At 41.1% G+C, this 121896-nt stretch overlaps 3 protein-coding genes and 1 long non-coding RNA gene across 10 annotated transcripts; 1 reads left to right on the forward strand and 3 right to left on the reverse strand.

The window, feature by feature from the left end:
* Nucleotides 1-15273: 15273 nt before the first annotated feature.
* MTARC2 (mitochondrial amidoxime reducing component 2) lies at nucleotides 15274-24650 on the reverse strand. The gene is made up of 7 exons (XM_039568705.1): nucleotides 24391-24650; nucleotides 24048-24221; nucleotides 20840-21002; nucleotides 19281-19421; nucleotides 18548-18609; nucleotides 18388-18459; nucleotides 15274-17865 (listed from the first exon to the last, which is right to left on the reverse strand). The coding sequence occupies exons 1-7, from the start codon at nucleotides 24633-24635 to the stop codon at nucleotides 17736-17738; spliced, it is 987 nt and encodes a 328-aa protein (XP_039424639.1). The 5' UTR covers nucleotides 24636-24650; the 3' UTR covers nucleotides 15274-17735.
* Nucleotides 24651-34219: 9569 nt separating this feature from the next.
* On the reverse strand, nucleotides 34220-38465 carry C3H1orf115 (chromosome 3 C1orf115 homolog). Its single transcript, XM_039569916.1, is given in 3 exon segments — nucleotides 34220-35752; nucleotides 38061-38110; nucleotides 38113-38465. Coding segments are annotated over 3 exon segments (405 nt in total). The 5' UTR covers nucleotides 38348-38465; the 3' UTR covers nucleotides 34220-35632.
* Nucleotides 38466-41716: 3251 nt separating this feature from the next.
* MARK1 (microtubule affinity regulating kinase 1) lies at nucleotides 41717-98983 on the reverse strand. 7 transcript variants are annotated; one of them, XM_039568367.1, is made up of 18 exons: nucleotides 98807-98983; nucleotides 76277-76480; nucleotides 75625-75678; nucleotides 69366-69414; nucleotides 68186-68251; nucleotides 67163-67233; nucleotides 66112-66168; nucleotides 62083-62319; nucleotides 61875-61994; nucleotides 57705-57804; nucleotides 56944-57056; nucleotides 55575-55728; nucleotides 54275-54468; nucleotides 52037-52137; nucleotides 49732-49890; nucleotides 48687-48941; nucleotides 45890-45934; nucleotides 41717-43807 (listed from the first exon to the last, which is right to left on the reverse strand). In XM_039568367.1, exons 1-18 carry the CDS (start codon nucleotides 98855-98857, stop codon nucleotides 43453-43455), a joined length of 2385 nt encoding a protein of 794 aa, XP_039424301.1. In that variant the 5' UTR covers nucleotides 98858-98983; the 3' UTR covers nucleotides 41717-43452. The 7 variants fall into 7 exon arrangements, with proteins under 7 accessions (XP_039424301.1, XP_039424302.1, XP_010391874.2 ...); XM_039568368.1 differs by having other exon boundaries at nucleotides 48687-48938; nucleotides 98807-98982; XM_010393572.4 differs by lacking the exon at nucleotides 98807-98983 and adding an exon at nucleotides 85295-85394.
* LOC120409615 lies at nucleotides 98155-106984 on the forward strand. The gene is made up of 2 exons (XR_002044170.3): nucleotides 98155-98302; nucleotides 106659-106984. It is a non-coding gene; the product is annotated as an uncharacterized LOC120409615 (long non-coding RNA).
* The last annotated feature ends 14912 nt before the right edge of the window (nucleotides 106985-121896 follow it).

A 121896-nucleotide genomic window follows, 5' to 3' on the forward strand; every position in this document is an offset into this window, starting at 1 on the left:
TGCACAGCGTGCAGCTCCTCGGCAGCCGGCCCCTTCCCACCCCGCACAAAGCAATGCTGTCAGCTATAAAAAACTAGAATAAATGCATCGAGTCCACAGGACATACCCTCTTTAGTTTCTCAAGACTCATGCCACAATGCCCCGAGTAAGGAAAATGTGCCATTGCAAATGTTTATAACATCTGATTTAATGTTACGCAGTTTCTCCCCGCCATAAACCAGAACAAATACTCCCAAGATTTATTACATCCTTCCCTCCAGGGCCTTAAGCAATTGTACTTGATTAATTCAGCAGTTAAACAGCACTGAGCAGAAGCATGATAATTTTGCATCCAGGATTCCTAAGACACACAGTTTTCCATAAGGATTTAGGTCTAAAACCAGAAAGATGAATCTTTAAATATGTACTTATCCACATGCATGGGATAATCTGCAATGGATTCTTGCAGAGAGATGCTGTGCTGTCTCTTCTTGCTCCCTGACATCAAGAATTCTTCATTGCTTTTTGCAGCAGTAAATACCTGTTCCTCAGCTTACAATGTGGATAGGAAAAATATTTGCAAACTTGCCTGAGTGGTGCTAGTTTGAGGGAAAGATACATTTCTCCAGTTCCACTGTTAACAGGATTTAACAACGAGGGAGACCTTCTGGTGCATTTCTGCTGTAAACACAAGTGTGGAGAAACTTCCCTTTGCCTGAACCCACACACAAATAACCAAATTTGACTCAATTCTGATTCCTTGCAAATCTGTGAAAGTTTTGAAAGTTCACTATTTCCTTTCTCTGCATGAAAGCCTTACAGCAAAGTCTCCATGAGGGAATATTCCATGATGTTGGTAGCATGCTGGTGTCAGAGTACAGTAACAGGCAGCTCTCCTCCAGAAAGGCATTGGAAAAACAAAGGCCAAGAATTTCTTACACATTTCCTTGGGCCCTCTCAGGGCAGGTCTATGCATGTAAGAGCGCTTCATGCACCAGCTAGAAAATATGAAAGGGAGCTGGAAGAAAGCAGGAAGCCTCTCTGCTTCACAGCTTCTTCTAAGACCCGTGTGTCCAAGAAAGGGTGTAAGCCAAGGAGCAAAGCCAACCTTTTTGCATACAGTTTATTAATTTATGGAAGCAAAACCAGAAGAGAGCACTTGTGGTCAGTGTATTGGCCTCGAAGTTCTAGAGCAATTGAAAACAGCAAACCTACTTTATATCATCACTGCAGTGAGCAGAGGATAGTGGATAGGGTATACTTCACTATAGTGTACAGAATTTATTACAAATTAAACCCTTTACTGTACAAGGCAATTTGCAAGTACTGTCAGGCTCACAAGGTTTCTTTTTCAGCTGATTTTTCAAGTATTGAAAAAATATCAAAACAGTATTAATTGAATGCTCCCTATGCCCTACCATAGCCTCAAAGACATTTACACATCTTCAAGTAATCAAGAAAAAATGGCCTAGATTGTTTGCATGTGATGGGTCATTACTGCTCTACAATACCCACTGGAAAACCATGTTAACAGTGCTTTGACAATAATGTATTTGAAGCCACACAAAAAAAATCGTGGAGTGTATAGACTAGTGCTTCAAATTCATTTGAAATATGGCCCAGCATTTGTCTTGGCTGCATTAACAAGGTCTGTTTTACCAATACATTTGTATTTATGATGACTAAGGGCAGATTATAGTTGTTAAAATTTGTCCTCCTGACATGAAAACACTACTTTGTCATTAATACATTTTGTAGCATAAACTATGCTGTCAGGTCAATGTAAAGGGTAAAAACTTTCCTAAAGTATGCACACATCATTTTTTTTAAAGCTATTGAGCCTAATGGAATAACAGAGGTCATAATAACAAACCATTACAGCTTTGGTCTTGGCAACTATGTCCACAGAAGAATCCTCCAAGAAACAATCATCATTTCTCCAATGTTATGGCATTAGGACGACAGGAATGGTTCACAAATGAGTCATGTGAGCCCAGAAAGGCAGTAGCTATGTGAAAGCTGAGCAATCAATTATTCATTTGTTTACTGAGAGCTTTCTCAGCTGACATTAACCAGAACTTCTTAAAAAGAAGAACTTTACAGCTGTCCTTGGCTGTCCCACGAGGCTGTGCTCAGAGGTTGAAAAGATTGCTTAATTTCTTTGTAAGTAATCTGGTATTTTTATTGAAATAAACAACAACATACGGGTTAATTAACTAGGTTCAACCTGAGACCCAGCAGGTGTCAAAATATCAGAGACCCAGGGTTGGGCTGATAATAAGATGGAAGACCAGGGCAGGGAAGAGGACCTTCTACCTGCCAAAATTGAGCTCTTGCTCCAAGTGCAGTACATGAAATCCCAAGTAAGCTTTCCTGTGCATGGCATACTGAGGATACATATACACATCTTTGTGGTAATAATACATGCAATTAATCTGCTCTGATTGAACTACATTTTTCTCATTTCTTAGTGATTGTTTACCCTAGACCCTAACAAAGCTGTTAGACTGAAAAATTTTCAACAAAAAACGAGTATGACTTAAAGAGGTTTAAATATCACACCTTCAACTCTCTTTTATCTATGTTGTTTTTGCCTTTTTTGGTACGAGAGACCCATTCAAACCAGGAAAAACTGCCATACAAAAGGAACTGAGAAAATTTGGACATCAACACAGTGCATTGAAATGCAAAGCAAGCTCATAAAAGCTAATCTGAATGGAACTAAAAAGTTGTTTGGGTTTGTTGGTTGGTTTTTTTTTTAAGTTTCCTCTACACACTAAAGCTGCTGAGGAACACAAAAGCTTAGGATAAATGCAGACAGCATAAAAATGTTTATACATGGGACTCCATCAAATTACATTTGAACTCCACAAATATTTTAGATTAAACCAAATGGATAAAAACTGGAAATAGTAAAATCTTTCATGCTGACATTCCCATTGTGTTCAGGCTGAATTCTCAAGATACTATCTGTGATACCAAAGAGAAGTGATTATGGAGTTGGAGATGCTGTTTTTTTCAAAACTGCTAGCAAATCAAAATGCTTACACCTTGACCTTTTGGTATTTACCCTGATCAATCAGCCTCAGTTTAATTCTGTGTTATTTTTCAGATTAAAAGCAAAAAATGTGTGCATATTTTAGGAGACATATTACCCTTTACATTGGCCTGCATCTACTTCTAGAAATAAGGGCTGTAAAAACCACACTGTTTTAAGAGCATAACTTATGACTGGACTTGATGATCTTAAAGACCTTTTCCAACTTAAATGATGCTATGATTCTTTTAAAAGCCTGTAATATTTCTGGGGTTTGTAGAAATAATTCAGATTTTGGCAAGAGAGTCCATCAGGATTTAAGGGATGGTGTGACACTGCTGTGAGATCCACTTGCTGAAGAAAGAAGGGTCTCACTTTTCATATTTTTTTTAGCATTTCTAGAGACTTTACCTACCCATCCTATGCATTTTTCTTGAACCCACTGTCCCTCCTCCATCATTTATAAAAACAACTGAGTAAAACTGGCAAACCCGAGCACTTACGGGAAGAACAGCTGGGATTGCTGGAGCGTCTCGCCAGCCAGGGAAAGCTTGGAGGAGACTCAGGAGTGCTGCTTTTACTTCTTCCCCTGATCATGCCTAATGATGCTGACACTTCAGATAGATAATGACTAAGCACAGTTCCATCTTCCTGCTTTATGAGGAAAGCAAGTATCAGTCCACCCATGTCAGAGATAAAATACAGGAGGCTCCGAAAGGCTGTGCAGGGTCACGTTAAGCAGAGCTAGGAACAGAATTCCTGTCTAAACAAAAGTCTCATCCATTTCACTCCACCACTCTCCTCTAAACGATTATGCCAGTCCTGTGAGCTATGGGTGCCTGTGCATAAAATACTCCCTGTCTACTTTCACTAACAGATAAATGAAGAGATAACCATTACCAAAACAATGAGAGAATTGGCTTTTCTGCATTAGACACTGCAAAGAGGAAACTCAGGAGAACAGGGAAATCCTAATTCCCATCATGTAGCTAGAGCAAGAAAATAGATGGATAAAACATGCACCACCACCCTTCCAATACAATTATCTCTATTATCATGGGCTTCTTCTCAAGATACTTAACCATTTAATACAAAAGCCTGCATAGAAGGAATCTAGTAATTGTTGGTCTTGATAGAAATACTTGTAATCACCTTTTCTTTCAAGCATGTTACTGTTGCCTCAGAACTGTGGTTTGCTTTGTTTGGGTTTTTTTTTGTGGCTGCACACATGAATTGAGAGATGGAGTTCTACAGAACACATACAACAGAAAGACCAGAAGCTGATCACAACGAAAGCCCATAACCTTAAGTCATGTATATCTAGACAGCATTTAAAAAAAAAAAGAAATCTGATTTAAACAAACTTCTTAGCATTTCAGTTGGTTGGAGCTCTTATACATGAAATACATTGTAAATATACACACTTAGTGGAAACACTATTCATTTGCTCAAGGTCTGAGTTGCTCATTCAGGTAAAGAACAAAGCTGTTGTTAAAAAGTGTAAAAAGTGAGAAATGTGAAAAATGAGAATTTGAATATCTGAGTTACAGTCCTATTTTCAAATAGTATACCATTTTATGAAGTTAGTTGGAAAACTGATCCCATATATTAATTAATTTTCAATGGTAATAATGACAGGACAATATTATTTCTATACAATTCTAATAGGTTAATGAAAGCAAATAATGAGTATTATTAGGAAAGAGAGCCAGGGCAAGGAACCACCTCATGAACACCACAGAGTAAAGACAAAGTAAACTCACAAGGACAGATTAGCAAAGGGAGAGCAGACAGATGAGGAAAGCAAACTAATAAAGACTATCACAATACAAATAATGATGCTCATGGCTAAGTGACTTGCAACAGCTGTTTTACCAGCATTCCTTCTGCTTGAGAAAAAATGTTCAGGTCATTGTCCAAGCTATAATTGCACAGAGATGAAAGCAAAACCTCACATCTCCCTCATCTAACCTAAGCGCTTTTTAATTACACTGGTCTGCTAGAAAAAGTACAGTAAACAAGAACTGCCTTCCCTGTCATATTCCTTCTGTTTCATTACTCTGCCAACCAGATAAAACATATGGCCTAAGATATAATTCATATTAATTTCAGGACTGTTGTTCAATTAGAAGGAGTAAGCATATGTTGTAAAGAAAACCTGAAGATCAAACATCAGTATATCACTTGGTGGCATGAGAGAAAAGAATAAATAAAGTTCGGCCAGTCACAGGACCTGGGTATGAGTAATATTTTTCCAGAGGTCAATATGATGCGAAACACAACTCAGAAGGGATATGAGAGAGAGAGATATCGCATCCAAAAGAGTTGCATTTTCCAGTATTACCAAACCACCTAAACAGCAAGGGGAGCAAAGTTCCCTGAAACATTCAGCCAGGGGTGAGCTGAGCTCCAGTAATAGCAACAGAGCCCTGACAGGTGAACAACAGCAACGCTATTCAAATGTGGGTTTAAAGTGTATTTATACTTTATCTATGATTTAAGATCCCAACTTTTGTATTTATTTAAAAAGCAGCAGCACTGTCAAAGAGCTGACAGTAAGAGTAAAATACAGCTTTACTTCTTGAACATCTGGAAAAGGATAGGAGTAGGAGAACAGTTTGCTGGGAACTGTAGAGCTAGCACAGCTTTAGCACACCGTGTTACCAAATGCAACGCTCCTTCAGGCATGAGTGAAGGATCCTCAGCTGGATCTGTCCTGCGGGATGCAAAAGACATCATTCCCTGAAATTAATGATTGCCTTTCCTGGAAACATATACTTTGTTGTAATTACGGGAGCCTAAAGTTCATGTACAGTCCCAAGACAGGCTAGAGAGGTCATGCTGAATTCTTTTATCTGGAAGAAGTTTATGAGTTTTGTAAGATGATCAAAAATAGAGAGTTCTGTTTATTTGCATTGAAGTCTATTATAGACAGAGCTCTCATTTAGCCTTACAGACATCCTAGTGAGCAGGTACACAGACCACATCAGGACTTCTTGGATGTAGCCTTCAGCTGGAACAGGTCTCACAGCAGAAGTGCTGCTGTGCTAAGTTTTCATATATAAATAACATGGTAACACCAACAGGGATGCTCCTGTGTGGAGAGTTTATCAAGCTCATCAGCTCAGACAAAAAAAAAAAAAAAAAAAGAAAAAAAGCAGAGCTCTGACTGATGCAGGACAAATGCCTGCAGTTCCACAAAAACATCTTGAATAAAAGGAAAGATAAAGATCATCTGTAGCACACCAAGATCTCAAGTCAAATCCTACTCACCTTACTCAGGTGAAATGATTTTTCAGCTCTCAGTCTTGAAGATGCTGGATATATGGCTTTTTAGGGCTTACAAACCCTTAACTTTCACAGGACTTACTTAAAGGAGGTAAGTGAAAAAAGGCCAGCAATTAAGGCTATGTGTATTCAAGACAAATACCCCCTGTAACCACCAATCCAAGCTCCTCAGAGCACAGTGGAGCACCAAGCTGAGATAGTCCTCAAGCAGAATTCATGTGTTACCTCCATTCTGGATTCAACCTGGCAAAGCCCTGGCTGGCTGTCTCGAAGTTCCTTGGCCTGCACCGCCATGGGCTTCCAGACCCAGCTAACGTGCAATCTGCCTGCTGGCATGCCAAAGGCTCCTGGATGCTGCCAGCTCACTGCACATGCCCTGCACAGCACATACAGGCTCCTGCCTGTCTCTGAGAAATGCCTGGCAGCGCTCCAGGAGGCCTTTCTGACTGCAAAATGCTGGCAGGGGCTGACTGTCATTATCAAAGCATTTTACCTCTTGTGTTTCACTCTGCTCTTCTCCGAGAAAGAGAGGATGATTATCCATTCCCCTTGGGGTTTGTAAGGAACCAGGTGCTGAATTAACCCGAGGTGCTGCAAGCCCTTCACGAGGTGGCCAAAGGAGTATTTTACAAGTGACTCCTGGCTCTAATTCAGAAGTGGGTTCCTGCTCCTCCTGTTGGCTGCAGGAGCAACATTCAATTATGTTTTCACAAGCTTGTGAAAGAGAGTCTAGAGATTCTTGGTGCCCTCCACCACCCATGGGTGCCACCTCCTTTGCACAGAGCTGGTGCAGCACCGTTGAGCAGCAGTGTGAAGCAGGCTGGTGCCTGGGGCTGAACCATAGCATCCCAGAGCTCAGAGGAGGGATCTCCCTAGTGCTCTTCCAAAATGTAGTGGAAATGCACCTGGTTTTTTTGTAATATATGAAGAGTGTTTTCTTCCATTTGTTCTTATCCAACAAAAGGACATTAAAAGAATGCTGTTCAAAATACCCAATTTTGGCCAAAATGAAGGGGAAAATGGGGGAGTGAGAGAGAGCAGTGTGTGGTTTGAGGGTGAGGGCACTGAACTGATGAGTACCATTCACATTCCTGTGACACGTTATGAGTACCATACAATCACAACACTGCCTCAAAAGCGCTTCCCAGATCACCTTTCCAGGTGATCATTTTCCCACTTGTTTAGATCCTGTTGCAGAATTTGCCAGAGCATCTTAAAGCAGAAAAGAGCAGCTTGAAAGATTTTGCTTAGCATAGTTATTCCTTCTAAGAAACTGATAGCATACACAGCACTTTCAAGTAGTTGATCTATGTCAAACCTTCATGTCACACTTGTGTCCCTGCCTGGCTTGAGCTTGTTCCATGCAATTTATGGCAGGCTCCCTGCTATTCAGCCATGCCACTGGCAGGGCCTGGTTCCAGTCACATATGCAAATGAAACAAACAAAAAAACATTCTGCACAAAACTTCACTTGGGACAGGTTTGAAGAGAGAATCTTGGTCAGTTATTTATTTCTTGGCACTGATGAGTGCCAAGACTTTTAATTTCCTTATGGGGTGAAGATTGAAAGCAGAACTTCTGACACCATGGGATTAGACATAAATAAATTCACTCTAACCAAATCAACTTGGGACATCCTATATCCCAAATTGATTTTGCATTTTTCTTTCTTTCTCAGTATTTCATCTTCAAGAGGTATATATTTGGCAAGCAGGTGATACATTAATCAAAAGCTTCTGTGACAGTACAGGTACAGCCAACATGTAGGAAAGCCTTTCACATTGGAAAACCCCACATGTCCCAGCACTGCACAAAAGACAGCAAAAGATTTACTGGAGTTTCAAAACCAAAATAAGTAACATTACTTTCCAGAGAAGGCCAGCAGCCAGCCCTCAGCAGAAGGGTCACAGCAAAAGCTAAAGCAGGCTGCAGGTGGTCACACAAGGCTGCTCTCCAGTTCCACTGGGTACCTCTGGGGATGCCACCTGACACCATCCAGCATGAGGAGGCTTTTACCAGGCTGTAGAGATGTGCACATGCTGGAGCAGGGGAGGCTGCTGGGTCAGCTCCTCACCTCTGTGCACAGTATGCCCACAAATGCCACCAGGACACCTCAAAGGTGCACATCCCTGTGACACAGGTGCACCCCACTAGGCACGAGGGGTTGGCATTTTCAAGAGGGGACTGTGTTTACGACTACATGCTCTCCAGAAACCTGCCTGACATGGGGGGGTAAAACAGAACCCCAGGAGGAGCAGCGAGGCTTTTATGCTCCAAACAGAACTTGCCCTTATCCAGCAGAAACACTTCTTTCACTGGACTTTGGCAAACAAAAAAGGCAAACTATTTACCATTTAAATGAATTATGATAGTTGTCCTTTTCCCTTTCCTTTCCCTGACCTCACCACACGTTAAGGTAAGCAGATGCCGCCCCAACACCCACTTCCCATCCAGCTGCAGTACACCCTGAATGGCTACATGAGCAAATGGACTAAGAGCCACTGTAGGCCTAGGAAAGATGTTCAACCTGCAGAAAAGGAGACTGAGCACTCAAATACACTAAGGGATCCACCATCTGTATGATAGAGAGGGACTTAAAGTGCAGCAGGACGCACTGGGGCCAGACATTTAGAAAAAACTTCCTTTAAGGTGCCTTACACCAGGTCATTTTCCAGTCACTAAAGATGGACAAGGAAAGGAGAAAGCCAAGAAAAATAATGGAAAGAAAAAAGATGGAAAAAAAAAACCTCAACAACAAATCAATCAACTTTTAAAGCTTCAAAAGCTAATTATCACAACTTCATCTAGGGCTGGGACACCGTGTACCTTCCTGCTTTATTTCACTGATGCCAGGAGAATTTTAGTCCAGAGGATGTACCAAAAGCAATCCCTCCATTTTTTTTTAGTGGAAACCTGCCAGGAAAGAAAACAGAAAAATCCATGCATGCGTCTATAATAGGTTGTGGTGAGCATGAAACAAGAATAGCAAGTCAGGAAACCTTCACATTTTGCAGGAATCGAGCTTCCATTCCCTTCCACAAGTAAAACATGCTATCCCAAAAGGATTTTCTCATGGGAAAAAGTAAGCAATCAGGAATGGAAACAAACAGGTCAGAGCTGATTATCTTGCTAACTCTGAGATGCCTTCAGACATTTGTTTGGGGTAACTTTGGGAACCTGACAAAACAAAGTATTTGAGTATAAAAGCAAAGCACACCATTTTGAAACCAAGGTTGATTTCTTAGAAGTTCAACAATAAATATGTAAGCATGCATATATACACACACACATACACTACAAACAACTGACTGCCTTAAGGGTTTAAAATTGAAGGAAAAACATCCATATTGCATTACCCAATAAAATAGTGACAGAGGACAGAGGGAATTGAATTGCTTTTCGAAACCACGTTTGTGTTGTATGAATTTTTTGTGGTGAATTTCAAGATTTTGCAATTTTTAGGAGAATATGCAAACTAAACAATGCCTCTCTGCAAAAAAAACCCTAAACAAAACCAAAAGCATTACATCAAGTCTGTAATAAATAATGCACAATCAAATATTTTTTTTAAAAAAGGATAAATGAGGTTGGTATAAATGTGGTGGCTTTCAGACTCACCTGCAGGCATGCTTCTCCCACTTTTAAATGTATGAATTTAAAATGGTCTTCCAATCCAGCTCCAAATCCACTTTGACAACTCCTAGATGAACAGATAGAATAAACTGACCTCTCCTTTAATTAACAGAGGATATGTTAAATAGCATCTGTGGGAGACCCCTTCAGAACAGGCATGCAAGAGACACATACTCTATCCAAACCTACTCCATTTAAAAAGGGCAAACAATCCCAGAGGGATGGGGAAAGGCAGGAACTATCTGTGATACTGACTAATAGCTTTAAATATAGTTTATTTTCTTCAAATGTAGTTGGCATCAAATGTCTTTCTGTACATAGAAAGTTCAGTGGGGTAGGAACAGCTATTTTTGGGTTGAAGGAAGGTCAGCAGAACACAAGACAAGCACTGGTGTTCCAAGGCTCTTGTAAGGATGCTAATCTTGACAGGGCTTTTTAGGAAAACGCATTTTTACTAAAGAGATGCTGGCAGAGGACTTCATAATGATTAAATGCATTAAGTAAAGGACTCACTTTTTGATCAGCAGTGTAACTTTTCTACTGCTTGGAGCTGTGCTATCAGGAATCTTTTTCATAACATGCGACAGAAAAAAGACAGGGGTTTTTAGTTTCAGGGTTTGGAGGTTCTTTTTGTGTGTGGGGGAGTATTTTTGGGTTTGTTTAAATTAAATGAAATCATATTTTAACACACCTGTGCAGATAAGGTGATAATTTTCTTTTGAGAAGCAGATCAAAAAAAAAGCTTTAAATGCAGTGAATTTCATAGTCAAGCAAAGTAACTAAGGCTTCAGACACACTCTAAATTCCCTAAGTGCTGGAGGTAATCTCTTCTGCTCTCCATGCGAGGAGACTATCTGGCCACACCACCCACCACTCCAGCTTCTCTACAGCTGGTAAGTGCAATACTTACAGTGAAGGTGGTGAGGCACTGGCACAGGATGCCCAGAGAAGCTGTGGATGTCCCACCCCTGGAAATGTTGAAGGCCAGGTTGGATGCAGCTCTGGTCTAGTGGAACTTGTTCCTGTCCACGGCAGGGGGTTGGAACTAGATCATCGTAAAGTCCCTTCCAAACCCAAATCATTCTGTGTTCCATACAGAATAAAAAAGGGGAAAAGCACACTAATTTTTTTTTTTTAGCAGCTTTCCATTGTCTGCTGCACTGTCTGACTTCCCCCAGCTCCAGCTGCATGTTCAAAGTAAAGAAATCAGATGGATTTTGCTCTTGGCAATCTTAAAATAAGTATGTATGTCACTTACCCCTTCATGGCTGCACACCACTGACTCCAGCACTGCTGCCACTGCTTTCCCAGATAGATTCCACAAGGCAAACCTGAGCCCAGGTGATAAACTGAGCCAGGTTATCAGCAGTGCCACAGAACTCTCAGCAAGTGTTTAAATTTTATCTGCTTTCAGTATCCCCCCAGGGGCTGATAAGGCCTGGCAGCTTCTTTGAGCACAGTCGCTCCCAGAATGGGTCCTCTGAGAGCGCACAGCCAACACTGCCCCTCTGCTTAAAAAACAAGAGTCTTGCTCTGATGGAGATCCCAGCTGAGCACTTGGACAGGTGTTTAGGTTGCACAGCTCAGTACAGTTTCTCCAGCTAGAGAGCAGTAACACACAGGTTGTCTGCAAGCAAGGTTCAGCACAGACCTTCTGCTCCATCAGACCTAGTGCCCAAGAGCTGCTCCTATTTGAATTGGCTTTTGAAGGACTTCAGTGTGTGCCTTTGCATGTCAAGTAAACTCAGCCTTTTCTTAAAACCACTTCCAGAGCTGAGCAGATACTTTGAGAATTCCACAAAAACCATGAGGTATTTTTCCAGACTTTTTACAACTAAGTTTAGAGTGATGGATCTATTTGTCTTGCTGGTTTGCTTCATGGATTAATTACACAGTAACCTGCCCCCCTAATCAGGATGTTTGTGACTCACATTTCTGAGCACATGAACATGAACTGGAAAAGATTTAGTTCTGCTAACACGCAGCCTAGGCTATGGCAAACCATCATTGGACAGCTTGAGGTCTATTAAACAGAAATAAAGGACAACTGAGGAAATTAGACTTCATGTTACCTTTCCTTGAGGTAACTGCAAGGATGATATTCTGCTTTACCTTAAATAAACCCAAGGAATGGAGTTAATATGGACCACCAAACTGCACCACTGTAAACACAGTGGAACATAATTTTTCAGTGAGTGAAGTCTTTATGTTTGAAAGGATCTAGGACAGTGTTGGTACTCTTGTTGTCTCCCACGATTTTCTTGCAGTCCAACTATCACAGTGGCTTTTGATCTTTTACCAAAAACCTAAAGCTTTCAAAGCACGCAGGAAGCTGGCCCTGTAGCCCATGGTATGTGAAGAGATGGAGAAGGTATTTTCCAAGTCTGAACTTAATGTCTATTGCTTTGTTTCGTGCAGCCAGAGGACACTGCACTCTTACCCATCTGTTTTGGTTTTTTTTAGTCCTACACGTCTATGTGCAAAATCTTGAAAAAATGAAGAGATTCAGTTGCCACTTTTAACTTATGCCAAAGCGATGTAGGTAGGTCTGCTGAAAATAACTGTCCATGACCCAGTAAAAGTAATTGTGGCTGCTATGATTGAGGAATTGTCATCCTACATAATCTCTTGAAGACAAACCTCAATTAGCAGTGAACGAAGCTGGTTTTTGGAACTCAACAGTAAAGAGGCTATGAGGGTTAGCACGTCAGTGAAGCACAATAATTATTTCACTGTGCTTATTATCTAGTGCCTAAAGAAAGTGAGAACAGTCACCTGTTAAACAAGCAGTGATAAGCTGCCAGAGCAATTCTGTGTACTAGAGAAGATACAATTCTCTACAATACTGCTCCTGGAGGAAAGGGGAATTTCAGCCAGCCTTGGTGTCTCATGCATAACAGTCCAAGGGCAAAGGGGAGGTGCTTCAGCTTTACAGAGTGTCAGAAAAATGAGAGGTTCCCACCCAAACTCTTCAGTGTGATGTACCACAGGCTGCTCCATGTCTTTGTTTTGCACAAACAAAGGTGGAAGATAGTCTCCACCTGATGTTTAGCTCAGGCTACAATTTCCTGTGGTTTGATTTTATCAGTGTCCATAAGTATCCAAAAGTCAGTATCAAAAGGAAGGATCCAGGCTCTTCTCAGTGGTGCCAAGCAATAGGACAAGAGGCAACGGGCAGAAACTGATGCACAAAAGTTCCACCTAAATATGAAGAACTTCTTCTTTACTGTGCAGGTGACTGTGCACTGGAACAGGTTCACCAGAGAGGCTGTGGAGTGTCCCTCACTGGGGATATTCAAGAACCACCTGGACCCAGTCCTGTGCCCTGTGCTCTGGGATGACCCTGCTTGAGCAGGGAGGTTGGACCAGACGTCCCAGTGCGGTCCCTTGCGGCCTGACCCATTCTGTGATTTTCTGAAGTCAATGTGATGAGCTGTGGCCCACAGGGGAGAGTGGCATTCCTCAGGCCAGGTTATTGTTGAATACTGGGACTTGATTGTACTCCACAACCAGGGCTCATTCGCAGTCCATCTGCACAGAAACACCTGGAGAACACGCAACCACCAAGTACCTTGCCTTCATTCACAGTCCCATCTCGTGCAGCTCCAGCCTTAACACACACCCTCTACACACCTAAGCCTTGCTCATCTCCTTTCCCCTTCCAACCATTCCTGTTCCCTGGTCTGCCTGACCAAGAACAGTCACTTGCCATGCTGACACCATCCTTCCCTTCACTGTAGCTGGCACCTCCTCAGCTCTTTTTGCTTCGTGGCTTCATGCCAGTCTGCTGTGGCAAATGACACACACCTGTGCCACAAGCTGAATCCAAACTTCATTGCTAGGCTTGACTGCTCACATCCTGGTTCTAACAATCCCAAACAGGTATTTAGCAGCTGGGGAGCCAAGAGGCACTAACCCCTGCTTCACCTACACTGAGCAGTGCTGTGTGCTCCCGCACATGGTGCGGTCACACTGCAGTATCCAGCTCCTTTCTCCGCTGGGGGCACCTTCTCCATGCACTATCCCAGAAGTGGCTCTGACAGCACACAGGCAACCCATGAATTGAGGATACTTGAAAACGAACAACAATAAAGAAAAGTGAAGAAAATTAAAATCTGTAGTTGGAAAGGGCCTTCAAGGATTACCAAAGTCCAGCTCCTGGCCCTGCCAAGGGCAGCCCCAAGAATCACACCATGTGCCTGAGAGCATTGTCCAAACACTTCCTGAACTCTCGCAGGCTTGCATCTGTAGGTTAATATCCTCGTCCCACACCAGGAAAGCAAATACAAGTGAAGATTCTGGCTCCAGAATCCAACTATTGTCATGATGAGTAAGCAGATTTGTTACAGAAAAGGCCCAGTGTGTGAAACCCTTACTGAGTTTACCAATTTCTTCAGGTAAAATGCAAAGATAATTACTAGTAACAGTGACATTCTAAGCTGAGATTGTTAACACAATGTAGATGATGTAAAAATATAAACATTTGTGAGGTATGAATACTGCCTCTCTTCCAGCTGAAGACTGATACACATGTAGGCTTTATGCCTGCGTCACTTTTTAGAATCTTTTGTCCAAAAGAAAGATTTGCATGTGTAGCCCTCAGCCCTGCAGCTACCCAGCACAGGGAATTTCTCATGGATCTTGAATGAGAAAAAGGCAATTTAAGGGGCTAGGGATAGACCAGAAATGAACACCCTGTGGAAGCCCTTTTTGAAACATTTGCCATTTTCAGAGGCAAGATCCAGGAATCTCTTGTCTTCTTATTGAGCAGCAGAGTGATGCCTTTGGAAGGCTGTTTTTCTCCTTAGGATGCAGAAGCAGAATCTTTCTTGGGTTTTTTGAAGGGAGAGCAGACTTGGAGGAAAATGTACCCACCACAAATCTTAAGCAACCCAGAAATTTATGCTTTTAACAACTGCTATTCTCATACATAGTCTTCTGCAAGAACTATTGGTACAATAAATGCTGTAAAAAAAAAGTTTTGGTATTATACTCTCAGACATGACCTTGCACAGACTTGAGTAAACATTCATATTTTTAAACCCATTTTTCCCTATTTTCATACACATCTGGAAAAAAAAGGTAGTCTGTAAACATCTTTTTCATCTAATCATAAGGGTAGCAAAACTGAGTCTGATGACCACTTACATCTGATGGTTCTGCTCTCTTACAAATATCCTCTGGTTAGCTACATATATTCCTGAACTCAGAGGTAGGATTAAAGAAGACAATCATCAGTATTAACTAGATATGAGATCCTGGGAACAGTAGTCAAAATTAAATGCTGAAACAGAAAACAAAAAAAAAAAAATTCACAAATAAATATTACACCTTAAGAAAGTTTGATTCATTAGAAGTTTATACTTTCATTTTCTTCCTCTAGAGTTAAAAAACAATTAACATTTTTAAGTACACAATTTAAAAAACAGTGGTTCATGACTGACATGTTTTCAGTCAATTTTCTAAATGGCTTTAACAAAATCAAACGCAATTCCTACAATTACAGCAATTCAACAGTCATATGAAGATATTGATAGTTCAATGTTCTAACTCATGCTCTCAACTTCACAAAATGGCCCTCTTTGATCACATAATTGATTTAAGTGTCATCTGTGAACCATGTTGTACTCAGATGCACACCTGTTTTAGGATTCCAGCCGTATTCTTCTAAGAGGCTTTACAGGAGTAAATCAGGGGTTTTGATCTATGGCCTCTCCCTAACAGGAATGCAGATGGCAGTTTCTCATTGCAAAGACAGCCCCATTTCCAAATTAGCCCAATCAACAGCTGCCTAATGAGAGGTAACAGGATCTATACCACACTATTTGTGTTATGTAAATGCTGATGTGCTGCTGAAACAGTAGTGGAAAAAATGTGTTTGGCCAGAAGCAAAAAAATCAGCTCTTTTTCCTTCCACTTCTTTAACTTAATGAAGAGACACACACTTAACTAATTGCTTTGGCAGGCCAACAGGCTCCCTGTGCTTAATAATACCATTAGGAATCCCACAAGCTTTCAGCTTCTAATACTAAGAACCTTCAACATGTGCTTTTTAAGAGTGAACCTCAAAATTCTTTTTCTTTTCCAAAGATGCTTTTTCTCTCACTTCTTCCCACTAGTTGCTGCATCAGGCATAACAATACACAAATAAGCAACATGCACTTCAAACTGGGCACTTGTCATCCCAGGAAAACTTAATCTTACAGAGCACCCTGCTGACAAAATGGCATTCAGAGCAACTCTGAGTTCACAAATAATAGAAAACTAATTCCCCTACATGACTGCTTCAGGCTTGCCACATACACTCACCTGCACCTTTTCAAAGCTCAATGGCTCTTTGTTTTACAGGTCTGAGTTGTGAGCATGCATCAAAATTCCACCTTCCTACTTAAAACAGAAAATGAAGAACCTAAACATCAGATTGGATCATATTTGTCCTTCTTCATATTTAATTAGATTCCTCTTTTAGGCTAGGGCAATACTCTTTTTCCAAATCTATTAATCCATAAAAAAGAAACAAGCACACAAGCACTCGAAAGATGGCTGGCTTGTGTCCTGGAGGCCACTTTTTAAAAAACTATAATCATATAACATTTAAAGAAAAGATAACACTGCCATAATTCAACTAGTTTTCTCCCTTATTTGTTTTATGCAGTAGGAAATATAATTATCAGCTTCCTACAAATGGCTGACATTTTGGTTAGATTGGAGCAGGACAGGGGGTAACCAGAGATGTAAATATAGAACCAGTAAGGATGCTAACATGCTCAAACTGCAGCTTCCCAAACATCTGCTTAGCAGCCTAACTTTCTACACAAAGGGATTCACTGAGCCACAGAGGAGCTGTGCATGAGCCCTACAACATTGGCCTGGACAGCAGCTTGAACAGGGCAGGCTCAACATCAGATCACTCCCTACAGCTTTTCTTCCCCTCCAATGTGCACAAAGTCTCTGACACAGTGAACATCCAGTTCCTTTAGTCAAAGTGGAAATTCTACTGCTACGTCAGCAAATGCGTCACTACTCTACAGCCTCAGTGTTACAGTATTCTTCACAGGAGAAAAAACTGACTGCTCAAACTGTCAAGCAGAGGTCACAAACTAAACAAACCCACAGCCTTACACATCATTACCTGGCATCCCCACCTCCAGACTACAGTATCATTTTGTCAGCTCACAATCCTCCTTCTAATACTGCTCCAATCTCAAGAGACAGTAGCAATCTTCAGGACACAACTGCAAGGAAAGAAACACTTCTAAAAACTACCTCTGAACACAGACAGGGCAAGTTGATTAGGACCAAAGGAGAGTGGATCCAGGGAGGATTAGGACCAAAGGAGAGTGGCAGAGCCCTGCCATCTGCATTCCATGACCATTCGTAAAGGCAGCTCTGTGACAAACATACTTTGTGCTTAGCATGACTGTTTTTGTGGTTCTTTATAGGCACTAAATGCATCTAACATACAATGCAAACCGCTGTGCGTGATTTTGGATTCCAATACTGCAGTTGATGTGAAATTTTAGGAGGTGTGATGCTCACAGTAGCGCTGTGAAGTCTGTCTTGGACCAGTTTCTTCTACCACAGCCTCCAGAAAAACTGAAGATGTGGTTACTACAGGTATGCCAGTAGATTACGTGATCTGAAAAGACTGGCACTTCACAGCCCCAAAGAACCTCCTGCACCTTAAAAAGTACAAAAAATATTGCAAGGAAGAAGAAAAAGTTATGTTGGTGACTGTGTACATGGAAAAACAATTTGCATATCAAAGTGAAAAAGCATCTTCTGATCAAAATCTCTTTCACTCCCAGACCATCTTGTACACAGGGTCTCCAACTTGAATTGTTCCGGTTTTGTTAACAGCAAAGTATTTCCCAAAGAGAGGGCTGGTTTTGTAGATGTGTTTCTCAGAGGGGTCACATAAGCGGTAACTGCAGAGAGAAAGCCTTTCTTTAGAATCAGTGGTAGCAAAATCTAAACATTAAAATATCAGTGATGAAAGAGAGGACATGCAAATAATGATGTCTTGGTCATCATACTAGGCTAAAAGTTAAATAAATGTTGTAATTAAGGGAACCAAGCAGCTCAAATAGAGAAAAAAAAGCCTGACTGTATTCACATATTCATGTCTAATATATACACAAAAATCTTCATAAAAAGAAAAGTCAAAGTTAGACCTTTAGATACCTTAAATACCTGTTACCCCAAGCTTTCATCATAGCAGGCATGAAAGAGACAGGGAATGTGAAATTTGCAAGAAGGAAGAGAACTTCCTGAATTTTCTTACCATATAGAATTTCAAGTAGATTGGAAGCCAATATATACAGACCTTTACACTGCATTATTATGTCCCACATACACTCCAAACCACTTTTAAAACACTAGTCTAACATCTGCTGGGGTCTAGCCTAAATCCTCTCCCACAGTCTAACAAACAGTGGTATTTTTATAACCTTTTCAATGTTTCCAAGGGCTCCTTCCTGTCGATGACCCCAGTGTCTGGATTAACAGTGGTTAAAATACACCTGCAATGACAGACAGTGCCAAATCAGTCAGGGCTTCTTATCATAAACCTCTTTGTTCCTATGTAAAATAAAGGTCCCAGAAGTTTACCTGCCACAACACACGGTCCCTTTCATCTCCACATCACCAATAAGAATATCCTCCCAGGTGTCCTGAGGGAAGTAAACATTAGGCACAGATTAGACACACCTACATGCAATCACTTTTCCAGGAGTGGCACCATCATTCATAAATAGCTGCACCATTCCAGATGAACACCTTTACTTGCACCTTCAAAATATGCACAGTTACACTACAGCACTGTTTTAATGAAAACCCTACTGCCACTGTATTTATCCAGTTCAGGACACACTAATAATTACATCTGAAAAGAGAGACACACAAGTAATCAATCCTGTTCTGCAACATGCACTTGTCTGAAGCACTGAACCTAAAACAATTTATTCTTACTGTATAGGTGATAATTAGATCTGTGACCTCTGGTAAATCAACAGTTTTGCAGAAAGGAAATTTTTGGTGGAAGTAAGGTTTTGCTTCTCATTTACACAAGCTTTCTATTGCAAAGCCTCTTGGGAGATAAAAAATCTATTCCTGCTTTAGGAACTTCTTCAATTTGAGAAATAATCACTCACAGACCTGTGTCCTCCATCAATGTTTCATGTGCACTGATGTGAGCTGAAGCTTTATCTCCCTCTGGAATTGAGTTGTAAAAATCACAGACTAGCAGCTTTCCTCGCCCTTGTAGGCACCATCACATAAGGAAACTAAGTTACAAAGAAACACAACCAAGCCTTCAAAAAGACATTTCAGACAGTTATTTTACCTCCTCAAAAGCACTGCAATCTGTCACAAAAATATTTGGCCTGAAGTTCTGTATCTTAGCTTTCTTTTCCAGCCTGGTATTTAAATCATCCATTGAAGCTTCAGAGATGATCAAGATTGGGCTGCAGTCAGGATAGGCAACCTATAGAAACAAACACCAACAAATCGTAAGGTTGCTGAAAGAGCAAGGGAGAAAAGTTACTGCATGGCAAAAGACAGGTGTTGGAAACAGCGGCCTTTTAGGCTGCTCCATTCAGGTTTTGCTTTTCCTGAAAATATGTTAACAAGGAAAACAACATGCTTTATCCTATTACAGTAACCATGGCAATTTTTGTGTGCTCAAATTGCATTATCACAACACCAGAGGGAGTTCCACACCCAGAACAGCAGTATTCAATTACAGCTTTCCACTCATCAGTCTGGGATGCCTGTGCAGTGGGAGGGCCATATTAGCAAACAAGGCCAATGAACAGTATTCAAAAACCTCTAAACCTCCGAGAAGTGGAGCTCCACAGAGGTGGGGGGAGAAAACAAAAAAGAGAGACATTTTGGTAAGAATTTTAGTGTATAACCCTCCTGCCTTTCTCTTATATTATTCTTACTCCATTCTTGTTCATGCCTTCCAACCACAAGATGATGAGTATTGAAATAATGATCCAAAAAATTCTGCCTCTTTTCTTGCTACAATTTCTGAACATCACCCACCCCTCCTAATCTGATGTCCCTTTTGCCAAAACATTGTGTTTGTATTGGTCTCAGTGCCCTTACATAACAAATGCGTATCTATAAAAGTCTATAATTGAATAATAATACAATATTGTACAATAACAAGCAAGACACTGATGCCCTATAGAAAATAACATCACTATGGCAAGGTACTCACAATTTTAAGCTGTTTAAAAACCTTACATCTGATACAATTCAAACCATCTTCACCTGAGAGAGCTGTTCAGGAAAAAAGAAGGGCAGCAGTTGCTCAAATGACACAAGTATGTCACAGCACAGCATCTCATTTCCATACCTGCATTAAATTTCTCTAAAATCATACCTTCAAGCCTCTTCCCACAGAAGGAGAGAGATAAAACCTCTGTAACCTTCTCTGTTATTCCTAGGCCTACAACTATAAGGCTGGGTTGAGCATCATTCCTTTAAACAAAACACGAAGTAACAACTTGTATCAGTACACTCCCAGACCTAACAAGAGTTAGGGAGTGGAGTCTTTCTATGCAACACAGATTACACCATCAAAACATCTTTAAAGATGTAACTTTTTTCTATTCACTGAGACACAAAAGGGTATTGTATTCTGCAATGTAATAACTCCTCTCAAGTATCAGTTTCAGACTCTTTAGCTGTGAATGGTCAATAGCTTAAAACAGATTTAAAGTAAAACTTAAGCAAGTCACCTCATCACAGAAAAGAATACTCACATGGTTTTAGTACACAGCTACACACCTTGCTAAACTGGGCTCAATCATCAATGATGGAAGGGGCAGGTTCTGGTGGGTGGGCAGAAATGGTTAAAAGGACACACTTCTGAGAAAAAGAGCATTCGTTTACCTCATCTGTGTTTCGGAAAAGGGCTATAGTGTCCTTTGACTTTCTTGGCACCATGGAGGGCTCGAAGTGCACCAGTCGACAGGGCTCTGAGTTCAGGAAGGTGGTGATCCACTGAGCCACTTCATCACCACAGTCCCTGCCTTGGATATCCTGTCCAAACACCCTGGAGAGTTACAACACAACAGCAAGTTAGCTGGAAACATGAAGGTTCAAGGAAGCTTCTTATTCGAAGGTAAAGAACATGTTTTAACAGTGGTAGCAATATACAGAAAACAAAACATTTCCAGTGGGCAATCTCCTCGTGGCCACTGTGTTTTGACAGCTAAGGAACATGGACATGACCAGACAATACCAGCTGGTGAAAGAATGAGCTCTGAACCAGTGTTAATGTGCCCAGAGAGAACTGTCACATCAGTGACAGTAACAAACGTACCTGTTTGTCCTACTTTGAGGAAAAAAAGGGTCTGCTCTTGCATTTGCATGTGACTGCTATACCAAAAAAATTCTACAGAGAAATTAACTGAAAGGTAACTAATTTCAGAAAATTAATGATAGTTTGAAACAATGTGATTAGTTACCACAACTGATACATACAAATGCTATTAATTAAAAGTGTCCCTAACTGTTAAGGAAACTTTCCTTCAGATTTTAGTGCTATAAAAATTTATCCAGAGATGAGTGAGACTCTTCAGCTCAGATTTCACATACAGAATAGCTCAGTATCTTAAGAGAGGTTAAAGATTTGTAATGGAAATAAAGTCCATGGGCCACAAAAAGCAACCGCCAGTAGGATAGAAACAATGTTACGCAAGAAACACTTTCCTGGCAAGAAAAGCTAAGCCTTGACTCAAACTTTCAATAAACTTTAACAGCAATCACGAGTAGTTTTGTTACACTCTTCAAAGTCGCCATTTTGACCCAAATGCACTGCAGTTTCCTATCCGCAATCAAATCCTGGGCAGCTTAAAGCATAGGGATGCCCATGCAGTTCATCTAGAGTGAGCCCAGCTCCTAGGAGCCTTTCTTTACTCACCTGGGGCAGTGATCATTAGGGTGCTGGCATCAATATCCCGGCTCCATCTGCTGGCATTCCTGTCTACCCTGTGACACAGACTGGGATCAAATGCCACTGCCCCAGACAGCATTCAATTGCCTTTTTCCTCCCTCCATCCCACAGTTCCTGCATGCCTTCTGACTGGCAGGACAACAGAGGCAAGGCTCTTACAGCTTCCAACACTACTGCTTCCCACTCAGGAAGCAGATCTATCCTAAGCACTCAGTGGTACAGGGATCGCTGGGAATGGATCACACAATTTAAGTGTTAGAACATACACTGACAAAGGGCACAAAAGAAGAGCACGAGGTTTCTTAGCCAGGGGGCTCTAGAAACCCTCTAGCATTTACACAATAAGAAAATGTACCTATACAATGGCTTTGGTCCTATATTTGACTCTCCCAAGAACAGGATTTTTGAATATCCACATAAAATTTGCAAGTAACTTAGCAGTTTTCAAGATCAGCACATGCACAGCCATGTGCAGCCAGAGGCACTATGGCACTGCTTTAGCTCCAACCTATGGGGCAAGAGCTCCCATGAGCACCCACCCGAAGGAAGGCAAGAAAGAAAAAAAAAAGACAGACCAGAAGAACAAATCACTGAGATCTAAAACTGGAAAATACGAGAAATCCAAGCCAACTTTTCATTACTGAAAAGTATTAGGCTATTTAAACATTTTTCTAATGGCACAGCAAATTTTAGAAAAATGACATCTTGCAAACTGCATGGCTTTGCAGTGCATGTCATTGGCTAACATATAGGCATTATGCATTCTGTTCCATTTCTCCATGAGAAATGCTACCATTTGGAACTTGCACCTGCCCTGTATAAACAGAGATACTGAGCTATGCTGATCAAGGGTTTCCATAGCAACAGATTCATGCTAAAAGCAAGCAAATTCAGTTCCTTGCCAGCACTGTTTTAGTTACAATTACAGCAGCTGGTGCATTAACCATCTCTGCTATCCAAAGAACAAACACTTACCGTATCTTTGTAGGGCATTATACCACTTACAGTTTCCAAACACTTTTAGAAACTTACATATTAACTGACATTTTAGCAGAGAAAAAGGTTTTCCACTTCCTGCTGGCAGTTTTCCAGCATGGATTTCAATACCTGGATAAACTAACTAGGCCTGCACTCATACACCAAAACTCTAAGCACACAGCTAAATCACTGTTTGCAACCCATCCACCTGAAACTTCTTTGGGGTAGCACCTACAGGGAATGCCCTAAGTCCCTGGGATGCCCATCTTTCCCCTGTGACCACAGGGTGAGCCTTGGGCAACCAAGCTTTTAACTGAGGCACCTCAGTTAAATGCCTAAAGACAGAGGTCAGGGAATCTAAACTCCAACATCTCACCAGCTCTGAATGGCCAGTGTGCATCCAAAAATGCTGATGCACATAGTAGTTGTGACCAAGACACCCCAAAGCACATGACTGAGGTTCTGAGATGTGACTGCTCACGCAAGCAAAAGTGAAAACACTAGAAGTAAAAACAAATAAGCAAACACGACATTCTGTGAAGACAGAAGATCACAGTTCATTTGGCAGGTGTGTAACACATGGTCTTTGATACTGTGTCATCCTTTACTGAGATTTGTTTTCACCACTGCTGAGCAGCTTAAAAGCAGAGCTTTTGTTATGACAGCTATTCCTGGCCTCCTGTGTAACACATGGCAGGGGATTTCACAGAATTACAAAACAGTCTGGAATAGAAGCAACCTTAAAGACCACCTAGGACAACTCCCCTAACATAGGCTGGGGCACCTTCCACTAGACCATGGTGTTCAGAGCCCCATCCAACCTGACTTTGAACACTCCTAGGGATGGGGCATCCACATCTCCTGTGTGCAACCTGTGCCAGTGCCTCACCACCCACATAGTGATGAATTTCTTCCTAATAGCTAATCTAAACCTACTAACACCACTTCTTGTCTTGTCAGTACAGGCTCTGGTTTGAAGCCTATCTCCATTAAGCAGATGGTGAGAAATACCCACACAGAAAAGACATACCAGTACTGAACTTCTACACTCCAATTTCTTCATAAGAAAATGCAAAGCCTCACACAATCTTGGAAAGCAAAGCACATGAGAAAGACAGTTCTGAGAGAGAAGGAAGAGGGGAAAGAAAAAGCCTTCTTCAGTACCTGCAGTTGCGGACGGGGTTTTTCTCGGGGAGCTTTACAGGCACGCGCATCTTCTCCATGTCCGCGGCCTCCAAGGTCAAGTGCCCGTCTTCACAGCTGACAGAAATAAGGACGAGCCGCGGCTCCTGGCGAGCTGTCACCATGTGCCCGTCCTCCCTGATCACGAGCCAAAACCTGCGGCGGGACGGGGTACAAAGGTGCCCAACAGCGTTAACGCTGGGCTCGGCAGCACCCGCACGGCAGGTGCTCCTTCCCAGCCCTCAGGAAACACCTGAAAACCGCGGAGCCACGCGGGGGCCCCAGGGCCCGGCCGGAGCTCCGCGCCCCCGCCCGGGCCGCCTACCTGTCCCGCAGCTCCCCGCAGCGCAGCCCCATCGGCGTCACCTGCGCCCGCCGCACCGACACCCCCCGGCACGACTTCACCGGGTACACGAAGAGCCTGAGCACCGTCCCGACCCGCTGCAGGCGGCGGCGGCGGCGGCCGGCCCAGCGCCAGGTGCCGAGCAGGGCGCCCAGCACCAGCAGCGCCGCAGCTCCCCACAGCCATGCCTGCCGCGCCGGCCCCGCCGCGCCCCGCAGGCCGCTCATGGCGACTGGGCCGCGCCGCGCACCCGGAGCGGCTGTAGGCGGAGGCGGCCCGGCCACCGCCCCTCACACCGCCCCCGGCCCCGCCCGGCGCTCCGGGCCCGCCACCTGCCCCGGGGCCGCGCCGAGGCGGGCGCAGCGCGCAGCCGCGGCCTTCGGTGCGAGAAAGGGGGCTGAGCAGCGGGGAAGATAGGCGGCTGAGCGTCCGGCTTGGCAAAGCGCCGGCGGAGGATGTGTTCTTTCTGATATCCGGGCTTTTAGTGAAAACAGCGCTACAGGAAAAGTGTGGGCTGTGTGGGAATACGCGAGTGCGTCAAATCCATGGGTTTGGTTTGGCTCAGAGGAGAGGGGAACAGGTGGATGGCGGCGTGGAGGGCAGCAAATGGGGTGTCCAGTGCTGTCCGGCCGCCTTGGGACATCTGCACACCCCAGCTGCCTGGTGTCAAACACTTGAGACCCCTTCCGAGAGCTTCCTGTTTGTTGGCAGGGTCGCAGGGAAGTCGCTTAGTGGCATACGCAGCTGCAAGGCAAATGTGACATCAAATACAGGCTGGAGTGGCAAATGCCGCTGTCGCCACTGGTCTCTCCTCACAGCAAAGCAAGAGCTTTGGGATCTGATGGCCAAACTCACAAACGGAAATTTTTAGGATCAGTGTGCTGAGACCAAAGTCCTAGAACGTGCAAGATGGGGAAGCTCAGTGTTGGGCATTTTTGGGAGATTCAGACAGCCCAGCCACAATGGATTACTGGAAGTACTCCTTTAGCAGCGTTCTGGTGGACAGGGACATTGAAGATGAGGCTACTGTGGGCCTCTTTGACAATGGGTACGTGTGGGGAATCAAGCCAGGAGAGTTCCTCACATTCACTTCAAGAATCACTTGATCACAGGCCAGATCAGAAAATGTTCCTGTTAGTGGGAATCACTATAGATTGTAAAAAGTGTGGTGGGATTTTTGACAACCTGCTGGTGGATGAAGACAATGTGATGGATGTCAGAAGCAAAGGCAGTGACAGCAGGTCCATCCCGCTTGGCATGAGCCCCAAAACCCTGATCTTCCTCATAGGCAAGAAGGGAGTCCACATAGGAGTCCTCAATTAAAAGGACCGGAATATGATGTGAGCATGAAAGCATGGCACAAATAGTGCCAAAGAGACAGGCATTTGCCTGAGCACAGAGAGATGAATTAAACATGGTTTTGTTGCAGATGTCTTTGCCTGCTTCTTTCAGATGAGGGGTGCTGGGACACCAACAGTGTGTGGTACAGAAGGGAGTAATGTGTACATTCCTCATCAGGATGCTTAGTATTACTTTTGTGGTGTCCCAGCCATTTTGGGGAGCTGCTCCTTGTTTGTCACATTTTACTGGTTGATATTGGGATAAAGGTCTCTGGGAACATTATCTTTGGGAAAATGCAAGAGGGAGGGCAATACCTTTGCCCTCTTGTTCTCCACTTTGCTGTTTAAACCATGCCCTGGTTCCAGTCATGGATTTTGAGACCTTCCTCCTTCTACAAGTACACCACAACATGAAAGATAAACAGAACTTGTGTTTATTTTGAATTTGCCCCCTGAACAAGCCCAGAACAGTTCTGGAGATTAACTATTGATCAGCAGAGCCTTGTGCTGCTGTTGGATTGCATGGGGGATGTGTGCAGAGACAGCCTGCTGCCTGCTCACCTTCCACATCACTTGAAACCCCTTCTTATGCTACTTTACCGAGAGGATTGTTTTTTCCATTAAAAAAGTTGCCTTTTGTGTCTGTGGCATGGGGTGTTTCTGAAGGTTAGTTCCTTTCCCTCCTGCTCAGTCACACTGTGTGGCCTCAGAATCACAGGTTCCTGTAAGCTCCCCAGGAGGATGTGGAGTTCTGTCAAACACTGCAGAATTCCTCCGCCATTCGCAGCCCTCCCTCCTGCTCCCACTTGTATCCCTCAATGGACAGTGTGAAATGAGGCAGAACTGGTGCATTTGAGATGGGACTGATGCAGGGAACACTTGAGGGGCATCTCCAGCAGGGCTGATCTCCTCTCTCGTGGGCTTTCCTTGCTCCATTGATCCTGGCAGCCGTGGCAGTGCCCATCAGCAAGCCTGAATCCTGTGACTACTCACCATGGTGAGACACCCTGTCCTCCATACCCCTGGGATCCACACATGGCTCCAGTTAAATCATAGGTGCTAAACTGCTTGGTCTGGTTTGACCAGACCTGCCCCACTACCTTCAAGTCATTGACCCACTGAGTAAAAAATAATTATTTGTGATTACTTTTATGACTCCACCACAGACGTGACAGGGGAGCCAGCCCTGCTGAGCAGACTGAGAGCCCTTGCACACTCTTTGGCAACCATTAATCTTCTCATGGAGTCTTTAATCTTTAACATGGAGTCTATATTTTGTTGAATTTGATTCAATTCACACAGAGGTCTTTAATCTGCACCCACAGAAGCAGAAAAATGCTTTAAGGGGAATCAGGCATCTTATGTATTAGCAACAATACATAAGAAAATGTTCAACAAAACTGCAGCAACTGTCTAGTGTCTGATAAGCAGTGCTTGCAAGCAGGAATCAAAACATATTAACATAAGTATTAAAGAGGCAAAAACAAAAACACAAACTGGTTTTAGAATCTAACAAAAAAAAAAGGTGATACATCAAATGAAATAAATTAAAAAAACCCAATAAATTACTATTGATACTGGCCACTCCTGACAAACATTAATGATTATTTTGTCAACCCTAAGGCAAAAATAAGCTACTAACCCCTGTGGTTTCTTGAGCAGTGGCAGTATTCTGCACTGTCCAAACTGCAAAATGCAGAAAGATTTTGCTCTCTGATCTTCTGTGTTTGAGGCATCAAAATAAAAGAATTTGAGATAAGACCAAAAAAACCTGGGTGATTTACTGCTTTCTTGCTTCTTCTGGGTGCCAGAGAAATTAGATCTGGAGTACATGTATACTTCACCAGCATGAGAATTTGGAGAAGTAGAGACCAATATAGTTGTGAGAAGCTACAGCTCCTTCCTAGCTACACATTATGGGCAGCACAGTGATGTACAAAACCAGATTCTTTTAGTTCAAAGGATTTGTTAACTGAATTCAGAAATAACTCACCTTTGCTAACAATTGGGTATTAATTTAGAGAAAAAAAAATATTTCTAAATCCAAGAAGGACCTTAAACTTTCATTCCCTAGATCTACTGACCTAAGGAGCCTAAGGAGATTTTGTTCAGACTAGCCCTTCTGTTACATTCAGCCCTGACTCTTCTTGGGGAGGATGGTGAGAAGGACCTTAAAGAAATAACAGAAGGCAGCAGCATCTGCATAATCTCTCCTTTTCTGCTGTGAAACAAGGAACATAAAATCAGAAATAGCTGCAGAGAGCACAGTTGTGGTTAAATGTTTCAGGTCTAAGTCTGCAGGGTTTGAGGAAAGCCCTCGTCACCCATGCGCCAGGTACCTCCCAAACAGCCTCCAGTAAACAGCTTGACCAGTAGGTTTGTTTAATCCTCCATCCCAGGCACAGTGGTTCTTAGCTAGGAGCCACCAGCTCCTTCTGCTGTTAAGCAATGTGAATAGAGCCACTCAGACAAAATGTAAGTACTGGTTTTGTTACAACCAAATACAGCCTCATGTGTGACAGAACCGTGTTTGTCATAGCCAGAGCAGGCACAGTATTCCTGCACTTAAAAGAAAATGACCATGTTTTCAATTGCTTATAACTCCATCAAAGTTCAGGACAGCTGTGCTGAAAGTCTCTGCACCAGGCTCTTGTTTCAGGCTTCCTTAAAACGTGGTCACATGAAGAATTCACAGTGTCAATGTTGCAGCAAACTGGGGCCAGGCTCCCTCAGTCATGAAAGTGGATGATGCTGACATATCTTTAAAAAGCATGGTGTTAACTCAGTAGCACAGGACAAATCTTCAGCTGGAACAAATTTTATGGAGAAACTAAAAGGCATATTTGCCTTCAGATGCAGTGGGCAATTTGAGATCATTCTAGAGGCAAACCTAGACTCTCTCGTAGCAGCAGCTCAATCAGAGATCTAAGATGAATGACAAGGAAAGAGTTGAAGAATTTTACTTGTTTCTACTAAAAAAGAGACAAGCAGCTGGGGATCTTCTAGATCCTCAATATGTACATAGTGCTGTACTTTGGAAAGGCATAAATTACCACACTGAGGGAAGACATTTGAATGGACATTATGAAAAAAAAAAACAGGGACAAAGACAGCAAAATGCTGTCTTTGCCTCAATTAGGTGGCAGTGTGTTAGGATGGAGCTAATTGTAGCCTGGGCTTGTCTCAGGGGAGGAATTAAATGCACACACCAGGGATATGGCAATTATTTTTTCAGTGACTCTCTGATAATTCAACAAAAGGCAGGGATGGGGGATAACATGGCCAAGCACGCTAATATCAACCAGATATGGTAAAAATCATATTATACTCACACACACCTGCAAATTATATCCTTTTTCCAAAGTTGCAACACAATAAATTTTAAAAATTCCTTCACAGAGAGGAGGGGAGGATAAAAGCATTGCTGTTTCCTCTTAAAATCTTGAAGGAAATCAGAGCTCAGTGAGTCATGCACTAGAAATGAGCTTAGTGAAATTCATGTATGGAAAAATCTCAGGCAAGTAATTGGTGATGATAGAGTTATAAATAGAGTCATTAATGATAGATGCCTTTTAATGGAGCCAGAGCAAAGAAATAAAAAGATCTCTCTTTTTGTGATGAGGTTTTTCCTATGCAGAGAATTATTTATACCCAAAACCCAGGTGGGTTGATAGGCTACTTTGGTACCTATCAGCTGTCATTCCAGACATATCGGAAAATGAATTGAAAATTATCATTTTCTTCTGGTCAAGAGCTCTCTAAATGCACCAGGACAATACAGAAATGGTTGTTCCAGGCAAATGCTTGGCCCAGTATTAACTAACACAGGCTGTTGACATTACGAGTTCTCCTGATGTTCTGTAAATGCAGTTCTCCATATGAATATAATGTCCATCAGCAGCTTTAGGAGTCTGAAGAGTCAGGGTGTCACCTGGGAGAGCAGGTAAGGACCAAAGGAGAGGCTTTGCAGGGGAGCAGGGCATTTGTTGTGCAGCACAAGGACTAACACTGCTGCAGCTCTGGTTTATCGGCCATCACGGGGCAGGATGGGATTCACCAAGGACAGGAAAGTCCCCACCCTAATTCAGGCACAGCTGAAAAAACAATCTGATACTAGTTCAGTGTCCCAGGAAAGGAAGGAGCAATGATTCATTTATGGGCAGCAAAAACAGGGGAATTCAGAAAGCATGAGGAGGCAAGTACGTGTGGTTTGCTGGCGCTGGGGTCCAAGGCACTCCTGGGGGGGTGTCATTCCAGTCTGCCAACCTCCACTTTGGAATTACACATAGGCAGCTGTCATCTCTCCAGCAAAAACGAGATTTAGAAACAAGAAGTGGCAGTGGCTCATCCCCTCACCTCCAGTGAATCTTCCTTAAGGAATGTTTTTGAGGCACAACAAGAACTCCAGGGCAAAGTGTAATGCGTTTTTAGGTGTTAGAGGAAAAAACTCAACACAAGAACAATGTTCCCATGGCTTTACATTTGAAACACTTGGACAGACGAAGCTCAGGATTCCACTGGGTAGGAAACACTGGTATACGGAGATGCACATTACACTGCTGAGACCCCACATCCTGAGGATGGATCTGGACAAACCGGGAGGGCAGCCTAGGGAAAGGCAGGAAATCCCTGCAGGAGATGAGGCAGAACAACGGGGCAGGCTGACGAGGCTGGAAATTTGTGGGTTTTTTTCCCAGGAGATGGCAGTAAAGGACAATCCCCTTTCAGCCAAAGGAGCGCGGGGAAGTGAAAGCAGTGGTGGGAGCCGAGCTGCTCCTCAGGCAGCGCTGCCACCCTCGCCAGTCGCTCCTTGTTACCAGCAGCAAAGCTTTATTCCTAGCGTCAGTGCTTCTAGCAAGGGTGAGGAGCTCAATCTTTTACCTTCCCATACAGTAGGTAAATTATAAGCTTTCTGCCTACCATGGCAGGATCCCACTCACAGCCTCATCCAGACTGGAAGAAGCCCAGGAGGTCTCTCCTCCAGCCTCCTGCTCACAGCAGGGTAAATGCTGCATTCGCACTGGCTTGCTTTCCACTTTGTACAGTCATGCCTTGAGACACTCCACAGACAGACTTCAGCCTCCTGAAGTAACCTCATCATGCTTAACGATCATATTACTGCTTTCCCTGACTTGTTTCTGGCTGGAACCCCCTCAGTTTGGATTTATGACCATGAGCTCTTGCTGTCTGGCTGCAGACTTCAGTAAAGAGCCTGGCTTCATCTTCCTGGAAACCCCTTCTTATGTATTGAAAAGCTGTTGTCAAGTTTCTCCTAGGTCTTCCCTCCTCCAGCTGGACAAGTCCAGAGTCCTGCATCTCTCCTCATACATGATGCAGGATTCAGGAAAGTGCACCACCCACTCTGAAGCCCGGTCTAGACCTCACCCCAAAACAGACCTGGCAGCCTAATACTACTTCCTACAGGGAGAAGGATGGGAAGGATTTTATTCCTTTACTTTCTCTTAATTTAATTATCTCCATTAATCTACAAGTTCTTCAAGCTCTCTACTCTCCCTTGAAGGAAAAAGGATTTCCAAAGCACACACTCTGCAGGTAACTGCAGCAACTTTGTGCATGTTTTAGGATCAGCTTTGTCTCAGAAGAGGCCAGTGCTCAGCTAAGAAGGGACTCAGGATACAGAAGAAGAGACAACTGGTTTTACTGCACCCCAACACAAAGCCTGCCCCTTTCCCAGTCTTACAGACAGGCAGAGGTCAGAAAGAGCATTCATCCCTGAAGTGATCCGTGGCCTGGGAGTGGCAAAGATCTGGAAGTGCCAAAGTGCTGTGGCGTGGTACAGCTCTCCTCAGTCATTGCACTTCCAAAGCAAGCTGTGCAAGAGTGCTTCCTTGCTGCTAATGTTGCAGGACAAAGGACAATAGCTGTGAGTCCTCTGCCATTTCCTCAGAGCCTATGGTAAGCCAGAGGAGTAATTAAATACTCTGGCAAAACCAGCAGAAATATGCTTTATTCTGCTCTGTGAGTCATTGAGCAGTCACTAGGAATAGCCAGCAATTTAAAGTAAAAGTGACGTGCCAGGAGGCACATCAGGTTAGTGGAGTTCATTCCCAAGAGAAGCATGGACAAGTTGACTACCTACTTCTTGCCACTCTTGCCTGGATTCAGCTTCCTGAACCTATTTATCCTGCCATTTGTTTTAAAGCGCAGTGAAAGGTGCTTGGAAGTCTGAAGGAAACCAGACAGCGCCGTAGCACACCACTGAAGACAAACACCTGGCAAGTGAAGCAATGGGTAGAGAGGCCACACAAGTGCTTGAAAGGAGGAATGTATTTCATCCAGCTCAAATGTCAAATCAAATCTTCCCCATGTACCCACCATGGTATCCACCACATCTTGTATTGTTTATGAGCGAGTCGAATGTCTGTTTTGGTCCTCAAAGGCACCAGCAGTTCAGCTGCAGAGAAGCGTATTTTAATAAAAGAGCCAGTGTGCACCTGTGGGTTGAAAGCTGTCCCTGCTCGGGTGGCTCCTCCGAGGCCAGCCTTGCCAAGGGTGCGTCTAACACCTGTGCAGAAAGCCAAGAATCAATCCTGGACTGCCCTTCTGGCTTGGCACCTGCCAGGGCTGGCAACCCAGGCTCCTCATCAATCCCAGCCTCTTCCCCATCACCAATGTCTTGCTCTCCCTCAACTCACATGCAGACTTCCAGCACGGCAGCTCTGCTCCAGATGGAGGCTGGCCATTTTGTTGGCTGAGCAGATGACCTGCCAGCCGATGCTGAAGTGGTCAGGGAGTATTTCCTCATCTCTTAGATCCTCAAGACAACATTTAGCAACAGAGCTGCAGGACCTGCCCTGTTCCACCTGCTTGCATTGTAGCTAAGCCAGACCTGGCCCAACAGGGATGCTGCCATGACTGACAGGAAGCACAGCCCTCTGCCATCCACCCAGCTGAAAAATGAACCTCACCCTCTGCATTCAGATTTTCTAGACACTGGGCTAATGAAGAGAGTAGCAAACCCTCAGGACAAGGCTTAGCCTCACAAATTCCCTTCAGGAGCTGAGGAGTGAATCACTGCTCAAGAACTGATAAGCAGCACTAATTGGTAGTCTCAGTGAGAATCACCAGTTCATTTTGAGGGAGAAAAATGAATCATTAGCTGGTTTATTGCAACAGCACTCGTTACTCGCTTACTTTTTCTTTCTCTCTCCTCTTGCTTTGTTTTTGGTCTATTTTAGAAACATTGGCCAGCCAAAGCTGACTTGCCAATATGCCTGAGGCTTTTCTCAGGCTCACACAGAAGCACCAAGTACATGTCATTCAGGTTCTGTATGGATAGCAACCAAGGTACTCCCTCAAAGTTGCACCAGGTGAGCAAGAGCCCATGTGTCAGCAGGCAAAAGTCCACTGTGCTGAGCAGTTCAGGAGCTAAGGTTCATGTTTACCTTTGTGGAAGGTCTGAATGGGCTGGACCCTGTGTGTTGCAACGAGGGAGAAGCCTTACTAGTCAGGGGACACATGGACAAATAGATGGGACACTCACTCCACACAGAAAAATGGAGACACAAATCTCTCCCTACATGGTTTTAGTTATTTTTAAAAAGTTCTAATGATTTATGCTGTAAAAGCACTGTAAAACACGGAGTGGTGTAACAAAATCTGAAGTTAATCCCAAACTCCGTAGGCTGGTGTGCCATGTGGGTGGTAGGGACAGCCCTGTTCTTACTGCATTATCAACAACCCTCTGGCATGCTCCTGGGATGGGATCAGGGGGACAGATCTGTCCCCACAAAAAGGCTCAAGAGAAACAACTGAAGGCATGAAATCAGTGAACAAAATCCCTTTGTGGGTATTCATACCCCAGTTTTTGCAATCTTAGAAGTCTTAGGTTTTAACTTCCATATTTTTAAAATCCCGTACTGTAACTCTGAAGTTTCCTGCAGCCTGTTAACTCCTGCTCTCTCGTGCTAGGTAGACATAGCAAAGCCTCTCCAGGCCTGCTCTCCAGGGACACTCAGACCGTCCTAGGCCCAAAAGTATAAACCAAAAGCCTCTAAAGTGGGGGCAAGCTTGGGGAAATGACATCATTAACTGAAGCTTTAATTGGAGAATTAACCCTGATATGCAAATGAACCAAACTTATAAAAGTGTGAAGAACTCATGACCTATCGTCCATCTTGGGTCAATTTTGAGAGTAGCCTCTGGCTCCCCAGGGTGTACCTTTGAAGGCCTTTCAAATAAATACCTACCTTTACTCCCTTATTCTTGTCTAGTCTCTGTGTTTAGGTAGCCTCTCAAGGCATCACTCTGCAGCCTCATCTCCACACCTTGCCATTCCTGAGCATTTCCACGCACTCTGGGCTACAATCATGTCCTACAAGGGCACTGAGGCCACAGGCAAAACAACGTGGGGAAGTTTACACTGCAGCTTCCCCTCACTGGCTGGGCTACTGCTGAAAAACTCCTCCTTTGTGCACTTACTTACGTGTGTAAGTAAAAACAGACATGGCTCTCATGGCTTTTATTTACAGTCCAGTTAGAAAAGAGCATAACAGCCCACCCCACCCCCCCATCTGATTCATTTGCTACATTTAAAAGAAATATGGTGTGGTTTGCCAAGACATACAAACTCCTTTGTTCAGAAAAGACGAAGAAAGCAAGTGAACAGCATTTTTTTCCAGTAAAGTCAACTCCTTGATTACAAAAACAACATCAAAACTAGAAAGATATTTAATACAGAGAAAGTGCTAGCAGGGAAGTCATTTACAACTACCACAAAAGACTGAGACAAACAAACAAACAGACAAACAAACCCCACAGAATTTTTAAGGCCCATAAACCACCTTGTTCCCGTGTCATCAATACAAGATTTATATCCCTGGAGGTGTGACAGGGAAGTTGCTCCGTGCACACCACGGAGCTGAGCCATCTGATACTGACATCCTCTGCTTACAGCTTCCAAGTGCAGAAATGAAGATGGAGCTGGGAGGTTATTTGGCCCTCTTCTCATACGTCACACTTGTACATTCTTATACCAAATGCTGTATGTATGGTTTTTTTCTCAGATGCAGCTGGTAATCAATTTATTTTTCCCCTGGTGAACACCACAGAATTAGGTGTAAAATGCCCCAGCTTCCAGATGCAGGTATATCACATTTAAACTCCATTCTCAGTAAAAAAATACATGCAGATTTCATAGTAGCAGAGGAAAAGTTTAAAATGTTAATCACAGTCAACCTTTAATGCCACAAAATCACAAATACACACCTCATTTTCTTTCTGGATTTTTACATCGTTCTTAAGATTATTTAAAGACTTACTATGCCCAGTGTTTGAAACAAACAACCATGATGCAGCAGAGCTCTCCATGTCTCAGGCCACAGTCCATTTATGTCCAAGTATATTTTTTAAGCACACTCATCATCTTAACCCTCTCAGGTAAAAAACCCCAGCAAACTTGGAATCTCAGAAAACCAAAGACTATCTTTTCCTAATCCCTTGTTATGTTTCCTCCACTGCATTGACAATTCCTCTCACTACCCAAACTCATCTCCACCTCCCCAGCTGCTCTCCCATCCTCTGTTTTCCTTCATTTCTCTCTCCCTCATCTACTTACTTTGCTATCCATCCTTGGCTCCCTTCCACACGGAGCACAAAGCTCTGGAAAACCAGCTCATGCCTGAAAACAAACTTCAGATCAATGAATCAAAGATTATTTTCTCATCCTTACACTTCTTTGACCCAACTGGATTTTACAAAGTGCTGGAATTTTTTTCAGAGATGAGCGCTCAGTCTTGGAAAGGGCCTGGCGCAGGGGCTCGGGGCTGTTGGTCCAAGAGGTTTTTCAGATCCAGGTCTCAAATTTAATCCTAAAAAAGCAGCAATGGCCTCGTGTCGTCTCCCGTGGGGCACACGGAGCTGCGCTAGCGGACGAAGGATGCCACATGTGCTGACACTCCAAAGGGAGCAGAATAGGCTGCTGCTAATCCTTGCAGGCCGACCACCAAGTAGTGACAACCCTTCTGCAGAACCTTCCCGACGTTCTGGGGAGAGAGGTGGGAAAAAGGGATGAAAAAAAGGCAAGGTGATAGAAAATACCTTCACACAAAATCATTTTGACAGCCAATGTCACGGCCCCAGAAAATGAAATTCTCCCACCGCTAACGAGGACTGGAGAGTGGAAAAACGTTTTACCATCTATTTTTATATAGGCATACACACCCACAGGGTATAGTTAAACTGAACGGATGCAGCCTCCACAGGAAGCCAGGCTTTTACATGTGATTCTATTCAAGAATAAAATTAGTTTAAAATCACCATACTTTGGAGAAGTACATAATTGCCACATTACATGTTCTAACTATGTTAGTAACTCCTAAAAGCTCATAAGGTGTTCAAACTGGTGCTGAACATGAAGGCAGTATTCACTGAGAATACTTTTATGGAAATTTCATGGCTTTTTGTCAAAATAAGAAAGTTTTGATCCATATCTGTACACATTTAGGAACCCATCTATATACTGCACTAGAGATAAACTTGCCATGGATTATTTAACTGAAAACCTTAATCTAATTTTAATATCACTTTTGATAGCTTTTGCTCATGTGGCTGCTCACAACTGGGGGATTAATACAATGTGGTCAGATCTGGAGGAATATCAGAATTAGTTTTTAGTAGCTCTTTATGGTTGTGTGAGACTCTTGTGACATGGAAAACACTGAATCTGAGTAAATATTTCTAAATTGATGAAATCCAGTCAATATCTATTATATTCCTATGATTTCTTAAAGCTGCATTACAGAGATGCTGGCACATAAAAACCTTCATCTACCATGATGCTACTATGCAGTTGAACTTTGCTGGTTTTGCTCCTATGCAAACTTACTTGAAGGGAGTTAAGATGCCAAAATAAAAAGGCAGCTTGAGCCTGGGGGCAGATCCTGAGGCTGGAGGAGGGTCTTCCTTCCCACATCTGCTCCTGCCTCTTTATGTCACACTGGAGTCTTCTTTCCCCCTTCCTGCCCTTAACCTACCTACCCAGGCCTCACCTGTGCTTCTCTGAGTTGTTCTTTATGCCAGAGCCAAACTGGCAACCCTTCCCCATGGGAATGTCATCTGACCAACACAAAAGGGAATACACAGTGCCCAAGAACTGGCCTGTGCTTTAAACACCATTAAAAGCACCCTTACACCACCAGCAAAATGATGACCTTCTGCAACATAACCATGCTCACAAAACTGCACCGTACAGATCAAGCCTACAGCTCGAGACAGCTTCCTACAGCATGGGACCTGGAAAACACAGGGCTGGAAACTCAAAGTATCAACTCCATCATGAAAGAATGAAATATTCTGTTCATTTCTTTGTGAAACAGTAGGATATGAGAGGCGGCTCCTGACTATGCTGACATCTGTAAACTCAATTTCAAAAGTAACTTTGCCAAGCTAATAGCATTTTCTGCATGTCAGACATAGCAAGCATATCTTTACCAAAATCATGGGGTTTTAATAGGATGAAGTAGAAAGTCATGTCTCATGCTAACATCTGTAATCTCAGCAGCAGGAGAGGATTCCTGACAACAGACAGGTTTCTCCTGCTAACACAGAAACTATTTTTTGCTACAAATATCCAAAACATACCTGAGACATACTTAAGTGACATGAACAAGAGAAAAACAATAGAATTGTTCCACATAGCAGTTTTGTAACCAAAGGGATCCGTCTTCCGGTGGGAAGAAAACCAAACCACCAGACTGTAGGACTTGTGACTTCCCACACAGGAAAGCAAAAGAACAATTTTGATCCAAAATAGTTGTTACAGACGAAGAACAAGCTGCATTTTTTTCTGGTAACCCACAGCAGTGATTTCTAAGGGTCACCTTAGCCAAGGAATGTCCTTCGGGGCTGTTTACCGTTTCTTTCGGGTACTTCAGTGGAAGGGAAAAAAATGCAGGCCAATTAACTGGAAGTTTTAAGGAATAGTTTTAAAACAATGACGCCGAGGGAAACGCAGAACTAAGCAAGGCAAAGCACCCGTCACATGGATTAGCTTAGTGTCATTTTCACTCCTAAGAGACAGATTTTGTGCTCTTTGATCCAGGCGAGCGTCGGTGTTCGGCCCTTCCCACCAGCACCAGCTCCTTCCCGGGCAGGTCCAGAGCAAGCCCTGACCCCCACCTCGGAGCCGGGCGCTGGTTCTGAAGTGCCTGCGGAATAATGGGCATTCCCAGAGCCCCTCAGAACTGTCGGAGCCGAGGTCCCGCTGCCCTCCCGGCACCGCAGCCCCCGTGCCGAGGGTCCCCGTGCCGGGGGTCCCCCGCTCCGGCCGCCCCGGGCGCGCTGTGCCCTCACCTTTCCGTACTTCTTCAGGCGCTTCCCGTAGGGCCGCTTGCCGGGGCCCGCGGCGGGCGCAGCGGCTCGTAGGAGCCGGGCAGCACGGCGAAGTGCACCTTCCTGCACCCGACGCTCTCCTCCTCCTCCTCCTGCAGCGCCGCCGCCCGCGGGGCCCCCGCGCTGCCCCCGGCCCCCGCCGCCGCCTCCTCCTCCTCGCCGGGCAGGATGGAGACCTGGTCGTCACCGGGCCCGCGGCGGGAGAACCTGCCCCTCACCTTGGCGCCCAGGCGCGCACCCACCGTCATGGTGCCGCCGGGCGCCGACCCGTCCGCGCCGACCTCGGGCGCTTCCTCCGCCGCTGCGCCACAGGTGTGGCCTGAGGCGGCCGCTGCCCCCTCCCCGGGGCGGGACGGCTGCGGGAAGAGGCGCCCCGGCCCGGGAGAGGCGGGCGAGGGCTGGCGGTGCCCCCGGCCCCGCCGCTGTTCTGGTGCGGGAAGCCCGGGATTCGAGCCCGTCGGCTCAGCGGGGACAGGTGAGCGCTGAGGGGGCGGCACAGCCCCGCACCACCCCCGGGCTCCTTCGGCCTCGGCGCCGCCAGGGCCGGCGAGACCCTTGGAAGCTCCTTCCGTGGCACCGCACGCACTGACCCGGCCCGCGGCAGCGCCAGGAGGTCACGTTCTTTCCCCGTCAGAGAAAAAGGCCAAGCTCCCTGGACACCCCTCAGTTACAGGCGCTCCTACTAAAGGCAGGGGTAAACAGCCTCTTCTGCATCCTGGGCTGCCTTCGGCTACCCCTGGCCAAGGGGAAAGCGCCGAAGAAATTTCTTAGTGGCTTTTGCCCAGGTGCTGGGGAGGCTGAGATAGCCCCACCTCTGCGGCTGGGGTGCTGCAGTGTAACAGCTGCCTTTTCTAAGCGGCGTTCCTCACCTGGGTACATCAAGAACTACAAAATCGTATAGGGAGGATAGATACAACTTATTAAACCAGTTGGTGTATTTGTCAACATTTGATACGCATATGAACACTTTGGACAAGCAGACGCAACACAGGCACAGACTAATCCTTTACCTTGAACTTTTCTTACCGGGGAATAAAGCCTTCAACCTGTCCCTCCCCAGTATGTATGCATAACATTCGGGAAGTAAATCCTGCACTCAACGCTGTTATCTGCCCCAAGGACAATGATTCACCACCTTCACAGCTCCGGAAAGCTGCGTAAAGAAGAGCGGGGCCGCGTCTCTGCAGGGTGGGAGGTGTGAGCCAAGTCTCAGGACTGTCACTACAGAAGTGCTCTGTCCCTTCCTCGATTTCATATTGAAGGCGTCACCACTCCTGTTGCCATTGCCGAGTTTTTAAGTCTCCAAAAGCTTGAGGCAGTAACCTAAACCAGGACAAGATTTTTGTTCACTGAATACCAGTCCCGAAGGGTCACCTACCACAGACCACGTGTGGCCCTGGGAGCTCCTCCTTCCTCTGGGCTCTGGCTTCGGCAGCGTCTGCAGGGCCCATTTCTGAGCCGCCCAGTTCTTCCCCCACCTCCTGGGGCCAGATGTTGAGCTTGCCTGCATTCCAAAGGTGCAGGTCGTTCCTGAACACTGCACACTGAAACGGAGTAGCACCATAGCTCCACAACGATTGCACGGGGGAGGGGGCAGGGGGACAGGAGGTAAATTTTGCACTGCTGTAGCTTTTCATGAGCTACTTTCTTATAAAGTTTGAGGTAATTGTTTGATGCTGATTAAGCAGCAGCATCAAGAAATAAAATACCAATAATCTGTTCAGCAGCTTTTAAATTGGAAACTTTTTTCTTGTTAACCTGAAGCTATCTTGAAAAATCTTAAAGAAATGCATTAAGTATTTTTCAGGGGCTTTGAGAAGTGTGTATGTTCAAGTTTTCTATATAGAGCCAATAGGGGATGTATACTTGCCCCTAAAGGAGAAGCTCTGAGGTAGATAATTTTTCACTATCTTCTCAAGAGGGGCAGGCCTTTCCCCAGAGACTGGGTTTGTACCTCACGGGTTTGCTTCCTTTTTCAGAATACAACTCTCTGCTGAGATTTAGTGTCTCCATTTGTATGGTGGCCAAGGAATCACTTATTCTGAGATGCATAGGTCCAAGGTACCCTTAGGTGTATGACACCAGATACCAAAACCTTTGTCTAAACAGCTCATGGAATTTCAGCATCATGCATTACCATACGGCATAATGACCTCACTTGGTTCTCCAGCAGTGTCATTCATTCAGTGGACCAGGAACGACTCTTTATTGTATTTTTACTGATTTAAATACATTTTAATGTTTTTAAATTGGACTGTGTGAAAAGGGATGCACCGAGTTTGGAAACATTTGTATACCTCAAAAGAAATAATACCCAAAAAAACCCCAACCCAGACCAGCAGAACCATGCAGTAACCCCACTGCTCACCCTCCACCCACCCCAAACACCCCCCACAGACACTGCCAACAAATTACAATTGAATTCGTGAGGCCTCTCAAGATTTGAGGCATCCCTATCCCTGCCTGGAGCTGGGAAATATGAAGTGGCATTTAAAACTTTCGTATTTCTAAAGTGAAAGCTGTGCTGGTAAATGCCACACCAGCCCCCTCCCACATGGAAGTTGGGAACGTTTGGATCTGAAATGCAGCTTATCCCACTGTTGCCTAAGGAGTAACTTACATATGAACAGGTCCAGCATAAGGCAGCTGTTGAGGACTCCCAGAACCAGGCGCTGAGGTTGGGTAGGCACCATCTCCCTGATCCCAGACTAAGACGACTCTGCTTGCCAATAAAACCAGAGACTTTTTTCAGAACTGCTTTCTCTGATCTATCCATCTTATTACTCCTGGGGCAGCAGCAGATTTGGAAAGCCAAATGCTGCACTTGTGTGCACCTACACCTTTCGCACTCAGACTGTGGCCTTTAGGAAGCTCCTGGGGTATTTGCTATGGAGAGCCTTAGGTGGGTGAGAGCTCATCCTCCAGCAAGGTAAAAGAAGGAGGGCAGCAGGGAGGTTTCACACTACTGGCAGTCACTGGACAGAACACCATTTGCAATCTACACTGATATATAAACATTAAACTGGCAGCGCCACATTTCATGGGAGAGTTGAACTAAAATCTATCAGCTCTGTCCTCTGGAAAAGCTACCTGTGTTTTATGGAACTTTGCTGCATCTCTGCTTCTATGGAGTGGTGAAAACCAGCGACAATCTAGGGCAAAGTTAGCCATGGAAAAACAGCGCCTGTAAAGCAGGAAGCTTTCCTAAGTACTTAATCTACTGTCTCACAGCATGACCTATATTTTTTTTCCACTGAACCTTCTGAAAAGGCAAAAGGTTTTGTTTCATGACCAAGTTCATACATTATCTTAGATTAGCATCATGGTTACATTTTAGTTGTGTATTTTAAAGAAAAATCAAGCATTTATAGACATTTATGGGTAAATTGGGCAGACACACACCCCTCTCCTCCCCAGGCTGATTTTTGGTGAACTCCTGTAAAAGCTCCTGGATATCCATTAATGCTAAACCACTGACAGTTTCTGAACAGTGCAGGACCACTTGAACCCATGCAATCCTAATCCTGCATTCACACTGTGCTGAAGATGGAGCCTATGCACCTTTAAACTGTTTTGCTACCTGCAGTAATGATTTTATAAAGGGCAAACAACAAGTATTTTAGTATGAGAACTGTTCAAGTAAGTTTTAATAGAGTGCACCAGTGAATCAAGATGACTTGCATCAGATTTTGTTTCAATGAACATCAGATAAAAAAAAGAAAAGGGGCTACAGTTCTTTCTTTCCAAACACCACCCTTTTTCTAAGGCAACAATACACGCCCATTTCCGAACATAACTGTTACATAGGAAAGCTACATCACAGTACAGTATGTAAAGTCCATCTCGGTCAAGAAGCCATTAGAGAATGGCACATTTACTACACTTACAGCTTTCTAACTTAGGGTTACAGAGTTTACCACAGCTTTTTTTTTAGTTTTTATTTTTTAAAGTGACAATTTCTTAATGAACTTTCTATTCTTCACAAGAGTGTGCAGATGGGGCCCATATGTTGATATTACAGTAATTACGACATTAAATAACATTGCACAACCAACCTCTATGGTTAATTCAGTACAAAAGAACAAGTATTAAAATGTACCAGTACTAGTGGTTTTACATAGTTTATAATCATTAATTATGAAGGAAAAAAAAAGTGGGGCTGTTTTTTTTTTTTCTTTTCTGTAGGCAAGTGCCTAATTACAAAGCTGCACATTACAGGCATAATGATGTAGAATAAATACAAGAAATCTGGTAAAATATTAAACACAAACAGGTTACATGGGAACAAACTGTACAACCACAAAAGCATAAATCAACAATTTATCATTATAAACAATGTATGTTTAGCTGTAAAATATTATGTGGAATTGCATGTACTCTTTGGGGCACATGTTCCAAAAGCCAAGCTAATTCCTGAGGTGGTATTATTAACTTACACAATTGGTCAACACTTCAGATTATCTTGTGCTATTAAACAGTCCCAATGTTAATATATTTCCATAAAATGGAATTTGTAGTATTCTGAAGGCAGCAAATAAGTGATATTTTACACCAAGATATTCAAATAATTCCGGTTCTCCATTTTGGTGCTACATTTATTAATGGGCCATGGGAATAAGAATTGGAATTTGCAGACAGAAATCACTTATGCCCGGTTTCTGTTCCCCCACAGCTCAGAGCTGGCCAAAGGCAGAACAAAGTTTCTAAACTGTAAGTGCCAACACTGTAAACATGTTTGTCTCTTTTTTTTAACTAAACACTGTCCAATAACAAGGAAAAGAGCCAAAGATAAGCAGGAACAGTCTCATGTAGAACAAAAGCCAATTATTCATTGACTTTTGGTTCAACTCATGAACAATTTTTAAATAATTAAAAATGGTCATGCTACAGTTGTGAAAACTAGTTTTGTGCATTTGACTCAGGACACAAGTTTTTTAAAAAACGCATGGTAGAGGTAAGACTTATAAAACCCACCAAAAATGTAAATGATAGGGAAGAACTTTTCCAACTCAAAGCATCAAACATACATTTCTGTGCAGAAATCTAGACAACTATACAAGATCTGAATTTAAGCAGTCATCTTTTTATTATACAACTCTATGAACATAAAATGAACAGAATGCTCTATATACTTACCTGTACATGTGAACATAACTTCTTTAGCTACAGTTATTTAATATAGGTCATACTGGATTTAACTTTACAATTCTGAATAACTATGTATAACCTTATTGCAATAAGGGCAATTTCTACATGGGAAGTTTCACAGGCCAATCACATTAGGCAAAACCAGTACATTCAAAGTGTAGATCATGTATGAATCTTCCCTGATCCCAAAGAATTTAGGTTCTCTTTACAGCTTAAGCTCATTTGCTATCTTGGATGCAATGTTCTTAAATGCAATAGAAGTCCCAGATATTCTCTTGAAGCGAACTCCATTGAGCGACAATCGTGGCAGTTTGCAGACTTCCATCTCCCACTGAACAAGGCTGTCTTGTCGTGCATCACCGTGGACACAGAAGAGCAAAAACCTCTCTTTTTGTTCGTAATCACAGTTATTAGCATCTAACACTTTCCGAATCTCTCTCATCATATCATTCGGGTCCATAGAACTTGTGGTCTTCATACTCCACGTGAACCGCAAGGAGCGTGGCTTTGAATCTTTGCTATCCTCCTTCTCTCTGTCTTTAGGCTCCCCAGAAACACTCCTGGAACAAGTGACATACAGCCAAGTCAAAACCAAAGCAGTGTAGTCGAGAGAGATGAAGAGAAATACAGTTCTTGAACAGGGGTTTCTAAACTGCCATTGAGATGCCATGAGTCATGGGCGAGCCAATTCAGGGATTTGGATGGACACTGCTGGAACAGTCCTGCCCCACATGCTGCACGCATGTGCTCAGCACAGCACCGTGCCACAGTGGTGGCACACAGCAAAGCAAGTTTGGAAACCCCTGCTCTACAATGTTCTGATGACAACATGTGCAATGGTAACTGCAGCAGACACACTTTACTCCATACTGCTCCAAAGAGAGTGGAATCTATGTAAAAGCATGACTGAAGTTCTGCTGATTTCATGATCTGGAGCATGCCATACACCAACAAAACTGAAGTTGAGGGACACAATCCTGAAGCAGAAATCATACTGTAAAAGCAGCAGAGGAAGAAATCCCACCCTGCAATTCACAAGTCTTTAGTTAATTCCCTCCCCTCTTTTCTGCCTTCCCCCCGTTTTGTACTTGCTTAGATTTTTGACCTCTCTCTGTGTCAAAAGACCTTATAATAACATGTTTTATTTTAACTGATGAGGCAGAATTTTGGACTGTAATTTGGTTGTAAACAGCCTGTTAGTCACCACTTGAGTACACAGCCACCAGCTTTTACGCATAAGAAACAGCGACGTGTATTTTACAAATACAGACACAAAGTATTTTATTTGATAAAGGACAAAACAGCAAGGGAGCAATTCCAATTAATGCTCTTAGTCTGATGCTTCCTTATCAAACAGATTACTTGTTCCATTACAGAAAACATTTTGAGAACCAGCACTAATTATTTTAAAGTAATTCCACGGTCAGCTGTATCTGTGTGTGCCACAGGTACTCCTGATGCTGATGCCTCCCCAGCCATCACTGGGGAAAGGTGCTGCATTCATTTTGAGTGTATAAACAGTCATTATGCAGAGAGGAGTCAAAACAAGCACTTTTAATTTGACTTTGTGTGACCCCCAGAGAACCACACTGATATCAAAGGATAAAGCAGGGATAAGATCTCAAATGACTTTAGCCCAAAACAGACACTGTAGGATGACAAAAAGCAGAGAAAGCTAGAGAATGAAAGCAAGAGCTGAAAGCAACTTTACACTTCACTTGAACACTCAGTCTCTTTTCCCTTTCCACATCCAAGAGTTTGACAGCTAATAGACTCTGAATTGAAAAGGGCTAACTTAGATAAATGCATTGTGTGTTATATACAGTGTATCCTGGTAAGAACGTGCTGTTTATTTTTTTTTTTTTTAATAGAGGCTTTCTGTTTTGAAAACTAAATCAATACCTTCTGTAAGTGACCAGTTTAGAATGAATGCAAACTACAATGCCTGTTCATTAGAGAGCAGAAAAATAAGGAGGTATGCACTGTGCTTAAGCACACCAAAAATGCAGAGCCAAATGCTGAAACATGGCAAAAGAGCAGATATACTGGAAAATGAGCATATGAAGGAATGTTTTATTGCTAACAAAGCATCTGTAGATTTGTGTACAGTGGCTGCCACAGAAATTCAATATTTGGCGGTCACCACCCCTTTTGTCTGAATGTCACTTGCTTTATTTCTCAGAGCAAGTGACATTCATTTCTCAGGGACTATAAGGTGTTTACTTATGGCAAGTAGCAGCTTTAGTAATGAGCACAGTATGTAACTATAGTAAAAATTTAATAGGTACATATATACACACAGACACACGAAGTATTTACACTGTCCACTGAAACCAAAAGTAAACACCATTAAATATTTGTAAGTCAAAACATGATTTTAAGTGCCTGAAGGATTGGTTAACTCCTACAGGGGGCTTTATTATTCAAAGGAACACACATAAAGGTTTATATTAAATACTTCGCAAGAAAGCAGAAATGAGGGATATAAAGGACCTCACCAAGACCCCCTCCCCCCAAATAGAAAACATTTTTGAAATACAGAATACTTAAGCACTATTCTCTTTTACATCCTGATTAAAAGGCTTTAAGAAATCACTTGATTCGAAAGACCTAGGAGCGAAGTATTAATAGTGACTCCTCACCTTGAGGTGTCAGTTCTGCCACTGGCTTCGCCTTCACTTGGATCCCTCAAAACAAAGTTAAGGTTGAGATTCAATGATAAAGGTGAAAAATAAAAGTTAAGAAAACCTACACCTAGAACAATGTTAAATAGCTACTGACAAAAAAAAAAAAAATCAGTATAATAATGTCAAGCCTAATACTGTTTAAAGTATTTTTTCACAGCTGTAATTTTAGTTTCCCTTTATGACACCTTAGCTTTCTTCAGCTCTGACATGTAATTGTTTTATTTTTTCCCCAACTGATGGCAAAATTAACATGTTGTTCTGAACCTACTGCAGACAGAGCAATGGCCACATGTAATTCCAGCAAGCACAGAGGAGCAGTTCGTCAAGGTGGTCCGGGGGGCTCCACTCTGCACCCCTGTGGGTCAGGCCCTTGTATGTCAGTCCTGAAAGCACTTTGAGACAAGCCCATGCTTAAGCACACTCAAGCAATTAACAATAAGATGTGCCTAAGGGTTTGTGAGACCAAATGCTTGAAGCCCAGTTCACAAAGGTTACTTCAACATCGGCTTCACTTTAAGCAAATCAGCTGTTACACTGACTCCAGTGAGATTACCACAGAGCTCAAGATTAAATATATCTTTAACTTGTTGCATTAGAGCTGTGCTTTGCAAGGAACTGTTTTATATTATGTCTTTTTTAGTATGAAGCAACTTGAAACATATCCCCAGACTGTGTAAGCCACCTAGGTATGTTCCTAGTGCTGCTGTACCAACATTTTGGCACCTAATTGCAATTAGCTGATTAATGTAATACCTTCAAAACACAAATACTTTAGTAACTAACACCAGGGAAGTATCATTTGACATAAACCATTGATTCAAAATACTTCAATACCCTATTCACTAAGCATTCTCATTATGTATTTATTTTATATACTTACCAGAAAAGGCATTTACCCTTGTCAAAAGTTAGTAAAAAAAGTCTTTCATGACACCTTCTAGTCAAAGTATGCTTTAAACCATTATTTCCTGAACAGTATAGAAGTTAAAAGTTATGTGATCCAACTCAAAGAACAGCAAAAAAATAACCCCCTGGACCTCCACCCACATAATCCCCAGTCATTAAGTCTCAAACAACCCAAATTAAAAAGAATAAGAACACATCAAAACACCCCACCATCACCAGAAACAAAACAAACACACACCCTATAGGGCCATGACAAAATATACTTTTAACAGTACAAAACAGACTAGGAAATTGTATAAAACCTTCTATAATAAAGATAAATTTACAATACAGCAATTTAATATATCTTAATTCTAAACATATAGTCCAAAATGTTATTTTAATATTGTAGTTTAAGATAGTGAAGATATTATTTCTTTGATCTAACTCTTAAAAAAATTCAATATACCATTCCTTGCAAATAACAAGGAGCTGTTACACAAAAAAGCAGCCTGTGCTCTTGAGGTTGATTAGTTACTCAACAGAAAATACCTTTCTTCTCATTTAGAAATCTACACTGACAACAGTTGACTAACTTTTTTTCCTCTTTAAAATCAGAGAACAATTCTCTCCTTGCTACTATGTAAGTGCTGGAGATACCAATAACAGATGATCATAGTCCTGTATGTTCAGGTTTCTGGAAAAAGAAAATAATTCATATACTTTTCTTTAGGTCTTCATAGGAAGTATTATTTAGGCACACACTGATGCACTATCAGCTCGCCAGGTGAAATCAATTTTGTGAGGAACATCACTCCATTTCCAGCTTTCTCTCTCCTCTTGCCTTGTACAATTCATGATATTTTACCTATAAATTTGCAACTACTAGCTTAACCTAACTTTGAATTGATCTTTTTTTTCCCCCTACACACAAGTGATAGGATTCAGGGCATAACAACCCTCCTCTTGCATTCTCTGCAAGAGAAGGAGAAATTTCCAGTATATAATTGTGTTGTAAAGCTGAGAATAATGCACTATGGACACATCCATAAACAGGATTGAAAATTAATAGATAAATCACTGGTAGAAAGAGGCAAACTGAAAAATTAAGTCCCCTTTTGGGAAGGCTCTTGTGACTTCTAAGTCAACAGTCACCTGATATTAAACACAGTATTTGAAAATCTTTCTCAGCACCTCTCCTCACAGTTTTATTGCTGTTAGCATCATCAAAGGAATGAATGAAGATCCAGGATGTGTGGGTTTACTTCTTTCAGAAACCTGAACTTACATTTGAAGAAGTTGGTGACATAGAACAACAGGCTGTATGATACTGAAATACTATTATTTCCACACTTCCAGACTTCTGCCTGCTTCTAACTTCTCATTTATTCACAGATTTAAGAATTACCTGAAATAACTTGTGAATACCTATTCCTTTTAAGGACAGCAATAAAATGATTGTAAATATAGCCCTTGCAACAAACTGCATCCAATTAAAAAAGTAAGATATTGTTAACACTAAATAATGACTCATTTTGAAGTCACTGTTTCCAGTATTCAAACTAATTTGATTTTAATTTAATTGTATCATAGCTGTGAAACAAGAGCAAAAGCCCCTTTTGAGCAGCGTTCTCTTGCTCCTGTAAGATAAAGAAGCAGAATAGCTGCTCAAACAATGGTTACAATACGTACAGAGAAGTGAAACAAGGCAGATGCAGGAAGGAACACACCAACCAAGCAGCACTCTAACTAAATTTATATTCACTTCAGAGTTACACTGGAAACTGTCAAAGACTTCACAGCTAAAGCCCTGGTTACAGGCTGGGCTTCTCTAATTTTGTTTTCTCTTAAAACGTGAGGTACCAACCTGCGGACAAACTTGGAGGTGATCTTGCTGATGATGCCAGTGGACGTGCCCCTCCTGGCGTGTGCGAACGCGCCGGTCTCGTGGGACGGCGAGGCGGGCGGGCCATTGTAGGTGGCGTTGCGCCGCTCCCGCAGCTGCTCCCCGTGGAAAGTGCTGCGGCTGGAGCTGCCCCGGGGAAAGCGGGTCCGGTCTGGAGTGGTAGTGCTAATGCTATGAGCAGATGGGGAGGCAGCAGGCACTCTTTGAGTTGCACTGCTGGGAAAACAGAAGCATAAATAACGAGAAAGACTAGGCTAAAAGCCCTCCTACATGACAACTGTTTCTCAAAGACAGGAAAGAAACCCCGCTCTTGATTCTTTTTAAAAACTGAATGTGCTACTGATTTGCTTTTATGATTCATACTCAGTTTGATTTTACAATGAATATCTCTTGATTATTTCTATCTCAAGTATTAGAGCTGGTAAAGTATACACAGATTATAGGACAAAGGAAAAAGGTAGAAAAGTGTGGTGGGACCTGAAATGTTCCCAGCTCTCTTCTGGAAAAACATGCTCATTAACACCCTTAACACAAGCACTCCCAAAAAACTTAATGGGTATTTCTTCAGTCATAACCTGACAGAAATAAGTGTATAAAGCTATTCAGGCAGTTAATAGTAAGAACAACTATACTGCAGTGCTTTTAGACACCAATGAGCTTAGCAACCTATAAATCAGAGAGGTTAACATTCCAGTATTTAATTTCAATTTATGGTGGCCTGCATTGCACGGTCCCATCTTAAGTAGTCAGATTTTTAACTACTTAAGTTTTCCAGAAGTTTCCAGAGGGAGGCAGTCAAGGAACTTTTTTAACTGTATGCAAACGTGTGCCATGAACAAAACCAGGCTTAAATCATCTGTAATACCCACAATACTTGAGCAAGTTTAAAACCAGTACACAACGTGGCAGTTTTGACTGGATTACAAACACTTTGAGGTCTATCATGAACTGAACAACGGCATTTCTGAAGTGCACAGCAATGAAGAAACACCCATCAATCTGTTACCTTGGTCGGTAAGCTTCAGTACCATCTTTGATGGTTGGCAGTGTGACTTTGATAGGGTGACCAGAGGCAGACATAGACTTTTGATGCCGAGGGCGCGTGGAGACAGAGGCCACTGCAGAGCCTGCGGAGGATGTGCTGCTTGCAGACATTTCTGTCAGGCTTTTGCCATGGCAGCAAGGCAGCAGGGATGGACAAATGACAAGGGAAAAGAAAGGTTAGTGTAAAACCCCTTAAAAAAGAGAAAACAACTCATTTCTTCTTTTAGAACTCAGCAGTGCTGTTTAATTAAACAGAAGACCGAGTGACCAGGCTGCCTTAATCAGTTAAAGTAAAGAATACAGAATTCTGAGAGAATTATGTTCATCCATAAATGAATTCTCCATATATGCTAAATTAGGCCTTTTCATTCCTCCCAAGTTTAAAGCTTACACACACATTATTCAAAGTAATGAAGAAAGACTACAAAGAATACAAGGACATAATAAAAAATACTGAAAAAGAAATTCACAAAGACTTAAACAGATTGATTAAATAGACTCCTTTTGTGAATACCCTTATTTACAGTTAAAACAAACATCTAAAACTTGAAACATTTGGAACTGCTGTCACATTATCACTTAGAAGTGACTGGTTTTTAAAGGACCAATTTGTCCTTCTCCTCTGGACTATCCCAGACACTGCTGGGCTGAGTCAACCCTTTCAAAGTACAGTTCCTTCTACCAGTACTTTTATTTCTCCTTCCTTAAGTGGCAAGAAAGATGGAAGTAGTGGCAAAACTATTGTGCCATTAATTTTTAAAACAAAAGTCAAACGAATTAAGGCAAAATACAGCTTTGCCTTTACAAGCATAAGTGAAATTGCATTAATAATGTATTAGCAACTGGAGTCCCACAGCCAAATAATATCTGTAGCAAAGAGGTAACGATTTCAGATGAACAATTCGATGACACAAGACATTCAGCTACACCCAATCCAAATTCATTTGCAACACACATCTTGTAGGAAAGGCAAATAATACAACTCAAAAGAAAATTCTTCCTCATTTTTCAGAATATGCTTTAAGAACTGGGCACAATTTTCACTGTACTCATGAAAGGAACAGGGATTAAGAATCTTTCAACACTAGAAAAATTGAACTGTAAAATGAAAAACTTTGAAAAAAATCCCTTCTCTTTATAGTGTTTCATGCATTAAACCTCTTGAAAGAAAAGTATCTTTGTGAGATCAGAAAAAATATTGTAATATATATTTTAACCCTCTATCTAAAAACTACATTACCTTCTTTCTTTTCAAAAATGGATTACTACCCTTGTTCAAATATTTGAAACTATACACAAAACTACTGGAAGACACTTTTGAAAGCACCCATCCAGTAATTTGAAATTAAAGTGATTTAAGGAAGTACATTAAAAAGCAGAAAACTAATTCTAAGTGTTTAATTAAATAGTTGTATTTTGTGTTCCACAGCTCATCATTTTGTTGTAGCTGAACAACCCTATAGTTCTCTTATTTCCAAAATTGTATGCATCATTAAAAAATTAAACACTATGACAGAAAACAAAAGAAAACTAGTTTACTAGATTATGCTATTTCGTGCTATGAATTTTTTTGTTCATTTTACAGTAACTGTTGTATTTGAATAACTTCAAAAGCACCAGAGTAAGACCTGTTCTTTGAATCTAAAAACAAAATTGTATTTTTATTATTCTCCAGTAAAGTCAGTATTTTATTTTTCAGTCAAGTACAGGAGTTAAGTAACACCAGGGATGAACAAAAGATTTTTAAAAAGACTAATTGGCAGTGTTAAACACAATACTACTTAACAAAACATACTAAACTGAGCTTGTCATCCCACAAAAGACACAAATGGGTTACCATCACTATGAAAATATTATTTAGGCCAAAAACTTATATTGAAAACAATTGACAAATTTTAACCATTTCAGCTTTTTGAGTGATTGGGGGAAATGAAAAAGGATCAGGCTACACTGTCAGAGTAATCCATCTCAAGCTCTCCACAGCATAACTGCCCACTTAGCAATTAGTTATTAGCACAGTTACTCCATCCTGTGTCGGAAGACAACCCTCAGTAATCAATGTAATGCCATAAAAAGAAGCAAAGGCTGCCTGACACATAGCTTAAAAAGTCGCCACAAAGCAGCAGCAGTGGAAGATGAAAACATACACTTGGACTTCACGTATTTCACACTGTGATTCATAATGGTATGGATTAATTGCATAACCTGTGTCTTCTGCGCCTCACTTCTTGTACTCAAACCAATAAACAAGGGAAGTTGAACAATACCTGTTGTCCTTCCCATTCTGTATTGCAGAATAGCGATCTGAAGAACGTTCACAAACGTAAGTGTTCCTCCTTGTCATTCCACTACCAGAAAACACGTTATTCTAGAAGGAAATTAAGACTAAAGTTAAATTAAATACTTTCTTCTACTGTATATCATGTTGTACAAAAATCTAAGCATTGGAAGAATACTTAGCATTTCAGCCACTTATGTGTATTGTTAATGCTTTCAATGTACTAAGTCAATCTGTCAACATAAATCCTTTATATCATCAGCTGTTTTTTCCAATAGCTCATTCACCATCTCATTACTGCACTATTGAGTATACACTGAGAGAACACAAGGAAGTTTAATTTTGCTGACACATGCTTTAGAAAGTGTTATTATGCAATTCCCACATACTGTGTTCCTGTATTATTCGTCCCTGGGATCAAACAAACCAGGATCCCAGAGAACACACCTGTGGCTGGCTGAAAGGCTTTCCTGCACAGCATGATTTTCCAATAAGGGCTCCAGTTTGTTGCCCCTGTCAAAAGAGCTTTCAAGAGGAAAATGGAAATACTATCACTGTGTGCCAGTCAACCCAGAAATTATGATGCAGATAACATGGCAAATATGTCTTGTAGCTACAAATACATTACCCCAAAAGATACACAAAAATATTTTTAAATTATCCACATTAAATTAGCCTTTTTAATTTTAAATGTTTGAGGTTTCAAACAAAAATATTCAGTAGCTGTGTAAGCTGCTCAACCTTGAATTACTATTGTAATATCAGACACCAATATTCCCTAATCATGCCCATCACAAAGCCTTTCAAAGTCCCCAAAATAGTAACAGAGCTAAAAATGCATGAATACTGAAGCTGCCATTAGCAAGTAAATCAATTTCTCATTCTTCATAGCAAAGATACTCCATTTAATTAGTTCTCACAAAGCAGAGAAATGCTTGTGACATATCAGCTTGTACCACACATTACTCTAATCAGCTTTGGGGCAGCGTAGTTTTGGAAGAGCTCAGATATGAAATCTCATCTTAGAAGACTCAGAGTTCCTGCATGCAATCCACAAAGCCATAATTTCAAAGACTCTTGGGGGGGGTGGGGAGACAACAACTCCATTTAAAATTAAAAAAAAAAATATTTAAAGCATATTCAGATGTATTGCAGACACAGCCTACAGAACATTAGGGGTTAAATGAACTTCAGCATTTACTTTACTTTCACAAAATTCTAGTAGAAATGTACATCATCTTTCCAGAATATCCAAGATGGGAGCACACAGAATCCCAAAGGACAATGAGAACTCCTGTTGCCAGTCTACTGTACTAAAAGATGGCAAGAATTTTTGTATTTAATAGATCATGTCTCCTAAACAGCACAAAATATACTTGAATCTTAAATCATGATTCATGCCGATTTTTTTCTCCCCACACGAACTCTTGCTCCTAAGTAGCTGTTTAAACACCATGCAGTACTTTTTCACTGCGAATCCTGAACACCAATAAAACTGCACAGGAATTACCACAAGGCAAAGTAGATGCTTTCACATTAGAAGAGACAGACTCTTATTTGGAACAAAGGTGTTTGAGGCAGTAATATGATAGCAGTTTACAGAACTGTAAGTATCACAACAGAAGCATTAAGAAATTATTCATTTGCTAGTTCAGTTTCTTAATGCAACAGCCAGGCTGTAAATCGTATCATCAGCAGGCACATGCAGCAGGGAACAAGTGGGTTGTTCCCCCTCATCTCACCCCATTTCTGAAGTCCAAAATGACATGGTTTCAGAAAACCAAGCTACCAAATTTACAGAGAAAGTTCATCAGAGATATTATATAGGATTAATCAGATGAAATCTCTGATTTAGAAGCCCCTTGACTTCTTTGTAGATAGACAAGCATTAGAAACCAGAAAAAGAGCACTCCATATTGGCTCCATTCTTATGTTCTTTCCTTAAATATCCAGTATTTTTCTTGACAGAAACTGAAGTTTGCCCAAGTGCAGACATTCTCATGTTTACTGTTATGTTAGTGTTAGAAAAAGTAAAGTTGTGGGGGGAAGGGCAAGGTTTATTTTAAAAGGCATCCACTGTAGCCTATTTCTGTCTGCCAGTAAAAGTTACCAGAAATAGACTTAGTGGCTTATTCCATACCCATTATGTCTGTAGTAACCCTGTGCTGCACATTTTGTTTAAAAAGGGAGAAGTAAATATAACAAGCCAGAAGCACACCCAACTCACACTGGTAACTGCACTTGACTTCTTTCTTTCTGGACCCACAAGTGGACTTGCAGCCATCTCTCCTTTGGATCCCACTGTAGTGCTGCCAAGTTTGCGTGAGACATCCTTGTCCCAGTCTTCTTTCTGTTCATTTTCCACACTATTTGCCTGAGACCTTTTTGTGTATGACACAGCAGGAGGAATCGAGGGGCCAACTGCCAAATAAAAATAGAATTAATAAATATCTAAAAATAATCACTGCATTTTTCTTGGCCAAAGTAGTCTAAATATAATTCCCCGAGTCCAAAAAAAGCATTTGAACAACTCTGACGGCAAACTCAGCACACAGACCAACCTACTAAATCGAGCTGTGACAGCCTGTGTTCTTTCTACCCACTCTCTCTCCACTACCAATTTGCAGTTCAGAATTACTTCCCATTTCACATCAATATGCAAAACCTAGAAGAGCATTTTAATTCTCATTTTAAATCCATGCAATTTACACCATATTATGAAAAAAGGAATTAAATTACATTTTCCAAATTTTTTTTAGTACTTTTTACTGGATACCTTTTCCTCTAAATACTATGAAAAACTGTTTTCCCCTGAAAACCCTAGGACTACTTTGTTTACAAGCATGTTTATACTTGGAAAATATCACAATTCTTTTCCTTTCACCATTCTTTAAAGTGTTTTGGGAAAACTCCTCCGTCAGTAGACTTTTACATTCCTTTCAAATAAAATCACATCAGCTAACAATTTTCACATTGGTTACTATTTTTGGGAAAAAAATGCAGAAAACTATAATGTAAATGAGGCAGAGAAAAGGGCGAAACATTTTAGAAATATTTATAGCAATTTGACAGCTGAGGAAAAAAGAATCATCTTTCATTTAATGTTTTAAATATGTACTCCTTTTTGACAGAAGCGTTTTCACCTGAAAATGTTTCCTGGATACTTGGTAAAATTGTTGTCTTTTGGAAACAAACAATTTGGCCCCACAACCAAATGTAATGACAAAACAATTGGTTTGCTGCCCTTGAGGTTATCCAGACCAACAGCTGACATTAGTTCCTAACCAGCAAACACCCTCACTGTTCTCATTTAGAAGATAAACCAAGTAACAAATCCAAAGAATTAAACTGGTGAGGTGCATGGATCCAGATTTACCACGGAAGCATTCATACAGAGACACATCACAGACAGCAGGACACATCACACACAGCAAATGCACAGAGTGGGGGCCCTGCCAGCTTCACAAAACACTGCCCATTCCCACTAAGCTGTGTCTGTAAGTTTCCTTGTTGGAACGTTATCCCACCATGATCACTGAACCGCCGCTGCTTCTGGTTGGTGGAGATGCTCCGCTGGACCTTCAGGTGAGCGGGGGACTGCACTGAGCTGTTGTTGAGGTCACTGCTGGGACGAGACCTTTGACCCAAGTTGCTGCTGGACAAGGAATCACCGGCTTCAAACTACAAGAAAAACAGGTTTTTAAATCATAAATGAAATTCAACACTACTGGTACTTTCATGGCATTATAAAGCAAAAAGTTCCAATCAAAGGCTTTTTTTTTAAAATTTAAAATTGCATCCAGAGTTGAATATTCTTCAAGATTAATTTTATCGCTTTATCTGTGTTTAATGTGCTTTAAAAACACATAGCTAAAGCTAAGTAGTTAATGAATGCTCAAAACAAAATTAGAAGAATCTTGACAGAAACAAAAACTGTGCTATTTTAAAACCTAAGCCACAGAATGGCTTTCCCTGCCTTTTTTATTTTAAAGCCCAGGAGCATTCATAGCTCCAGCACAATTTTAAAATGCATTGGACTGAGTCAGAAGGACTAAAAAAGCAAGTACTGACTAAAGGATTCTTTATGGCTTTCAAAACATCTTTAAAAGGTCTGCAACTCAGGCACTGATTTGTTCATATCTAAGAAGCGTAAGTTCTATGTAAGAGCAGAGGAAAAGACAAAGATCCTCTTCCAAGCAATTTGAGCCAAAATGATTTTAGACAGATTCCCTCCATGCTCTACCATCACAAGGGAATTCTGGCTCAGAGATGTGAGAAAATTCACTCAAGGATGCACATATCAGATCTACACTTTCTTGGAATTGAAGGAACGCCAACAAAGCAGCAGGAAAAGATAATTTCAAAAAGAAAGCCTTGGTCTCTGATTTCTTGAAAAATCCATGTGGTCCTGAAAGATGTACAGATCCTTCTACGTTCCAAAACAATCACAAGACTTTCTGCCACAAATTTATTAATGACTGCAATGCAGTAACTTATTAAATAATTAAATACACTATAAAACAGTATATAAGTGAGAAAGGATAAACACATTTCTGAGAAATAAAGGATGTCACATCTGAGTAGCCAGAAAAATAACTGCTACTAACTATTTCAGATTTTAACTGAAAATACATGACAAGAAGTAGTCATGGCACTTCAGATTAACAGCCAGCTTTTTAAAAAAGCAATTCAACATATTTACAAGCAAACACGAACATACTTAAGATTTATTTCTTCATAGGGGAACTAACAAGATATCCAAGAAGATATGAAAAGGGAAACACATTAATAAGTTATCAAGCACATTAAAAAAAAAAGTTACAAAATAATTAACAAAAACATCATTAAACTCAGCAACATATAAAGGCCAAAACAGAAAATGTAAGCAGCACTTACTTCAGGTGGTTTTCTACCTAGAAGCAGGTAAGTAGCCATGACTTCATCATACTTTTGGTTTACTAAAGATTCATGGATTTCTTCTCTTGAAAAGCCCATTGTGACCATAATGTCTAAAAGTAAAAAGAGCCATATACATCAGCAGAATAAGTGTTTGGGTTTACTGACAACTTAAGAACAGTGAAAATAGAAAAACAGCTTTATAATTTAAAGTAACTAAGATTCAGCTCAAGCCATTGAGGTTTCTTTCCTGTGCAAAATAGAAAATGCTACAAACTCCTCTCTTTCATTGTTATTTTCATCATAAAAACTGCCAACTACATTATACAATTCTTAACTAACTTATACAATGTTCAATGTCAAACAAATAAATCACTGGCAAATAGAAACTATGAATAGCTACTGGGCCAAAACAGTAACTGCCACTAACCACAGCAGGCAAGAAGTGTTGCCCTCATAACAAAATCTGTCTCCTTCAGTCTGTTCAATTCTGTAGTTTTATTTGTCTTCTGCTGTGCTTGTAGATTGATGTCAGCTCAGTTTTATTTGTCTTCTGCTGTGCTTGTAGATTGATGTCAGCTCAGTGAAGTCACAAAAGTAGTTATAAGGAGGCCATTGTAATGGAATTTCTCATTTAAATAAAAAGAATGTATTTTACTTGTATGATAAGATTGTAGGTCAAATTCAATACGAGTTTAGTTTGGCTTACAAGATAAAATTGCCTGTGTCCATCAGATGCAACATCCTTCTGAAGGTCTTACCTATTCTTTTGGTGTCATTGAAATCTGGTTCAGGCTCAGTATATGGCTTTAGTTCTTCTTCTTCGTGGCCAACATTCATCCACCGATCCTTCATGATTTGCTAAGGAAAGAAAAGAGCTTTAGGACAACATGCCATTTACCACACCCCTTTACATTTGTGTTAGCTTGTCTACTGAAAAACAATTTGAAGTTCATAATAATCTGAATGCTGCTCTTTCCCTCATACCTTTCCTCCTCACATCTTACTCTTCTTTTATCTTTCACATCCTTTTGTTTCCATAAGTTCATTCCTCCTATTTACCCTTCCCAACATAATCCCCGTGTCCCAAAATACCAGCAAAACTACTGGAAGTCTTTCATTTTGTACCCTTCACTTCCACTGTCTCCTTATCTCATTTTGCCCAATGACCAACACTCAAGCCCTACTCTTGGTTAACATCCTAAGATGGTACTGCAATACCAACTCTATCACAATAAAGAGCTCCTTCAAATAATAGCAAAGGACGTGTTAGAAACGAAGGAATATTTCAGGAATGTGCTGATGCTTCCTAAAGCCATTAGTTTGAAGATCATGATGCCAACTGGTCACTTTTTCCTATGGATCTTCTCACTGCACTTGACCTAAATATGTTCACAGTTTGGCTGGAGGGAGAAATGCCTCTTAACTCTCTCTATGCCATGCAGTTATTTACTTCAAAAATTTCTCCTGCCTTCTTTGGAAAATTTCCTTCTCTTGTGGCCTGGATCTTTTTATAGGCCTTCAAGATTGATTGTCTGGAATCCCTAACCATTACAGTTTCTCCTTAAGGGCATATTAAACAGCTAAAATAATTTTCTCTCCTACAGCAACAGGCACACATGTCTCTTCAGGGACAGATGCTAATACTGCTCACTACATGGACACAAGAACGAAACAAGTGCCAGCAAATCAAGTTTCCCACAGCTTCCAAATATGCCTTGCAATCACCAAATTAAGTTACTTCTCACAAAGAGCCAAAGACTCAATTTTCCACTGATATAACCAAATTCTTTGTATGTAGTGCTGCTGCCAAATTACAGACCCCAATAGCTGTACCCCTATGAGAACAATAGAGAACTTTGTGCTAATTAACATTTTGCTGACAATAACACTTAAGGATTTGATCTATGATGGAATTGATATTTTGGCTTTTGAGTGGGATAAAGAGGGAGGGATTGTGAACACATGCTATACTGCATTTCTGACACACAGAGCATGAGTCTACTTGACAACAGACTTGGGTTACATATTTGTAGCCTTGCAGGAACACAAGAGACTCCCCAAAGAGTACTGTGCAGTCTCTGCAATCACAATTTTTTAAAGATACTGCTAAATAAATCAGAAGTTTAAGCACAATGAAGTGGATGCCAGAAATCACTAGTCAAATTCTACCTCCTTTTCTTGATCCTTCTTGAATTAACAGGCAAACCTGAAAATCCCCACCTAGTTTTTCACGTCTCTTCAGTAGGTAGATCTAGAGTTCAGTGTAATCCACTCTGTTTCAAGCTGTTAAATATCTACATTTTTGCTAGCTTCTGTCTTTTAAATACATGATCTCAGAAGCACACTGAGTTATTGTACAACTCTTAAACAGGCTCTTACAATCAAGCATTTTGAAGCAACACAAACAATCCAATTCCAGGATCAATACTACATTTGTTTAAGTTCTGCTGGGCTTTCAGTCAGCTGATTAAAGAGCAGCAGCCTTGGTCAGAATATTTAGAAATCTGACCCAAACTGTACTTCTTAAACATCAACCCAAACTAAATTTCAACCAACTAGACATTATTGATGAGTTTTCCTCAGTTTTTAGGAAAGCTATCTAATAAAAATCTGGTCTGGCTCAAGTCCTGTCTGTGTCAAAATTATTTTATTACATTCTGTAAGCCTAAATCTGCTCTGGAGGAACTTCAGAGCAACACTGTGCAAAAGAATTAAAGACCGGGAGAGAGGGAAAGAGGAATTAGTTGAAATCCTGACAGTTAAGAGATCCACATATTTTCTGACAGTACATTTTTCCCATCTCTTCCTGGGAATATTTACTGGTTTATAACAACATTCTCTTGTTTCCAGAACGTTTCTTGTCAGCTGCAACAATGAAAAAGTCTAGAAGAACCATTTTAATAAAGATTTGCCTGGTTCCTTACCACAGGACAAGTGCTAAGCCTAACCCATATGGTGCTGATCTTGTGTGGATCTCAGCTTTGATGCTGATGTCCCTGACAAACATCCTTTTGGATGGTCTGCCAAAAACATTCATGGGAACTGAGATGATGTATGGTTGGAACTGAGCAAATAATCAGAAGGCAAAGCACAAAAAAAATCCTCCCCATGTAAAATGACATCATCCTCCCAGTTTTAGAAGCTTCCAATAAATTTATACTTTCATTCTAAACATGTATTTTTAGAAATGTTCAGACAAATTTCTTTCCAAATCACATACCACACTTTCAACAAATGTGATTTCAGGAATATTCCTTTTTAAAAAGATGTTGTGATGTCTGTTTCTCTCCCCCTCAGGTTAGCATACTGAAAAATGTCTGTTACCAGTATTTTGGAACTGGCTCAAGACCCTCGATCACAACATTTACTTGCTCTCTTCCACACAATCTGACAACCTTGTCCTTTCAGTGAGGCTGCTATCCAATACCTCTCTCCAGGGACAGGAAGGAGAGACCTGGACAACACTACAATGTCTAGAATGAAAGTGAAATTAGATTGGAAGAGAAACTGCTGAAAACCCAGAGGAAAATTCAATAAAAGAAAAAACTATTTCCCTAAAACCAAAACATGACACAGGTAAACAGTATTCTGTGAAGTGACTACACTCTTACCGTTATGTCCTTTAGACAGTAATCACAGAGCATAATGAGCACATATCAGTAAAGTAGAAGCCATCATTCACCATTCTCATCAGCACAGACTTTATTCAACTTAAAACTATTTATAAAAAGTCATAAACCAGCATCAGCTTGGAATGAGCTGCATGCAGACAGAGCTCAGCAAGTGCATGCTTCTTTGCACAGGTACCATCCATGCCAGGAAGCATAAGTCATGCCACTACAAATAAAAAGCTGCTTAAATGGGATTTATTCTCTGGAACACCATCCACTGCTGCACAAGTATGTGTAGAAAGATGAAACAAAAGTCACCAGTGATTAATTCATGCAAATACTATTTTAGAAGTATTCTATTTGTCTTCTGCTCTACTTTCATCTCTATGGTAAGTAGATGTTATTTTAAAAAATCCCTCCCTGTTAAAGAATTCACAAAATAGAACCAAGCAGCTTTTGGAGTGAACTCTACACCAATTATTTGTTAAATATCAGCTATGCAGCAAATACAATTCAATCCATCAATCTCAAACAAAACAGCCCCTTTAAAAACACTGAACCTTTTAAACACCTTACAAGTTATGCACAGATATTCTCTCCATCCCATGAAAATAAAACCTAATTTACTAACAACAACAACCAGAACTCATTAGAAATCCTCAAAACAGATTTCACCTGAGGAACACATCAGGAATTTTTTTTAATATATATATATATATATAAAAACTTTCCAGCTACTCAGAAACAAAACTACCAGAAGAAGGAGAAGAAACGATTGAAGAGAAATAACTAGCCATTATTATCATATCATTCACAGAGTTCTTAGTGTTTACATGTTTTATGGCACTAATAAACAAAAAACTCCACAGTTTTCCATCAGTTACTCTTCTTGTAGTGATCATTTTTAAGAAGTCATGAAAACGGTAAGTCAAAAAAGCTTATGGTACTGCCTGCTGCTGGTCTTGTTTCTCCAAAAAAAACCTCCAGGAAGATATTTACAATCTTGTCCTGCTTTCCACAGGTTTTGAACTAGCTCCATTATCTGACTGAAACAAGTGGGAACAGTTTGCACTTTGAAATGCTCTTAATTTAGTTGTTAGTCAGCTGCAATTAAGGTTAGATTTTCATTGACTAACACTGTATTTTCAAGCTGCACTGTTTCTGGGGCATTTCCTCCTTTTTTTTTTTAACAAGACTTTTGGGCCCTTAAAACAGGAAGAAAGTATCCATCCTGAAAAATTTAGAATTCTCAAGCAACTGTTGTATTTTATTCTTTCTTAATCTGAACCCCCTTGTTTCAAAACCAAAATGACTTACTTCCAAGCTGCCTCGTTTGATTGGATTCAGTACTAGTAGCTTCTTCAGTAGATTTTCACAGTCTGTGGACATGTAGAATGGAATGCGGTACTTCCCCCTCAGTACTCGCTCCCTCAGTTCCTGTAAAATAAGAGTTTTAAAGGTGAGCTCCTGATGACACAGAAGATTGAAACCCAGCAAAAGCCAAGCTTTCATACTGTAACTGTACCTTTAGATTCTGCCCATCAAATGGCAGTGATCCGCTCACTAGTGTGTACAAAATCACCCCAAGGCTCCACACATCCACTTCAGGGCCATCGTATTTCTTTCCTTGGAAAAGTTCAGGAGCCGCGTAAGGTGGGCTGCCACAAAACGTGTCCAGTTTATTACCAACCGTGAATTCGTTACTAAACCCAAAGTCGGCGATTTTAATGTTCATATCTGAATCAAGTAGAAGGTTTTCTGCCTAAGAGGAAAATGAAAGAGGAAGAGGACAATTTTTGTATCTAAGTATAAATACATATATAGTACAATGTATCATTCATCAATGAATACAAGTATTTTTTTCTAAAATGGTTCATTTTTTTCTAGAAAGAGGCAGAATGAACCATTCTTGCAAAATAAAAGAACCTAATCCCCCCTAGTACATTACAAGTACTGAAAATCAGCAGTGTTTACTCAAGAAAATCTAACTGTTAAATGCAGCTAAACAAACTTAAAAGTCAGCTAGTGAATCAACTATGAACATTTTCTTTTCTGGAAGAAATAACTTCCTTCAGCTTTAGAATGAAGTAGCTAGACATCTCAGACAGCAGTTTCAGCTTGTGACAGGTTCATGCCAATTTCTCATGCCAAGGAGAGTAAATCTAATCCTAGACATCATCTATCATTTTGGTGGAGTAAATGTTAGCAGGAATTTAAGACTTTAGAAGAAGATATCTTCTGCTTTTAAGATTAAATACTTCAAGGTACATGCTGTATCTTAGCGTTCTGTACCAAAAAATCCTGTCCCTTTTATTATTAGTGTTTGCTTCAGCAACAGCAACACCACGGTGTTAACACTTAAGTATTTAATTCTTTTCACACACAATGTCTTCTATACATCTACAATTAATGCCTGTGTATCAATCATGTGAATGCAATCCATCACACATACAGAGATGCAAGTGTACAGGTACCTGGACAGTCAGTGAACAGTACCTTATATTTAGTACCACAGGTAGGAAAGAAGATTAAAACGGTGAAGTTACAGAAATACTAATAAATTATTGGGGGAATAAAGTGATTTCTCAAAATGCAAGGATACTCTGCAAGAAGTGCAGCAGAACTGGGCAATGTTTATTTATCTAACTGGGTCCCAGCTCCTGATCTGAACATTAGCAACACAGGATAGCACCAAGCAGTGCAGGAATCCTACTTTTTCAACAGGAGGACAGGTATTAACCAGATTAGAGGGTTCACCTTATAGCCAAGCAATTTTATAGCAAACAGACATCTCTCATCACATGCTGTGCTCAGAATTGAGCCCAGAATATATAAAAATGTCTTAGCTCACAATCAGAGAAGCAGCAATCTAATTGTCAGCTGATTTGATTTAAAGGGTAAACACAATTTTATCTGGGTTTGTTTGGGTTTATTTTTAATAATTTCACTTACACTCAGTGAACAGAACAGGAGACAACGAACTACCAGTATATCAACCCAATAGCTGCACAACAGAATTTAGTCTTTATCAGGAGTTAAATACAGCCCATTTTTACAAACTCTATCCTGGAAAATATTTTATTCTTCCATTTCATGACCGTAATCGCAGCTGGTTCCAGCTGATGTGCCTGCAGACAGACTCACAGAGCTGTTTTCCAGATCTGACAGCCTTCTACACTACTGCACAAAGACTTCATTTTCCTTGTGGTGAAAACAGTACTGTCAGTGCAGCTGGTCTGTGATTACAATAGCCCTCCTAGTTCAACAGTACTCTGCAACCCAAGTACCCCATGCTTTTAGGTTCCTTACTTCAAACAAAAACACCAGAAGACCTTTTTAATATGCCAAATAGAAAGACTATGCTCTTGTTGATTACATGTTCAGAGCAAAAAGTATGAACTGAAAAGATAAGTTCTGTGCATCACAGGATAAGCAAAGTTGGAATTGGTTATAGCCCCTTCTGCACAAGCTGTTTATAATCACAAAATTAAAAGGAGATAGTTTAAGTACCCATGGGCTTTGTGCTCCCTCCTCTTCTACCAGAATAGCCTGGACAAACCTGCATATTTTCTTACACATCTCCCCAGTTTAGTCTGAAATAACTTGTAAATGATAGAGTTCACCCTGTTATTAAAGCCAAAAAGTCTTATCAAAAATATCCAAAATGTGCTAAATCTCTGCCTTGCTGTGTTGCAATATCAATTGCTCAATGTGCTGATACCATGGAGAGTCAACAGAAGCAGATGAGAATGCAGACACCACTTTAAAGTTGCTTTTTCCTTATCTGCAGCTCCATGAGAAGAGTTTTAAAGGAGACAGAGATGTCACATCACTTGGAAAGAAGAGATGAAGAAAGAACGCCTCCTCAAAGCCACACATATAGCCTTTTTTCCTTTGGAAAATGTATTTTTCATTGGCTAGGCTGACTGGCTCTCAATCACACCTTGCTCTGAACTTTTCAAATGAGTCTAGTATAACTCCAGCCAAGAGAAGACAGAAAAAAAATCAAATAAAAGTTATTTCGGAGCCTGCCTGCCTGTCTTGCAAATAGGAAGGAGATCAGCAGCAGACTCCTCGTGGCAGGTAGTTCCTGCGTGAATGCTGCAAAGCTGTTTTGCACAGGCTTGGGAGCATGGCCTGTGAGCTCTGTGTGCGCTACGGAACTAAGAAATGGAGGAGAGGTGGAGGCTCTAAGGAGCTCTGGGAGAAAGAGGAAGATGCAGGATGCTGAGTAACTGCAGGGGTTAATGCAGCAAGATTCAGTCACACAGCTGGGCTGAAGGAGCCAGAGCTAGATAAGCAGGAGGAGGTGGCTGGCTCCCTACTCCCAGCCGAGTGTGGGACTGAGAGAACCAGTGAAAGAGGCTTGTCCTGGCTGGCCAAGAGGTCACTGGGTGCAGCCTTCTGCAAAGCTGAACAGCAGTGGCTGCAGTAAGCTCCAGGGAGCTTGACAAAACATTCACAGGCTCCAAACCATCAGGCAAGATATGGAGGAGTTTTATTTAATCAAGAATTCAGTGAGATCTAACCCTTTCCTTCCTTGCATTCTGACGTCAGAGTGCTGGGCAGGCACCTCCACCACCAGATGACAACAGTCCCGGGGCAGGGACGACTCAGCAGAAGAGGATGTATTTATTATCCATCCTCATGTACACATGCAGGAGCTGGCAGATTGACAGGAAGCAGGGAATAGATTTGTAAGAATGAGGTTGAGAGAATGCTGCAGTGCATTATCAGATAAGACAAAAGATACTGGTGAAAAAAAAAAAGCCTTAGGAATTATTTAACCTCAGCTTTTCACAAGTATTTAGACATATTAGTAAGAAAGAACCTACAACAGTGTTTTCTTTGTAAATGTACAGAGACATCAAAGCAACAGCACAAGACAGCTTTCAAGCAGGTGAAGATCTTGTCCAAGTCCCATGATACCTAAACCTGGCATGAAGACAACTTCAGGCTGAAGTCCTAGGTTGTACCTGCATTTGCTGAACTCTTAATATGGTCTGGTTGTTTACACAGATAGATTACTAAAAAGGATTAAAAAAAAAAAAGAAAAAGAAATTCAACTAACTTCTGTTTACCCTTAATTTCTTTTTCCTGCCCAAATTAAACACTAAACCAGAAACTCAAACAGATTAAAAACTTAACATATTTCTAATAGATCACTAAGGAAAGACTATTTTTTTAATATCCTTGCAATATACTTTAACTGAAAATATTTTAATTAAGTAGTACTGACTGGTATAAATTGATCTTCTGCAGTTTCACTGTGCTAGATACCAGCACGACAGCAGGTATAACTCTTTGGAGAGCGTGTCTTTTTCTTAAAGCCAAAACTGGAATCAAAGTAACACATGTTCTATTCTTGTCTCTCCCCTGTTCCAAGAGGCAAGCTACATTATTTTTGTGCTTCAGGAAATTGAGAATAAAATACAAGTGATAGTTCCCTCGTTCACATGTTTGAGGCAGACACAGGCAGTGGAAAGGACTAATCTACAGAATGAAATTAAGTCTGTATGATAGGGAGCAAAAAGTAAAATAAGTAACAACCTACCTTAAGATCACGATGAACTATGCATTTTTGATGACAGTACTGTACAGCAGACACAATCTGAAACACCAAGATGATCAGTGAAATATTTTATTTCAACTTCAGTATGAGTTTTTGCATATAATTTAATAATTTTCTTTCCTGATATGATTCACTAAAACGTAAGAAATTAATAAATAAAGCGTTTATCTTAAAAAATATTCATCTAAGTTTCTTTCATTAAAGCTTAAATACTAAAACTGGAAAGTCCCTATAAGCGGCTCATTTTCCTACTAAAAAGAAGTTTAATACATACCCCTCGAGGTAATTGGAGAAACATTTTTTTAAACGACAATCACCCAATCGCAATAATTATTGAAAGGAAATCAATCCACCCTTCAACCCAGTAGCCAGACACATCATCTCAGATTTTATCTTCTACAATATCAACTGCATATCTTTGCAGTTCATCCCTAGCAGAACAATTCATTCAACATTTTCATGTCTTTCACATATACATCAAAAAACAAGTCTGAAACATCAAGTTAAGAGCAGTTTCTTTAAATGTTAATTATATAACTTAATTCTGAGAAACACCAAACTTGATATATTTATCTGATCAAAGCTTTTCCAAAACAGTCACTAATACCAGGGTAAGAAAAGGATTAAGGTGAGAAATTCTGTAAAAAGAATAGAAAAGCCTATTACAGAATAGCCTTCCTACAAAACAGTGTGACATGAACACAGCAGTACCTGTCATCATATCAACAGCTCTAGATAGAACAGCTCTAAAATTCTAATATATGCAGAAAAGGATTTAAACCTGAAGTGAGTCACAATAAAAAAAGTGACTCTTAGAAACATTGACTAAAAGTAAATGTAAAACAATCTTACTATTTTTAGACAGTATATAGGAAGCAGACACTTATCTTCTGGGATTTTTTTTCCACTGTGGCTTCAATAAACACTATCAAAACAATTTTTTTTTTTTTAAGTAAAAGAAGTTTGCTCACACTCATGTCTATCTGAAAACAACATAAACAGAAATAAAAGAATGAATATACTAATTCCATACCTGCCTGAATTTTGAACGAGCCTCTTTCTCTTTCATTCTTCCATGTGCAACTAGGTAGTCAAACACTTCTCCTGATCATGACAAGGACAAAACATTAGTATTAATTTTTTTGACTATCACACACAATCAAAACATGCTTGAGAGCAACACACACCCCATGCTCCCCCCTTCTTGAAGAGAAAGGAAATACAAGCAGCCAAGAAAAATTCCTTTTGACTTTTTGCATTGGATTTCATTCAGACAAATAATAACAAAGAAGTAAAAATGGAACCCTTCATACTAAGGCTTCTTCAATTTTTAAAATAAATTGACAACCACTGTGAAACACACAAAATCCATCATGAAAAATATTGATATTGTGTGTAAGACACACTAGGAATCAGGCAACTTATGCACTAGATTTGTTTTGCGCGTCTCTAGTGGCTTCACTTAACATTATTTATATTATTTCTGTTTATTCCTTCTTGTTCTCTTTCTGATAAAGCTGCTAAAATGCCTTTCAGATCCTCATCTTTGCACTGTCTGACAGCAGCCTTTCCTAGCTGGTCACTGACGCTGTGCTGGATTCTCTTCCCACATTCAAACCTTTCCCATTCAGATGCTAAGCAGTTTCTCAAGCAGGCACTCACTATCCCTCTCACTATGAGCCTGCTGGTTCCCCTTCCTGTGTTACTTATTCCCATCCCCGGATCTGCCTCTCCAAGTGCTTTGGCACACATTTGCAAGATAAAATGAGGCACCAGTGCTCGCCTAGATATAGCGGATAAATACCGAGTTGAGAGTTTTTGCCTGAATCAGTGCCAGATTATCTCCTGATACTGCAGCAGGAACCTCAGAATGGGAACTACCCTTCAGCACAAACCTAAGAGGTTACTTAACAGAATCAAGAAATCCTGCCCTGGGAGGTCTGCTGGGACTGCTCTGAAGGCCAGATTGCAATAACCCATTAAATCCTTAAAGCGTTTCTAGGCATGTCACTAGCATTTCAGTTTATCCTTAACACGCATTTCAGAATCCACTTACCCCCACTGGCATATTCCATTACCAAATACAACGTCTTTTCAGTCTCAATAACTTCAAATAATTTTACTGCAAGAAAAATGAATGAGAGAGAGATTGCAGCCAGGAGTAAAAGCACAGCACAAACAAACAATTATACTCATGGAATGAGTATAATTTACGGCCAGTGATAACACTAGATCATACAGAGACCTTTAGGTTAGCATTCTTTTGAGGGGAAAAAAGACCAAAATTAATTTCTAAATCACAGTTGATAATAAAGCATATTAATTCACAATTTTCTCAGACGTTTATGCACACTGTACAAACAAGTTCATGCTGAAATTAGTGTTTAATTTGACGCAGACTTCTTTAAGATCATACAAACCTCCCCTGTTTTGCTAGTAAACTGCTCACAGTCAGAAATCTGAGATTCTGACCAACTAAAAACCAAGTGGATACCAGAAATGTTAGGTCTGACTTTCCTCAGATTGCAATATAACCACTCATTTAAAACAAACACACCCCCACCACCACCCCCATGAAAACAAAAAACAGCAGAAGCTATGAATGCTGAAAAAGCAACAAACAATTTAAGGGATGAGAAGGGAGTGCCTAGCATGTAATAACTTGTACACCTCATCCATACCTTGTATGCAACAAGCCCTCTGGCCGATTCAGGACCATTAACTGTCTCTGGAACAAGACTGTCCAGCCCTCCTCAGCCAGAAGAATTGTCATCACAAAGTAGGGCCCTGAAGCTGTGGGGTAGGTGAAAGAACTAAAGCAGAAAGGGAAAATTACATACTTGGTAATTCTAATTTTCTGGAAATATCAGTCAGCAGGAGTCTTTCCTAGACTGAACTAATGGAGTTTTGGTACTCTCACCTAAAAAACTCATGCTTTTGGGTCTCAAGAATAATTTCAGTAGAAGAGGGGAGTTGGGGTACTTTATAGACCAGAGAGGTCACATCTCCTACTCTTTGTAAGGCTTTCCTGGACTGAGCAGTTTACCTCCTCTAAGCAAAATTCTTGGTGCAAACAGAGTCAATAAAGGAGGTGAGACAATGAAGCATTTACTGGATGCTTACTGTCCTATTATCTCCGAAAGAAGTTTAATAGCAGTACATTCAAATACAGCCAAATAGAGTAAAATGTAAACAGTATAACAGAAAAAAAGTGAGCAGAAATGCAGGGCTCCTACCAATATTGGGATGATTCAGTATCTTCATTATTCGTACTTCTCGAAACAACTGTCAAGGAAGCAGGACAATTTCCTTAGAATGTGTTTATTAGGGAAAAATTACACAAGATATATCCAAATTTAAATGTCAAAAAGAAAACAGAAAAGGCCACAGAAAGTAGAATTAGCATAAAATATAAATAAATATAGTGCAGTGAACTCCAGAAAACAATCTACATCTTATGCATTAAATAATTATAATCACTACAAATAACTACATACCAAAACCAGACTAATTACTAAGCTTTATGCAAACAAACACACTAAGTTGCACAGCCCTTTCTGGAGTCTCACATTGACCAAACCCCACAGATCTTTCACACAAATTTTCACTCTCTTCTAATTTCTTTGGTGACTGGCAAGCTCAGCCAACTACCCCAAACACATCAAAACTGCAGGTGCAAGTACGAGGTGCAGCACTAGGGAAAAGTCACACACAGATGTTCAAATCGAATCAGATACCAGGAATTCTGACATCCTCCAAGTCCTGCTGCTCCACAGAGGTGAAGCAGGCAAGTTTGCTATTCCTACAACTACCAAACTTTACACTGGGCCACAAGCAGCAGTGATGCCCCCTCTCTCCCCCTGCAACTCCTGAAGATATATCATTGCTGAAAGTCTGCTCTATGATGCTGAATCACATAATTATAAACAACTGGACAAATGTAAAACCCTAACTATACATACTTCTGACAGAGTTTTTTTTTTTTTAACAAACAAGAGGTTATTGCTCTTAAATTTCTACCATGCATGCCTTTATTAATTAGAGGTAATCAAGACTAACCTAAGGGCTCAAAGGAAAGAAGGCAAATGAAAGAAATCAAAAATGACTATGTAGTTTGGTGCTGTGTACTTGAGGCTGACAATACTGATAGGCTTTCACTGTTTAAGTGAAGAGCATAGCCCCTATTTACTGAGCTGCATACTCTTTGGTCCCTTATTGGACTAATGGAGGATATGAAAATAAATGAAGAAATGCTCACTCTTCAATGTAATGCTTAGATATTTTGGAAACATCTTAGCACTTCCTTAGAGAGAAACTGGGCTCAACACATTATGCGTGTTGTTGTTTTGTTTGTCTGATGCCTCAGAGACATCTCACCCTCCATTTTCAAAATTAGTCCCATTTGATCAGATGCAACCCTTGCAAAAGGGTACAGTGATGCAAGCCAGAGACCAAACAGCTCCTCAAAGAGTAGCACTTTAGCACATATTTTACGCTGTTTCTAAAATTCTACGAGTTAAGACTACAGAGAAACATCTTACTGAAACTCAGCTTTTGATAAAGTACATTACTACAGCTCAAGTAATAATATTACAGTTCTATACTTGCATTAAGCATTTCAAGCTAGTTACTATGCCCTTGCCTTACAATCATCATTAAAACAATTTCAGAAGGAAGCAAAGACTACAGAAGCATTTCTCTGAGCAAATATGAACAGATGCAGTTTGCTTATGTCTAAAACACAAAACAAGGCTATGTAACATTATGCACCAGAATTAACTTCAGCAAATATCTTTTCCTCATAAAATCAGTCATTGCTAAGGAAAAACATCACAGCAGGAGATTCTTTGAGAATTTGTTGCTTTTCTAAGTATTTGAATTTGTTGCACAAGAATAGATTTCTCAGCTAAATCAATATAAAATAATCAGAAGCTAACAAATCTAATCCAATAGATGGTACAGCATCAGAAGAGTGTCTAAGCAGGTATGTGGAAAATCAGTTCCTCCCAAAAGATTGGAAAGATATTTTGTAACTTAACGCTATTAATGCTGGTACAAGAGGTACAGCAATAAACACATACCTTCATAAGAAGGATTAAAATATGACTTCTATAGAGAATAATTTCAACCCTCACAATTTTATATTTAAGGTAAAGCACACAGGAATTGAAAAAAAAAAAAAAAAAAAACCCCCAAGGTGTGAATTTTTCTATTCAATATTTTCACAAGACTTAGAAGTTTACTAATCGGTTTAAGATTCAAATTGATTTTACAGTGACATAAAATTTTGTTCCCCAAGTATTTCTGGATAAAAGCATTAACAGTATTCAAGGACATTATTTACATTGCAACTCTGCATTCCATGAAGCACTACTTTGAGATAAACCTCCCCCACCATGCTTTCCCCATGCAGAAGCATGCTGGTCATTAACACTTGCAATGCAAATAACCATGTATTTACAAATATAAACACCTTGTAACAATACCCACCACACCCCTCAATAACACCCAGGATACATCTCTTCCTTTGCATATAGAGGTATTTAAGCAAGAAGACCACAGTTATTCCCTACATAGCCAAGTTTGGTAAATTTATAAAAATCTGGAGAGAACAGTGGTATTCGTTCTTCTCTGAGGACAAGGCAACCTGCTGCAGGATTATGATCTATTTTACTGACAAAAACCAGCATTTTCAGAATTCAGACACACCTGTATTTTCCTGAGCAGCACCGTCCTGCTCTCTCAGAAGGTGTAAGTGCTCCCTGACTTTTCTCTCCTCACCCCACCACATATTTATAGGACCACCCTTGATTCTTGAAAAGTGCTGCCATTCAAAAAAAGCTCTTGAACAAGCATCTCCTTGTTGGAAAGGTGCTTCGCTTATAGAAAGGGACAACCAGCACCACACTCAGCTCCTCAAATTTGTAGTTAGGAAAAAGTGACAAGACTTGAAAAATTGTTTCCTGTGTTTCCAGCTTAATTTTTCAAGGCACAAACTGCAGAAAGCAAGGATCTGCCACACCATTAACAACATTTATACTTGCTGTCAGATTGATACCCATGTTTGAGATTTACTATTTTAAGTTACTAAAATCAAACTGAAAATCTTCAGTTAACCAAGGCTTTGTCTTGCTTTTAAAAATGTGCTTGAAAACTGTTCTACTTTCTAAGTTGTTACTGAGAAGGGATGGGGCAAAAGAAGCACAGCTTTCAATAGGTAACATACTGAAATTGTTCCAAATCTTCTACTACTACTTTACTTCTGTTCTGCTTTTCTTAACAGAAGGAACTTAAGTTAGAGGCTCCAAGTATGTTTGAAAAATAAAAACCTTGCTGACACCTAAAAGGGGCATATCTGAAACACCATTTCCTAATTAAACCTATTAATGAAAAAAACAGCGCCTTCTGCTCCACCAGCAGTTCGCAGAAGAGCAAGAGAATGCTATTTCAGAAACATCCCTGGTGAAGCCAGTACAAGGCAAAACTTCCAATGCAGCAGATATGCAAAAAGTAGACCAGCTATTTTGATATAAATCTGTGTTATGACAAAACCCAAATACTTACACTTGGGAACAAACTACAATAGCGACAGTGGAAAAAGCTAAGTCAGTACCGTGTATTACTATCAAGACAGCAAGTCAACAATAAAGCCAGCTCTGTTCTAAACAGATGCTCACTGAGTACAGTGGTAACCACACACTGAACAAACTGAAAACAAAATAAAAAGGCAGGACCCTTAATTCAACATTGGTTTTCTGTTTAAAGAAGCAGAGGTCCTAGAGTGAGAAATATAATGTAAGTTAAGATTATCACATTGCATGGACAAGAAAGCAAAGTTAAAAATTCACAAGGTCAACTTACTTAAGCAATCAAAATGTTAGCCCATGACACAAGCTAAAGTAACTGTCTAAAGTACCCTGTCCATACTACAAGGCATGAAAACCACTGGTGAGCAGCTAAGAGCTTTTATACCCATGACTAACTACAGACCCAGCTTGTCTAACACTTCCAGCAAGCGAAGTATGTGCTTAAATATTTCTGTTTACAAAACAGAATGGTGCATGCGAAGCTGTGATGACTCATTTCACTTAATTAGGTCAGTAGCAAGTACTGTAGCAAAACCAACTTGCACTTGGTATCCTTCAAACTGTGGTGAATGGAAAGGGGATGGTTTTGTCAATGACCCCATGCCCAAGATAAGAAATTTGTCTTGTTTGATTAATAATAATCAGTAGTGATTGAAGGTCTAAAAGTTTTGCTGAAGTGCATACAATTTATCAGCTTTGAAGTTCTAGAGACCATCCTCTTAACCATGAGAATTTAGATGGGTTCACGCTCAGGAGCGGTATTTTTGTGCCAGTAACATACTCCACTTCCTCTATAAACCTTCATTAGATAAGTGCCCATTCCTATTAACACAATACTACTATCACTGCTTCCCATTCCCAACACTGCCTCTCTCTCAAGGAAAGGAATCCAACTACTGAACAGCCCTTTGTACAGTGCAAGCCTGATGACAAAGTTATAAAGCTTCATGTTGCAGTGATATTAAACAGTACATGAAGAATCAAAAACACAATGTAATAGCTCAGTGCAGAAAGAAAAAAAAAAAGGGTGACTGATTTCATAGAACAGAACAAGAATTTTTATTATTTTACTTACAATTCACAAATGACCCATTAAAATACTAACAGAAATTATCTTAAGTATGCTAATGAACGACCCTCTCACCCTTATTTGCTTTGTCTTTACAGTTGCTTCAGTGACTGTGCAAAAATTGTGTTAAAGTTTACTTAAGAGCTTTCAGGCAATCAATATTCATTCACTCAGTCACAGCTGAAGAAATATAAAGCTTCAAAACAAAGATTATTTTTTCTGAAAATCATAATCAATATTTTACAAATGAAAATATCATACCAACAAATTACCCCATTTTTCAGTGTGAGCAGAAGATGCATGGAATAAATATATTTAGAAGTTACTGAAGAATTAAATTCCTAAATTCAGTGGTTAAATTACTAAATTTAAACATCTATCCTTAGTTCTACTATCAGCTGCTTCTAACAGTACCTAATACTGTTTCTCTTGTTGCCAGCTTCCCACTCAAAAAAACAAATAATAACAGCAAAGACCTACTGCATGAGTAATTTATGTACTATTTGTGCAGTGTGACAACATCATTTGTATGCTATGAAAGTCTTATTTATACTTGGAATGGTTTATTGAATTATTATCAAGTATTTTTGTATGAAATACAACTTAACATTAAAACTATTGTCCTAAAACTGAGTTTTTCTTAGTTTACCAGAAACATACTTTAGCTTCTCATTGCTCAACAATGAGACAAACTCGCCCAGCTCTTCAAGTGTCAACACCAAGCTAGGTGGAAAATAAGCTACATGAGCAGCACAGGATTTCCACAATATGCTCTGTCACACGCTGCCTTCTAGCTCAAATATTAGCAAAGAGATTTGCTTAATATAGGATATAGGATTTAACAGCAAAGCTTCTGCATGGACTGCACAGCAGGTTAGATTAAAAACCCAGAAGAACCCACACTTACAAGTACTACAAAGGAGACATTAAAGCAAATAAATCAAAGTATAAAAGAAATAAAAGGAAAAAGAAATTAAAGCAAAGCTGTTTATAACTCCCCATAACCAAAGTGACACAATAAAATGAATGTAACAGCAGCCAGAGATAAAAGAACAGCAATAAGCCCTGGCCTCTTTCACTCATTTCTACAGCTACAGACAGCAGCAGTCTAGTACTTCTAAACAAAAAAAACCCCAAATTTTTATAATGGGTGTCCTTCAGTAGGACAGTACAACATTTCTGTGTTTCAGCCACAACAAAACATACGCAGAGTTAAATAGTAAAAATCCAAACCGAACAAAAATCCCCAGGGTTTTGATAAAACACTTATCACAATCATTATGAAGGACTGCTGAATTTCTATCTACAGGCATAAACAAGGCTGTTCTGATTATATTCACTCATTTTGTCAATTCTATGCACAAAAAGTAATTGCCACAGGTCCCTTGAGTTCAGCAAATATCTTAAAAAGTTGAAAGAGTATAAAGACAAATGTAGAAAAACCCATTAAAGCAATAAGAGTTGGTACTCTAAGTCCACAAAAAACCAATTACTACATTAAAGAAAAAATCCAAGAAAAATACCATCCTTTACAGCATTACATCTTGGTTTAGCATGTAGACAAATTGTTTGTGCACCTAATTGGAAATAAATTTACTGTTGGCAAAGAGAAAAGCTAGAAGAGGAAGAAAGAGCAAAACAGCCGTGCTCAGATAGGAACCACACGGAGTCACTGCCCTCAGACACACGGATGTGCACATTATAGCACGGAGACCACACTCTCCCAAGGTCACACACAAAAATGTTGTTTAGCAAGATAAGGGGATCAAGTATTTTTGTCAAGTAAAGGATCACAGTTCAACTGTTTACAGAATTCCAGATGTTATGGTCTATTCTTACCTTTTGCAGACTAGTAGGATTTAGCTGGGTTTTATCTATTATTTTCACAGCAACCTTGGGAAAAAAAACAAACAACTATGAATTACTAAACTCAGAAGAAGGTTTGAACAAAAATATATTGCACCTCTGTGAGCAAGAGCATGGATGCACCTCTCAAACACGCATGTGTGTCTACTTCTATACATTTCATCAAGCAAAATTCTCTAACCTATTAGGATTTACCAGCAGGAGCTTGGAACTTTGCCACCAAGGAATCAGTTATAAACTTATGTCTGTGTTTGGACTGAACATTGTTATCCTGTCCACTGTTATCTTGTCCAGGCCCTCCAAACACAAGATTTATCTATTAATAGATCACCAATATCAATGAAATCAATCAATACGTTTCTCTTCAGTTTTAGAAATGCTTGGGGATGAACAGATGCCTTTCCAGCCCCAAAATACCCTTTGATGCGCAACAAACATTTTGACCCTCTCACCAAGAAGCTACATTTTAAAAAGGGGGTGGGTGGGTGGTTAGATGGAAACTCAGGCATGTCAGGTAACTTCTTCTATATCCTGAAACAGCCTCTAGAAGAAACACTTATTATAAAGATAGCCAAAGAGAACATAAACCAGACTGTCAGCCTTTTTGTTTTTTTCCAAGGCTTACCTCTCTTCCAGTAAGCACATGCCTTGCCAGTTTCACTTTGGCAAAATTTCCTTTTCCTATTGTTTTCAGTAAGCGATAATTTCCAATGTGAGGATGCTCTTCATTTGTAGATGTGATGGAGTTCCTACATCGGGGGATGTTTTGTCTGCTACTTGACTTGATAGGCTGGATGTGTGGTTCAGTGTATCCATCCACAGAGGTGTGCTGCAAGGCAGATGAAATAGTTGGGAATTTAGCTACTTGGATTTTAGACAATTGCAACAGAATAGACTACAAGCATAAAAAGATGTAAAGGGGAGTCATTTATTTAACTTTTACAATATCACTGGTAACTCTGGATGGCAACCTAAGGAGAAAATGCTGCCTTTGGGCAGAGTTCGATACATGTGTCATGAAAAAGAGTCTACAGAAAGATTTTACTAGCTCCAAAAGCAAAACTAGACACCTAGGCAGTAATCTACAAACCATTACAGACTTTTTAAACTTGCCAAGCCACACAGTATAGCACTATGTTGCAGATATATTTGTCTGACCATAATCAAAGTTAGTCTTTTAAAAACACGCCGTACAAAACATACTTGTACCTTGGCATATTTGGAAACAAGGTTTCACTCTATTTTTTTCTTAACTTTCTTAAGTCAAATGACATTACCAACATTTTTTTTAAGTAAGCTTTGCTCCCCAAACACGTTTGCATCTTTTTTAAGTTCTTATTCAAGTAGCAAACAATCTACGCCTCTATTTAAAAATAACTATTCTTTAAAACTCCATGAGATCGCATAAAATATTTTAAATCTCAAAAGTCTGAAGAACTAAAAGGAAGTTATTTTTAATGCATGCCAACACATCATCCCACATTAAATGTTAGTCACTGAAATCTGCAGTGCTTCTGTACTCTAACTTCCAAGTATATAAGGGGCAAGTTACAGATGGGGCTTGGAATTGTTCCAAGGAGAAACCAAAGTAATGAAAAATGTCAAAGGAGTGTTAAGTGTTTCAGTATTTCAAATACTTTCTAAGAGGGGCAGATGGGTACAAATGTTTAACAGGTAAAATTTAGCTTCTCATCTTTTAAATTACAGATTTTGAAAGCTGGCAAATACTGGAAGTAGAAAGAGGTCTTCCCAGAGCAGTTTTTAGATTTTGTAGCAGAAAGGCATGCTTACTCCCAGCTAAGCATAAAGCACCAACAGACACCTGAGTATTTCCCCATTACTGATTGCCTCAATTAGAGAGTGGATATCTTTGTAGAGAGCACTAAACAGCCTGTTTCTAGATCCTTGACCTTAAGCTGAAAGCAGAGTCTGAGGGTAGCTGGACTTTTACTGCTTCTTCCAATACCCAACCTAACGCTGGGCTGTGCACATACAACCCAGAACTGAAAGCAGTAACTTCAGCTTCAGTGTGCATTTGTTAGAGACTGAAGTCAATCCCCTCCTATAAACACTCCGGCTTACAGACAGTCCCACTGAACCAGGGAAGATTATTTCAGGACATAAGTGGTGGCAGTAGTGGAATTGGGAAAAGTAGCAAACAGCTGCAACACAACCGGAAAAAACAAGGAGTATACCTCAACCAGAATGTTCTTCCCAAATGTAGCACAACCCTGCTTACATCACCTCCAGCGCTATTAATTATTTACTACGGCCAAGAGAACAGCCCTAAATATAATTTTGTTTGTCTTTTCATTGCATGAATCCTTCTGCAAAATACTACTGTACTCCCACTGCTAAACTGTTTTCCAAATTACTGGAGAACCAAGCAAGCCAAGCATGTTTAGATTCTGTATATCAGAAAATTTATTCAGCTGTGAAATAACACACTAGTAATAATATTTATTCTTTAGAAGCACATCATTAAAATACTTTCTGTGGACTTTGAAAGAGAAGATCAGAAAGACAGCTCCAGGCAAAAAGGCTTTGAAGGAAGTCAGGACTGGACACTAGTCCCACATGTGATAAACCACAGCCCAAAGAAAAGCCTCCCCTAAAAATACACCCTGCAAAATCAGTATCTGTATGGTGCTAACAAAGAATGTTTCAGCTGTACCTAGAACCTCATCCAGGCCTACAGCATTGTGCTATACAAACAAGTTTTAAGCGTCTTTGAGCCTCTTTACTCACTGAATTCGATCTTCACTACAGGAAAATACAATGCCTACCAGAAGCATTAGCAATCCTAATATCAATTGCCAATTTCATATGTTTCACAGGATTAGCCTACTCCCAGCAGTCACCTGAAGGGATCTCTTAGATAAACAGTTAGATAGACTTAACCAATGCCATGGGCAAAAAGTAAGATGCCTTCACAAGACAGATCATTTTAATGCAGACTTAACAGGGAAAACATTTTTTCATCAAAATGACAGTACCAAACCTGAAGAGGAATAAAAAAGTAACAAGGTTCATGGTCATGATGATTCTGTATTTTGGTCTTTTTGTGACAGAAAATCTAAGCCACTCTGGATGGCTCCTAATTATTCCTTCTCAAACAGATTATCTTCAGTCAACCAACGATTCTCTCCAGCTATGCCCAAGGATGACAGAAATCATGCATAAAGCAGGTCAAATTTCCTAGTTTGTGAGCCACACAAATAAATATATACAACTTCTGAATTTGAACAGCACTGAATGAAATTCAAATTATTCTTGCAATAGGGCTCTTTTCGGCACATAAACTTGCTATTGTTGGAAAGTAAAGAGGAATTAAAAGTAGAAACTTATCAACTTTTAGAAATCAACATTCAATGAAATTGAAAGAAAATATTAAGAAGTTGAAAAAAAATTAAAATCAAGGTTAAATAACAGTATCTCAGAGATTATTTCCAAACAAAACTAAAGCTGAATTTCACAGAAGTATGCAACATCCACACTGTCTAGAAGGCCAGGCTACATAATTTTCAGATTCTTCTGGTCTATTACAATACCTTCATTCATTATGCATCAGCTACTATGTGGCTATTTAAAATGCATTTCAGTAGAACAATCTCTAAATTCTGAAAAATTTTTCAGGGCACTGGGAACAAGGGGGCTGTAAAAACCAACAGTCTCCTTGAAGTTCATTGTCATCTAAAAACAATTCCAGCTAACAAGCTGCATTTCCCACACAGGATTTTAATTAGAGATTCTGTTATTTCACTAGATATCCTGACACTATATCTTTATATATATTTAAATAAAATGTAGTAAGAAACACTACCTTACTAGTACATCATAAGCAAGACTCAGTAAATTCAGTTTTGCCAGTGTAAAATAAAGTATCTGGAAATAAACAAAATTAGATGTTTCTTAAAATAAAATGCAATTTTAAACAAAAACAAGGTGCAGCAGTAACAGAAGTTTAGAGCTGAAAAGTTTATTAGAGCATTTAGGTATTTTGCACACTAGTCAAGTATTTTAAAATAAGAAAATAACTCATGCAAAACAAAATCCACCACCTCCTCAGAAATCTCAAAGAAGTATTTCTAGCATTCAGTTTTAAATTGCAACAGAAGAGAGCTCGATTAACACTTATTGTTCCCTACTAGGTCTGTGTCTGACACTTTCCCCCAGCGTTGTTACAGAAAGCCAAGGGCAGTAAGACCACAAGAGAGTTAACCTGACCCATTGCTTCTCAAAGCTATCATTTTCTTTGTTTACCCAAGGTAACTGCCAAAGCAAGATGACCCGATGGCCAGACACATCATCTTTAAGAAAGTGCACAAGAACTAACCCCACCAAGTAGGTACAACGTGTGGGTTTCACTGCTTTACATATTCAGCATTCTTTAGCCACTTACTAGTCACTGGAGTAGTATTCTCAGGGATTATACACTGTAATTAAACTTACAACATCACCTATATTAACTGCTGCTACAGCATAGTCCTAAAAATTCCCCCAAACCATTTCAGTCACCAGTCCACACAACCTTTCTCTACCAAACAACACTGAAGGTCTCTACAGCCCTTCATAGTGAGAGGGTAATTTCCACACATCAATCTGCCTACAAACACACCTCACCTGATTAAACAAACCTCTTAGTCCTGAATTTTCCCCATCTTGATTTATTACAAGGCAAATTCCTTGGTAGGGTCAGCCCATGGAAGCAAAGTCTGCAGAAAAGGCAAATCATCACACTTTTCTCTCTCAGTATTTTATATCCTGCCCTGGATGTAAGTATCTTGCAGCCAATTTTTATATTCATAACTCCTACCGTTTCCAAGCATGTGCCACACACATGAGTATTTGTAACAGCTGTCATATTTTGCAAATATGCAAATATTTTTCAAAACAGCTAGCCCATACAGAGGGATTCCGAAGGGTTGAGAAGACAGTCTCCTAAATAGTTCTGATCTGCAACAGCTCTGCTCTTAATATATGTATAATGTAGTGGGAAACAGTACTTTACTAGTACACCATAAACATGACTCCCGATATACTCAGTTTATGCCAGTACAAAATAAAGTCTCTAGAAATAAACACATAACATTAGATGTTTCTTAAAATATAATGCCCGGAAAGGAAGGGGACAAAGATGTGAAATACTGTCCTGGATGTCCAGCTGCTGTCAATTTGCTGTCTGCAACTATTCCTTTAGGACCTAGGAGCTTCTAGCAAGCCACCTCAAGCAAGACTTTTGCTGAAGTAGCAATCAAACTAAAGCAAGGAGTCCAATTTTTTGAAAGCTCTTGGGAAACTTCAATGTAGAAACCATCAGAGATGTTCAGATGAGCTTGTTCTGCATCACTTGTCAAGAGCGTCCAGGTAGTACAGGTATGATGCATAGTGCACCTGCACAGGATTATAGTACCTGATCCCCCAGTTAGGGGCAGAAGAAGGGGATTCCCTCCTCTACCAGGTAAGCCTCACACCTGCACAAAACCACAGCTTACTCTTGCCATACATATCTATCACATCATACTACAATTACTAAAGCACCTCTGGTCTAAATCAAAACATTAATAGAGCACTACCTAATTTTACATATCTCTCAGACATGTGAAGAAGTGCTTTGGAAGGGGCAATTTAAAAGGCTGAATGTATGTACACGTGATTTTTTTCATAATTTCTTAACAGCAATTAAATGCACACTAGACTGGAAATGCATGACAGAAATTTTGCTATTAAAAAAAACCACCAAAGCGCAAATCAACCAACCTTCCCCACTGAAAGAGAGGATAACATGCAGGACTACACTCAGAAAAACCAAAACCACAATGACAGAGTGAGGAAAGAAGTAGATACAGTTTTGAAATCAGATGCCAAGATCAGTGCATGGCAGACACAGAAGAGAATCAAAACTGTGACAAAATTTAGAATGTACCCGTGTCCTGTGCCCGCTCATGAATGCTTTCCAAAAGTACATGAAGAAAACAATCAAACACATGCATATACATCCTTCTCTTTAGATCACTTACATAATTTGTAGAAATGCCAGACATGATCTTTTAGAATAGCTTGAATCTATCAGCTATAAGATACAATGATTTGAATAAAGCTGGCCTGAGTCAAGCATACACAAACATTTCATTAACTGACATTGCAACTCTGAAAAGCATTTTATAAAACTTCATAAAAAACTCCAAACTACACAGCACCAAGAAAGATACTAAACAAAATAACTTCCTCATTTTATTTTTGCATCTCTTCCCTTTTCTTCCCAGTTGTAATATTCTGTATTTCAAAAAGAGAACTTCAATGCTGATAGTAAAACATTTCTACTGCAACGTGAAATACCATCCCCCAATGCCAATAGACAAATAGTGCTCCAAAAGCAGACATAAACACAGGTGATAGGTAAACTTATGCTGAGCACTGAGTAAATCTTATCCTGTGCTCATTACTAGGGGATCTAAGCCCCATGGAAATTTTGGTGGGCGTGTTTTGTTTGGGTTTTTGTTGTTTGTTTGCCTTTTAAGTGCTCAACATATGCGGATCTATGTGAGACATACAGAAATGTCTGCCAACTTTGAGACAGAATTGTTTTTCTCATCTCAAGCTACACAAGATGCAATGTTTACAGCTCCATACTTGAAGCAATCTAGGAAAGAAAACACCCCGTGATCTACCAGTGCAGAACCAGACACAGCTAATAAGAGTTTCAGAAGTTCATACACAAGGATCTTTAGAATGCTTCTAATTTTCATATGGTTACAGCACCCTGCATTAATCCTGTGCATGATATAATATGCTCATTCCCTTTTTTTTTTTTTTAAACAATGCAGTAATGTCATATGGAAGGGTGGAGTTCATTATCATGTGGAATTACAGATCTGTTTTATTTGATGGATAAAAAAAAAAAACCTTAAAAATGTGCTGGTCCACCCCCAAGACGACAGCCAAAGCATTTCAGAAAAACAAATACCTCCATAGCATGAAACCAGGTCTTGTAACCTGAACTCAGCTAACACATTTCCTCCTCTCCCTGGGCCTGAAGCCCTCAGTCTGGCCAGGCGTGCAGGTGCAGCAGAACAGGACCTTCCTGCCTTTGTTCCATTTCACTCAGAATTGGCACAGTTATTTCAACCTGGCACTTTCCTTCCTGACTCATCCCAAACACACAAACAAGATTTTCCAGGGCTAATTCAGGACAGCCAACCCATATCATCTCCATTAATTGCTAGGACAACTCTGAACCCTCCCTGTAGCCCCATGAAAACTGAGACAAGCCAGCTAAAAGCTGCTGCAGTAAACCACAGGTGGAACCAACAGGAGGGGGAAAAAAAGGAAAGTTTTTCCTAAAATCCTCTTGTTTACTCATTTTTGTCATTGGGTACAGTACTAGAAACTACCATCAGCCCTATCAAGCAAAGGAGTAAAACATTTCCTATCTTGTCAAAATAAAATGTCAAATGTCCCTCACACACGAAACACAAATTTTTTTTGAAGAAAAGCACTTATGGGAGGGGGAAGGAAGGAGCAAGACTATTCTTACAGCCTCCTGGACACATTTAAACACAGTCCTTCACAGATAGAGTTCTTTCAACATTTCTTGCCAGCCACTGCTCTTTCTTCAGGAGGTGAACAGTTTAACCTTGCCAGTCTTTTTTGACTTATTTCAGGAGATCTTCAAACCTGCCAGCACAGAGCTCCCCATGAGTATTCCCATCTCCCCCAGTACATCCTGCCAGCACTTGGAGGCACAGGCAGCTACAGGGCACTACTGATTCTGAATGCCACAGCACCCACAGTTTGCTCAAAAATCCTTTGTGAAACAAAAAGAAAATTAAATGCAAATGTTGGTTGTTAATTGAACCAACCAAACAAGAACAGGAACACACCCAGAAAGCGAAACTTCTGGCGAAGGAAACTGGCTGGTGTTTTTATTGCACTTATAAATGATGCAGCCAGGTCATTTTTCAATCGGCCTGATGAAAGGCAAAAGAGGGAAGACATGAAACAGCTTACAGTTCAGGATCATGTCAAGCACATGGAGTTTCTCAAGCATTACAGGGCTCAAGAAGTAGAAAATGCTTTAACATCAAACTTCAAAACTGAGGGGAAAGAGCTGTTTCTACAGCCTAGAGACTGCAATCCTGAAACCTGAGGCTTGCCTCCAGATGAGGAATACAGCAGCAGGAAGCAAGGTTTGCTCACAAAAGAGTGACCAGATTAGAGTGCAAAGCATGTCTGACACTCAGGATCAAACAACCACTCTGTTGCACCAGCTGAGGTTTTCCTACAGAAGGAAAGGATACAGCAGCTAATTGGGACCAGGCTCTGAATCTCAACTCATTCTTCCTCTCAAAGTTTATGAAATGGGCATTTTTTCCTTATCCACTGCATACCTGAAACAACTCTGGATGAGTCTCCATTTGGCATGGTGGCCACTGAAGCTGATCCAACACTGCTCACATGCCCACACACACCTACAACCCCACTACTGCTGGGGCAGCAGGACAGACAGACAGCACAGGCAGCCAAGCCAGACAAACCCTGGCAACTCTGCTGCCAGGGTCACCTCCAGCTCCCAGAGCACAGGCAACCCCAGACAGCTTCCCAGCAGCAAAGCAGGCACAAGGACAAAGGGCAACACCCAGCACTGGGAAGACGGATCACATCAGCTCTATGTTAAACTCTTGTGGAACTGTGCTATCAGGACAGGAACAACATGGAAAAGAAAAATGATCACACTACTTTTCTTGATAATCCAAAGGCAAATTGACACCACTAGTGAAACTTTAGCTAGGAGATACTTATTCCTATTCCACAACAAGGTAAAAACACAGTAGGGCTCAGGAAAGAACCAAAACCAACACAACAACAAAAATCCTCTGAAACACAAAAAGCCCCAAACCAACAAAAACAATCCCACAAACAAGTAAATAGCTTGCTTGCGTTGTTTACCCTCAGAAGAGCCCACAATGTGATCTTCACAAGCTCCCCTTTAGGGATGACATGCATGGGGCAGAGCACCCCTAACACTTTGCTACACAAAAGAGAAAGTTAAGTTCCTCCTCTAGTGAGCTGGACAGTATTTCTAAAGTCTTTATATCCCCATTACTGGATTCCTCCAGTGGATCCAATGATGAATTCACCAAGACAGATCACCATCTCCTTTTGAAGACTATTTTACCTCAAGGTCTTATTAACTTTCCGAAGTAAAGACAGCTTCTAAAAAGTGATGAGATGACCAATTAAAATATCCAACCTGATAGAAGTACATACTAATTGATGCACAAATGTCCTAGAAAAGAAACTGTCTTGGACAATGCAGGACTCTGCAATGTCTGAGGATCACATCAAGCTCTGTTTCAAATGCTGTTACCCAATGTTCAGCATGATTTTGCAATATTCTCTTGACATGCTCTTTTTAGGGATATTGGAAGTCTAATCTAAAGAGTATGGAGACTCATCTTAACAATTCCCTTCATACAATACAGTACATACAAAATAAATGTAACGAGAAGTAGTTTTCAAAATTAACTTGTTGCCTAACCAGAAAAGGGAATAAAAAGCATGGATTTACAGCAGATTAACAAGGCCTATCTCAAGCCCTTCCACAGAGCCTTCAAGTGAGGGGCAGGGAATCCTTCCTGACCTGAAGAGCACTTTCATGGCCTCCTGCAGTAGAGCATAGTTTAGTTTCTCCATCTTCAAGGCTTGGTAATATGCACTGGTCCATCGCTCTGCAGCCAAGGACTTCTGGTGTCGGTAACAAGTCTTGCCTCAGAAATCTGAAGTGCAGAGGGCCTACTGGACCTCACCTGTCAAGGACATGTGGTTTTCATATTTAAGCCAGAATCTCATCAGACCCAGCATTCTGCAGACATACTTTTTTTTTCAAAAGCATAAGGTTCATTTACAAGCGTAAGGTGGACTTTGAGGAGTTACATTTTCGCACAGGAAAACCAGAACACCTTCCTAAGAGGAGGAAGCACCATAGCTGGCATAAGACATTTCTACCAACAAGCCTGCACTCAAGCAGCATTCAGTTACAAGAGTTCTGTCCCCTGAGAACAGGCTAGCAGAGCATGACCTGATGGTGGGAGCTGCAAAGTCATAAGGACACCACTAAACTTAGTTTATGCTTTCAGGAGGCCAACTACGTTTTACACACAGAGCAGGATTATGACAATGTATCCAAGTCAACTGGTTGGGACATAGTGAACTCAAACAAATCAAACGGCAAAATGAAGAAACTCTTCTGCTGAGTGCTCTCTACCTTGTTTTTCATGTAAGTGTTAATTAACAGATCAAATAAAACGTCCTCACTTGAGCTGTAGTAATTATTTACCTTTATCTGGATAATGCTATACCACATTTCAACTTAGCAAATATATTCCCAGCCTTGCACAGATTTATGCTTAACTTCAAGCTGTCCAAACAGCGTCTGGCCCTTGGACCAGCTCCTATCTTATGATCAAAGAGTGTGTTTTTCACAGAGCTCAGACTACAATATCCACAGAGCCCCTTGTTCCTAAACTCGTGCAACCACCCTGTTTTAACCTTTGGGCTTCAATTATTCATGATCACAAACTACTGTAATGCAGCACTCCAGAAATACATGCAACTAGGAAGCTAACTTGATAAAAGGAAAAAAGCAAACAGCAGCAATATTCCTCAAAGACTTTGCAAAGTATGTAAAATAGCTAAAAAAAAGAATACATTTCTTTAGCTGTTTTAAACTGGAAGATACAGTGATACAGTAGACAATGAATACTGACAACCACACATATACAGCAGATATATGTTGATGTGCTGAATTCAAACCATGGACAGAAATCACACGAGTGTAACTGAGATGTAAAAACCAAGAACAAGAACAAACAAAACAAATTTAGTAGTCCACCAACATAATCCGGCTAAGGAAGTGAAAGAAAAAAAATCACAGGATGCAAAGAAAAAATTAAAACCAGCAGATAACGCATTTACCCAGACCATTAAAATAACAAGTTAGGAAAATGCGGAAGAAATAACGTACACATATATACAGGTAAATCTTAATAAGACACGCCAAATAATCTGTGATTAGAGGTTTGAACAAATCTAGTATGTATTCAAAATGAATAGTCATTAAAATAAGCAGCAAATCCAACAGTAAGAAAAAAGACGTATGACCTTTTCTAGAATCCTTAACAATCTGTTGGTGAGGAATCCCAGATCTTCATCTACAGGCTTTACACAGCAGCCCAGCCGGCAGGCTGTAAAAACTGGGCATTTCAAACTTCTTTATCTAGATAGTGAGATACATCAAATAACCAGCAGCAGCAACAGCAGCCTCCAGCCCACCATTAGCAGGGGCAACTCTCAATTCTGTCCTGAGCTGGACATCAAACAGTTTGAATAATACTAGGGCAGCATGCCTAGAAATCCCCAACTGAAGTGCCTTACCAAATGATATGTTGTCTCATATTAAAACAGGAATTAATTTGATTCAGTCTCAAGGAAAGGAAAGTCATAAAAGCAGAGGAAGTCATGGGAACCTGAGGGCAATGTCACAGGTGACAGGGATTACCAACCTCCCTACTGGAAACTGGGGTTTTTTCCCCAAAACCTTAAAGGAAACTCATCGCTAAGCAGATTTCAAATGGACACAACTGAATTATTCCAAGTCTTAGGATGAGCTGCCAGCAATGCTTTGTTCTCTCTTCCACCATCCGTGTGCCAAGGGTCCTTTATCCACCCACAGTCCTAAAATGCTCCTTGCCTCTTAAAAGATGAGGAAAGCCACAGCATGGCAGAAGACATGATCACATATTCCTTTATGCAGCATTGCAATCCCTGAATTATCACAGGCTTGCTGGGAATTCTATTTTTTTCCTTAATTTACCAAACTAACTAGAACGCTTCCAACCTCTGGGGATGACAACTATTGCATTAAGTATTTCTCTCTTTTCACCAAACAGTTAAGGAATCTATTCATTTTCTACTGCCTTCCTGTGATCCAGCAGCTGACCTGAAATCAAGCATAGTTTTGGAGAAAGGGTAGGAATCCATCTGGAGGTACACTTAACTTGAATATATAACTGTTCTACAGGCAATAAACTTGACAGTCCCCCAAGTCTGCTTTCTTTTCCTCTGTCATTCATTGAGTTTAATCTTCAATTAAATCAAGACAATATTAGGAAAATGGCTGGCACACCATTAATACTTCACTTGATCATAACTCCAATCTAATACTCAAGTGCTGTATTTAATTCAGCTTCTTCAGGTTAGTGATTATTATGTGAAGGTAACGAAAACAGATGGATAGAGAAGTCCACTTTGTCTCTTCTACACCACTCCAGAAGGCTTGGTATCTCTCACTTTGAAAATAATTCTATTGAAATGTAATACTACACACCACTAGGAAATTAATTTAATGAGTAATGGTGAAAAAGCTTGTACACAATACCAAAATACAAAGTTTCACAAAAGGTCACACAGAAAACTAATAATAACAGCAGCAGCAGCAGTAATAATATGTTATCTTGTAGTATTTAGGAAACACTGACTTTTATATGAGTGCTGTACTTCTGCAATCACTGGTTAAGCAAGCATAGCTTTCTTAAAAAGGACCTTTAAATGCAATTTTATCAGTCTACTTTGCACAGGCTGTGGGATTAGATTTCCCTTAGCCTGACTACAAGCACTGCAGGAGGCATACATTCTCTGATAATAATCATGTCTTCCCTGACTAATTCCAGCATCTGTATTAGCTCGACCCTCATTGCTCATACCAGGTTTGAGGATAAGATTTCTCTGGACTATGCAGTAGATGGAGCAAGAGTTACATAGTGAAGGGCTTTCATAAATTGTCTTTGTTCACGTGCATGTTATGTCTACCACTGGAAGAAAGAAGTCTAAAAACCAGTCAGTCTTCTTCAGTTAATATCAAATTAAGAAAAACAAATTTTAAAAGCTATTATACATAGGTGTGCCTGCTAAAAACTACTCAGGACAGTATTATTAATATTTTCTGTACCCATTTCACTGTATTGAATGATTAAAACTGCTAATCCTTTGGGAGTCTGATCTTAAGGAAAAAATACTATTTTAGTCCTCCAACAAGTAAAGACATATTCTTTGGTTTATTCTTTTTTTAACCACCAGTAGACTGTTCTTACTATAATGGCAGGAGGAAGAAAATCAGATTACTGATGGGAAAAAAAAATTACTAAATAAAACCCCAAATGGTTTAAAGAATTATATTACCTTGAATCAATAATGTTATCTGGAACGAGATATGAGTAAATACATTACACATGTAATCCATTTGTGGAAAACAACCATACCCTCTGTAAGAGCTCAATGTAGCATTTCACCGACTAAGGTAATTTCCATGGCAAAAAACAAGACTCCTCTTAACACATTAGATTCTCCGAATTTCTCAGCTATGTCTCTACTTATTTGAAGTTAAGACAAACATCTAAGAAGTAGAAAGATACTTACATATGACTGAAGCCAAGCATGCACTCTCAAAAGGAATGTCAGATATTTACTGTTTAAGCACAAGTAATTTACACTGCTGCTACACAGCCTGCAGTACACCCTACACTCCCCTTCTCCAACTCTGCAACTCTCACCCATTAAATTCCTCACGTATCTGAGCATATGGAGAAAATCTCTAAGAGAACATGATAAAATTGTATGCCCTTTCTAAGTAATCACTATGAAGCTTTGGTTACTCTCTGCTGTTATCTGAGAGAAGAAAGCACAGTAACTTTACCAAGGTGGAAGGAAGGAACGGTAGAATGAGGAAAACATGGTCTAACTGATGAGTATTTCAAGTTGTAACAATCCTTTTTGATAATATTTGAAAGAGCCCCCAACACAGAAACAGGTCTTCCCAGCCCACCCACAGCAAAGAATTTCTTCACTCCCTTTAGCTTTAAAATTCAGATTGTTCCCACATTAAAATGCTCCTCAGGATTCATACAGAAGGGTATTACTTGAAGGGTAAACAGGAGCTACAACTACATGGCTTTTATAAAGCTTTGTATTGGGTTTGCTTATGTCATTAAATGAGCAAAACTGGAAAAGGTCCCAGAAAGAGTGAGAAGCATAAGGAAGCTGGCAATGAGTATGCCAAGCTCCAGCACAAAAGCACGTTAGTAAGCAAAATGGGGGAGAAAACAAGGGGAGCAGGAGGAGCCAGATTGTGAGATTATAGCAAATTGCAGGGGTTTAACAGACAGCAAATTATTCAACAGAGTCAATCAGAAGGAATCTCAGAAAGATAGATACTGGATGTGCAAGGATAAAGCTGATGTGATGGCAGGTTCTAGACTAGCACCAGGTTTAAAATTAAATTGGTCAAATATTTGAGGGACTAAGTAAGGGAAGTTATCTATGTGACAACTTTATGATTACAAATAAATGGCGTTTTCCTCTCTGAAAAAAAAAGGGGCTGCTTGGAGACAAGTAAAAGATTTTTTTTTCTTTATTTTTCGATTACTTTCTTCCTGAGTATTGGGTTAAGATGACAAAGATGAGAACCAACAGTGGGGAAAGGAGGAATCCAGGAGGAAACCTTCCAGGAGAGCTTAAAATAGTACCCTACCCCAGTGACTAAGGCTGAGCATCCTCCTAAAAGAAGGCACGTGTTTTACTGCACCATGAGTAAGGTGTGGGCCCTCCTACAGAAGCACAGCAGAGGCACTACAGGTTTTACCACAAGTCTCACCTTAGGCAAGAACCTTTCCAGCAAGCCCTGCTAGAGCCTAATCTATCCAAATCTCATCTATTTTCTCCAACCACATCTGTCTAATGAAAGATACCACTTCACTCTAACAACCTTGCCTAATTCTGCTTGAGATTTTAAAAGTTATCATGTACTAGTTTACTTTATAATACAGAAGCAATTAGACTTTGTCACCAGTAATATTATCATTATCTGCTCTTGCAAAAGACTGCCATGGGCTATCCAGCAACTCTGTATGTTCAGCTACATGAACATCAATGTACTACACAAGTGCTTTCATCAGAGGTGAAGTAAAGTTCTGTCTTATTATTCAACGTATCACAACTGCATATGTTTAAAATACAGTTCTGCAACACAGCTGGACAAAATTCCTTATGTTCAATCAGTTTAAATATATGTTAAGTTTGGGCATCATCCTCTGCTTTGATTAACATTCTGCTACTTTTGTGAATTCTACAGGTGTTTAAACAAAAACCAGGATTATTATTCTGCTTACTGCCAGCACATCAGTAGGGTCACACTGAACAATGCAGAGGCTGGTCTGAAGTCAAATGTGATTCATTCCAACCTCAGCAAAACTCCATTACGTGTAACAACCCTTACCTCAGAAACCATTATGGCTGTGAATACACGTATCAGTGTGTGGGCATTCAGTGCTCTTTTAGATGGGGTATACATTTTGGAAATATAAACAATTACTCTGGCTATAGTTTACTGTAACCAAGAGTCCTCTTTCTGAGATACTGTCAGGCTTTTAAAGAAGCCAAGTGTGAAGAAAAAGAACCCTTTTTTCAATATACATTGTGTTACTGTATTTTGATTTTAGGTTTCTGTAACAATCACTCACTTGAATAAAACATTCCTAACTTGAAATAGTTTGCACACAAAGGGACAGAAGTCACTGGTACTGAGCACTTAAATCTTGAACAGCCATGAAAAATTCTCTCTAAAAGTCATCTTAATTTAAGGCACATTCATGCTAACCAAACAAGTGGACTGCAGACCACTCTCACAACCTACACCTAAGGTGTCCCACAAGTACAGGAACAGCAAGATAAAAAAAGGAAAATTACTTTTTCCTGAAACCATATACAACAAACAGCAGAACAAGAGAGCTTGAAAATTCACATACACATTCAATCCAGCAAGAGAAACTGCTTTCCACAAGGATTTAAGAAATGTGAAGTGACTGTTCATCAGCTGTCCTGATAAGATGGAGAATTTTAGAATAGCATAATGATCTTTCACTCTACAGAGGTGCCAAATAAACCTGTGCTTTTGGGTTTCACATAAATACAGCTATTGATCAATCATTAGACACTAAGCTGTGGCAGTGTTCCATCAGCATGTTTGGTTCATTGCTTTTAAGGTTAATTGTAGCCCAGCTGAATTTAACTGTGCAAGCACCTTACTACAGCTGAACATATGCCTCTCAGCAGAAGTTGCTGTTTTCTTTGAAAGCATACAAAAAAATCTCTGAAAAAAAATGCTTATATTAAAAAAAAAGAGAAAACAAAACCCCCCAACTAACCAATCAAAAAAACCCCACCACCAAACTTTTTTTTTCCAATTGCCATCTCGGGTCAAAAAAAATCAGTATCATGAGAAGCACAGAGAGTCCCTTCAAATGCTCTTGCCTTCAACTATTTTCCCACAATAGCTACAGCATGTTTGGTCACTACCTAGGAAATAAAAGTTGAAACAGTCACAGGGAAATGTATTTAAAAACAAGGGCCATCTTATCATCTTGGAACTTTTAACCTTAGATTCACTAGGATGCTCACCAAAACAATCTAAGCTGAATCATCACATGCAGCTATGAAGTCTCAAACTGACCTTGAGATCTCAACAAGCCTTTGATTTTGCTATTTTACAAAGTTATTCACAGAAAAACAAAGATGATTCATTCTTACATGAAATACAACTGGCCCAATTTAAAGCTCAGTTTAGCACTGAGCGCAGAGAACACACCAAAGAAAAGCTAATTGACAATGTGAAAGAAATAGAGAAATGCTAACAATTAAACAGGCTTGGTAGTTGATGTGGAGAAAGAGCTTCTTATTAAAACTCAGATTGAGTTGCATTATATTCATTAAACTGAACAATGTGAATGTTTCAATGAAACTTTCCCATTTTCATGGCTGTTTTCACAAACAGTCAACTGTGGAAAATATTTCTTCTTAATTTGCCACTGCCTAGAGCAGAGCAAACATTCAAGAATCGAGACCCAGAAAAAAATTGTGAAATCCTAAAAAAAAATTTTTGGCTATTCTGAAATTCCAGAAAAATTTAAAAAACACACCAACAAATCCAACCACAAAAAGCAAGCATTGTGTTTCCAACAACAAAAAAAAAAATAGATGGTGTCATGACCACAACATAAATAAGCTAAATTTGAAACTTGTCACTGTCTGCAGCAGCTTACAAGTAGTATGGTTAACCTGGAGGGCAGCACAGACTGTAAACATGTATTTTAAAATAAAGGACAGGCTGAAGTTACTAAAAGATAAGATCTAAAGAGAAGTGATAAAATGCTTTCTCTCTGATACTGCAACATATGAAAAGTTTGCTCGAACTCTCAAGTTGTGAGTAGGCCAATCTGTAAGAAACCTGTCTTAGGGCTGTAGCTGCACTATAGTTTTTTAGCTCCACATTAATTGTAAAATCGTCTCCTTCTTGCATGATAGTTTCTCAATGAATCTGCTTTACTGGAACACTGTTTAAAAGTTCTCTAAAGCATCAGTAAGACATTAAGGTGAGGTCTATCTAAATTCTGAGAACAAGAAAAAAAATTCCATGAATACAACTACAAATTACTGACTGAGAACATGATTTTACAGAAGTCACACTATCTACACTTAAAAATTCAATTACTATTTTTCCTGTGTTTAAACTATTGATATCAAATAGAAGCTGGCAGGAGATTCCTCTGCTAAGCAACAGCAATTGCGATAGTAAAAACTTAACACATTTATGATAGAGACATTTGTTTGCAAATATAATCAGGTGTCATGGGGGAAAAAAATGCCTTTACTGATGATTGAAACATTTTAAGTGCAGAGTTAAAAAATGTTTAAAATCTCTACTAATATAAACAGTAAGTCCACAGGACCAGAAACATACAATAGTAAAGACCACACTGGTAAGTTTCCCTAGAACATATTCTCCTTGTTCTAGTTCAGTGTTTAAGTCCACTGACCATGTAAGTACAGTTTTCAGAACATCAACCACAAACAATCCAACTTTATGTTTACCTATGAACCTCAAAACCCCACGGAGTATGAAATGAAACAAGTACTACAAGCAAACAGCATTAACTCTTTCTGAACTTTAACACTGTATACTCATTCGTGATGCCTAGAAAGAACACTGAACCATGAAGCTACATTTTCAATGCTTTGTACCAAAATATTCCTCTTCACATAAAGAAAATGAAACTGAATATGTGCATCACCTGTCCCATGACTGTCTCTGATCCACACAGAAGGTTAACTTCAAAATGAACCTTGCTCTCCCCATGCATAATGCTCTTGCTAAGCGTGTGTTTTCCCCCCACAACACAGGAGCCTGCTCCAGATGTGAAGTAAAACAACAAGTCTGCACCAAGGAAACACAAATCTTCAAAATAAGATTAGGAGAATATACCCTCTTCTTACTGTTCAAACAAACACACAACCTAACGGTGTATTTATGATCAAGGAAAATAATCTTGCAAGAAAAAACATAGGCATTCTTCACTTTGCTCAAGTCCTTCTCCTGTGGATAAGAAAGATACAGCTGTACTCTTGAACCCATAAGGCTTGGAAATTAGGCCATTCTTCTGCTTAAGGCACTGAAGGAAAGAATTCTTGTCAGATACTTTCTCCCACGCCCCCTTTGTCCAAATCAAAACCATGTGTTCTTATTGTGCAAAAGCAAATCCAGAAGGAAAAAAAAATCAGAAAAAATTATACATGGTATAACCATTATCATCCCAACTTGACCACTTCATTCTATCCTCTTATCTTTTGCCCTGTTCAATTTTTTATCTCTTTAAAATGTATCTGTCCTATAGGCTCCCCTGTCAGAAAGGCATCGTTAACCACACCCACTTTAGCTGGCATCCAAGATGTCACTTTCCCACAGCTAACCCACAAACGGGTGTGCATGTGTCAAAGTTATAATTATTTGTATGATAATGAAGCAAATCACATGATCATAGGTCATTGGTTTATCCTTCTTAAAACCTCCCCTGCCATGATATCTCAATCATTCTTGTACAGCACTGGCTAGGTAAGACAAACCACAATTCCCACATTCCTCCTCGACTCTGGCCAGAGTTATCATCCAGCACTCCTGCCTTGTTTGTTCCTTCTCCCACTGTAAACATGCCAGATCACTCCAGCAGAATTAAATAACTTTGAGGTATTTGAAAAGTACAAAACAAAATAATACCTTAAAACTTAGCTAGACACCACAGCACAAATAAACAGCAATACTTTCACAGATAATAATAATAACTTAAAAGATTAAATTACACTTGCTATAGAGGAAAAAAACCATGTATTCTTCTGCCAGACTTAGAGGTCCTTATATCAGAAAAAACAAACTACAGACTTAAAATTTAAAACTCTTATTAACTTTACTAGAAATATGATACAGCAAGTAGTATAGAGCCAACTGTCGAATCTCTGAATCTTTTTACACAGAGCTCCTCTACCTATGTAGTTCATCTCTTTTGCCTTAATTCAGGAAAACCATTCCCCAGTTTAATGACACAATACAAGGCAACATATTATGAAGGGAAAAACATAAAAGCCCCTCTTTCCTCAATGATACCAGCTCAATGAAAACAGAAGAGATACTCTAGCTAAAAGCTTTTGAATCCTATCCTCCTCTTCTTCCAGCAACAGCAGAGATGAGAAACGCAATTCACCCAAACTAACCCCAAGTGGAATTGTTTGAATGCAGTGACACACTACCTGTCACAGCCTACGTAAAACATATCAAGAGGAGGCTGTAAATAGTTACATGTACAAAATCAAGACACGGGGAAATTATTATTTTGAATACTACTCCTACCCCTCACTTGAGAAAATAAATCCAGTAATACACATGAAAACACAGTACTGCCTCCACCCATTAACTTCCCCAAGATTCCCAAAGAACTCTTAGTAAGAATAAGTGTTTGATAATCATAATCTACTTTGCTTCGTTAAACACAGCTTTCATGAAAGAGAAATAACATTTCCAGTGAAAAGTATTTATGGACATATGCTAGGGAAGTTAAACATAGCACTGGGAGATGTCAGGAATAGCAAAAAGTCAAAGAAAAGAAAAAGGGTGTGAAGCTCCACAGGGCAGACCTATCAGTTACACACACACTGATGCTTCACAGCCCCTGGCTCCCTCCACCTGTTGTCTGTCCCTTGCTGCCGGTTCCTGTACTTTTCACTCCAGCTTTCTGGTAAGACTTGATAAAAGTATTATGCTGCCTGATCTTATGCCTTCTAGAATATTTTCAAAGGGCACTGTGGGACAAAAGGCACAAGGAGTTATGGAAACAAGCAAGTTTTTCACCCATCCCACCAGGAACTCCTGTAATTCCTCAAGGAATGTATATTCTTATGATAGGTGCTATAGCCAAGGATTGGAATTTTTTTTTCAAATGGTAACACGCATGCTTGCACACTCACTGAGAAAAGCACACATTAAATTTTATTTATTTTCTATTTTAAAGTACTGAAAGCAGCTGCCAAGAGACATGGGGTGGTGGTGGCAGGGTAGCTCCCCATGATTTCATGCAACAACCTCACCCCATGTGCAGAGCACAGCTGGAGGCGTACGTGGGTCTGTACTCAGAAGCATCAATCAGCTCTCTCTGGGATACAGAGCTCCAGTCTGTCCCTTGGGAGTCACACAATGGAGCAACACTGCGATATGGCCACGCGCACCAGACAGAAGAAAAGAGCCTCTCCTGAAGATCACCATTAGCTGCTGACGAGAGCTTTGCTAATATACATACTGGAGAACTGGAAATATACACTACAAAGATAGACTTTTTTACCAGGCCAAAACACTGCTCCTTAATTCCTCACTCTTTCCAATTACTTCTCCCTTTAGTTGCAACTTCTCACCACCTCAGTTACTCACAGCTTACTAGCTCGACTTTGTACATCACAAGCCACCAGCATAAACAGTCCCCCAGTCCATTAGTGTTTATTAGCAGAAGGAAGCACATTAAAAGTAATTTAAGAGTCTTCACCTCACCCTCACAGAATCCATTTTGAAACAAGGAATGCTGCTAATCAGGAAGTCAGCAATGGACCACCTACTCCTCCTCCATCCTACATTTGCCTCTTTAGCCAAACGTCTTACATAAGGGACACCACGGGTAGCAAGCACAACTTCCTGAGGCTGCCCAACAGGCAGAGCTCGAGGTCACTGCTCCAAAACCCTGCAGACGTCACGCTAATGACAGCACCACAGTAACTCTGTGCAGATCTGGGAACTTACAACTGCACAGATCTTTGGTACTTATCTGGTTGGAGGATTACATTCATTAGTATAAGGTTGCAGACCTGCACCACGGTTTTCGGAAGCAAATGTGCAATTTTGAGTATTCTGATACCCTGTACAAATCTGGGTGTTTCAGATACCCAAAGCACTTCCTGAAATTACAATAACAAAATAATAACACTTACTACTCCTTAGGTGTCAAAAGTGAGTACTCACAAGTAGCATAATAATTTTTAAATTAACTGCCAACACTTAGAAGTTTTCATTCCATAAAAGATGAAGATAGTCTAAAGTATTTCCATTTGCCTTGTGTAAATTTTGCAAGTCCTATGGACTGTATTACCAGATATATACATAAAAATTTCTTATCCTTTCTTGTCATCTATCTCTCATCTACATTCCTATATACACTTGAAATAGAGAATCATGAGTAACATGTATCACACAAACCTGGAGTTTACCATTTAATTAAATCGAAATTTTCATCCCAAGGACTTGCTCATTCTTACAGTAACACAGAACTCATCAGTCCATGAAGAGTAAGGACAGACCAAACGCATCTATTTGCTTTAACTAAGAATAAGTCTGATATTGCTGTGTCAGTTCCACTGAGTGACTGACACTAAAAGCTCATTATAATAATTCACCACGCTAGGGTTTCACTTCTCTAGCTATATTACCTCTGTTACCTTTGTCTTCCAAATCATCTTCTTACAGTCACTTTTCCTTTCACATCATTCAGAAAGGCACTACTGCTTGGCCTGGTACAGTTACAAACCTTAGGAGCTCCTGCTACCAGGACCAGAGCCAGAACCTCTATAGAACAGATTGATGCAACACAAACAAGAATCTTCTTCAACCATTTCAGCCCACTAGGCCATCTTCCTTCATTTCTTACCAATCACTTTCCACACAAATAGAAGGTGGGCATGATTGCATGTGTTACATTTCCTACGACTCCTTTTTCCCCTCCTTCTGCCACCTTCCCAAAGGCAACTAAGGATACACATTGCAAACATACTGCTTTTAACACTGGTCCCCTCTCCCAAGAGGAAAATTTCACACCTCCCACACTACCACCTATGTAAATAATCACCACTGATGGACAGGACCAGACATGGTCCAGCATTCCTCAGGTACATCGTCCATCATAGCCAAGACTAGCTCTTTTCTATGGAAGACCACCACAGCAGAGAACACCACCGTACTCCCACTCCATCGAGTCTGGGCGGAGCAGAGGAGACCGCAAAGATATTTAAACAGAGCACAAAGGAAGATACAATGAACTCGGGAAGAACCAAGGACACGACCACAGCCTCTCTCAGAGGCAACACAAAACAAAGCAGAGGAAGGAATACAACAACACCAGGGACCGTCCTGGAGGTGCAAACCAAACAAAGAGCGAGTACCGCTGAACCTCAAAAGGTGAGACAAGGCCAAGTGCCAGGCGGTTAGACAGCCCACAAGTGGATATCCCAAGGCAGGCGCGGAGGTGCCGAGTGCGGGGGCCGCCCTAAGGCGGGCAGCCCGGCTGCCGCCCGCAGGGGCTACAGGCCTCTAGCCGGCGGGGGCCCGCAGCCGGCAGCCCGTGTGCGCCGACAGCCGAGGACATATAAGGGCAGCCCAGCCCGGCCCGGCCCGGCCCAAGAGCGCTGGAAGGGGCTGCGGGAGGGCTCCCGGCGGGAGGCCCGGGCCGCGGGCGGGCTGGGGCGACGTGGAGCGCGGCGGGCCGGACCCGCCCCGGCAGCGCCGCATGGAGGAGCCTGGGGCGCGGGCAGGCGGCGGTGCCGGCCCGCCGCTCGGCACGGCCGCGGCCCGCCCGCCCCTGGGGCACTCGGCCTGGGCGGCACGGCGGGCTGGGCCGCCGCCGGCTACCGGGGAGAGACGGAAGGAGGCAGGGAGAGAGGGGGATCCCGGCGCGGCACTCACGTTCTCCGTGTCCCGCTCGTTGACGGTGGGCAGCGGCGTGCGGGTGGACATCGTGCGGGCCGCGGCAGCGCCGCGCCCGGCGCTCCGAGGGGAGAGACCGCTCCTAGGCCTCAGCGGAGCCCGCCGGCCGCCCCCGCCGGCAGCCGGGCGCACACGGCGGGACGCGGGGCCTCCTGCCCGCTACGCGCCCGGCGCCATCGCCTCGCCCGACCGCCTGGCTGCCCCTCCGCCCGCCTCGCCGCCGCCAGGCTCCGCGCAGCTCGGCCGCCGGCTCCTCCTCCTCCCCCGCCTCCTGCCCGCTCAGGTGAGCGACCGGCAGCGCAGGGGGGCCGCGGCTCCTCCTCGCAGCATCCGCGGCGGCACCAACTCCGCCTGCTCCCCTCCCCGCCTCTCCCCTCCTCCTCCTCCTCCTCCTCCTCCGCCTCCTCCCCCTGCCCGCCCCCTCCCCGCCGGCCCCGCCGCAGGAAGCGCCGGGCGGTGCGGGCGGGCGCGGTAAACGCGGGCGGGCGCTGCTGTGGCGCCAGCGCCGCTGTGGCTGCGGCTCCTGCTCCAGCTGCGGCTCCTGCTCCAGCTCCGGCTCCAGCTCCGGCTCCGTCACGCGCCCAGCCTGGGTGAGGGCTGGGCGGGAGGGTGCCCTGGGCCCGTAGATGGAGTGGGACCTCATAGTCAACAAGAGGCAGGACTGATCTCTTCTCTGTGGTGACCAGTGACAGGGCCCGAGAGAATGGCCTGGAGCTCAGTCAGGGGAGGTTTAGGTTGGATATCAGGAAACGGTTCATCACCCAGAGGGTGGCTGGGCACTGGAACGGGCTCCCCAGGGAAGTGGTCACAGCACCAGGCACCCCGACAGAGTTCAAGAAGCATTTGGACAACGCTCTCAGGCACATGGTGTGATCCTTGGGGTGTCCTGTGCAGAGCCAGGAGTTGGGACTCGATGGTCCTTGCGGGTCCCTTCCAGCTCGGGATAGCCTGCGGTTCTGTGAGACAGGTGCGATGCTTCGCTGAGGGGAGGGCGTGTCTCAGTGCCCCGGGGTCAGGGCCCGCCGGGGGACCGGGCGTATCCCTGCGCCTGGCAGGATGGAGAGGCCTCGGAGAAAGCCAGCGGGGCTCGGCGAGTCCCTGCCTGGGGAGCCCGAAACCCCCTGCGTGTGGGCTGTGGGACAGAGCCCATGGGGTGCTGGGGCCGCTGATGTTGGCTAGTGGGTTGCCAGAGCTGTCCCTCCGTGGCTCTGGTTGTCTCTGGTTACCAAGAGCCTGAGGAAGGGCGGTGGGGCAGCCCTGCCTGCCTCTTGCACAGCTTCAAGTCTGCAATTCATGGACTCTCCGGAGGTTTGTAAAACCCTGTGTCAGCATCAGAGAGTCTGTGTAAATCAAACCATTTATTTGTGCACCTCAGCCAGCCTCCTAGCCTCCTTTACCCAACTGAAGCTGAAATGGGATCAACAAGACTGTGCGGCCCATCTCTCCACTCACGTCCAACCAGCTCACAGTCCTTGAACACTTAACCAGTGACCTCATGTGCTTAAAATTAGAACCATACACGCATTTTTGTCTTTGAGAAGTTACTAGTGTTTACACAACAGCAGCTTTTGCTATACAACCAACCAAACCCTTCACCAAATTCTGAAAAATAATCGGCAAAAAATGCAAACCCTCCCCCAACTTCCCCTGCACCAGAAGCAAAACAGTGGGTCTGAATTTCCATTGCAGCATTTTGACAGATTTGTGTAGCTGAGACTGTAAACATCTTCACAAATTCTGTAAACACAATCCTTGTTCTGAAAGACCTTCCTTAGGAAAACACTTTGGAAGGCACTTCATGAGTTCAGGAAGCCCTTATGTGCTCATGAAAGCGCACTGACTGTTATACATTACTTATAGATAGCATGTATAAATGCATCTGTATGTATAGGTGAACACGCTAGTAGTGTATGCTGTATTAATTCTCGTGTCATTCAAGAGGTACCCCCAGCTCCTCAGCACCGGTCGGCACACAGTGGAGTTTTCCACATATTTGGGAAAACAGCTGATGCAGGCACAGGCAGAGAACATCCCCATGTTGTAGGAGCAGTGTAACTGGGCTCGCTGTTTGCACATTCAGCATCCTGTTGCTCTGAGCATGCATGATTTGTCAGTCTGGAAATGATAGAGGTTCCCAGCTCATCATCAGACCAAAGCCTCCCAAATCCTGGCGAGGGTCTCTGAATTCCTAGCTCTCTCCTCACATAGCTGGAACTACTGACTGCAAGGGAAATTTTAGGGTCCTTCATTTTACTGCGAACAAAATAATGCAAGACTGGGTTTACTCGAGGTAAGCAGCCATGGTCTAGCTGGCATGCTGAAACAAGTTTGTTGACAAACTGGATATTAACCCAGTTTAGTTGCTTAGCTCATCAAAATGCACTCACTTTTATCCCAAGAAAGAACAAGACTGTCTAGGGCTCTGTGTGGGGCCTAACTCTGCAATCCTTAGTTGGTCAAAACTCCCACTGTTGCAAACCCACCCTGGTAAGGATTTGGGTATGCGCCTGTAGTCAGAGAAGAAATAAGTGTAAGCTCCAATGTCTTCTAAATGTGTTAATGGCACCATCAACTAAGGCAAAGCTTAGAGAGACTTCCTGCCTTACAATTTGAATAAGCTTTGTTCAGTATTTCGTAGGAAGATGTTGGTTCATCAGAAATTAAAAGTGTAATAATGTAATAATTCTTGTTATCTGAAGATCTGCTGTGCAGTTGTTTTGTCCATGATTGTTACTGTTATCATCTTCTTTCATGTTAATAAGGTCAGTCATTCATTTAATAGCTCTGTTTAATTTTGTTGTGTTATTACTACAGGCTTCATGTTTCCCCCAGGGGGGAAGATGTGGGGACAATGACTGAAGAGCTGCATGGCAGAGAAGGTGACCACAGAGATGGTCCTGTCTTAACTCGGTCACTCTCCAGAGAGATAAAGCAGGAGATAGGCAGTGGTCTGAGCACAAAAATGGTCTGGAAGGAGAATGCTTCAAACTGTCTGAGACCTGCAACTAAAATATGCAGAAAGTTATTGCTGCTTCAAGCGGCATTAAGTCCTGCTTGGTGCCCAGCATGAGTTGTCCCTCATGTGGTATATTTAGTGAATGGCTTGAACTTTGGCACTGAAAACGTGGATATTCCACCCCCTTTACAGGACCCAAATCCCATCCACTACTGTAGTAGTGATTTCAGACACTGACTTGAATGAAACCTTTTCCCACAATTTTCAAATTCAATTCTCAACAGCCAAAGGGTGAGAGGTTCAGAAATAACACGGGAACAGGTGACCACTGAGATGTGTATAAAACAGAGGAAAATCATGCTCTTTATTGCCTTTCATTACACCAGGACATCTACTGTAGCATGGAAAACTAAATGAAAGACCTGGCAAATATGAAAGAGTAAAATACCTCCAGCTGCATGCAATAAGGCTGCAATAGCATTATGAAGTCCTGAGGTCATTACAAACTACAGGTACAGGGCTCCATAGATTGTTTGCTTTCATGAGGGACACCGGAAAAAATTGCATGTACTCTGAATATATGTAGACTTTGTAAATATATTATTAGTTACAATCAAGATTCTGATTTTGCTTGTAAGAATCATTAAGAAGTACAGTCTTAGTGGAAAGTTAAATAACTTGTAATTTGCCCTAATACTTTAAACCTGCAAACAAATGAACTTTTTTTTAATAGCAAGCCATACCCTTTGTGGATACTCTTATCATGTATATGCAAAAAACCTCCCTGAAATGTTTAAATACATTTAACAGACCAGAATTTGTCTCAAGATCAGTTGTACTGAAATTTAGAAGTTAAGCATGTGTCTTCACTTTTTCTGGGTAACTGAGGATTTTTATTGTTTCAATGCCATTATGAAGAACTGCCCTAAGAATATCCATGTAAGAACTTCATATGAGAACAGTAAATAAAAGCAGCATTTGTCACTGATTAGCTTGGACATCTGGTAGAAGGATAATAAAATCACAGTACAACTTTATAGTTGCAGAACTTTCTTGTATGCACATATTATCCAAGGCCTCTAAAATGGTATCAGAAAATCTCCTCCAGAGGAGAGAGAATTATCTCTTAGACATGTGGGTTGCCAGTGGTCTGAAGAAGCTTGTAAGGGCAGTTGTTCTGTCCCTGGTCATGAGTCTGATGGCTTAAAAAACCAGAAGAGTCTTGTAAACTGGTCCCACTATGTTAAAGATCTCTGCACTGGCTCTTAATAATCATTGCTAAAAATAGCTAGTTTTGACTGTTTCCTTCAGCTTTGATATCTCATCTTTCTTTTGATGCCCCCGGTCTCTTCAGCCACACAGCCAACCTCTTCCCACATCTGAAGAGTTTCAAAAAGGAAACTACAAGGCACTGTAGCACTGAGGTAGAACCACAATGAAACCTGGGGCAATGGCAGCTCTGTGAATTTCACCCCTTGTTTTCTTTTGCTGCAGCATTTTTTGACTGTTGTGGCTTTCAATAGTAGTTTCAAACTTACTTTTTAAAAAAAGTTTCATTTTCTTTCTTTCCTCTTTTTTTTTTTTTTTGTAGCTTGAGTTGAGATTAGTATCTTGGCAGAGGAGATAAGGCTTGAATCATTTTCATGCATCAGCACTGACAATATCTTTTTTGCTATTCATTTTTTGGGAAACATTAACATTTTTAGAAAAGACTATCAGAGAGTAATAATGAAAACAGTGTAGTATGTTGGAAGTATCTGTAATGAATATGCAATGTCTTGGTATTCCTTTTATCTGAAAATATTTATTTGTTATGAAAGCATGTTAAAGAGTAAAATAACTATTTAAATCAGTACTTCATGGTTCCTATCATAGTTGTATCTGAGCTATCACATAAAACATAATGCACCTCTGCATTTGAGCTGGGAAGCTTCCCAAGCTGTTGCTAAGCTGTAGATCCGAGGAGCAGAGGGAATAAATGGTCTGTCCAGGAGCAGAGAGGAAGCCAGGGACAAAGGAGACAGCAGACTCGCTAGAAATAGTCCTTGGGGACCCTCTGGATACAGTTCTAAAACCAGCTTTAGATAACCCCAGGAGATGGGGCAGGTTGGCAGAAAGCCTGCAACAAGATGCTTGGTGATGTGCCATTGATCTTCAGAGGGCCACCAGAGACCAAAAGTGGGGGAAGAGTTGGGAAAGGCAATTAACCTAAGTGGTCACAGATGTTGTCACTTCACATCTGCCCTCTGCAGACTTCAGTGGTGTGGTTTCTGTGGAAACAGAAACTCTGTGCTAAATGGAGCTGCTATCCCTGGCAGGATCTAATTTTTTCCAAAGATTTATTCTACAGTAGCGCAACAAGAACTCCTTGATGCAGAAAGGTGCAGAGCTATCCTGTGGCAGTATTGCATATTCTGATCCAAGGAAAAACAGCTTTTGATCCAGGAACAATTGCAGGTTTTGTTATGAGTTGATCCAATAAATGATTCTGTAACAGGAAGGTCTCTAACTGTGGCAAAGACCCTATGTAATCTTCAGGGAGTGTGGGATCAATTTGAACACTTTCCTCCGCCCATTTTAAGGTGACCAAGGAAAGAAAAATTTGAGCTAAACTCCTGACTGCAGCATTTAAGCATGTGTGTGTATATCTCTGTGTGTGAGTATTTTTTTACTTACTTAGGACTGCTTTTTGTAATAGCTTATTTGGTTAGAGTACTTTGTTGAGTGTACTAGGTTTCGTTTCTCATTGAGTCACTCTACCACTTTAGAGGCTTAAAATGACTTGGATTGTGTGATACTTCTTTTCCCATCTTTCCCCTAGCCCGTCCTCCACCCCCCCAAAAAAGCAGTTGCCTTGTTTTGTTTTCTGCTGACTGCACTGAACTGGCAGAATAGCCTTAATTGACAAAATGACAGGATAGAATAAAATGTTGGAAGGAAAGAACTGACACAGGCATTCCTGAACTTTTTAGCAGTTCAACCACAATGGTCTGTTCAAATGAATTCATTACTTCCACAAGAGAAAGTAAATTTTATCCTTCCCAGAATTTCCATGTGGAACAAAATGGCCAACAGCCACTGACTGCCATGAGTCATCCTGACCACGTCTTATAGTGGACTGAAGACTAAGCTGAAATCCATCCCACCTTCTCAGAGGTTATCAGGAGCAAAGGAAGGCCATCTGGACCTCCTGTAACAGCTGCTGAGCTAGAGCTGGCAGTAACCTTGACTGCAATAGCTTCAGCCGTGGTTTTAAACGAGGACGGATTCTAGAAGTCTCCTTTAAAGATTCCAAGAGGGTGTAAAACAACCAGATGAGAATGATGGGCAGCAGGGTTCACTTTGAATTGACTAAATGTCTGCACAAAACCAACACCTCAAAGTCAGGTGCAGGGAGAGGGAAGGGAACCTTACTCTGAATTACCTGGCCACTCCTGAGATGGGATAACTGTACAGGGCCTTAGTCTGCCACCAGTACCATCCCCTTGCAAAACCACATCATGTTGCTTTCCCAGCTGGGAAAGGAGGGTACCTGGAAACAAATAGGAGAATACAGCAAGCAAGAAAATAAGCACGTTGTCAGATCCTACTTTTTAAGTTAGCCAGAGAAATAAGAAACAATGTCAACCTGATTTCCAGAAGGAGATAAAAATAAACCAAAGGGGTTATTTTTAGATGTACCAAGCCATCCAATAACAATTCAGTTTTATGGCATGTACGAATAGGATCCAGACTCTGATTTTGGTCATATTGCTGGAAGTTTTCCATTGGCTTCAAAGATAATTAGTAGTTTCATCAAAGTAATTTGATCAGAATTTGGCCATAGATCTATTGTTCCTTGATGTGATGCACTTACTCAATAAGTTTTAGGGGAAAAATAACGATTAAAAAAGTAAAAAGAAGCAGCACACTGCTCTACCTCACAGTTTTATTGAGGTTTAAATGATTGTAAGTGTTTTGAGAATGAGCAGTGCTGTATGTCTGCTTAGCATTATTATGCATTATATAAATGCATAATATCAGGCGTGCTATTTTCATCTTTGCCCACAGCATGTTAATGACGTCTTTGCAGTGGGATGAAATACAACACTATATTTAATAAAGGTTATGGATTTTGTTTCTATTTCATGTTGTTAGGTGCTGTGCTGCTTCTGATATGTAGGTCACTGTTCAAATCTGTCAGGGGTTAACTGTGGCCAGTCATTCCTATCTGGCCCTCTGCTGCTATGGGAAAAGTTGTTCCCGTCTGTAACTCATCAGCTTAGTTTAAAGTTAGTGAAAATGCTCTGTGATGGTGCCAGTGCTTACAGAGATGGAAGAAAATGCCAGACTTTATTCTGGGATATTCATAGCTCAGCTCCACAGTGTTGTTGATAGTGATGTAAAATGAATTAAGGACATTTAGCTGAAACACTGTAAAGTCCAGCATCATTTAGGAGTATCAAAAAGGTAAGTAAAATATCTGAGAATAAATTAAGTAAGCTAATGGTTTGCTTAAGAGAATAATTTCATTTTTTACACAGGTCTGATGTGTTTGAAATGAAATATAGGACAGAAAATCTCATTGGGGTACCAGAACACTTTCCAGTATTGCTTGCAAGTCCATCTTTGACAACAACAAAGTTTATTTCCATTCCAAAACTAAATATATATATTAATTCTTCAGGTTAGATTTGTGTCTCGAGCCTTACTCTTGACACTGTCCTGTATTTCCATTATTTCCCCTGAATAAGTATATAGAAAATCCACTGAAACAAATCTTAAGGCCTTTTGGTCAGTTTTTATTAAGCTTTTACTAGAAAAGAACTCACAGTACTTCAGATCCTGATGGATAAAAAACAGCTGAGCCCACACCCTTCCCTCTGATTTCCATAGCAGTTGTTGCTGAGTAAGAACTGGATGCATCTCCTGCTCCTGCATAAGGACTGCTGACATGAACAAGTGGGAGGAAGATCAAGCTCCGGCAAGGACGGACTTCAGGAGCTGGTTCGTTCTTCTTTCACACGGATGGGAGTGTCACAGCGCGCTTTCCTGTCTAATCAGTCTCAACACAGCCTTGCACAACTCACCCTGCTTTAAGCTTTTAACCAGGGTGTAGGAGTTCAGAAAAAAAAACCACCTCCCTTCCCCCAAGAAAAATGTAATTGCCAAGATTTGTTTTGATGTAGCACATACAGTAAACTTGAATCACTGAAAGGGAACCACACATTTGTGCGAGTATTTTTTCTTTCCCTCATTTTCATTCCTAGTTAGTTATTCTTTTTATTTACCTCCTAGAGAAAATGCACTAGAGACTGGATCTGACTTCTAGTGAGGCTCATGGTGGAGCTGCCAGGGCCATAATCCCTGGGGCTGTAAGACAGCTCCTCTCTGGTGACCCTGCTGGGGCTATCCCAGTGTATACCAGCAGACAATCTGGTCCCCGTCATCATTAATGCAGACAGTGACTCATCTTGTGGGCCAAAGCAAATGTTAATGCTTAGTAATTATATCAAAATAGTGCATGGTGATAGATTCCACTCTCGTTGTAATTGTGTTACTAATTACAAGTGCTACTTATTCTTTGTAAGACTCATTTGTTTTAGTACTCTGAGAGAAATCACAAGGTTAGTGAATTTAAGGCTTCAAACAAACAAAAGCCTTGATGTTACAACATGATCTGCACCAAAAGCAATGCATATATATGCAATTTCAATGTCAAGATCATGGTGCTTGTAAGCTCTCTAGACCTCTGGTGAAGCCTACACAGAAGCTGTGAATTTATTCTTCTGTTAACAAGCTCAGAATATGGATCTTGGTTATTATTATTACCAGTACGTAGCATGCTGAGATGTGGAGGACAAATGGCAGAGCAGACTAAAATTCAAATTAAGAAATAAATGAGCATAGTAAATAGCAGGGTGAGAATGGAATACCAAGGGGCAAAGCCAATAAAATATTGTTCAGTTTAGGGAAGATGATCCAACAAAATTAACTGATATTTAACAATCACACACTCGCTGTAGAGTAATTTATTGTGACAGCAACAGGAAAACCACTAATGAATGGCTACAGAAGTGTACTGATTGGTCCCCTTAATATAAATCTAAACCAGTGCCAATGAAAATGGGCATTCCTTGGCAAAACAAAAATACAGGCTGGGAATTGGGGCTGTTCAGCCTGGAGAAGGCTCTGAGGATACCTTAGAGCACCTTCCATTACCTAGGGGGGGCCTGCAAGAAAGGTGGAGAGGGACTTTTTACAAGGATATGTAGTGGTAGGACAAGGGGGAATGGCTTCAAACTGAGAGAGGGTAGGTTTAGATGAGATATTGGGAAGAAATTCTTGACTGTGAGGGTCATGGGGCACTGGCAAGGTGAGGTTTGATGGGGCTCTGAGCAACCTGGTCTAATGGAAGATGCCCCTGCCCATGGTAGTGGGGTTGGAACAAGACAATCTTTAAGGTCCCTTCCAATCCAAACCATTCTGTGATTCTATGGTATTTCTATCTCTGTTACTTATAAAACTTGTTTTACCATGGCACCTGAGCATCTTTCTTGTTACAGTCCTCACATCCCATGCAATTGAGAAGCCTTGGAGCAGGCCCTCAGCAGCTGGCATCCCTGGGAGGGTGGCAGGCTTCCAGGGATGGCACAGCCATGGATTGCCCTAGCCTGAGTACCCGATCCCTACCTTCTGATGGCACAGCTGCTGACACCACCACCTAGCAGTAGCTCTCCAAGCCTTCCCTATCCCATCCCATCCCATCCCATCCCATCCCATCCCATCCCATCCCATCCGTCTCTTCACCCTTGCTCTTGGTTTCCCTGCAGCATGACCGTGCCACTATCTCAGTCTTCTTTCCCTCTATTCCAATGAGCCTGTGACACAGACGAGAGAAGGTTGGGACTGCTGTTTCTCAGAAGAACGGAGAGAGCTGTTGCTTTTGGGAGAAGGATGAAAGTAAACTCTTACTCTTCCTATCCCCATGTGTATTTCATGGATCTTACAAGTTTTCCTCCCTTCAGACTTGCTCAGTGCAACTACGAAACTCACTTTTACCCGTCTATCTTGGGATTCTTGGGGAATCTTATGTCCTTCATACTAATAGGAACAGATGCATGGAAAGAATAAATTAGTCCATCCAGAAAGTCTATAGTAGGGGAGACCAAAATTAATCTCACATGCAGTATGTTACCCTGGTTAATTTCTTTATGTGGGACCATATTTTTTACAAGTTAATCCATGCTTCTCTCCTTTTTCTCATATTTTTAGGTCTTCTGAATTCAATAAAAATGCAGCTTTGCTTTCTCTGACAATGTTGATCAACAAAATTTCCCTCGCAAGCATACCTAGGTGGCAGGAAAGTTTTGCAAATATTTGTGCAAGAGTTCACCTAGTTCATAAACTGTATGAATTAACCACGCTGAAATCTTCCTATGGGTTTTAGAGCTGCACAGACAGGGGTCAGAAACGGTGCCATCTAGCAAATCAGGCCAAGCTTTAGGCAGCTGGTCTATGCAGTTGTCCTAATGCATAGTTCATGAATGAGCCATTGGCTGCAATATGTTGGTGTTGGTCATGTATCAAATAATAATGAGCACTGAAGAGTAGATTCTACAAATGAACGAATGGGGCTGACTCCCTCACCTTGGTATGAAGAATGTGTCTCGAGGCCCATGTTTATGGAGCTACAAATTTGTTCTTTGATCTCTTCCCAATAATAAGGCTGAAGGAATGCAATTTTTGTTGTTAATATTTTGCTTAACGTTCGTCTAGGGAAAGGTCGTTAATATTCTGTAGCTATCTCATCAGTCTCAAGGGACATGTCATATACATTAAAGGAGACATATCAATAATTAACATAAACCCCTTCTGATCCTAAAGTCAAATATTAACATCCTCCCTTACTTTTCTCATTTCTTCTTTTTGGTTTTTTTCTTCTTTTTTTTTGGCTTCTGGCAAATTCCTAAAGAACCCAAGGCAAAGAGTGGTAGAATTTTGCCCAGAGATGATGAAAATAATGAGACAGCCATGTGCCTGCCTGTCTGTGGCAGATTTCAGGCATGTAAGTCTGCAGTAATCTCAAAAGTTAAGTATGCAGGGAAGTGCTTTATAATGTGTCATAATCCTGCAGTTAGCTCTAATCAGAGAATCTTCAATACCTATAAAACAATAAATTTTGAGGACAAAAGGTATTCTTCTCTGGATCAAAGCTGATTCTTTCTAAAAGTCTATTAAAAACTAGTTGCCATAAAAATAATACTTTTAAATAAGCATATTTAATTATTTTCAAAATTAAATATAGTTAGACGTTTCTAAAACTGACTTATGAATCTGTACATAAATCCTTGTATTAAAAGCTCCATTTTCATCCTGCAGCGTTTGCATCTAGAGCATTTAAAAAGGTGTAATAGTGCCACATTATCAAAGCGATTCCAAACTCCAATTAAAGAGTACCATCATGTTAAACAGCCATAAAGTTAAATATATGTCCATAATTTGTTAAGTATAGGCATGAAGGTTTTTTTCCAATGCCTGTGCACATCTGAAAATGGTATCTGTCCTTACATATGTTTATACCTGTATGCATAATAAACTGCAGACCCATAGATTCACTCGGTAGAGGCAAATAGATAGTTCAGATAGATTCCCAAGGCATCTTCGATCACTAATTTTTTTGTCAGTGGGAAGAAACAGGTTCTTTCATAACAATGAAGTAATTGTTTGTTTTCTCCTTGCCATTTTCTTGCAAGAATTAGACATTTTGGGTTACTTATTACCATGAGATAATTCCTGTTGTTCTGCTGAAGGCTCAAGCAAGGCAAAGTGTTTCCTAATTCCCAGAAGGCATGTGTTATCTCGTGGTAACACACACTCACATTGCAGTGTGACATTTCTCCTTGATACAGGTAAATGGACCATATTGTATCCAGGATACAGCTTCGTGCTTCCATTAGAATCTCACTTGTATTTTCCTGCTTGCAAAATACTTTGTCAAGCTGTATAATACAGTAAAAATTTCACTGAGCTCTTTTACCACTGTGATTTTAATAAAAAACAGAGAAAGGCTAAACAGAAACATGCAGCTGCTAAAAACCTCCAGGACTGGCATTTAGGTGAAAGTTGCTGTCTCTGTGCTTGTCCATGTGGGAAAGGATATCGATAATCTCATGCTCCTGATGGCCAACAGTGTGTGGATAGCTGGTTTAGAATATATTGTGAATGTAATGGAAACATGTTATTGTTCACTGTTTTCAGGATGTTGCTGTTGAGGCCTGACTATAGCAAGGTTTCCTAACTTCAGTCAGCAAACCAGGCGAGGAGCCTTCTGCAAGTCCTCCTCCCTGGCTGCCTGCATTTCTCAACATTCTCAGTCAGGAATGCATCCAGGATGCATCCCAGCTTTCAGATTGTTCCTTATGCTGTCAGTTCTGCAGTTCGTCACTTAGAAAGATGAAAAAGTCTCTGCAGTGGGCAGCCACCTCACATCACCTCAACCACCCTCAGGGCCAGCTCTGGCTTATTTTTCCACATGTCAGATACTCTGAGGCAGATACTCTCCATGCTGCTAATGTCTGCTCAGGGGAGATGTAAAAACTCCCCTGTACAAGAGGCAGGGGAAGGAAGCAGAGCAAGGCAAGCCCCCCACATCTGATATTGGTTTCTGATTGCAGCATGTTTTTCTCCTTTCCCAGTGTCATTTTGCCACTCTCAGCTCTTTGAGTTCGAAGTCCACCGAGATCAATATCCAACGGATGCGGCCATGAGAGGACACATTAATGATGGAACAGGGAAAGGACAGTGAAAACAGCCTATTAACTGTTGCACTTGGGGATTTGCCTCCAGAAACTAAGGCCCTTCCAGATTCCCTCAAGAAAGGAATTTGCAGCTACTGGCCACATTTTCTTTCTGTCAATAATTTATTGTATACTGCCAATGAGGCAATGCAGCCCTTTCTTCATGTACAATGAGCTACTACCTTGGCAGATAAAGCCACACATGGCATATCGTAAATGTGATCTTTAAACCCCAAGTTCTTCTGTGTTACAGAATCACCAACAGAGGAATCTTTCTTCTGTTGAGTGGGGGCGTGGATATGGGAAAATTTTCTATGGGGAATTCCCATATGCCATAAATAACTACCATATGCCATAAAATGATAATGAACCTGGTTATCTTCTAAATAGAGTCATAAATAATATTTTCCATTTCCTTAGTTATAATCCACCTGTTTCGTTTGGGACATTACAGGCAAAATTTTACCCATAGCTTTTCATGCTTCAAATGCTTTCCTTCAAGAGAAAGGGGGGAAAATCCTGGACTAGAGGGAACTGGAGAGGCATACTGACTGGAACACAGCTGCAGTAGCTAGACCAACATGAAAAACAGATTTTTTGGGGGTTTAGTTTTCTTTTTTCACGAAATTGTCTGTGGGACTAGCTCCCCTGCAGATGTATTTCTGAAGATGACAGCCTCTGCTTTGCATCTGTTACATACAGAGCTGAACATGGGCTCTGCAGTTTGAAACTGGATTTCCAGTTCATCAGAGTTCAAGGAACACTTGGGATTCTTTTGGCTTGGTTTCATAGCTCATTACATGGGGTAAAATCCTAGCTGTCTTGAAGTCAATGGCACAAATCCCACTGGTTTCAGTGGGGCAAGAATGTCACCCCTTGTAATTTAGAGGTCAACTACAAAAAACCACCCCACAACAACTCTGATTCTGACCATACAGTAATTTTATCATATTTATTCATGTGTGTGCTCGTCATGCTTTTAGTCTACTGGATCTATCCATTTCCCTCACTACATATTTATAAATGTTTCCCTGCCTGCCTTTCTGGAGTCCTGTGATCTATCCAAGGGGTGTGATCTTCAAATCTAAGAGACAGGAAGACCCCTAGGAAGTGCATAAGCGTAAAATGCTGATAGCATTCTGGCACTTAAATTCCAGTTCCCAATGGGGTCACAAAACAGATTGCATTTATTTTAATTGTCTCTACATCAGTTCTTTTTAGTGCTTGGGAAGTACTGGACACCATCAGACAAGATGTGCCACAAGTGTTTGTCAGAGCAAATTGGTAATAATCCTCTGTTTAGCTATAATGTTCTTTTTTTTTTTTTTATAATCAGCACATCTTCCTCAAATATTCCCAGCCATATATGGTATGAATTTTTTGCCTTTATTCAGGAAATTCCTTTTCAATTTCTCTCTTTTTTTTTTTTAAGGCAGCCTATACTGGGAAAACATGAAAAACTTCTGGAGTGTGATCCAGTCTCTTGCATTCATACCTGATAAACTGATGGCTCTGTGAGCCTCAGGCACTGGGAGAATATCATCACATTTATAGGGTTTTAATGATAGCTGCTATAGTTACTCCAAGCATAGTATGTTACACCAATATTTTGCTCTGAGTGGAGAGTTCTGCCAAGGCTCCCTCAGTGTGCTTTGTCACAGCTGTGCTGCTGTCAGCCCAAAGACAATGCCTGCAGTGAGGAGCCCAGCATTCCCGCAGATGCTCAGCTGACTCGAGGCTGGACTTCAGCCAAAAGGCTCCTGAGCCATTTCCATGGGCTGTGTTCTAATGTATGTTGCCCATGCATTCCCACTGTTCTTTCTAATGGGAGGATGGTTTGCAGGAGAGCTGCTGGGCTGGCTTATAGTTCCCTCTGGAAGTACATAAGGCAGAGAGATCCCGTCTGCAGAACTAACATTGTATTATTTTCTGTGGCAGCTGCGAGTTCACACACAGATACTGTGTTTTGTTACTTTGTTTGCCAAAACATGGTTAAATTTTGTGGCGTTTAAGTACACCAAGCCACGCTGGTTTGTAGTACCCTCCTTGTTGACCACTGTGTTGATGTAGCTATGACCTTTTTTGACAGGATGGTGTGGGATTTTGGGAAGACAGCCCTGTTGTGATGCTGTGCCCCTTTGTTCTGCACCTGGTGGTTTCTCTGGCAGTACACCTTGGGATGGCCACCATAAAGTAAAGGGGGCTTGGAAATCAACATCCCTGCTTCTTCTCCAGCATTGATTATGAGGAAACTGAGTGAGTACTTCAGCAGAACATTTGTCTGCCACCACTGCTCAGTGCAGCAGCACTTTGGGTGCAGTGCTGGGTGCAGCAGGGAACAGATGCCATCTTGGGGCCATCAACCTCTGTTGCCAGAGGTTCCACTCCTGTCTGCATCAGCAACAGCCTCACACACACAGAGTTTCTCTCCAAATTCAGTTTTGCAATGACTGATCAGCTCTGGAGGTTGTTGTTCCACAGGCATTTGTGGTTTTTGAGATGCTGCTGTATAACTTAATATGACACAGCAATGCAAAGGGGTTTATTACTTGCACTGCATTTCAAACAGTTTAGAAAAAGTCCCTTCTGACAAATGGGCTTTCTCAGGTATCTGTAGCAGCTGACACATTAATACTTTGATTTATAATAATAACATAAAAAATAAGATGACCACACAAAATTAAATCACATGCTCTAAGTCACAGGTTTCTGCTTTGGTGCAGAGGTCATTTATGCAAACCTAAATTCCTTTCATGCCCTTCATGCAAGGACACCACCAGTGAGAATGATTTTTCTTACTGGATTTTAACATAAGTCATGAAACATGAGTGCTTCATACCATTATAGAAAAAATGCCTTGCCTGATGCTTCTCTGCTTTCTAAAACCTCCCATTATGTTGGTTGTACAGAAGAAAACAATGATCTAATTCTGTCCTATGGGTTTGCAGAGTGCTATGAACATGCTCTGCAATAGCTGAAGTCAGTAGCAATGCCTGTGTAAGAGCTGATGGTTCTTACCATCATGAGTATTTCATGCCAAATGTCTGATGGCTTTTGCACATTTGTGAGAGTACAAGAAAGATGCTGAAGGACTGTGGGGATCAGGAGGTCAAGAGATCCTCTGGACATGTGTAAGCCAAAGAGGATACGCTGGCAGGCTGCCTCATGTGGTCAGGGAAACAGAATCAGGGAGGCACTATGCTCCCATTTAAAGACCAGAAAATAGTTGGAGGGAAGGAATGTTGTGTAACCAAGAATATGTGTTTGCACTTAACTCACAGTTGGAGTTAACAGCATGGAAGGATGTTATGCTTTCAATAGGTGGTACTCCAGTGAAATTTTGCAGTTGAGTGGCATCAGAATAAGTTTATTTTGTGATAAATAGTAACAGAAAATAAATGCAAAACCAGAGGTAGCACATTGTTTCTTGAATAGCCAGCCCTTGGTGAACTGACCTTTTGGTAATGAGGTAGGTAAGTAACAAAGCAAGCAGGCTGGAAGTTAATTGGATACAAATCAGGACCTCCACTGGCAAGTGCTAGGGATCTGCAAAGCACACACCACAGCTTAAGAATGACCAGTGTAAGTAATGCCTTTGATCTCATCCATCTTCTGGTGGTGGGATTGCACACTGCATGCTGTGGGGTGGCCCTACAATCACCCCTGAATGTGTATCTTCTCCAGAGTGCAGCGCTCCGGGGTGCAGTCATTAGAGCCAATCACAAAGGAAGTTAATCCATGACATTCCTCCCTGCAATGCCTGTGACAGGGCTCTTTCCAGGGCAATGAGCTCCATTTCAGTCCTCTGAGGATTCTCCGGGAAATGCTTTAGGGCCTTCTCTTGGATTAGGTCCAGTAGTTGCTGGAACAGATCCCTCTCTTGCTCCTTTTTCTTTTTGAACTACATGTTGGTCATTCTGTCTGTGTGCACTACTTGCTGCTTCAGGGGAGTTGTGGCATCAGAAAGCCTAAAACAGATTTTAGAAAAGAGGAAAGGGTTTAAAGTTATACTTTCTTAAAATCAGTCCTCGTGCTAAATGAAACAAAACTGTTCCCTTAACACTGCCCCATTTCAGTTCATGCTCTGGAGTCTAGGCGAGGCAGCAGAGTGTAATCCAAGTTGCTTTTGCTTCCTGTCAGTCTTCGTGTAGCAATTGTGAGACGCTTTGGAGCCTGGCAAGATGGGGCAATTAGCTGGAGGGGGTGGGGGGCTGTGGTGGCCCATATAAATAGAAGACATGAGTTAGGAGGTTGGCAATCCCCCTGTACCCCCAGTTCTGTTTGCACAGGAGGGTATTACAGCTTCGGGGATCAGAGAGAGCTTTGCAGGAGTCCTATACAAGAGAAAGGACTTTGTCACAACAGTGGCCCGGTGGGTTCTTCAGTATTCCTCTCTGTGCTGGGTTCTTGTGCAATTTTCAGCCCTGCTGGTTTGTGCAGCACTGGTGGCTCTCATAAATCTCCTGACTGAATCCCGATTCATACACAGGATCAAAGGAGCTTGCAGTGGGGTTTATGCTGTTTGTTTGGTTGTCTTCAGCGCCTGTGCTGGAGCCTCGGGCGCTTTGCACAACCACCCTGTGACATTCAGAGCCTCTGCCTGCAATGCCTGCAATAAGGTGGTCCAGCTGGTCCTTTGCTAATTAATTCACGTGGAGCTCTCCAGCTTTGCCTTGGTAGAGGGGCCAGTGTGGTGAGCTTGTTATTTCCTATTTGTCTCGAGAGGGTTCTCTAAAGGTGTCTGCATTCTGGTGCTTTTTCTGGGAGAGGCTGCAGAGGTCTGTATGAGTGCCAGTGAAACCTCTCTCAAAAAAGGCACACAGTGCAGGTAGCTACTCTTCTTTAAAATTTTGGGTAGTAGCAAATTCACACATAATATTCCAGCCTGAGGTCTTCATAGACCCCAAAACTAGCCTCATATGAAATGCTGACCCCAAACCTTCTGGCTCCTAATCTAAGCCTAGCCTGGGAAACTTGGCAAGTCCCAGCACTAAGCACAGCTTGCCAATGCTTACACAGCACAGAGCTGCATGGTGTGAGGTGGCAGTGACCATGGCCCATATCTGAGCCCACAAGCTGCAGCCACAGTTGCAGGAAGCAGAGATATGGAGGATGTGGTTCTAAGTGCAGAAAGATTTGCTTTCTTTTGCTAAGTTGTTCCTGACAGTAACCTTCTTAGAAACCTTGCTTGCCACATCTGCTTGCTACCCTACTGGTTTTCATTTTACCTTGGAAATTGGTTTCAAACTCAAAGATATCATGACACAATTCAGCTTTGCTCCTTAGCACCATTGCAGGACCATAGCCTAAGAAATTAAGACAAATATAAGCAGTTACTGATAGAGGTGAGCAACATATCAGTCTTTTAAATATACCACTGGCTGACTTCACATTCCAGAGAGTCCACACAGATCATTCCCTGGATAGTGCGGTGAATCATTTGCCCATCCCAATGTTTTGTTAGAGCAACTCTACCAATCATCTGATTTGTCAGACAAGAGGATGACGTCAGATTTCTCCTCTGTGTCTCACTTTGTGCCCCAAGGCTGAGAAAATGGATTGATTTTAAAATGGGACCTATCATGCCAAATTTCCTAAGAACTTCAAATGAGTACTCTCACTCAGTCACGACAAATGCTTTTCCAGATTCCGAGAACGTGTCTGTGGTTTACGTGCTCCTCTTTGGGTTGAATAACAAAGAACCTCCACTCATAAAGGGATCATTCAAGAAACTTCTTGTAAATCAATCACTGACAGCTGCACAGTCAGTCTTCTTGCTCTTGTCAGTTTTTAATTAAAAAGTTGCGCCAGCAGGTGATGACAGACACAAGCAGCACAACCTTCCTTAGAATGTCCAAATATGCCTAAAGGTGAGCATGCAGGACAGGTTACTGTGCTGTTCACAGAATAACAGCTGAAAATGACCTGCCACATCAAAACAAAAAACAAACTTTAAAAGACAGATTTGTGATTTGTGTATGCCCAAAATGTGCCCTCTAACATTTTGCCCTAATCCAGGCCTGGATATAGCTCCAGAATAAAGAAGGTGACTGGGTTTACTCTGGCATCCTTTGATGTTATGACATCATTCACTCACCAGTGGTATCTTACAAGGAGTCAGGAAATGATAGCTCTGTGTTTCCATCCATATATTCTCCTAAAAAGCACTTGGCTGTTTGGATTTTAAGTGAATTAATGTGCTGGAAGAAGGAAATCTCTGTTCCAAAGCTATCCAGCGCTAAGTGTCTTTCCCTCCACTTCACCACCTCCTGGTGATTTTAACCAGTGCCTGAGAAGTATTGACACACATCCTTACAGGATGCCAGCAGATGTTCAAGCAAAAATAGTGAAGACCCAGAACTGACAATCCAGATGATAAGAGGTGAAAGGAAAGCAAGGCAATATTTTTTAGAGGTTAAGTATTCTCAGGATGACTTTCAACATCATAGAGAGGGCAAGAGAGAGAGAAAGAACAACTCACTTTAGAAGTGTTTCTTTCAAGGCAGATGATCTTAAAAATACAGAGGAGAAACCTACTGGTTTGGGGCTTGTGAAATCTTCTGTTCATAGAGTTGTATGTAACCTTTGTAGTTTCCTGCTTGGTCAGGAAGCAGAGATTAGGCAAATTGGACCTGATTCACAAGAAAACTTGAGGCTCATTTGGAGACTTTTTTATCTTTGACCCCAAATATGAAAGTTTACATTTTTATCATTCAGTCAGTCAACTGTAGCTTGCCCAAGATACAGGGACTGACTGAGGATTTGTAGAAGTCTTTTCACAAGACTTTTGTTTCTGCACTATCAAGTAATTCTGGCTGCAACTTCAGATTTCCCCACTGGTTTTGATTTTGTTTTAGGTAGCACTGTCTGGGAATAAAGTAACTGAGAGAGAGTAGAACAACAACAACAACAACAAGTTCATTTTTCTTAACTTTATCTGAGCACATTGCATAGCTTTTAGTTTCTCAGTTTTTATGGTACTTTACATGCATTTCTAGTTAGGGCTCATTTCTACCTGTGGGTCCAGCAGTATTGACTACTGCAGTTACATGGCATTTTATTCTCTGAGCCCTGTTTTCCTTGCATTCTGAGTAAACAAGGCAGATCATGGGTAAAATATAGTCCTCTCCTCCCAATAAATTATTTTTCCCCTCTTTAAAGAGCCAGTACCTTCCTATACATTCTTTTCCTGAAGTTTGCATTACTGCTTAAAAAACCCAAAAGAAACACTTTGGCTTGACCTGTAGCTTCTAGACTTTTCTATAATTACTGTCATTAAGAGGAAAGGATAGTACTGTGGTTAAGGTATTGCATTTGGACTCAAAATGTAGGGAAGCAATCCCCTAAAAGTTATCCCAGGCCTCCTTTGGCAGAGAGCTACAGGTCTTGTTTTCAAAACTGGCTTCTGATTTTTGTTGTGTTTGGTTTTGCTTGTCCAGTAGGAGACCTGGCCTTTAGTGCCTCCAGGTCAACAAGAAGTCTGTGGGACCTGCAGTTTTTTCCATGTGTTAGTCAAGGTCAAGGTGCTCCCAGAACAACCAGGAGTGCCACATCCCCAGATTAGAAGCCATGCTTGAAAGTCAGGTTTTTAATCTCTTGCAATAATTCAGAATACCTAATTTAGGTGGCAGGGGACTTAACTGACTCTGTAAGGAGCCTAAGGCTCCTATGTGCCAAGCCAGGAGCTTAAAGGTTGGCAGAGTGAATATGTAATCCTTTGTAAATTGGGATACTGTCCCATCACACAAGGCCACTGTGAGGCTTTGGAAGTGCACAGAGACTCTCAGGTGTCCATCAAAGACAATATATGGAAAAAACAGAGCAGGGCACTGATGAGCCTTCAGTTGTGCTGACTGCAGGCACAGAGCACAGAGCTACCAATTTAGAAAAATCCCTTCAGTAGTGTCCTGTTTAACTATACCCAGAAAACATACCAGCATCCATGTCTTTACATCAGGGATAAGGAATGACGGTGGGTAGCCAAGCAGAAGGTTAATGTATTAATATTAGGAGCCTGATTATCATCTTTTTTTATACTCATTCAAACCAAGAGCATCTCTTTTAAAATTGATGGATTTTCCTCTGTGAAGTTCCTTCAGTGGAAATGAAAAACGGGCTCTGACTGACAGAGACTCCTCAGTTTCAGGTGCCAGTAGGTAGGCAATAAATATTGACAGCAAGAAAGAGCTTAAGTTCAGTTTAATCCTCTTAATAACTTATTATATGTTCTAGTGAGTTTGATGTCACTTCGGGATATCATCCAACACTAATAATAATTATGATACTATCACATGAAGACTGGCTTTTACCCTTACCAGAGCCCAGCACAGCAGCATGGAGAAAAGAGAGGATAGAGGAGACAGAGACCCTTCACAGATTTCCCTGTCCATGCTCTGCACAGGCACTCAAGAAAAGCTCACTCTGTCTTCTGCAACACAAACATGCTTTGGACGGCGGTCAAAGAAAAGAATAATGGCAACACCAGCAGCTATGACTCTGCCAAATCCCTTCCTGATGTGGGATTTACAAAGGTTATCATGGACTGGGGAATAATTTCAAAGGACTTCTTTATTGCTGTGGCCTGAGGCCAGGGCAATAAACCTTCTGAAGCAGAGGAGGATTCTCTTTACCTCAGGCTATTTGTTCTAACTGTGAACACTGTGCAGAATTGGACTTACCATTCTGCCCCCTCCAGAGGATCCCCAAAGTCTCTTCTTAGAGCACCTAAAGAAAATCAGCTGCTTCTGGAGATGAAAAGATTAGAGCTGAGTTTGCCACTGCCCAAAGCACATTGTGTAACACTGTAAAGGGAAAAGGCTGGACCGACGTCAGGGGAAACACGTGCTCCTATAAAAGCAGCACCAGGAGAGAGAAGTCAGAAACTGATTTCCAGAGCTTCATGTGAAACTCTGAGACAAGACTAGAGAGATCTATTTTTAAAAACTTAACAGATAAACTGAGCAGTTTAAAAGGGGATTTTTTTTGTCTTTCTGAAGTCTCTGGTCAGAGGCAAGCACCCCATCCGCTCTTTCAAAAGTCCCGGCCTTCCTTTTTAAAAATTATTTATATTTCTAAACAGAAGGTTATTACTTTTTCTAAGTCAGACATTATCTCAAGATCAGGCAGGGGAGTTAAATATCAAATTTTCCTCTTCCTAAAATGAAGGTATGGGAGCTCCAGAGTACATGCAGTTGTATTGAGGCAACAAATGGGACATTGCTCAAGATGGTGTTTGATGCTGGGACACTACCATCACCATCAGGACCTCTTCAAGGGGTCCAGCCTCATGGGAATATCTCTATTCCTTTTTTTCTCTCCAGCCCCTCATTTCATTGAGTGCTGGAGGCTGCTGGATCACCAAGACTGGTGGAACCCACTATATGCCTTTTTTTTGCTTTCTAATGGAGATGTTCTAAGCATGTATAATCTTTGTGTCCCAGGCAGGTTGACACAGTTGTAGTTTGCAAATGAAAGAAGGATAGAAACTTTCATTCTTTGCTGTCACTAGTCACAAGGCTACAGCACAGTCACCCTACTTTGATTGTGCCCTATAGTGTGACAGAGGTGCTCAGACACTGATTGCTGGTTTACTGTGGAATATACTGAAGCCCCATTTTTTTTCTCCCCCTTTATTCATTTTCCTGGTCTCTTCTTTCCACAACAATCACAGCTGCCATTATTCTTTGCCTAAAGAGAAATCCCCAGCCAGTCATGAAGCAGACTGAAATGCTGGGAGTGGCTGTACACTGCTGTCAGCTTTAATGCACATCCTTTTCTTTGGCATTAAAGCTTGGGATCATGTGGAGCTGATCATCGCAGACTGAGGGCACGGTATGAATGTGCACGTGCAATCACAGGACTTATCCCTCAGTCAGTGGGAACACAAAGCCCATCCCCAGCCATTTTTCATTCAATGTCCTGCCTTTTGATCAGTTAATTAGGACCTACTTTTGGATGATTCTGAGTACATCTAAATTCTGGGTAACTTCAAGGAAGCTAAGAGCAAGGTTTCCAAGCACTGAGCACAAACGAATAACAAGAAAACCTACTGCTGACCAGGTCTCGTTGCTTGGTTTGTTCCTTGCTCAGAAGTGAGCCTCAGAGCAGATCATCTTCTCCTCTTACATGGTAAGACCAATGCTGAAGAAGGTTTTTGCTGCAGATTCCACCCTCAGCAGCTCCTTCCTGGAATCGCTCCTGAAAACGAATTTACAGCTTCAAGACTACACCTGCACAGGAGATGCCTGTGGCAGTCAGTAGGGAATGTGGCTAATTAAATACGAACAGATTTTCAAAGATTGCTTCATCCAAGAAGCAAAAGCTAAATAATAATT

Source organism: Corvus cornix, chromosome 3, assembly GCF_000738735.6.
Source record: "Corvus cornix cornix isolate S_Up_H32 chromosome 3, ASM73873v5, whole genome shotgun sequence".
NCBI lineage: Eukaryota > Metazoa > Chordata > Aves > Passeriformes > Corvidae > Corvus > Corvus cornix.

Bases quoted from the DNA above. Each gene is read 5' to 3' on its own strand.
- MTARC2 (XM_039568705.1), bottom strand. From the start codon at position 24,635: ATGAGCGGCCTGCGGGGCGCGGCGGGGCCGGCGCGGCAGGCATGGCTG. The intron at 21,003-24,047 runs GTACTGAAGAAG...GTAACTCTCCAG, and splicing joins AACCCCGTCCGCAACTGCAG to GGTGTTTGGACAGGATATCC. The intron at 19,422-20,839 runs GTAAACGAATGC...TTGTTTCTATAG, and splicing joins TTTTCCGAAACACAGATGAG to GTTGCCTATCCTGACTGCAG.
- MARK1 (XM_010393572.4), bottom strand. From the start codon at position 85,378: ATGGACCAGTGCATATTACCAAGCCTTGAAGATGGAGAAACTAAACTA. The intron at 55,729-56,943 runs GTAAGTGCTGCT...TTTTTCTTGTAG, and splicing joins TAGGTAGAAAACCACCTGAA to TTTGAAGCCGGTGATTCCTT. The intron at 45,935-48,686 runs GTTGGTACCTCA...CTTTGTTTTGAG, and splicing joins ACCTCCAAGTTTGTCCGCAG to GGATCCAAGTGAAGGCGAAG.